At 41.7% G+C, this 144,179-nt stretch overlaps 1 protein-coding gene across 1 annotated transcript; it reads left to right on the top strand.

Moving 5' to 3' along the window:
• Positions 1-89,161: 89,161 nt before the first annotated feature.
• EYA2 (EYA transcriptional coactivator and phosphatase 2) lies at positions 89,162-143,259 on the top strand. The gene is made up of 13 exons (XM_062008918.1): positions 89,162-89,270; positions 92,653-92,701; positions 93,317-93,459; positions 96,230-96,346; positions 110,873-110,940; positions 112,850-113,027; positions 114,629-114,756; positions 115,258-115,341; positions 128,846-128,935; positions 135,502-135,560; positions 136,568-136,728; positions 139,389-139,489; positions 142,677-143,259. The coding sequence occupies exons 1-13, from the start codon at positions 89,162-89,164 to the stop codon at positions 142,755-142,757; spliced, it is 1,368 nt and encodes a 455-aa protein (XP_061864902.1). The 3' UTR covers positions 142,758-143,259.
• Positions 143,260-144,179: the final 920 nt, after the last annotated feature.

Raw genomic sequence — 144,179 nt, 5'->3', positions numbered from 1 at the left:
CCGGGGTACACTCTGGCTCTGTGGGCACATACTGCTCACAGTTCAGGTTTTTCCCCAGCCCAGCCTGGCATCCCCAGCTTCTACACTGGAACTTGCTGTTTCATTGCAGCCAGGAACTCAACATCATGTTCCTTCTTCCCTGTTGGGACCTGGCTGCAGATTATTCTTTCCATGTTGTTTTCAACACAAGAGCGAGCACTTTTTTTCCCACCCTGCCTCTCATAAAAGAGGCAACCAGGAAGCAGGACAAGAATTCTTCTAAGTTTGGGGGGGTCTTTTTGTTATGTTGCAACAGGAGACAAGGGCTGGCATGCAGCAGTTGGGCTTGTTCCCCAATTTATGTTTCATGAAATGAATATTTTAGAGAAAAGACAAAGCATTGCTCGTGAACTGAGACTCTGAGGAGACCGTAGAGCTGCTGGTTGCATAGATGTGTGTGCATCAGTTGGGTTCACAGCTAGGATTTCATCATCAGTAACCTCATCCTCATTTTTTCCCCACCTTCATCAGCAAAAGATTCAAGCAGTCAGTCAGACCACTTGGCTATTAAAACATGAATCTTTATGACCCTTGTCCAGGTAAATGTTACAACAAATCGGAAAGCTACAACGAAATTACAACTACAATAAAATAACCAAATACAGCTACTGAAAAGTGGCTGCAGGGAATAGAAACAAATGAGAACTCTCTGAAATCATGTACCTTAAATCTGTGAAAAGCTGTCAAGCACCAGCAAACTATTCAGAGAAGGTGGTATTTGCTTTGTTTACTCACATCTGCTTGTCCTAGTTATCATCTACTACCTTCCTTGTGTGGGTTTTCTTTCTCTTGCTAAACCTTTTTATTTTGCCATCTTAAGAAAAGCAATGTTGCAGAACAGTAAAATTAATGTATAGAGGGAGAATTGCTGACTATGAGGATTTATACTGGCAATATTCTGCTTGAAAGTTATTTTTCAAATGGAAAAAATTACAGCACACTTCCTTGGCCACCAGAGATCACTCACTTGAAAGGGATTTTTTTCTGCTGAGCTGATGGGAAAGACTCTTCCTATCATCTACTCAGAGGAGATACCAGCACCACACCTGCAGCAGCTTGCTGATGGTCACAACTTGTGACTCAGCACCAGACCAAAAGAAAAAGAAGAGGGCAAGAACAGCTAGATGTTGACTAACAATCTTGACTCACTAGGGCTCTTATTCTCACTTTGCTGTGACCTTTAGAGGGGTAGAGTTGATATTGAGCAAACAATACATCTCCATCCTCTTCAGGAAGCCCCCACTCCTGCCCTCTGCCTGTGTGGGAGTGGTTTGCTCAGTGCTGTCAGCCACACACCCTGCGTAGCCCAGCTGGAGGAGCGGGGATGACGCACCAAGTCATGTTGATTTGTGGCATCTCCCTGAGCAGGATGTGCAAAATAAAGACAGACAGTAATGGATAAACTCCAGTGACTGTGAAGCTGCCATTAGCAATAGCTCACACGCTGTGCAGAGCACCCTTGAATGAACTTCCCCATGGCCCAAAATCCCTGGTGACACACAGAGATATTGCAGCTTGTCTTTTAGTAAGAAATGCTGTGCCTCTTACCATTTTATCACCTTGTTTTGCTTTTGGTTTTTTTTCCAGCCTCCCTTGGATGAGGAAGCCCTGGCACAGGCTACACAGAGAGGTTAGGGAGTCTCTTCTCGAGAGGTTTCCAAACCTGCCTGGACTCATTCCTGTGCAACCTGAATGAGGGGAACCTACTTTAGTAAGGGGTTGGACTGGATGAGGTCTAGAGGTCCCTTCCAACCTCCACCATTCTGGGATTCTGTGGATCTCCTGATTTTCCTTATTGAAGCCACCATTTTCACACAGCTGTTCCATTGCTACCAAAGTTAATGGTAGCATCTGGGCAAAGCACAGAGGCCTTTCACCTTCAGGGTCTACATGAGAAACTTGGTTCTGAACCAAGGTTTCCAAATGCCAAGGGAACTGCGATGTTCTCCATGTGTTCCCATCACTAAGCACCAAGATGCTAATTCCTTAACACTTTTTAGTTCTGTGATTCTTGCAGGGTTACCAAACCACACTGAACCTCAGCAGAAGGCTCCAGGTGACAATCTAGGCACCTTTCTGCTGTGGAGGCATTTTGTCTTCTCTCTTTGTTCTTCACATTATCTCCAAGTTCAGATACCTGAAGTCTTTCTCTGACATATATATTATGTCACCCAAAATGAATGCAGATACATTAGTGTTTTCTTATATCTTTTTCCTTAAATATATCATTAGAAATTGACTACTGAGAGTCTCTTCCAGAAATGAAAATAAAAGGCAAAAATGACCACAAAGCAGAACCCTTCCTGGGGTAGATTTTTTGTAAGGTACCTCTGTGGGTTTGGAGCTTACCTGCTGCTTTCAAAAGCATGTTTTTTCCACCATGGATTCAAGTCAGTTTTGAAGAGGAATCCTACCTCTCTTACATGCTTTTGCAGTTGCTCCCTTCAGCTTTCAAAATTCATCTGGCTCTGCCTCCTGCACGGTGCTGCTGTCTGCAGCCAGCCAGAGCTGCCTGAAAAGCTGCTGCTGCTGCTACCCATGCACTGGGGCTTTACAAGCCCCATTAGCTGGTGGGGTCATACTGCAAGCAAAGATCTCATTTATCTTCCAGTAAATGAGTTTGCTATTTGTCAGGGTCCACACCACCTGGAAGCACAGGTGTATGGCATGAAGAAAAATCCAGGGATGGTTTTACAGAAACTATAAAATCTGAGCCTTTTATGAAAAGGAGATGAGAATGAATGATTCAAGGAGCACAGTAACCTTTGTGGGGTTTAGTCTGATTATTGCTAGCATACGAGACATGATAAAAGACATCTTGCACAACTTTTTCAAAGTCCAACTGAGAACACACTGGTTCACCCTGAGTCTGTTCCCCAGCCCACTGGAGGCTCAAAGTGAGAGCCTCTAGTAGTCTTAATAGTAGATTTCCAGGCCACTCTGGTGAAAGCAAAGAATTTTCTCATATGTGCAAACATACCTGATGATTGGCATAATCCCAACGAACACACATTAGGTCAGTTAAAATATTCCAGTATATTGACATTAATTCCACAGCTCAGGCTCAAGATCATGTTCTCATTTGTCTGAATAACAGAGCATTTAAATATCTAGTTCAAACAGAAAGACTTTGGGTTTATATAGGAGGATGGGGGGTGGTGCACTGCACGGAATCCAGGAGACAAAAGTTTTCCTTGTGGCGTGCACTGTGCTGCTCTCCCAGCCTTGGCAGCCACGAGCACGACACAGCAACAGCAGCCTGGCCAAGACAAATCTATAAAATTTGCACTGTACATACACCCCTCCATGCATGAAGGTCTAATAAGCCCAGATACTTTCTGCTTCTCCAAACAGGCAAACTACAGAGGTTTCCCCACGGATTCTAGCGAGGCCAGGAGCACGGAGACTTTATTATGTAATAACCCACATTATTTAGTGAAAATCTGGAATAGGCTTTATTAGTTGGGCCTTTGTTTGGTCAGGAAATACCTCCAGACAAATGTGATGACACAGACATTTTTAATTTGCCACTTCACTTCGTGGCAAATTAGCTGATTTGACTTGTTATTCCCTCCATTAAAAACGACAGGCTGCAAGGTTAGCAGTTTCCCTCAGAAGCTCTTGATGACATTACAGACACACATAGAAAGCACGAGCACATCAGAATGAATTAAGATCACCTCCCTTGCCTATAATCTGAAACACTCCATGTGGTCTCTCTTAGCATCAGTCCCAAATGCCAACTCTCTGGAACAGCATGTGCAAGTGGTTGGAGGTAAGGGAAGAAGAGGTCAAATTGTGTGTGCTCTGTATGACAAAATTTGTGGTACAAACCCAACAATTACCAACCAAGTGGTGAGTGAAAGACAAACGTCCTATCTATTACCCAATTTCAAATGCCAATGTGATGCCCCCAGGACTCTTGGGCCTCAGTTATTTTTTTGACATATTTGGTAATGTGTCAGGTCTTAATACCTGTTCTCAAATGGAGTTGAGTTTTTCCATTTGTGAGCTCAAAGTCAGTTCCACTTCAGAGCAGACTTAGAAAAAGACCAGCTAGGCTGCTGCTGAAGTATATTTTGAGGATGTATCCCTCTGTGAATTACATTTCTGCTTAGCATAAATAGGAAAAAACACAGCAGAAGTGATGTTAAGTGCAAAATATTTAATCCTGACTGAACATCACTGAAGCAGCTCAATGCAGACCCAAAGGAAACCCTAATAAAGAAAAAAAAAGGGTGGGGGGAAGCAATCCTAGCTTTCTGTATAGTGGGGATTAGGAACTGAAATGTGGCCAGCATAAAAACATGCACTTTTGCTGGACTTCAGTCCAGATAGTATATAAAAAACCACAGATTATGTAGAGCCAGGTAATACAAGAGGTAGCCGTGGTGAGTCTGCAACTGCACTTTTTTTGGCTGGAGGTTTAATGAATGAGGCTGAAGGTCTGCCAGACGGTGCTGAGCGAGATTGACACAGCTCCTGGGTTTTGCTTCAAGAAGAGAAGCATCAGTGGAGGTCTGCAGGCTGGCCATGGAGAGTGGGTGGGAGAGTTGTGACGACTTGCTGCTCGATCCATTAGCAGCATGGGACACCTCTCCTGCACACCAACACCTTCTTGGGGAACACCAGAGTTACAACTGTTTTTGCAGGCTGGAGGTCATGGTGTGATCCCTCCTCAGCTTCACACAGTCATTTTATAGCCAAGCAATGAGGCACAGCTGGGATTTCCAGGAGTATCAAGTGTGTGTTGGAGAAACTGATTTCCACATTGGGAAAGCCTCTGGTGACTCTGGGCCAGCTGGATGGGCCTCTGCCTGCCAGTGGTCATCCCCAGGAGAGCAGGAGTGCTTGCCCAGCCAACCAACCCAACCAAATACCAACATGCTTTGGGGCAACGGTGCAGGTAGCAAGTGAGGAGGAGAGGAGAGCTCCACATGAAAGTTGCCTCCCAGGGCCAGGAGCTGCAGACATCCATCTCTTGCCACATCCTAGCTGGGCTCAGAGTATCTATATCACCCTTTTCCTCAAACTGCTCGGAAGTTAGGCACCTAAAACAGTCAGTGAAACTCCGCCTTCAACCCATTAGGAATAGTCAGGCTACTCTCTACAGATGTGCATTTGAGAAGTACTTCCCGAGTCAGTTTTGAGTGCAGTCCTATAAAATGTGTTTGTATATGGTTGTCTCAGACTCCCCAGTGTGTGACTGGCAGAGGTGAAAAGTTAAGGGGAGCCTTTTCTCTTCAGGACAAGTGAATTTAGGTTGTGTTTGCAGTCACTACACAGAGTTTCCAGGTGGTGGATGGTCAGTGGCCCTAGCAAGAAAAAAGTCCTTTCAGAATTCATTTCAATCTCAAAGAGATAACCCTACAAGGAAAAACATCACCTCACAAGCGAGGCCACCTCACCAGACAAGACACAGGAGGTTTGCAGATTCTTTGGCTCTTGGAATTACATGGTCTGCAGGTCAGTGAGGTGTGAGTGTGGCAGCAAGCACTTGCTCATCGTGCTTCGGCTAGACAAGGCTCAAATGAGGGAAATCACATTCTTACCTTTTTTCCCCTCACCTTCAGGTGTGTAACCTTTATTCTTAAAGCAAGAAGCAGCCCCACATGTGTTTTCAGACAGACTTGCCCTGCTGTTGCCATTCCTCAGCCTCTTGCCGCCTCAGCTCTGCTCCTCAGTGTGTGAGAGCCCCTCTGTTGACTTTGTCTGCCTTGCAGTGTTTTGAGCCTGCGCGGAATTGCTGAGAAACCTCCTCTACATAGGAGTCAGAGGAGCCTCTTTCCTTGTGTTTCCTTTTGCTCAGAAGGGGTCGAAGCAGCAATCTTGACTTAAAGGCTGACTCTGATTGGAAAATAAACAACTATAAAGTACAATAAATCCCATTGAAGAGTCCAGTCAAAACATCCCAATGAACAGCTAATGCTCTACTAACCAAATCCAGATGTCACTGCCTTGTCTGGCACTAATTGTTTGACTGGAGAGCAACAGCATAACCTGAAGGAAATCTCTACTTCTTGCCCTTGGGATGAGTTGCTAAGGCAGAAAATGGTTTGATTTTGTTGGGTTTTAAAACTTCCTAACTACAGAGGAGTCTCACCTGTGCTCATTAGGATCTCTGCTAACGTCTCGTGGCAGGACACAGGCCTGTTTTAAGGCTCCTTGAGGCACCTCACAAAAAGTTTCTCAAGAGCATGAAGTTGCCTTTGACATCTGATGTTCCTTCATTCCCAAACAATTCTGGGTTTATTTGTTTAACCAAAGGACATGCCCCAGCAGATTGCAGCTAAATTCTTAGATAAAGGTAGTTGGAAATTCCAGCTGCAAGTATTTGAAACACCAAAAAAACCCCACCAGAGAAAGCAATTGCTTTCAAATTAAAATTGCTTTCAATTTCTAGAAAGAAGACAATCAGAGGACTGGAGATGAGTTTGGAAACAAAAAGTAGATTGAAAAAAATAAGATTAATCTGGTGGATCCAAAATTTCTACAGCCTGGAAAATCCACGTCTGTCTGGATGAGTCCACATTGGCAGGGGACATACGAAGTGGCTACCCAGGATTTTCCAATGTTTTGTCTTTTTAGGTATATTTGACAGGATCATATTATATATTCACATTTTAGAAACAATTCTGTGCTATACTACAAAGCAACATGTGTGCCTGGAAGTATGTTCTTTGTTTTACCTCAGTCCTTCCCAGTGTCACGATTCTACAAACATTTACTTACATTAACTTCAAGCAAAGATATCTCATTGGCTTCAGTAATTTCCATGACATTAAATATTGCTATTCATAAGTCACTCTTGGAGGTCTAGTCATATCCTGAGCACATAGAAATAGGTTCTGTGAAAGATTTTCCTAGATGTTAGTTAATAAGATTCTGTTAAAAAATGCTGCTCATATTCCTTACCAATTTGGATCAGTCAGTAGTATTAATTTTATCTTTAGTTGACTTTAATTTTATCAAGTAACTTTCTAAGATGAATTTTTATGCACATTTCCCTTAGCATCCTTAGTCCCCGTTGTTTGGATTTTCTAAGAGTAATTTAGAACTGTGCAAATTTGCCCACCAGAATCTCCTGGTGAGCTTCTGCAACATTGATTTTTTTTTTAGTGCTTGTAAAAGAAAAAAAGAAGGAGAAATAAAAAAGCCTAGAACCTGGCCCTCAAGTGTCAAAGCCACTTTTTCAGTGGAGCACTGTACAGTGAAACAGGGAAGCATCTGTCTGGACACATCCAGCCATATCTTTCAGTCATGATCTGCAAGTGAATAACACAGGATTTGAAATACAGTAGACAGTTGTGCAAAGCATGAACAATGAAAATTACATCCAGCCTTTAATCCAGGGGATTCTGGGCTGAGCTCAGCCTCCATGGATATACATATCCATTCTGCATTTAGTTCCACATATTCAAAAACTGGATGTTCCCCTAGATGGGTCACATGGGAGCAAAAGTGAGATTAAGTAGCTCTCTGTCCATGTTTGGTTATTAGCATTACACATGTAATATGTAGCCACACAAGCAACTGTGCTGCACAATTGTCAAAGAAACTAATTTCTTCCAAGATACCAGAAAGTTTCACATTTCATATATTGTCTTTATTTTGTTCCTGGCCTTGGGAGAGAAGGGATGGAAAAGAACTGGGACGTTACTCATGCACCATACATTTGGAATCAGAAACATTTTGATAAATCCTTCTCCCTGAAGTCTAAGCAAAGAACTATTTCCTGCCAACAGGACTGAATGCAAAACCGACTCCTTCACCAAACTTCTCCTTCCATACTTCTAAAGCTGCCACAATTTGTCCTGGCTTTGCCGTTGGTGATACAATGGAGGATTTCTCTGCTGTGGATGCTGAATATGTATCAACATAAAACTACCACTGGGCTGGTATGAAGTGGCACCTGTCAGCAACCCATCAAGAAAAAGGCCAAGGACAAAAAAGCAGGGTCCTCCAAGGACCATCTCCTCTACCTGGTTTTTAACTTTTGTCTGCTTCAAGGTCTCAGGCTAGTATCTATCATCAGCAGGAATCAGATGTGTAGTGTGGGAAAGCCCCAAATTTAAGTAGACAGGTGTTGAACTGCTCACCAAAGGGAATTAAATATTCTGTTTAACTTTACCTCCAAAGTTACTGCAAAGAAATTGTGAGATGTTGGGAAGAAAAAAATCCTATGGGAGTTAAGTTTCTGATTCCATAGCTGAGTTTAGATAAAATGGATAAATTCCAAACCACAGTTTTCTACCAGCCCAGAGCATCAGTGTTTACTGACATTTAATGTTAAACATCTTTCTTTATCTCTAACCATTTCGAAGTACTAAAACCTATCTTTAAAAACCAGCCTTTGACTTTGGCAGCAAAGTCGGCTGTTAAAAGAAACTGTTAACATTCAGTTGAGTGGCATGTGGGAGAAAACTGGCAAAGTAAACTCAAGGGTTAATGAAAGTAAATGAGATAATCCTCATTGATCCCCCATAATCCCCCAGGTCTGAGTGTGACTGTCAATCACAGGGAGAGACTTTTTTTCTAACCTATCCGTCTGTGAGTAGGTCATTCCAAACTGAGTCTACTCTGTATACAGACAGACATTCACACACACACATACTGAACATAGAACAAAACCCTTCAGCGTAAATTCCACACTGAAGGGGGAAATTAAGCATAGCTGAAAATATGGCATGCAGATTTTAAAAATACAAAGTTTCTTTTGCTGGTTGAAATATATTCAAGCTGTGTATTCACACCAACTCAGCGCTTCCCATGTAAGCTGGTAGCAAGTAATGAATCTGTTAAACCTCTCCTCCGGAAAGGAAGAAAGACTGCTCCCATAAAATTAAGACTTACTGTTTAACAGCTTGACCTAAGCAAAATATGGTCTGGAACATAAAAGAAATTATTTTAGTTCCTTTTCAGAGAACTACTGACATAAAAATATTATTAAATGAAATGAGGGTGTATTTGAGGTTTAGAGGAATCCAGCCCGTTGCAGGAGGAGCAGTGTGAGCGAGGGGAGAGTTACGTAGGTGACTTGTCCCAGCTGCCTTCAGGCAGTGCTGTGGCCCTTCCTTGGAAGTACCAACCCCAAAGTTCTCTCTTCTTTTGGGAACTGCATCAGTGCAGGGCTGCTGACACTTTCCCACAGACATCTGGAACCTGAGCTCATTCTTCTGAGAACTGCGTTAGATCCAAAGACAGTCTGAGGCATCAGTCTCTTTGACTCCTATTTCAGATCGGCCCTTAGCTACTGAAGCAGTGCTGTGCTTTTCCTGCCCTGGCACAAGCTGGAAGGGTTGTCTACAGACAGGCAGCACCAGATGTGCTCTGCCAGACCCGGCTCAAGAACTGGCTCAGAAGACTTCATGATCCGGGGAGGTGAACATGTCTGGCTTACAAGGGCATTAGCTCTCTAGTCCAGATTTGCTACAAAGATTCAGTTCTAAACCCATGCTTGATTTTGTGAGAAATGCATCTAAGACACCCACTGCATAGGGACACTATTCACAACATTTGTAAGTATCTGCTTATTCTGAGAAATTTCCATCTAACACTTTGCTTCTGGAATTCCTAATGTTGTAGACGTGGTGCTTAGGAACATAGTTTAGCGATGGACTCGGCAGTGTAAGGTTTATGGTGGGACTTGATGATCTTAAGAGTCTTTCCCAACCTAAATGACTCTATGATTGCTGTGTTATAGCAATCACTTGCAGAGGCAGTCTACAGCTGGGTTTTCTTTTAAAGACAATCTTTTTATAGAGAAATACTTTATCACATACTGCAGTGCAAAAGGAAGTTTTCTGTCAAAGGTTTGGGACAGAGATGCTTCACATCATCTAAAGATACAGCCATTTTCCTCCTGTAAAACTTCAGATCAAACTTTACTGCCTAAGCCACTTTTTCTAACCTGAGGCTGAGTCAGAAAGAAATGCCCCACTCTCAGGTTTAAAGAAAAAGCAGCTTGGTAGCCTTTTGGCCTGCAGCCAGGATTAAAGTGTTAACTCCACGTCTGTCAACCTGTCACTTAAACGTTTCCCAAACTACTGACCACTTCTATTAAAAGACCATTAAACCAGGATTAAGCTTTTCCAGGGTTAAGCTGATGTAAAAATGCAAGGAATGTCACACCAAGGGCAGCTCGTTTTATTTGTATTCTAAACAGGCAGAAGATGGAGGATAAAATGTTCCATGCTCAGTAAATATGGGTATATAGCCATGCTTTGCATGTTCCCTTCTTTCAGATTCCTAAACCCAGATCCCATTATTCAGTGCTCTGGTAGCTGCAGAACATCCCACAGTGAACACAGGAACTTCCAACTGCCTGGAGACTGGCACTGGCTGCTTTACAGCAGGTCACGGCCGCTTCGCCTGGAGGGGGGATGCAATGCAGAGTCTGGCCATGGTGCGGGGGAATAGCCATGGTTAGAAACACCACATTTGGTTAATGCATCATGTCATAAGAGACCAGTCGCTAAAAAAGGACAGTTTCATTAAAAGCAAGAGCTTGTTTTGAGCAGTCTGTGAATTTAGTGTCTGTAGCAGTGTTTGCAGATGAAGACAGGTGTGTGCGCTCAGGGAAGACACGGGTGCTGCTGCTCCTTTCGGATTGTTTTGTTATCTGAAGTTAAATACATCCTAAAAGACAATGCTCTAAGCTCTACAAATCTTCATTTCTTCAACTGGGAGAGAGTATTACATCTGAGGATGGTCAAAGGGAGATAAAAATGACCCATTAATGAAGCATTCTGTCACATTTTAACCTTTTTGAGTCCTCAGTAACTCAGTGATGCACTACCTAAGAACAGACTCCTGGAAGACACCACCAGAGTCAGACCATACTTACAGTCCAAATGGACCATCCAGCCTTTCTGTCTCTAATCTCTGAGCTCACTGGGTGCTGTTGGACAGCACAAATCCTGTTTAACGTGTGGCATGAGTTATACCATTCCGATCAACAACCACACACTTGCATGTATTATCAGAAAGCAGCTGTTGGTTTATGCACATCCAGGGAGTCTGTAGATGACACTTTAGGAGAAATACACAGACTCCTAAGAGTTATGCTTAGGTAACATTAGAGCTAAATAACCAGGTCTACCGATAACTACAAACTCAAAACATTAACAAGGAGAATTAGGAACCAAGCCTTGTCAGCTCCTGCAACCAAAGTGCCTGTCTTGTGAATGAACACTTATTTAATGCTCTGATCTCCATGCAGTACTATCTCTAGAAGCAATAAAGAAGTCTACCAAGGGTTACCAAGCACCTCAGTGGAAGTTCCACCAGCTTAGTTTGCCAGCTGCTGTGCTGGGACATGAGAGGTTGATCCTTTTGTATTACATTTACTCACTGCCAGCCTTTGGTGAAGACAGAGTGCAAGGCTTGATGGACTTAACAGCCTGATCCACTTTGGGCATTGGGTATCTTACACTTAATTAATCTGAATAAAAGCACTCTGGCCTATCTGAATGTTGGTGCAAAGCCATGACTCTCAGAGCTGTTGGTTGCTATGTTTGTTAATCACTGTCCCGCAGATTTTCAAAATATAAACCCTTAAACAATTCTGCCTCCATAAAGACCACAGAACTGGCCATTCCCAAACAGGGAGGTGCATCTGTTTAATGAGATTCCTCCCCTTCTCCTTAGCCCTCCTCCCTTCTCTAGCCTGTTATCTATAGTAAATATAATTTTGCTTTCAGGAAGTATCTATGACACTCCCATCTGAAGCAAGGCTTCCAGTATTTACAGATATCAAAGGACTTGTCTTAATTTCATCTGATACTTTAAAAAGCCTTTTATTCTAAAATAAATTATTGAAATGTGGTATTGGTAAAATGGGCTGCTCCAGTAATGGATTTGCTGTGATGGTGCAATCAATTTCAGAGATTGGATTTCAGGATAGAAACAATTCATCACTCTCCATGCCAACGCAAGGTTTACCTTCACACTGCGGTCACCCACTGTAGCTTATGGATACCAAGGGCACAGCAGGATCTGTTGAAGCAAAACTCTTTCTATCGCTGTTTTTCACTGTTGCTGAAGTCAGAGCCTCAGGAGTTTTCAGTTACAGCAGCTCCACAGCATCATGGTGTCAACTGGGGAGATAGAGGGACTCATCCACCTGCAATAGCAGGTCTGCTCTGCCATGATTCCAATGCAGGTTTGCTTCTCTGTGTTTTCCCACTTCTCTGTTTTATTTCAGGATCAGCAGAGCCTTTCAGTAGGTGAAGGCTTTCAGAGGTAGAGACTGCAATGGTTTTAACAAGAATGATGGGGAGAGACCTAGGAATGGTACAACTTCTTCCCACCCTGTAACATAAAGCACCCAGTATGACTGGTGGTAACAGAGGAAGGAGAAGAGGAGCTGTGACATTAACTGTCCCTCCTGGGCTGACCCTGCCTTTCAGTAAATTCACACCTGACATTTTTCACAAGCTGGAGATTCAAATAACTGCAGGTACCCCAGCCCTGCTGTAGCTACAAACGTGTCTCCAGGACTTCTGCAGCAAAGGAGGCTGAGAACAACAGCACTTTAGGACTGGAGGTCAACAACAATAGGATTTTGCACCCATGTGCCTCTATTAACATATATACCTGTTCACAATCTCATTAGTCCCTCTTTCTCCTTGCTCCCTGCCTAGTAGAATCCCTTCAGTCCTGCCAGGGCCACAACCCACAGAGGCTCCATGAGCCACCGTGAAGCATCTCATCTGTGGCATCCTGAACTATTAGTGTCAGGAACAAAGGACAAACCTAAGCCTTGTGATATGAAAAACATGGAAGCTATTTTTCCATCCTCATCTCTAAAGAATCTTGTTCTTCATTCCTAGAAAGCAAAGTCAACTCCATAAATCAAGAAGTCTGTGGATCTGGGGTTTTATATTAGCGCCTTCATTCACGGTTTGCCACGACCTTTTGGATCAGGGTGAACTATTCTACTGTGCTGGAAAGGGCAGCTTCAGAGCCAAATTTAGCACCTAGATAATTGCCCTTGGCTCTCAGGTGTCCTGGTTTTAAATCTGACTCCCTACTTACGGACAAAATCATGTCTACATTTGATTTCAGGTGTTCCACACAATAATTTAGGAAGTTAAATGGAGATCTGGCAAGTCTCTGACTATGGAGAGGGGCTGGAAAATATTATTTGGAGCCAGAAATGCAGCTTTCTTGGCTATGGTCTGTATTCTGTCTACCAACAGCAACTCTGCATTTAATCTTTCACTGACTGTCTCAAGTACTATAAATGCTGAGGTTTTGGTCACCTGAAGAATCACCATCAATAAATACAACTAGGTTGGAATACCTAAAACTTGTGACAGTCATTTATGATGCTTTTTAGGACAGTTTGAAGTAACTGAAAAGTCTCTGGAGTTTTAAAGCTTTCTTCTCATTCCACTCCACTGCTTCCACTCCTTCTTTTGCTTTATCTTTTCATACAAAATAAGGCCTACCCTGAAAATTTGTTTTAAAACATCAAGGTTCTGAAGAAATTCACAAAAGGCATATGAAATTATTAAGATGCAGAAAACCACAGCAAGAAAGCTATGGAGCATGAGGAAATGGATTTAAGTTGCACCAGAGGAGGTTTAGATTAGACATGAGGAAGAACTTTTTCACTGAGATGGTTATTAAGCATTGGAAGGGGCTGCCCAGGAAGGTGGTGGAGTCACCATCCCTAGAGATATTCAAAAGACACACAGATGAGGTGCCGAGGGATATGATTTAGTTAGTGATGGGCCTGGCAGAGTGAGGTGAGCAGTTGGACTCCATGATTTTAAAGGTCTTTTCAAACTGTAACAATTCTATGATTCTATGAATCTAAGCTGCTGCTGATGTCACCATGATCCCTGCAAAGAAAGGGCTCCTGGAAGGCCACGGTCTCCCAGAGATAACTAACTTTGGTCACAATAAGCAGGTGCTTTTTAATGTCCAAAGTCTGGATTTGAATGCAGAGGTGATGTACTGTCAGATATGCCCACAGCCTCGGGAAAACTGTAAGAAAAATAACTCAGTTCTCCTTAGCCACTGTTCAGACCTTTTGGTTTTGATAAGGTCAAGATCAGGCTGCTGTGTCTGTGCCAGGGACTCGTTTATTTCCACCTGTGGTAACCACACTTAAAACATTAAAAAATGAGCTCTTGAGTGCTTCACCTTCTGCAGTCCAGTGCTGACCAGAGCAGATCTACGTAATTCAGTGCTCACCAACACCAGCCTATCTAATTTAGAGGTTCTTTTTGGATGGGAGGTGCTAGGGCAGTTCAGGAAGAAGCAGCAACACTGTAGAGGGATGAAACTATGTCATAAATGAGACTTTTACTCACAATTTCCAAACTTTGAATGAATTTTGTATTTGCAGAACAGCAGTAATTCCAGTGATAAAGGAAAAAAAAATTGCTTTGTCATCAATCCAATACTCCTCACCACTCAGATAAGAGTGCTCTAAATAAAAATAGCAGTCTATTCCCAACTCTAACCATCATGCCATAAAGACCCATTCCTGCAATTATTTTGTGTGTCTTAACTTACAAATACCAGTGGGCAGAAAAGAAATTAAATCCAGAATACTCTTGCAGCCTTCTTTATCAGCTGTAAAAAGGGGAAATAAAAAAGTACTAATAAACACAATGAGCAACAGTCATAGTTAATGTCCACTGGAGTGCAGGGTGCTATGGAGTTATCAATGCTTTGTTACATATATTCATATGAAAGCAGAATCAAGCATTCTCCAAGGAAACTTTAAGAGCCACGGATCTACACTTACTCTCTGACTCTGGTAAGTGCCACATATACATTCCTTGGGATGTCACCTGGTCCATCTCTAAAGAGATGAGCTTTCAGACCCCAGGGCTCCCCTCAGTGAGGCAGCAGTGCCTCCTGCTGTACTCTGAACAGCAGTTATACCCAGGCTTCCAGCTCAGTCTGGTTTCAGATGTCAGTTAAGCTATGGTTTGGCATTTTTAGAACTGAGATGATTAGTGGAAGATATGTCGAACTGGCCTCAACACCTCTGGAAACATCAGCCTGTACCACAGAAGTACACTCAGCATGGTCTAGTGTGGGACAACAGCAAAGCTGCGCAGCCTGAGGGGCAGCCTGAGACACCTGAGAGATGTTCTGTTCATAAACCAGCTTTTCATGCATTTTTTAGTATGTTTGAGTATCACAGAACACCAAGGCTAATCTGTGTCATCCACACACTCTCCTCCTCTTGCTTTAACACATAATCTGCAGGAAGCCCTGCTGCAGCACTGCAACCATCTCCTGAACAGACTTTCACTTGTGCTGACCCATGACAGGCTGCCACAGTTGGGGCATGCTGACTGTATCAAAGCCCATGTGAATGCCGAGTCTGGCTTAATCCAAAAACAGCAGAAAAAAGGAACTTGGGATCAATCTTACTTCAGGAATGTGCCAAACTTCCTGGAGGTAACAGCAAGAGAACAAGCCCGATGTTTCACCTCTGAAAGCAAGAGGTAGAGATGTTTTAAATCCTTTTGAGTCTTCAGCTTGTAAAGCAGGTAGACTGGCAAAATAAAAGCAGGGCTTGTCTCTGCTCTGAGCTGTGACTGAGAGCCTTTCACTGGAGGGAGTTCTTCCTCCCCCTCAGGGTGATTTTCTGCATATCAGGTAGAAAATCTCTTTGAAAAACAGTAGGTCAAATCTTTCAAAACAATCATTAGGATAACAAAGAAGAAGAATAACGTTAAAGACTGTTCTTCTGCCACAACTTCCACCCATAAAGTTTCTAAAGGTTTTGCAGAATCTATTTATCCAACCTCAATGCAGGGCAGCTGGCTCAAGGGACAACCATCAACAGCAAGCACCTCCACAACTTGGTGTGACCCTTTTCTCACTGCACTTGAAAGAGCTTTGCCAGCAATACTGCTCCAGCCAGAGGATGAGGCTCTGGACTGTTCACAAAGCACACAGGCAGGCTTTAGCAGTCCACCATCCTTCCCTCCCATGTGCTACACTAATCCAAGTAACATGTCCCCCCAGTACTTAAAATCTAGTTCAGGTGATGGTACTGCTGGAATATCTGTCTCTCTGTCCCACCCTTGCATCATTTGAATCAATCTGGTTTGCCTGACTTTCAGGCTTTGGGGCTATGTCAGGTCTGCAAAGCAGTCTGGGATCTTTGACTCAAAAAACAAAGTATAGTCTTCTCATTCCCAGGTAAGATTTACACAACCAGTAAGCTTCACAGCACATCTGCGAGACTTCTACACTTTGTATTTGGAGAAACTGAGGCAGCATGTTACATGGTTTCTAAAGGTCATCAAACAGAACTGTGGGAGTGCCAGGAATTAGATATAACTAACTAAAACTCTTCAAATGAGCTTTTTCATTAGATAAATCTCTTTTCTACTCCTTTTCCACTAAGAATTGAGAAATAGCTTAATATTCCAGAAAGTAGAGAAGGACACTTATACCTGAAATAAGTTTAATCAGGAACAAACTTCCCAACACCTTCTTCATGCAAGTCCTGGTTCAGGGTAGGAGGAGTTAATGGACCTGGAAGCTGTGCCATCTCCCTTGCCAGGACTGCCCAAGCCCACAGTGCTCTTGCTAGCCTGGCTCTAGAGGCTTCTGCCAAGTCCAGCTCTGCTGCAGTAGTTCCCAATCATCAGCATATCCAGGAAAAATGTAGTCTGCAAGCTGCAATGCCAGCATCCCTGGAGTGATGAAGCCTGGGAAGAAGTGCCAGGGTGAATGTTAGCTCTTTTGCAACTAGAAGTTGCAGAAGTGGTGGCTAAAGAACTGAACTCTAGTGCAAAACCTTGCGAGGATGGCCTCAGCTGAGAAGGTTGAAGAAGCAAGGAGGGACTAGTTTGGAGACAAAAGGGTACCAGTGAACACTGGTAGAGTAACTCCAGACTTATTCTGGGATAAATGACAGAACAATCTGGGTCGTGTGCACATAGAGCCAAAAATGAATGTATGAGTAACATGGGGAAGTATTTCTCCTCACCTCTTTTCCCTTTTAACCATTTAACACCTTTTTTCTTTCTCATCCCAGAGGAAAAGCTTGATCCATCAGCTGTCAGGCAATCCACAAATGATTTCACATTTTCCTGAAACTCTTCTGAGAAGCACTTTTCCTTAAAAAAATCTGCTCCCTCTGCAGACCAAAGAGAGTATCATCTTCTGAGCATCTATGCAAACAAAGCCAAACTTCTACATCTTTGGCAGTTCAAAACTCACAGCAATAAAGTGGGAGATTGCAGAAGTTCTTTATAGCTATTACAGAAGTTTTAGAACAGAGCAAGCAAGCTGCATGGGGTCAGCCATGCAAAAATATTAATTTACATTATTAATACAACTTTCTTCAGCTTCATTGACTCACTTCTTTCCAAATTTGCCCCTGAGAGTAAGTAGGAGAAATCAGAAAAAGTAATTCTTCTAGTATCAACAGGAATGTGAGCATGTGCCATCTCTTTTGAAATGAAATGTTTGATGCTCACTGTCAGATAGAGGAACATGTGACCACAGCACCTGTCTGCATTCTTATCACAGACATTTTGTCAACAGGAGCAAGAAATGCTCAAAGTGGAAGTTTTTACAGGGCAAGAGGCTTCTGCACTTCACACACTAAGATCAGTCAAAGAATATTTGCAGAAAGGGAGTTTTGAATTAATTGAGGGAGACACGAAGAAGAAAATGTAATGCTAAAAATGGAGCTATTCAGACACTAAGGAGACTGGTCCCGTGTCAGCCACCTGGAACCAAGTTCCACCAGTTCGGAAAAGAACTATACTCACAACGAATGGGAACAATGAGCTTTCATCAGACTGCTGCAAGACAGCTCAGGAGTATGAGCTGGAATGTGTAAACTGCTGTTAATTTTGTGTTCTGCTTTTTCTGTACCACTGTCTCTTATTCTTTTTTCACTTGTTTGCTTGTTGAATTTAAGCAACCCAGCTCAATTTCCCAGGTCATCAGTGAAAGGGACTTACCACAGTAGCTTCTTCAATTTGGAAGACTGAAACAGGTCCAGGTATGACTGCAGAACTTCATTTGTCCTGCCCAGCCAGCAATTACATCTGACAGACTTTCTGGCTGCCACAAGTCTCCTCGAGCCTCTCCATATTATCAGAACAGCGGCTTCCCTGCTAACCTGAAAAGGCTCATCCAGACAGCCAAGAACTCTTACTTTCTATCATCTCTTGCATTTTTTTAATATGAGATAGCCCAGTTTTGGCTTTCTCTGCAGAAAGAAGACTTTCCTAAGTCTTTTTCTTTCATGCATGTGCATAGCTTTGTGCCAGGATCTAATGATACTCTGAACCAAACCTGACACAGCCAGTCTCAGACAGAATAATCTCTTCTCACGGTGCACATAAGTACTTTTCAGACTGGTTTCCTTTCTTTCAGGCAATTCTAGGTGATTTTCAAGAGACAGATGTTGTCAGATTTCTCCTTTGTCTGACAAACTTTTTTTCCCCCCTTTGTCTCTCTCTTTTCTGAATAAGAATTAAAAAGTCGGCATTTCTAGGGGACTTCCCAAATTTCTGACCACACTCACCACAGGACTGCATTCCAGCATGAAATCCCAGCCCTTTCCTGCTTCTCTGTCGCTCCTAGTAAACAAGCACCCCCAAGGATCAGCATTTGCAGGGAGGGACTGTGGGTAGTTTGCTGGCAAATGACTGCAGTTGAGGGCAATTTTGTATTTATGAAGAAGGCTCTTCTGGTGATAACAGACAGAGGTATTTCCTATTTAATACACACTTCAGAATGACTTCTAGCTGAGCATTTTATTACAATCTGATGGCCAGAATTATCCTCAGAGGGATAAAATTACATGTTACAGTCTCTACAAAGCAATTAAAAGCAATTAAGATCCCTGTTAGCCTTTCCTAGCTCTCACCCAGCTTCTTGATTCAGTCTCCTGACCATCTTAGTGGCCCTTCACTGGCTTCCCTCCAGTTTATTATCAGCATCTTCAATTAGAGAGCCCAGAACCAGCATCTCACTCCAGGAGGGGGTCACACAGCTGTGGAGCAGAGAGGAATCACCATTTTCTCCATTGCCTGTGTTTTTATTGATACAGCCCCATGTGCCTTCATCACCTATGCATTCATTGTCCTTCCCTCTGAGGTGGTGAACAGATTCCTTCAATTAAAGATCATTTTCACATGTTCCTTATCTTTGCATTGTGAGGAAACCCCAATAAAGTGAGGTGTTCTTGGCTCTGTAGTAACCTCACAGTTTTGGGAAAACTTTAGTCTTAATTTAGTCTACTTTGCAGATTTAGTCTGGTTCTAGGAAAGCCTGAAGGAATTGAAATGGGGCCCAAAGCTGAGGGCCTGAGCAAATGTTAGACAGCTGCATGCATCTTCCCAAAGTAAAACAGATACTGAATGTAGCTGCTTGGAAATGAGGATTTTCTGCTTCTGCTATGCTTGTCATCTTGCAAGTTCTTGTTGGTTTATTCATCAGTTTGGATGCACCTGACCTTGTCAGTTCCATCTTGAAAACCTTCTTGTGCAGAGACAGCAGCTGGGCAACTGTTCTGCTCACAGTCCTGAGCAAAGCAATCCAATAACCCAACAAGTCTGTAGATACGTTTGGTTTGGACATTATTTAAGCAAAAAGAGAGTTGAAAAGAACTTAAGTGAGGTTCACCAGCCTTCACTTCAGATGCAGAAAGAAACTCCTCTGGGTTGCTGCTGTCCTGTGGACGACTCTTTCTCTCTCTCCTTACCACCCTGTCTCCTTTCTCCCAGCTGCCCCTTCCAATGTCCTTACCTAGCCAAGATGGGCCAATAAACACATCTGGGTAAAAAAAACACCCTGTAGGAAAAGAGAAGAAAAAAGTCACTCTTCTTACATATTTCCATCCTGATTATGAAAATGTCCAGTGGAAATGTATCTCCTCTCTGATCATGGGAAGATATCAAGCACTTGGTTTCCTTCAAGCATATAGATGGTATCTTCTTGCTCTTTAATGGAGATCAAAAAAAAGGCCCCTTGGATCCAGACACACCTGAGCTACTGAGGAGGGTTGGTCTGGCTCTTCCTTAGTTGTTCTCCTTGCTGCTGACACCATCCACCTGTGAGCTACTCCACAAGTGGTTCTTATACACTGCCTTCCACATTTACTTGGACAGTGATGTTAAGAAGGACTTGATTTCTGAAAGACAATGGGTAGATGTCCTGGGCAGGTACAGAGGTCAGCCAAAGGCAGACTGTCTGCCCTGCTCAGGATGGAAATCTGGCTCAGCTTCTCAAGATTGAAAATTGAGACTGAATGCCTTCTTGTGCTGTCCTGGGCCCTGGAGCAGGGTTGTTGGCAGCAGCTGGTGAGTGATGGACCAGGGTCACCCCAGTCTTGGCCCCACAGGAGCTTTAGCCTTGCACTCTTCAGGAATCACTACCAATAATCTCATTTCTGTCACCACTTGGGACAGCGTTGCTGGGGCCAGTTCTCAGTTGCCCTGCAATGGGAGTGGTCTTTGACATCAGGGAAAAATATCTGCAAAATATCCTTAAAGCAGAACAACAAAAGCCCACAACCACTTTGCAAGAGGCAGACGAAAATGCAGGCATCAAGGAAACCAAGGATCAGTCCTCTTGTGCACAGTAAACAACTTCTCCATCCCCAAGATCATTTCTTGGCTCCTCTCTCTCTAAATCATCAGTGGCACAGTGGAAAACCAGAAGGACTCAGTCCCTTAAAGCTCTTTCCTCTTTTTGCCTGTCGTTTAATTAAATTATCCTATAATGAAATCTTTCCCTAATGAGTCAGTGTTTAATAATTTATTAGCCACTGAAGCCCTGCTTGGAGTCTCATCAATTATGTATCACAGCACCAGGCACTTTCAATCTCTCTTTTTTCGTTTCTCATTCACTTCATTAAAAGCCTCAGCCTTGCTACTTGCAGGTTTCAATTCACTTTCCCTGGAGTCAAATTCTGATCCATACCACGTCCCAGTTGTTCCAAGAGAGAAACAGACCCACAGCCTATGCACTGAGTCACTGCCTGCTCCCAGTGACCAGGCTCTGACTGACCAATTGGAACCTGAGGCAGAGGTAATCCTTCCTCCTCCTCCTCTGATCAACCAGCACAGCCTGATACTGCTCCATCTGACCATTGCCTCCGTTAGATCACAGCTGCTGCCACCCCTGGTGACATAGGGTGGGGATGGTGTTGGTCCACTCCACTGCTTCTGCTTACCAATGTTTCCAAGGATGGGAAAATCACACTCACTCACATGTACATGCATTTGCATGTTGAATACCTAACTAGACAGCTGTGCATGGGAAAGACTTTTTTGATCAATTTATACCCCAAAGCACAACATTTGATTTTTCCTCTGAATTATCTTATCAAGTATTTCTAAAAGAGATTTTAGCTGTTAACAGTCTCATCGGGCCTTTCAAAAAATCTACTGTGCTTTTAGAGGGGTTTTCTTCATGTGAAATTGTTGCTTTCAAAGTGAACACTTCCCAACAACCATACTAAGAGAATCTGTAGCAGATACCAGTGAACACAGTTTACTGATTAAATGATGACCTTCCTTTTATTGCAAAAGGATGCAACCTTCTGAAACAACCCTGTATTGGTGTCACTGGAAACGTGTGTTGCTCATCAATAAATACTCTGTGTCAACAGGCCATTAACTATTAATCCCAGCCCTGGCCATTTGAGGACTTTACATCAACATTCTTCTTATTTTACACGTTGCTTGTCACTAAATGACTTATGCACATGGACAAGTGCACAGACTGACAAATGAGCTCACATCAATAACGGACAGGGAACCACCTTTGATAAGGAAGGGGCTGGGGAATCGCAGGAAAATGAATGTCTGGGGCTATCATGGGTATTTATGTTGAGAAGAAAGAGAATTCTCTCTTGAAGAACCTATTGTATTACCTAAGCTGAACTTCCAACATATGTTCACTCTCAATCACATTCTGGCTTCTTTTTTTCATCCTTAACACAAATTTGGTGTTAGTGAAAGAGGCCAGACTGACAGGCAGAGTTCACTGCTTGCTGCACAGGCTGCTGCCCACATGAGCTCCTTTCCAGGCTCAGCTCCCTGCTGATACCTGATGCAGAGAGATGATTTCCAGGGTGAGAACTGAGTTCACTGATCCAGCCCTATAGTACTTATCAAAGAGTATCACCTCTAGGAATGCTTTCTCCAGAATAAGAGAGACAACAAGGGAAGAGTTTAACAGTTCTCATCCTCACCCTTTTCTTCAACAGCATCTTGCAGCTAGAATGCATTAAATTAAAATAGCAGGAGCAATGTTTTATTTTAATGGAGAAAAACATCAATAAACAGTGGGGATGTTTTTCAAATGATTTCAACATGCTGAACATTGTTCCTCCCGACAAATTCTCTCCAGGCGTCTGATTTATGACCTCAAATCAATCCCTGACCTGTCGATATTAACCTGATTCTTCTATAAGTCACCCTAGAAATATTTTGATTCCCCAACTGGCTTTTCTCTTCTTTCCAAGTAACTGTTGTGCAAGTCCACAACACTACTCCAGGCACTTACTCAACCAGACAAACTAAATACAATATCCTGTATCCAGCTACTAGAGATCTCCCCACAGTATTCCACAGGCTGTTACCAAAAGTGGCTGACAAAGTTTTGAAAAGTCCTATTAGTGACATATATGGTGAGACTGAAGGGGGAAAAAATATTCCTTGTTTTAACTCTAGCAGAGAAATATGAGTGAAGGGATAAGTAGAGAACAGAGATTTGCAGTAGGTGTCAAGAGCATGTGGCAACGTGGCAGCCGGATAAACACGTACACAGAGATAGAATTGAGTAAGAGTGAAGTGGCAATTGCTACTCTGTGATTGTGTGACTCTAATTCCTGGCGTTTAGCTGGCCAAAATTCATCAGGAGTTGGTGTGTCTTCGACAGAAAGAAATGATGACAGTGCAACAGCTGTACTCTCTAGCAAACTGCATAATGATATTCAGGTTTCATGGTTCTTAGATTTGATTCCCAATAGCAACTATCCTATTATCCGTGGTCAAGACAGGTTAGCACCTGCTAAAAGCAATTTCTCATAAATTAGTTCATGTCAGCTCTTGAATGGCTGCTACTGAAGCCTAAGGTCTGCTTGTACGCTGCAGCAGAGGCTCTGCTTGTGCAGATGGCTGTCTCCCAGCAGAACAATCGAGGCAGTGTGTGAGCTCTGCCAGGTTGTGTGGGGCGTTTGCATGGGGACCCACACCTGTGCTGTGCAGATGGTAAATGTGCTTCTTCCCTTGGGGGGATTGCAGAGGAGTGCATAATGTTTCTGTGTGCATCTAAACCTGAGTATCCCAGCAGCCATGTTTAGGAGAGGGATCAGTGGGCCTGGGTTGCTGCAGGAGGCAGAGCCCACACGTTGCACTGGGTCCCTGAGCAGCCTCAGGGAAGTGTGACGCTGTGTCCTGTGTCAGGAGTCTGCAGGTCCACGGCTCAGGCTTTGCTAATTGCATAAAGTGAGGCTCACACAGCCACACTGAATTCCTGCCGAACATTTGTTATGACTTTTACATAGTATACTTCCAACCCAACACTTGAAGAAAGATCCTGGACACTCCTTTACCAAGCTTCCGAGGAGAATTTCAGCCCTAAGTTAATGCCACTGTGAAGATAAGGGTAGTCCTTGAGTTAATAGCAAAATTTGAATCATTCTGCTGTAAAAATGCAGATCTGCTTCCAGTTCTCCCTGTCCTTTGTCTGCTAGAGATTAACACATGCTTCATGCCCTCTGCATAGACTCATACCTGTCTGTCTGTGCCCACTACCACTCCACAGCCAGCATTGCACAGCAAGACTCACTCGCAAGCAGCAGCTTTGCAGGCTGAACTGCCAGCATTGACCTTGGCACAGCCAAGCTGTTTGCAGGACAGCACACACAGATGGGACATTTCCACAGACAGACCTTATATTACAGAGTCCAGTAGGTCACTGTAAGTGCTTTGAATCAATGAGGCATCTCACGAGAGCCCATGCAAGGCCCCGGACTGGGATGAAACCTGATCTTACAGCTCAATGTGTTACAACAATTTTTCAACTGCATTGAAAACAAGGGGGCTGTGGGGGCAAGCAGTTGTCTCTCTTGAGAAAATAGCCCGAAAAGGATGAGGTTTACATGAGGCATGTTCAGGATCATCACACTAGGATTTCAGTAGACCAAAATGGAAAGTAACAGTTGTGAATAGAAGGAAGCAAAAAAACCTGATGCCAATCAGTTGACTGTCAGTGGTCAGAGCATGAATCATCAGCACAACACGTTTGCTAGTTGCAGCAATTCCATTGACCTGTCATTATAGAGCAGCATTTGCTGCAGATACCACAATTACCACATTGAAGACCAGGGGGCCTTGTTTTTACGTGTGCTGCTGGGCTCCAGTCCTTCCCTTCACTTGCAAAGCCCCATCCCAACCAGAGCCAGCTGCAGGGAGCTTATGCAGCCTACCCAAAGGAGGCACAAAGGGTACAGGGAAACACAAGCTTATTCCCCATCTCCATAATCACACCTATGTTTAGTCACTTTATAACTCTAGACTTCCTTTTCTATGTCTGTCAGTTTTGTTACTGCCTTTGTTTTCACTTCCAGGGAATAATTTTCTCTTATTTTTTTCCCCTGAGTCTGTTGTTATTAAACAATGTTTCTCATTTGTCTTTTCCACTCAGTCCTACCACCTCCTATGCTCTTGAAGCCATACATTTCCTCAGTGCCATCCTCCTCTTTATTTCTAGACAGCTTTTATTGTTGACACAGCAATATCTTTAGCTGTTGGACAATCTACTAAACACTGCCCAGAGATTCAGGTTTCTAGCTAGGAGGAGGTTGAGCAGACCTTGTACCCTTTCTTAGGGGTAGTGATAATGCAATTCACTTCTCAAGTAAAACATGAAAAGTTTTGCAGTTTCAAATTCATCTCATCTGAAAACCAAACTGAGCTGGTGTACTTTCATCCACAAAAGTGGTATCCACTCTTGAGAAAAACATTAGGTAGGAAAAAAAGTGAGCATTGGAGCAGCCCCTGGGTCCTGTTTTAGGGTACTGGGGAACTGTGCAGGTGCAGAGTCTCAGGCAGGCATCACTCCTACAAAACTGTGTTTTCCTCACATCCAGTTTCTCAACACTTGAACCACAGCAACAGCTAATAGTAGCAGGCATATAGCATGGATACTCAGGAGTTAAATAGTCACAGGGTTAAGTGCATCAATCAGGCAGGACAGTGTCTGTCACCCAACAGACTCAGCTGTCTGAATACAAAAAGTAACATAGAAAGTTGGAAAAAAGGTACAAGAGTCAATGCAGGAAAATCATGCTCAGCAAGAGCAGGAAGCCTTCAGTTTATAGCATCAGACAGGGGGAAAAAAAACCAGAGCTCCCAGAGCCAACTTCATCTGTCATAGGCAAGCTGATTACAATCAATAGACACTTAATGGTCTCTCAGAGTCCCATCTGGGCAATTAGCAATAGCATTAAGCAAGCAAAGACGAATTGTAAGCCTGTTTCTTCAATGAAAGTGACAGAACAGAGAAACAAGAAACCAAATTACAGTTTTAGATCCAAATTCTCTCATTAATACTGCATGGAACCTACTGTCACTGGTAAAAATGGAGCACATGTCAAAGTTTTTCTTTTATTTCTTCAAGTTTCCGACTGATTTTGGTTTTAAATTTTAAAAGTTCAGTCTCAGTTTCAAAATATAACAAGACCTATCGAAGTCAGGAGGTAAATATGAGTGCAAGTGAAGGAAAGAGTGGCCTTTAGGGTATTTCTTTACAACCAAATAAATCAAAAAAAGTGATGTTGTATGCACTGGACTTCATTAAAATCAAAGAGCAGCATTCATATTTTCACTTTTTGAGCTCCAAAATACAGCAGGTATCATCCCAGGCTTTCCAAACACAGAAAATAGCACTAAAAGTAATTGAAAAAAGGGAACTTTTCTGTACATCTTTGATTTTGTTCATGGAAAACACTGAAAAATAACTAGTTAGGTAAAAGTAACACACAGTTTTATTAAATATGACATTGCTCCATTATGAATGACAAAATTATATATCTACAAGTCACACAACCAAATTACTGTCTCCACTGTGGTCTTAGGACACTTTTCTTGAAAAATGGAATAGATCTATTGCACAAATTCAGTTGCTTGCCCTAAATTTTACTCCTGCACAATTCACTTGTTATTGTGCAAATTTTGACCTGTGATCTCATAGAAAATAAAGGCTCAATGTTGTTGTTGGATTAGGATTAAGTTGTGGCCTTTTGGTGTCTACCAATCCAGATCTTCCAAAACTAACAGAGAAAGTAACTTACGAGTGAAGTTCCCGTGTGAGATGTGCTTAATTATTATCACACAAGCAAAAGAGGAATCTGTGCACACAGCTGACCAATTGGGCACACCCTTGCATTAAAAGTAATTCCTTTTTTTTCTATGCCATCAGCAAACTTTCCCAGATGAGGCAAATTGTCATACAGAAGTCAAGTCTATAACAGTGGGGAAAAAACTGAAACCTTTTTTAATCAGCTCAAGACCTCAGAGAGTTCTTCAGATACTGTAGTGTCAGGTCCCATCAGTTCTGGCAAGTTATTAGCACCTTTGTATATCCAAGAGGGGCTACTAGGATCACATTTGCAGCAGATGCTTTTAACTTAATCTATTGAATCTTGCAGACAAAACAGACAAATTGCACCAATGTATCTCAGTGTGCCAATGGAAAGCTATATTCTGTGTGTACAGAAGTCACGTTGAGCAATTAAAAAGAGCTGGTGAAATATGCATTCCTTATGCATTTGCTCTGTGGCATATCTCTGACTTGAAGATGATAATCCCAAAATGATAGAGTGAGGAAACACCACAGCTCTGAGCATGCTGAACCTGTGTTATGGTAACTCACTGCATCGCTTACTGGTGTAACAGAAACTCCTCTGAGCTCAGTGTTGTCCTTCTAAGAGTCGAATTACATTTGAAACCTGCAGCGCTACTATTTTTCTTGTCTTTGATCTACTGTATGAAACAACTTTAAATCTGCCCTGAGCGGACCTGTTTTCAAAAAAACCTTTTAAACTATTGCACCAGTGGTGAGCTCTGAACACCAGGAGCAACAACTCACTTATAAATACTTAGTAAATCACTTTACCTGGAGTAATTGTCCGTGAGATCACAGAATCTCAAGGGTTGGAAGGGACCTCGAAAGATCATCTAGTCCAACCCCCCTGCCAGAGAAGGGCCTCCTAGAGTAGGAAAGAGCCTCTGTCCTTTTGTTCTATCCTCTAGCCTTTTGTTTCTTTGCAAAATCTTGTCTAAGAAAGAATTCTTTATAACGGCTGTATTAAATACTGTAGACGACTGACAGTTCTCCAAACTGACAGCCATAACAACTGAGCCACAACCAGATGCCAAGAGTCAGGCCACAGCAGCAATTATGTTTGGCAGGATAGGTTGCTAAAATGCTTCTAGTCATTGAATTTCTTCTTTAAAACCTCTTCCTTTCCTCTGCCATAATGAATTTTACAAACATATATAAAGGATGGCACTGAGACAGCTCATAACATATTGACTGGGTTAGCCAGGTCTGCCTAGAAGGGTTTTGGGTATGAAAGTGATACTGAAAGCAAACCTCAATCCTGGCTGCTTGCTCCTAATTGATTTACATAAATGTTTATGTGACTCTGATTTGATAAACATTACATGCAACGTTAAGGGATTTGTAGGACAGATTTTTACAGCTTTCCATTTGGTCTCCGCTTCACAGCAGAGACAGAGATCAGGAAGAAAAGGGACAGAAGAATAGGCAGAGAAAGACTGGGAGATCTAGCATCAGAGGTACTAAACATCAGATTATCATTTGTGATGGGCTGTTATTAGGTTTCTGGGCTCCTCAGTAAAACAGAGACATGGACAAAGGGCTGGAAATCTGATTAAGGGACTAGAGCATCAAACACATGAAGAGAGGCTTAGAGCTGAGACTGTTCAGCATGGAGAAGGAAAAGGTCCTGGGGGATCTTTTTAACATGTACAAACATCTGATGGGAGGCAGAAGAGATGTTTCAGTGGTGTTCAGTGGCAGGACAAGAGGCAACAGGCACAAAATCAAACACAGAAAATTACATTTAAACATATGAAAAACCTTTTCTACGGTAAGAGCGGTCAGATACTGGAGCAGGTTGTCCAGAGAAGTTGTGGAGGTACTCAAAATCTGACTGGCTTTCAACAATTTGGACCTGTTTTGAGCAAGTAGCTGGACTAGATGATCTCCAGAAACCCCTTCCACCCACAGCATTTCTGTGATTCTCCTCTATAGGTTGGGTCTGAGTAGCGATGAACTCACATCGCGACTTACACCACCTGAGAGGTTGGATCTGCAGCAAGACCCTGGAAATCAAAGTGATATTTGTTATATTCTTGATTCTGAAGATTAATTTGGTGGCACACAAAATATATTGATGATTTGTTACTGTCACACACAGTGGCAGCGCTGTAGAGAATTTTTTCCTGCACATAGTGTGAGTGTCTATATGCTACTGACAATAACTGCATCTGCGTAGATTGGTCATTATTAATACTGATGTAAATGAAATGTTAATTCTTGACAATAGACTAAACTATGAAATGCTTTAAGGGCAGGATTGCTACAATAAAAACAATTGGGTTGTTTCTTTGTAATTTGATGGCCCACAGAAGTGCAGAAACATATCTTATGGCTTTACAAATCTGTGATAATTTCCTTCAACTTTTACTTTTATTGCCTTGTCATTAAATTCACATTGAGTTCTTAAAACAAAAATGTTTAAAACAGATGTGGCTGTTAAAGTTACAATATGAATTTTACAACCCTAAATTTTATGACACGGAAAGAAATTTCAGCCACCAAAGTCAGAGACAAGAATGGAAGCAGAAGGCAGCTCTAAGGATGACAGATTTCCATGATTACCAAAAACTTCAGCTAACAAATTGCATCCATTCTATACTAATTGTGTGAGTCATTGTTCAAAAAGAAAATGACCCAAACCCCTGTGGATTAGCAGTACTGAACAGCAAACAAACAAGAAAAAAAATAGAGAGGTAAAGCTTGAATGTCTTTGTTCCACTCCTGCCCTTCATCAGTTTCCTCTGTGGATCTAATTTACAGGACCTAAATAGTTCACTGCACGGTGCTCCACACAATGTCTTCAAGTAATCCTAAGGCAAAGATTAATTCTAAGAAAAATTGTAACTTTCATGATATTTTGGAGAGGAAATTCAACTTCCATCTAACCTGCCTATAAAACACCTGATATCCAATTTCACCAGAAGTTCCACTATGGGTAGACAGACAGACAGAAATGTAGACATGGTCTCTTTATGTCTTAAAGTAATTCATAACAAGCGTAGGAATGACCTCTCGCAGTATATTATCCCACACAATATGTTTTCTGATCTTTCATGTGAATTGTTCCATGCTAATTCCTCATTTCCTGGATCTGTGTGCCACAACCCTTTCCTAGTACGTGCATGTTTCCTTTACTACCTCTCAGCAAAAAACATCTCACGTCGAATATTCTTCTCAGGTCAGGTTCAGCAGAATTACATCATGATTATCCCAACTGTGAAAGGTAAAAAATTGACTTCAGCCTTACTTCCTTATTTACTCTTTCACTCAATTTTTATTGCCTTTCCAGTTCTAAAGCTTTGATCTTCCTAGTGCCCGTATTACAGTCTTTTCCAAAGCAATTCATATCAGTGGTCATTTACTAAATGTATATATATCTATATTTCAGGTATGGGCTGCTGACTTCCTTTACAATAAAACATCTATAACTGGGTCTTTAAACCTAGCCTCTTTTTGTTCTCTATTAAGTTCTAGTCACCTCAGTTTTGTAATTGATTTAAGCAGTTTTAGTGAGAGTCTAAATCTTATGCTCAGGCAAAGTGGAAATTCCAGACCAAAGTAATCTTTAGCAAGACTGTACCATCTCCTTGCATACTGCAAGAGCATGCTATGAAGTTTTCCTGTTGGCTTTCAGTGTGATGTGTAAATAAAGATTGATATCATGTAATTAACCCATGCAATCAAGTTGCTGCAAAGATTTTTTCCAAATGATTTATATACTCTCAATTTTAATTGGTTTGATGTTGTTCTTTAACTCAGACTCTGCCAGAATTGCATCTGAGCAGTACTCCTGTCAGCAGAGGTATCCCTGCACCATGCTGCTCCACGATCCTTCCCTAACTCTAACTGTCCTGCAAGTGAGCTCCTGCAGACTTTATCCTGTTTCCCAACTCCTTGTTCTTGCTTATATATTGCTAAGCATATATTACTGAGCAGGGGTTTCCTAGCTTTGTGCTGGTCCTTGATTTACTGCTTTTCCTCCCATGCACTTCACAGAAACTTCCTCGTGCTTATTATTCCCACAGTATCAAGCACGTCCTAGAAAACACAGCCCTGTCAGCCACATTATGACGTGCACTTTTGGCTTCAGCAGAGAAAAAACCTTTTCCTCTTCTCTTCCAGTCATCCTGAGCTCCAGCTCCTCTTCACCAGCAGCCACATTACCTCACGATTTCAGCAGCCTTCCCTCTGATCTCCCCCTTCCCTCGTGACTGAACTCAAGGCTGGCCAGGTAACTTTCCATATTAGCAGCTAATCTCTCTGCTCCCATATGGTGAGGGTCAGTCATTATTTCCATGACTTATTTTTTTCAATATCCTTAAAAAGCGAGGAAGTCCTTGGCATCAAGTAGCTTTAAATGATGTCAGGGGTCAACCCTGTCTTTGTTCCAGAACCATAAACGTTCTCCTATGCCTCTGTGCACCTCCAGGCACCACCTTGTAGTGAGCAAGAGAGTAACACAGGTGCCTTTCTCATCTAATTTACTGCAGACATTATTATATCCATAGCAGTTCAGTTACAAATAATACAGTCCCTTTTCTATTAGCCAAGTTGTAGGTGCCTGAGAAAAGTGTAAGTTAGGAGGATAGATCTGGGCTTGCAGGAAAACCCGATAAAATACTGCCTCCATTTCCAGCATCACAATGTCAACAAGCTTCAAATCTCTCTCAAGATCTGTATCATCCATGTGAGGTCACCAAGGCAAAAGAAAGGACAAGTAATATATAAAACAAACTTTTAAGAAAATACAGTGAACTTACTTGTCAGGAAGCAGAAGCTCCATTGGTTGAAAGACATATGTAGCTCACCTTGACAGCTGTCAGTCCATTTGCCTCAAGTCTATCAAATTTCATCTCTTTTAAAATTGTTGTCTTATAATTCCTCCCTCATTGCTGTGTAAGAGCTACATGTAATGATGCTTTTACAAGTGAAGCATATACATCTGCCAGCATCATGACTCTTCTGTCATCTTGAGTAGGATTGAATATCTCCAACTAATGCCAATGCTTGATGAGCATACTAATGCTCTTATGAGTGGCAGTAAGCCATCACATAGGAGAAAGCATCATATGAAACATTTAGAAACTGGCAGGAGAGGATGATCTTCACAGTTTAGTTTCTGTAATTTATCATAGCTAATTTATGTGCAGCTTGCATGTTATAGTATATTGTTAACAGTATTCAAAAAGTCAGAACGGTCTGATATTAAGAGACTCAGGCATGTACACAAAGTCACACACATACTGAAGCTCTTAAATAGCTCTGGACATTTACAAGTCTAGCTATTGCATGTAGCTTCAGAAAAGGTACTTCTTTGCTGAAAATATCACCATTAACTCCCATTCACAAATAGTTTGGACATGATATAATAGCAACAATGCTTCAAACCAGGCAGCCCCCAGATCTCACACATGTGCTGTGTAACTGGCTGCCACCCAAGCGGCCATGTACTCCAGTCAGAGCAGTGCAAAGAGACTTCACCCAGAAAGTCAGGCCAACTCCTCCCTAGGACTGCAGAAAGCAGAGTACAAGCTGTGTTTGTCAGCACTGGCCTGCATGTTTTCATCAGCAACAAAAAAAAGAAGCATCATCATCCACAAGTTGTACCAGCTGGGGAGTCCTCTGAGACAGCACTGCGTTTCCTTTTGTGCTTAGGGAAAAAGGAAAACACAAAGGAATGATGGGAATAAGTTCCACCTGCTGTTTCAGGACATGCTCAAGAGCTAATTAAGGCTTTTCTGGTAACAAGCCCACCTTACAAGGAGGCAAAACAGAAGGAGGAGCAGAGGGTCTGTGTAATGTTTTCATCACATTAGGTGCCTCAAATGTTGCCTTTTAGATCCTGACATCCTGACTCACCTGGGTGATGTTTGGAGCTTAGAAATACTGTAAATTTAATAATCCCACAGCCATTTCACTGGGAAGTTCTTGCTTCCTCCCTTCTTTTTATTAAGGGCTTGGCAGTGGTGGTGTGAGAATCAGCATGGTGTGTGGATCTTTTGCAGTCCCTTGTGTGACTGCACCTTTCCCTGTGTCTTACTAATCGAAGCAGTTCAGAGATGCCAATCTGCAAGTACTCATCAGAGTCTCATGGAAGCTAAGTAGCTATCTTCCCTACTTAGCTGTAAAAGGGGGTTAGTAATATGATTGACTATTGCAGGATTGATGCAAAGGTGAAGTAATTGATTTTGAGAAGCATTCAGATACAATCGTGATACCACTGCGGAAATGTACACAAGTAAATTAACTTCCATATTCCAGCATCATTTGAATAATGTGCAGTTCAAAACATCTGGGACCACATATTAAAAGGGGATATAAAAATCCTGAATAGCCAGTGAACATCCAGTGAATGAAGCAGTACAGGATAATGTAATTATGATTAAACTGAATTAAGCAAAGGGGAAAAAGGGCGGCTACGTCAAAGTCACAACTTTGAGTCTTGACTCTCCTGGGTTTCCAGCGCTTGAATAAAAAATTACATCTTTTGTGAAATGTAATATCAACAAGCTTTTGCATACTTTAATGATTGCAGTGGAAATGCATGTGGGTATATAGTACATGGCGTGAAAACATTGACACTTTTCTCCAAGTTACATTTTAATTGGGCATTGCAAATGAGAGAAAGTAGAGATACACATGAAATACAGGAGCCAAACAGGCATCCATTTCATGTGTCAGCTATGGTGTTGGACCTAAGCTCTGCTTCAGAGTTCTTTTTGAGCAGCTTTCCAGCTTTTTGTGGCTTCCCTGATAACAGTATTCATAGAAAATGCTAGTAGGAAAACTTGCTATTATGTGAAACTAATCTAGTTTCACATTCTGTCAGAGCCTCCAAACCAAGCACCTCCCTGCTGAAAGATCTGTGTACCTGTGACCCATTCTGTGTTGCCTTGAAAGCTGAGCAGACAGGAATGGATGGTTTAGACACACAGATGTGTTGATTAAGACAGTTTAAGTCAAGCTTAACCCCTGGAATTGGGCCTTGTTGTACTCTGCATCTGAGTGATAACCAGAGTAGACACTCTCTCACATATAGAAACTGGGAAACATTTTTGCAAGGTCCTGGGAAATGAAATATCAGAGCTATAAATGGAGTCTTCCCAATATGGAGTTAATATTCCCAATGTGTAGTCAAAACTATTTCTGCACAAAGAGTGTCAAACTGTGCTTTGGGATGTGATCCTCCAACCTGAGCCCATAAGTTGCTGAAGAGGCTCTGCCTCTTGCTATGATCAGACAAAAAATGAAGTCATAACTTCAGAAGTGGCATTCTTCTTACTCCACAGATCCATTGACACCTGCCCAGTCCCTTTCACAGGAGCAGCTCAACAAGCAGTGAAGATGGTGACCAAAGCTACTGGTTGTTGATGCCTACATGGTAGCACTGGTAAATAAGATTCTTGTAATTCATTGCTGGTTCTGGTAGAAAAATCACCTCCCTGGTGCAATGTCCCTTCTCCTGCCGTTCTACAGCAGAGCTAGGGGCAAACACGTTGCAGAGACTATAGTGTGCTTTCACATATGGAACAGCTCAGCCTCAGCCAGGGCTGAAACACTTTAATGGGGAAGGGATATTTTTAGTTTTCACTTACTGTGCAAATGAGAACCCATCAGTGCTGTAGTGGAGACAAAAGTACAGCTTGGCTCTGAAGAGCATCTGTGCAAAAGAACATCATGGAGTATTTATTCCTTCTCACTTCGGTTTCCATACAAAAATATATGGATATCACAAGTAAGTATCACTTAATAGGAGTTAAATTACAAACATCAAAGTCTGTTTTGTCTGTGAGAGTTCTTTCAGCCCTGTGGTTTCATCACTCATTATTCTGTAGGTCAAAATAGAATCTCAGCAATATTCATGGTACCCTGATGCTTTAATGAGTTTAAACAGGTGAATTTCGTGAACCTGGATTAGTACAATTGAATCCTTAGTTTACTGATTCTCCATTGTTTTGGTTCTTTCAGGCTAACAGAAGTAAAAATCAGTACAAACTTATTTTTGGCACTAGAGGCAGTGGATCTGACTGAACACAGGAAAACAGCAGATTGACTGAAACGGTTCCATTATTACATGGTCATTTTGAATGTTGAACTTCCCTTTAAGCCAAAGAACACGCTAAAGAAAATAAAGCTTGAATATATTGTTCCCACATTTGCAAACCACTAACATAAGAATGTTTTGGAGCATCCTAAATATTCACCATTTTTGGCTATAACTTTATCTCTGTCACCATCTCAAATGCCAAGTTTATTTTTAAAGAGCAGACTAGTTCCTGCTTCTTCAGGTTTATGCAGACAGCTATTTTATTTTGCTCTTCCCATGCTATGAAAAATCTGCCATTCAGTATTTAATTCTAGCACCTAATGGGCTCTCTTGAGACAAGAGAGAAGCCTCCAACAAATATGAACCCATCAAGATCCCCAAATAGGATAAAAACCCCCAAAGTGAAGGCTAAAGCAAAACAGCAGGTCAGGAAGCTCAAAGGCTTGTAGAGTTGATTTCTTTGGCACAAAAACCACTGGGTTAGTCCAGTCCATACTCTGATTTAAATGGAATTATCCTGAGGTAAAAATAAAGGAATGCAGTGGAGAATCAGGCTCATTGTCTGGGTTCAGTAGGAGGCTGAGCTGAAGACACTGGGCTGTGTGAGACGCAAGGTGTAAATGAACAACACGCGTGAGCAAGGCTCGATCGGTTCCTTACGGCACCCACTGAATTCCGTCAGGTACTTGTCTGCACACTCCTCAGGCCACGCAAAACTCATCTGGTTTGCAATAGCAGGATTTGGCTGCTGCATCAAGATCCTAAAAAACAACTGGAGCCAAATGGTACAATAAGACTCCACCATTTCTCTGCCAAAATTTGGGAGAAGCCATTTTTAACTGGGGAGTGTTTAAGACCACAAGATTGTGTTTGTCAATACGTATTTGGGAGCAATTTGCTGTCCTTGCCTCTAATACTTTCATCTGTTTGCCCAACGACTGCATTTGATTTTCTTGCCCCTTGTGAAAGTTTAAGGGATGCTCCTGTTCATTCCCTCCTCCTTATTATCCAAAGTAATAGCTGTTCCCTGCCCTGAATAACCTGCAGTTTAGCTGGCCAGTTGCACAGACCTTGTGCTTCAGCTGGGGAGAGGCTATGGGTAGAAACCAGACAGCAGAAGAACGGAAGATCAGTAACTTGTCAAGCCTTTAATATAGCTTCCTGCAAATATTACTATACTGTGCTTCCTGTCCCTCAGGAAAACTGTTGGCAGGTGACTTAGCCTGACTTCAGGCTGTTTTAAACACTGCACTGTGTGCATCAGGTATCAGCGGGAGCAAGGGGCTCATCAGACCTTCTGGGTGTCCTGAAATGGGACAATGGCATCCTCACAGGAACAAGGCTTGTCAATTAGACTCTCATTTTTGTGAATTGCCATGCACATTGAGCATTTTCTAAGAAGGGTCCATAACACAGACGGAGAGAACCGAAGAAGCACCCACTGGGATACACAGAGCTTTTGCTCCAGTGTTGCAATGTTTGAAGCTCTCTTTTAAAGGAGCAGCCCTAATGGTAAGTTACTAGACAATGAGGTATGACTTTAAAATACATGAAGCATACTGAAAATCACAGTTATGAGGACAATCTAGACCTTTAACAGTTCAAAGAGAATATCACAATTGCTTCAAGCATTAACTGACCTTTTCTTGAACCACTGAGGGAACCTCCCTGTGATGCTGGACCTGTTGGATTAGCAGCACTGTCAGAATTGCAGGGACTCTGACCTGGGTGTATACGAGATTCCCAGAGAGCCAAGTGACACTCTTGAAGCAGCTTCCTGCTTTTACAGGATACCTCTTCTGGAGATTTTCATATCTCACTATAATCTGGATGAATTTTAAACAGAAACTTAGCTGAAAAGGGGCTTCTCACTGTGTTTCACAATACCTGGCACTCGCTGCTCCAACAGTGAGCACAAACGCCCTAAGAAAAACACTCCTTCAGCCATAATTTCCTGTCTTTCTGTTTCTGCTTCTCGGGGTTATGCATACCATTACCTAGAGCTTAGCAGTGTTGTGAAAGACACTAACCAAGTGTAATGACTTGGGGAATTCAGCTCACTTTAGAGTTTCCAGAAATTTTTCTCCCCCAAGAAGTTTTTCCAGCTATTTTATAAGCACCAGAAGGAAAACCAGTTTGCCCAGACAGCAGCAGTGTGAGCTATCTTTGGATTCACATTGTCAAATGCAGAAGGCATTTGCTGAGCAGCTCTCAAAGTGTGCATGCCACAAGATTTAATCAAGGAAACTCAAGTTCATGTCCTATTTTGCAAGAGGTATATTCCCCAAAAGGGCTGGATACACCTCCAGAGAAAACTCATCACTGCTGTGGAGGAAAATTGAGAGGGCAAACGCTTTAAGGTTGGAAACACCCTCATACAGCTCCTGCACTACTAGGTGACCACTTACCTGCAAAGCTGGGACCACAGCTTGTGCTTGGGCATTTGCAGACTGTGGGGCACTGCAGTGGGCCTCTGGTGCTGCTTTCAGCATCCTGTGCCTGTCAGCAGCAAGTGCAAAGCCCCTTGGGTCTTCTAAAAACTCAAAAAGGTCCCTCATAGTTGTCAAAATTTGTAATAAGCCTTCTTGGAGGGTTTGTTCTTTTGTTACATAGGTAATTTTGATTTTGAAAGGTCTGTTTAACTAGGAACAGATTCATTTGAGGAGCTCGTTCTGTCCCACAAGTGACACTAGGGTTATACCAGCCCAACTAGAAAAACTGCCAAGGCAGAGAAGATGACAAGATTCTGTTATCTTTGCTCACTTAAACTGCCACTTCTGTAAAAATAACCCCATGGGAGCTGACAGCTATTGACTGGGAAGAAGATCAGCCTTAAAATAATATTCAAATAGGATGAGAATCCCTCTATTTGTATTTTAATTACAAATATTAATGTCAAAGGTGATGATGCTCACCACCAATAAGGAGCAAAGCTGCTTCTTTATAAAGGCAAAACATCTGCTCTGTTTTGTGTTTTCCTGAACACTGTGAAAGCAGTTAAGTTTGCCTCAGGAGGTAGCAAACGTTTCACTCCTTGAGTAATGCCTTCATTTTTCTTCTGACCCCTTGGATCATTTAATTGGGCTCCTTTTAAAGCCAGTATGTAGGTAAACTGCATGCATAATTAGCCAGCTGGGTCTCCTGCCAAGAGTGTGTCATTTAGTATCTGTGAGTGCCAGAAGGGTCAGGCATGACACATGGTGCAGCTCTGAAAAGCAAACAACCTTAAGGTCTTGTCCATAAAACATGGAACACGTTGAGGGCTCTATCAGGCTCTTTCAGCAGTTTCTCATGCATGACCAGAGGTGTGGATTTTATGTGCAACTCATAAAGAAAACTCTCCAATTTGCACGCCACAAGCGCTAGCAGGTGATGGCTCAGGGTAGCAGAGGAGGTGAAAAAACTTTGGCAAAGACATGAAACTGTGTCTGCATGTAAATAATACTCTTTTACACTTAGTGTGGACATCAGTTGCCAGGTGATGGCTTAAGGAGCTAAGCAGCAAGTTTGAAACACAGTTGGGAATCACCACTTCAAATCCCAGCAGGACTAACTCAGCTCCTTTGAAAGGTGAAATTTTGAGAACCTACTTGTAAGTGTATTTTCATTTGCATGAAATGTTCTGGCAGGGTCCATCCTTCATTTTCAGTGCAAATATGGTGCTTTGCACAGCCACCAAAGAGTTAATGGTGCCCTGGCCATGTGGTCTACAGCACAAAATCCCCTGTGGAGTTCACAGAAGGATGTGCATAAAGGAGTTCCAGGCTTGTCTGCAGCCACCCGAAAAGCATTTGCAGTAGCAGAGCTGCATTACACTGTTTCTGCCTTTGCTGGAAGATACTGGTGATCATAGGGTCTGCAGCAATGAGACACACCGAGATTTATCTGGAACTGATGAACAGAGAGACTGATTCCTGACCACAGAAGAGTAATTTAATCATTATTATACCATTACTCCCATCAAGTCACACTTACCTGAAGTATCTGCCTTGAAGTCAATTCATTTCTTTGCGAAATCCAGATGTGACTCATGCATGAGATGAAGCATTACCTGCCTGCACAGTCAGGAGCTATCAGACATCATCTGCTTCAAGATGCTCCTTTTTCTGTCAGTTACCTTTGCTTTTCCCCTTGGTCAGCTGTACCACTGCACTGGAGTGTTAAACACTCATTTGAGGGTGTGTTGCCAAGTCCATTGCAGTTAAAGAAATGCTTATTTTGATGAGGAGGACATTCACAGTGGGAAAAAGAACACGGAAAACACTCATAAAACCGGTGATTATACAGTGACATTCATACCCTGGTCATGACAGACCCAAAGCCAAGACCCAGACACGAATCTCTGCAGCTCTGTACTCGCCAAGCGCTCACACTGTAGCTCCTCACTGCCTCACAACCAGCACACACCGAATGCCTGTGCGTTTTCAAAGACCCTCAGGCAAAGGATGAGCAGGGAATGTTTGAAGGAAGTCAATATCCCAGGGTGCCCACACTGCCTCATCTCACTGACATTTCTTTGTTGTACATACTTCATAGGCTACTGCTTTTACTTGTTGAGTTATGAGCAAACTTGCAGATTCAAAAGATAAAGATCTGCCAGACCTGCAAAATCAAGAGCTGTTTGCTCTTTGTATGTCTTAATATTTGAATCTTTCAGAGTCTCACTTCTGAGCTTTCCTCCACAAGCAGGAAAACTAGCAGCTCCACTGCATGCCTGCTTATGTAAGGTACACGGAATTGCTGACAAATTCACTGATTCCAGAAGCTGGAGATTGAAGAAAAACACACAGTATTTTGAGACTCTCAGCAGTCATAAGACTTTGATGTTTCGAATGATGGAGTTTCCACCACTTCCACTGGAGACTACTCCATAACAGGTCCCTGCATACTCATGTTGCTGTTACTCAGCAGTTTTGTATTTTCACTGCAAAACCGCTCTGCTCTTGACATCCCAGACAGAGGAAAGCCAAAGTATGGAGGTTTCTCAATTCTCTAGAACACTTACGGATATGAGATGAATACTTTAATGTGGTCCACTCAAGGTTATCACATGATTGTCTTCAGGAAATGAAAGAGGCCAGAACTTTACACATTTTTAAGCATATACCAAAAAAAAAAAAATTAAAAATACCCCAAAGCTCCAAACTTCTTGTTTAACAAAGCAGATATTGTTTGGAAGATAGAAAATGAATTAATTTTCTACTATGACCTCATTAAAATTGGATTTAAGTTCCAACCCAAAAGAATTTTAGAACAACATTAATCTCTTGCCCTGAAATCTCCATCTATTGAAGCTGCTCTATTTATTACTTTCCCTGCCAGAAAGCATATTTTCACTGGCCTGTGAGCTGAGCAGACAGTCTCTCCCCAGAAGCTCACACGAGGGCCATTTCCTTATTCATTTCTTCTCTGCAAAGAGGGTGTTTCCAACCATATCGTTTTTAATCAAAGCACTCTTGACTCAGACACAATTGTTCACATTGATGGACAGATGGGGATTTGATCCTGACCCAGGAAAACAAAAAGCAGAAAGGGCAGCACCGCTCTTATCTGCAATGAATGAAAAAGATTAGCCATAACTTGTTTTCTTCTCACCATACAACAAAACCAGTGTGTGCTCTTAGCACAACCATAGATTCTCATCTTGTAATTTTTAATACAAGACATATACAGCCTGGGGGAACAAATTGCTCTTCTGTATTCAACATGCTTCAGTGCCTTCAGAGGACTGTACTTGAGAAACAAGAGTTACTTTGCTTGGCAGGAAAAGCCTTTCAAAACAAAAGAGAAGGCTCTCTGCGATGAAAGTCAAGTTCATCCCAAAAGCAACAAAGAAAGCAGTTGGGGAAGTTGGACATGCTTTGTTGGAAAACTGTCAAGACACGAGTTTACTCTCTAAGTGGTACAGTGCATCAAATTGTTTTTCTGTGCAATCCCAAAGCATGATTGTCTTAAAAAAAACCCAACCAAACAACAAATCAAACAAACCCCAACAGTTTGAAATCAGTAGGACTGTGTATCCTGACATCCCCATTGAGAAACTAAAGCAGAGCAAAGAGGATTGGATGCTCTTACTTTCCCTCTCCCCTCTCTGTTTGTCTGCTGTTAAAATCTCAGCTCTTTGGAACAGGCACTACTTTTCTCACGTGGAAGTGCAGGAAAATGCTACTTAGATGCTGCTGAAATAAAAATATCAATGAGAGATGAAAAATGTGTGGATGTTTATAAATAAGGCAGAGTGGGCTCCCTGTCTGACATCCTTCTGCAGCTGTGCCAACCACACATACACTACACCATAAGGATGCAGGCCACCACACTCGGAAGAGTGGCATTAATTTAGGAATCATGAGATTTTAAAAGCCACAAGATTTCAGAGACTGTATTCATTTTATTCAGAATGAGTGGATTTTGAGCCTAGGAAAGCAACAAAAATTAGCAACTTTGTGGATTTATGGGCCTGCTTCTCTAAGTGCAATGTGTTTCAGTCTATTCTGAAAATCCAAATCCACATGGAGACAAATTCTACCAAGTATCTCTCTTAGTGACAATTGTCATAACAACAAAGAACAAACACATGCAAAAGTTTACATATACAGTGCCTATTAACACAGGCTCAAAAAAACCATCTTGCAAAACCAGTATTTATGCTCCCTGCAGTGAATTTGATTTTGTCTGGTCTGTAACTGAATTCCCTTGGTACTCTAGTTTTATGGTGGTGTGATGTAGTGGTAAATCAGGGCCATACTGATGATCTAAATCAGGATAACCAGCATGTTTTTCATTTCAGAAGCACACAAAAAAAAGAGTTTGCAAGAGAAAGTTTGCCAGTTTCAGCACTTCCTGGCCGCCAAGAACATTTACTGAAAATCAATGGTCTGTCCAAAACCTAATGTGAGCAGGAATCGTAGTGCAGCTGTTCAGAATCTATACTGCTTTCTAGGCAAAGTTTCTAAGCCCTTTCAGTCCCTTAGAATAATAAAAATGATTAATGGTCTTGAACACTGTGAACCAAGTGTTTTGAAGTGTAACCTGCTACTTGTAATGCACTCAATATTTCTGATCTGTATTGTACTGGCATATGGGGCCTCTGGAAGGCAACATTAAAATGGGCAATACTTGACATGAATGGAGAGAGGCTCGTGAAGTCTGAGGGCAAAATCATTTTCTCCCAAACTGAGACATTATTTTCCATCAGTTCATGAAGATAAAAAAAGAAGTGACTGAAGAAGATATCTAAATATATATCATTTTCTGTAAACACATAGTCTAAGAGAGCAATGAGGATACCATATTATTTTATCAGCAGATGATCCATTTCCATCACTGAAAGAGTTTGTTGTAAAGGGGCCTGAACTTGTTTGGAGAAACATAGAAGTGTTGCATCTTCTCAGAGACTGCGTGTAGAGGCTCAAAAGCTTCACAAAACAACTTCTTCCACTTGGGTCTTCCATATTCCTGACCCTTTTGGATGCAGCCCCAACCATAAGCACAACCCTTACATTCATAGCCCCTTCCCAAGGCCCAGACATATTTAAGCACAGTCTTAGGACATCTAGCCCTTGCCTGGGCTGGAGATGTCTCTATCCTTGACTCCTGAGTGGACCTTGGCCCTGTGCTGTAGGGCTTCATCTCTGGTCTTCTCTTTGTCCCACCCTGCATTTGTAGCTGACTGGGCTCCCTGGATGATCCTTAGACCCGGTTCATTGCTTCCCGTGTCTGAGGCAATCAATGGTCCCCATCACCAGCATCCATCACTGCCTGTGCTGGGGTTGTGCTTGACTTTGGTGGAAAAACAGTATCAAAATCCAAAATAACAGGCAAAAGCATGATTACTGGATTGGATCTCCACTGCTGCTTCAGCATCCCTGCAACTTGTACTTCCCCATCCACTTGCTGGGTATAATAGTAGCTTGGGAAAGCACTCAGTTCATGTTTATAGAGAGGTAACGTGCTGAGTTCATGAAACTTTTTACTCCAAATTTACATGCCTTATATGCAATATTATTTTGGGGATAGCATATTGCATTCATTAGATATTTCAAATGGAATAAACAAAGTAGTAGATGTAGTCAAATTGCTGCAAGCCAGATGGAGATCTTATCATACTACCTCCCACAATTTGGAGAAACTTGCTTTTGAAAGCTACAAGTTATTCTGCTTATAGCATGAGGGAATCTCCTGGTCAGTGTTGAACTGTGCCACACAGAACAGATATTTGCCTGTCACCACTCCCTGCCAATGAAGGACATAAAGTGCAGGCTGCTGTCTGAGCACTCGGTGCACTGGTGCACAGTAGGGGAAGATACATGCAGGCTTAAACAAAATATAAAGTAAAAATTAGATCATGCAAAGTCACATTTTTGGAACATAAGGGAACATTTTAGTCTAATTACCACAGAAAGAAAAGGAAACATTTTACCAGGGTCAGTTTTAAAAAGAATTATGCTAAGTAAATGGATGTCCAGAGACTTGCTCACAGAACTGTAAATCACAGGGATTTACTTGCTTTACATGTCCAAAGGGTGACCAGTGAGTTGTTGGAAGGGTGCACAGAGCCCTCAGCCTCACAGACTGAGGATGTGGCTTCCTTTTGCCTGTAATGTGGATTAGCAAGATGCAAATGATCTCTCTGTCATAATAAACAGAAATGGAACTATTGTATTATCAACAACAACAAAAAAGATACGAGATAATTTGTGATTTCCTAGCACTACCTGACATGATCTGAGCTTCTTAAATTTCATTGGATTTGCATAGCAGTTAGGAAAGAGCAGTTATTCATTTAACTTAGGGTAGATCTTCACAACTCATCATCACACACAATCAGTAAATGTAGTAGAAGTGGCCCTGTGGAAGCACATCTCCTTTGGTGCATTCCAGTTCTTCAACATATAACATTTTGCCCTTTCACTAGCCTTTAAAACCATTTCAAAAGTCCAATGACTGCTAATGATGGGAAAATGGCAAAATCTTGTGCATCTATGGTACACTCTGTTTGTTTAAATACATTCAACATCCATGTTTTGGGGTAATTTTTAAAGTACGATGTTAAATTTTCTAATTGGAATTTTGAGGTAGCCAGATTGACTCATCTGAACAGAGCAATTAGTTTGAGAGAATTGAGTCATGGTCATTCTACCTGACAGCATTCCCTTTTGTGGGAATGTAACTCTTACTGTGAAAATGTTGTACTAAGCAAACCTTAGTTCCGCTCGTAAATCAGTTTGATGAAAGGTTTGAAAGCCTGTTTCTATGGTGTAGTTAAATTACACTGAAAGTACAACTGAGTTTGTCCCTAGTTTTTCCGTCAAGTATAATCTGGCTTAAAGAAAAGTTTGCTAGAGTACAGTTTAGAAAGCCTGATGAGATTTCTTGAATTAATGTAGATAGAATTTAGGTAAACACTCTCCAAGTTTAAAATCACAAGCTGAAGCATTTGTCTTTGATTATCAATTTTAATGTATGTGATACTGAGACTTTATTCCTGTGGGGATGGGCATGCTAAAAACTTTCGAGACTGTTCACATTCAGATTCCCAAAAATCAAACTCCTCCTTGCAGTCAAAATCCAACTCGGAGTCAGAGGAAGGATGGCTTTTGATTCACATGTGAATGAACTTTCTAGATATTGGCCAGTTCCACAAGATAAATTAAATGGAAGCACCCTGGAAAAGTAGTCAGATGCTCTGTACCAGTGGTGCTGCTCTCACAGCCACAGCTGAGGAACTTTGATGTTCTTGCATCAAAAGCTAACCGCTGCCTAATCTGGAGCTCACTCAAAATTCCACTTTCTTCCAGCTTACAGTAACATCAAACACCTGAAGGCAGATATGACATTATATGGGTAAGAAGCAACTTCGGTGGTGTTCCTCAATTCTGTTTTGCTTCATGCATCCTGCTATAGTCATATAGAAACAGAGCCAAAAGTTGTAATTTATGAGTAGGTTTGCCAATCTATGGAATTCATAAGCCCTCCCTGAGGAGGAAGCAGGTACCTACAAATTCTTCTCCTGAAATGTAAAAAACCAAACAAGTCAATGATCCATGAGAAAACAACTGCACAAATACCTTCTGTTTTCCTTCATAGCCACAAGTGGATCATATGTCTTCTTTTTGGTCACAAATACACCTTATTTTCAAAGGGAATATTCTTTTATTAAAAATTAATAGAAGTTTTCTTAATCTGACACATAATGCACATATTGATTAGAATTGGAAACTGGCCATTTCCCAGCTCTAGTATAACCCCCCCACAATTATGTACCTCCTCTCCAAATGAGTCATTGTCCAAATTCTTCCCAGAGATTTTTTTATTACTGCTCATTGAAAAAAACATATCAAATCTTGACTTGCAACTGTTGCTCTAGCCCTGTCCCAGGTTAAGATTTCAGATCTCTCCTGCAAACCATCATTCCTTCCACCAGCATGGCCATTCCACACATTCAGAACAGTGTTCATAACCCCACATGCCAAAGCTGGTCAGCAGGAAGCATACATTTACACATAACACTCCATCCCAAGCTAAGAAACACAACACAAGAATTTTGCTCTCTCGTTATTTCTTTAGAAGAGCTCTTAAGAAAACCTCCTGGAGAAAAAAGATCAAAATTGTTGCAAAACTTGGTTTGCATTTTAATACTTTCCTGTGCAGATTAACTGTTATGCACTTGTGCTCACGGGTGAAACTGGGTTTATTCCTATCGTCAGAGGTGGCTGTATGCAACAAAGGATGGCAGCATCTCACCCTGCAACAAATCATCATTTTTTTCTCAATGGATGTATTTATTGTGAAATTCTTTGTCTTCACAGTACAGATCACTTTTTCTGCTAAAGCACGAGGAAACAGGAAGGGGAGAGCAGAGGCATCTTTTGTTTCTACAGGAGAAAGTCCAAGCAAAATAGTGGGAGTGTACTTTTTTTTTTTACGTTTAAAATTCTAGTGGCTTTTTTTATTATTTATTTCAAGCCAGTAGTGGAAGTGGATTAATGAAGCCCGTCTGTAGCTAGTACAAAGGGCCAAATCTTCAGTTAATACCAAATAGCAAGATTGTACTTCTAAACAGCAGAAAGAGGAAGGGGACATAAAGCTAAAACCCAAACAGGCATATTTGATCATTTAGTGGTGAAAAGATCAGGCACTCCTCAGTTGCAGGGTTTTATTTTTGTGCATTGTGTCAATGATTGGAAACCATATGTTTTAAGACCAGCTTCAATAGTATCAGTAGCTACAGTCGTCCTCTCAGATTACTTTTTACTGCCTGTCTAATTTTGAGCTTTAATAGCTAACATGCACTTTGTTTATCAGTCACAAATGTTCTGAATTTTGATGAAACAAGCTAAGCATCACACATTGGTTTATCATCGGTACGAAAGACCCAGCTAACAATCTGTTCAATGTTGTGGCCTGTGACTTTGCAAAGTAGTGCTTAGAAACAAGAATAATCTTAGAATTGATGCCTCTGATTCTGAATGCTGAATGTGAGATGTTAACAGTAGGATCATGACACAGCTGTTGCCATCCCTGGAAGAATCAAACCAATAAGGTGCTGAATCACCTACAAGGTTTTGGCGTCTAAAGTGCAACCAACTATTGCTTCATTAAGTCCCCCTGGGTGACACTCCTGTTGAATAGACAGTGCTTTATTGCACTGAACTCAGTCTAATGGTATTAAACTGAAATATAAAGTCTTTCTGGAACCAGACCCTTAATATCTTTCAGGATTGAGCACTGATATATGAAAGAGCTGTTTTAGAACTAATTCTCTTTAGCTCTACAACAAAGAAAGTCGGATTAGTCTCTAACTTGTGCTATTTCTCCTCTAATTACTTGAGGACAGAGTACCTTTCCTCTGTTTTTAGAGCACTGCCTAAATTAATGATGTTCTAACAATAACAGCAGCAGCAATTATGGGCATTTACCAGAGAGGAAGCAACCATTAGCCTTGAGAATGAAATTTCACTGCAGTCCACAAAATAATGTGTTAGGAAATATTATGGTTGCCAACTTTCGCAATTTTGTTGAAAGTCTTCTAAAATGTGAGGGTTAGGGCATTCATTTTTTTTCCACACAGCCTGGGCTCTGGCATCATATGAAAACATGAAAATGTGAGATTCTCAGTTTTAATTTTAGAAGACAAGTAAGTTACTCAGCGTTGTGGTTGCAAAGAGAAATTGAAAACATGAACCCAAGGGCCAGAAAACAATTAGCAAGAGCCTAAAATTCATTGCTTTTAAAACCTTACACTTTGTAAAGCAATTTCTTGACACTCAGAGTCTGAGTCAGGGTGTTTCTGTGTTTGGGGTTGACCATATTCAGTACGTCAATAAATCCTCTCTATGCTTTTTGAGGGCTTCTCACCTTGGTTTGTAACAGAGTGGCATTGCATTTTACTTGTCAGGGACAAGTTAAACCTCTTGTTTTTAAAAATGGAACCATTTGTTTGTACTGATGTAACCCTGTTCATTTTGACAATGAGGTGGACAGTAGAAACTGCAAATATTTCCTCAAGGGAAACACACTTTCCATAGTAACTAAACTTAGCAATCTATCTCCCTGACTCCTCAGAGAAGGCAAGGCCTCTTCCCCTGGCAGAAGGCAGCTCCTGCTGTGCCCTAAAGATAGGCTGGCTGTTATGGCACAGGGCGCCCAAGGAAGAGGACCATTAGCTTCTCTATGTGTCCAGGGTGCCATGGCCTGGCTAGGTGATTTGGAGCATTTCTATTTGATGAATATGCGGAACTTTCCGCACAGTTTCCTTTCATTCCTTAAGTTTACGGTACATGGGAATAAACCCAAGGTAATGAGTCAGGCAACACCCCTTCTAAACCTGGCTTAGTCTTTGACAACAAATACGTTCCACCACCCTGAGAGGTCCCTGGCATTACACAGCTGACGATGACCCAGCTTGATGAAACGGAGACACTTACTGATGCAACTACTTGGACTTGCTCCTACTCCCTCTTGCCTTCCAGCCCAGTACCTTGCATCTGTATGACCTCCGCATCCCAACTCATAGTCTCATCTATGGGGCAGAAACCATTTTGTTCCCTTGTCTTTCTAAATCTCTTTTAAGATCTGCAAGTATTTTGCTGGATAAAAACAATGATGAAAATACTTAAAATTCCTAATTGAAAAATATCCTTTCTCTTCCTCTTTGCACGCTTTTCCCATCGTGCCCTTATCTTACTTTTCTACATATTGCACACAATGTTTTTAGTAAATAGAAAGGATATTAAAGTAGACAAATAATATTTACTCAGCAGCTCAAGAAAGGTGTTTCTGGAACCAATTTGCAAGTTACAAAAATTACTTATATTGAAAGGGACAAGGAGTGTCTTTTTGTGTGCAAGGTACTGTACAAACACTGAGGTCCTGGTCTCTGACTGGATTTCTGTAGCACTACCACAAACAATACTAATTCTTAAATACCTGCCTGGCTTTAAGCACTTAAGTAAATAATTGTATTGATTGTCATTGGCCTATTCACATGCATAAAACTAAGCATATATTCAAATATGTTGTGAAATCAGGGGTCGAGTGAATTTTGCATGCAAGGCATTTTTAGATGATTAGTATATATGAATTTACTTGTTAAGACCAGCTTCAAAAGGAGTTAATGTGGCAGTCAAGTTTTTGGGCAGGGCAGGGGGGGGGAAAGGAGAAGATTTTTTTTCCAAGACAGACCTTAAAGGCCTTCTTGTGCTTCAGAGGCTCCTCACCAGCACCACGAGTACAGACGAGAGAGGTAGCAAGGAAGCCCCTCAAACCAGCCATTTCTCCGAGTTTAATCTGAGAGCGGTGTAAACTCAGAACTGCAGATAATCCTTGGGGAAATCAGGGGGTTAGTGCTGAGAACTGATGGGGAATAACAACTGAAAGAGCTTTGGTTTTTCTAGGCCGGCAGGAGGTAGCTCATGCTAGGAAGCCTGCCAGCTCCAAACCGATGCTGGGAGCTTTGTCTCCTTTGGATTGTAGGAACACACTTTGCAGTCGAACTGATCTGAGAGATTTTGATAGTAAAAACAGCTGTCTTGTTGCAATGATGTTTTTGTTCCATTGTCAAAATTTTGAGTTAAATCCATGAGTGGGCTGCAGCTTGTTCAAACCCTGAACTCAACACCCTTTGTGCTCCTTTGGCTTTTCCACTGCAGTTCATGGGATATCTCCTTCCTGAGGAAAGGGCTAGGTGTAATAAAAGCCGTCAGGGCAAGGGCTTGCAGGTCTCCCCAGTGCTGGAGAGACAGAACTGGAGAACTGCAGTCTGCTTCAGACCAGTGAAGAGAGGGGAGTAAACAGGAAGAGCAGGGTGCAGAAACGAGACGTCCCGATGCCGCTGTGGCTGAGCTGCATCCCCAGCGAACAGGTACGCTGGTGGGATGGGGCAGCTGGGGGGTCCCTGTGCCACATGGAGGGGGACCAGGCTGGCACAAGCAAGGTGAAGCTGTGCACGTGGTGTACAGACAAGGGGATACATGGAGGGTATGTACCATGGGAGGCCTAGCCCCATCTCGCCACCATGAGCCCTGGCTGTTGCTGCTCTCTTCCATGTGCGGAGAAACAGATGGCATATGTGATAGAGGTGCCCAACTCATCAGGCAGGAGCAAACTGCCTCTGACTTTGTCGTGATGGGAGAAATGGGGCAGCACTTCTGTACAGCCACAAATCCATCTTGAGATCAGAGCTAGAAGCAAGATTGCCTGGGGGGCTCTTGCTCTCTAGGATTCCAGGAGCTGTGTGATGCTCCATGTCCATGAGTGTGGAATAAAGCTCTTTCTGCCGTTGTACAGGACCTATAGCTCTGTGGCACAGTGTGCATAGAAAAGAATAGATGACCATAAAAGCCCTTCTTTTTGAATTTCTGCTTAAAAATTGTCACTAGAGATCAGTAACACAAGGACTGTAGCTCGAGAATGATTACTTTCACGGAAGCAGACCCTGCAGGTAAAGTGCAGGTATTCAAGTGCCCAGGTTTTACAGCATACATCCCTTCTAAAACTTGCAGCGAAATACACATCGATAGCACCGACAAAGATAAAACTGTAGCAACGGAGGGAAAAAAGCATGTTGGGCGATACCTGCTGTCAGGGAGAACAGTGCCTGGCTTTTGTTAGAAAACGCGGGGGAGGCGGCCGGCCCGCGCTCCCTCCAGCCCGAGCCGCGGCTCCGGGGTGCAGGGGGCAGGCTTGTGACCACAGCCGAGGGGCTGCCGGGGCGCCCTCGCGCTCGGCCGGGCGCCGCGGGGTGCGGGAGCCGCGGGAGGCTCCTCCTCCGCCCCGGCCCCGCACCGCGGGCGGCCCCACGGGCGCGGGGGACAGCTCCGAGGGCGGCTGGGACGCGGCTCCACGCGTGCGGTAGGTGCGGCGCGGGCCGGCCGCCCCGACGGCGCGCTGCCCGAGGGAAGCCGGTGACAGGCTGCCGCGGGGGGCGGAGGGCCGCGCGTTCCGGCCCGGCTACTGGGGAAGCAACAGGTCAGATGAACTGCCTGGAAAAAACAGAGATAGCACACCTCCGCGCCGTGCCTCGTGTGCGTGCGGCGGCGGACGGGCCGAGCTGCTCCGCGCCGCTCCGCACGCCGGCGGGCACCGGAGGGTGGCGCGGCGGGGAGGGGGCGGGCGCGCCTCGGGCGCAGCGCGGGGTGCGGAGCCGCCGCCCCGCTCCGCTCCCTTCCGCGGGCATGCGCGCCTGCCTCGCACATGCTCACTGCGCCCGCAGCGGGCGCGCACACTCCGCAGCGCTGCGGCTCCGCGCTGCGCCTCCGGTGAGTACGGGCGGGGGAGGGAGCAGCCGCGGAGCGCCTTCTCTCCGCGCAACGCTGCCCGCGCAAGGGGCTGGCGGGTGGCGGTGGCTCCCGAGCGGGGCTTTGCGTGCCCGCGGCTGCTCCGAAGCGTGAACCCGCCTCCGCGCGTTGCGGAGCCCGTCGGGGCGTTGGGGAGCGCGGTGAGCTGTCCTTCGCGGGCGCGCAGCGGCAGCGGGTGCAGCGCGGTGCGGCGCTTTCCGCGGCGTGATGCGCGGCGGCCCGTTCCTGCCCGCGGAGCTGCGAGCAAGAATTAACAGAGGTAGATAATTGATGCGCAGCGTTTGATTTTACCTGAAAATTAGCTTCGTTTAGTAATTATTTAAAAAAACACTGAAGCGAGCGTTTAAGTGAAATGAATTAATGCTCTCTTTGGCGGTTGCTTACATGAGGAATACTTGTACTGTGATTTATGTAGTTTAAGTAAACTTTTTTGAGTGTTAAATTATACTCGAGGCCAATGAATGGCCTCTGAAGGAAATTATTCACAGTATACGACTACTGTTTTCCAGACCCTTGAAATAATGATATATTCTGTTGTATGAAGTTGTAACTGTTAAAATACATATGGCTAACCAATAAACATTTTTTTGGTCTGCATCAAATTTATTAAGAGGAATTTTGTTGAGAATCAAATTCACGCATCTCTTAGCACTGTTGAAGGCAATCACACGAATGGTTTATTGTTTTATCTTTCTCGGGAACTTTGCTAGTTTACTGAGAGTTTCCTATCTCTGCAATGCCAGCCATCTGCAGGGTTTCTAGTCCACTGTATTGGAAAAAGCACGTCTAAATTCTTTCTGCCTTCTACATCTGTGACTAGTGGGTCAGTCTGATCCTCCAAAAAGATGGCATATATTTGAACTAGTTGTTCTAATGTTTCTTAGCTTGTTTCATGCATTTAGTGTTGCATTGTTTTGTGATACTTGTTACTATATAGAGGATAATTTCATTTTTCTCTTCCTTTTTGTAATGAATAAACCCTTTCTATTCTTAAACAAGGCTGAATTTTTTATTTCTACTTCGAAATATAAGGCATCATGTGGCCTGATATGTTGCACATGCAAGTAGAAAAGACTTGTAGTACAAATGTCTTGAAAATTGTCAGTGCTCGCAGCTTTGGAAGCACTCCAGAAACTTTTAAAGCGTATTTTGAAAATTCATTTGAAATGACACAGCAGCTGATAGCTTGATTTAGTTATTCTAATTTGTATCTCTTAAATAAAACAGAAAAATGTCAGTGCATGATGGAAAATTAGATTCTGTAGTTGTTGAGTCAAATTGTCCATGCAATTCTCATACCTCTTCTATTCCCCTACAAATAGGTCAAAACATTTGGCTAAATAACCAGCAGTGTACAATTTTGGTTTTAGGCTCATTGATTTGTTTTGCTTTGCTTTGTTTAGCCCGTTTCCCTCAGCTCGTTTTCTTTTAAAATACTATGAAGAGACTTGATTCCCATGACTCACTAATCTTATCACCATTATTTGGTTGAAATGTTGGAAATGGGCTCCTGTTTCAAATATCTCACAACCTTGTCTGTCTTAAATTTCATTAGAAAAGCTTCATTAGGGAGAAATAAAAATGTTGTTGGCAATTCCCCCTCCAACAGTAAGTCCCATATTCAGCTACAAGATGTGTGCAGATACGCCTTGATTGTACAAAGGAGTTAAACTTACATAGTCATATGAAGAACTCGACCTCAGAGTATCACTTCACTTGTGTGTTGCTGTGTTATTGTGCTTCACTGGTTGATATGCTAGATTTTTCTGAAGAAATTATTAATTTCACTATTAATCTTGAAAAAAATAGTGGGATGTGTAACTAAAATCCTGTAAGGCATCGTACTGAAGTCGATGTGGCTGTATTTACATGTCAGTGTGTATGTGTACACACTGCTGACAAAGAAAACAATTAAAGGAGTTAGTAATGTTCTGCTCTCTTCCCAACTGTTATTTATGATGTGTAGTAGTAAAATAGCTATTCTGAAATCAGCTGTAATTCTCTTCAGTAAGATTTGTTTCTTCTGTGCCAGATTTTGCAGTAACCAGGTGGTTTTAAGGTGTCTTCAACCGGAGAACGAGCAAGAACAGTGCTGAAGACTAATTATTCCTTGCAGTAAATTCCTTCTGCAATAAATTCACAGGTTGTTATACTTAATCTGTGGAAATGATTGTTAAGATTACTTGTGTGGTGAAAAATGCTTTTAAAATTTTGTGAACATTAGCAGAAGTTCTTAGAATGCTGAGGAAATATTTTTGAATTAATTTTGCCTGTCTGGAGTAACTTCTGTTAGGGACGAGCTGTTAAATGAAGTTGCAAATTCAAATCCTTTTCGTAAACTATAGAACTCTGCAGTTTTAATATGAAGGTTTTAAATATATCCTGGGGTCATTGGGTAAATCAGGTAGGGAAATCCTGTACTGCCTTTCCAATATGTAGCTACTGTATGTGTTATCCACAAAATAGCAATATAAAACTCGTTAGTACGTGGTGTAGTCTCCTGGACTAATAATCAAGTTCTTTTTCATTTAATTGCACACTGTACAATGTGAGACAGAAAAATACTTAGACCAAGAAGGAACAAAAACTGTATTAATAGCTATAAACAGTGGCATATGCAAAGGTAAAGCCTTTCAGGTTTTAGATACGTGCTCCTTTTTAGTACTTCAATTTAGTCAAATGTAAAAGTGGGTGTGTTTTGCGTGTGTTTAAAAAAATGTATAATCAAACCTCTTGGCATAATACTCACTTTAGTATGAACAGGTAAAACTCAGCAAATCTCTCCTTTTTCTACTGAAAACCCAGAAGGACCATCCTGGTTGGAACTGTTTGTTGAGAGGTCTCATCAGAAAACAATTGTGCATGGCAGTTTAATTCTTAAAACAATACTTTGTCTTTATTTGCAGATCTTAACTCAAGTAATAATGTTTAACAAACACCTTGTTTTAATCAGGTGAGGATAAGCCCCACAATTAGGATGCAAATAGTTGCTCATCTCAGTTTAGTTGTTTGGGGCCTGGAGGTGTTGCCCTTTGCAGGTAGATTTGGTGCTGCTAGAGTGTTGAGGCAGGAGGGAGGAGAGCACAGGAATATGGATTTAGGACTCTGCAGTCATCTTGCAAAATATTTTTTGATCATGGCATACAAAACTTGCTCCAGTTCCCTTCAGCAAGTTGTTCAGTTGTTCTTGATTTATAGCTGCAGGAGGTGTGAGAGGAAAATTGGACCTAAAATAGTGCTTGTTGCATAGATGGTTCCAGTGAATGTGTCACTGAGTATTTAATTAAAAATAGTCAAACCTCTTTCCACTTACTCTTTCTACTTGGGCTTTAATTATGTATTTTGAATTATTTCAAAGCTGTGTAAAATGAGAGGAGAAAGATTACATGGACATAATCCTTCTCATTTAAATTTATTTGCCTACTGCTGCTTAAGTCCCGGCATTAGGAGTCGCCCATAAACATGTTTATTTAACATCAGCGTTATCTGTTAGATTGTACATGGTTCATTAACATGGAGAGAATACTTTTTGTTTAATAGTGTGTGGGAGCTGCCAGAGGTCAGAAGAGGTTGTTTGCCTGAAGTCGAGATGGCATCTTGGCTTTGCTCTCATTCTGTTTGTCACCTCTGCTGTGTCCGGGAAATACTTCATTAGTGCCGTGCTAAGGTATTTTCCCTCGTGTTTATATACAGGGGCTCTGTGGAAAGCCAGAAGTCTGCTGCAGGGTTGCGGTAAGGTTTATGGGGAATTCGAAGGAAGGATTGTTGTAACTTGTGAAGGATTGGTTTAGCTGGGGGTTTGATTAGAAAAAGTGGCTTGGAAAGGGAGGAGCAGCAGGGGAGAGGGGAGCCTGGGATGTTGTTGTGCCCACAAAGAGTATGGCTGTGAATAGTGGTGTTTTTACAGAACTGGGGAAATGGGGGTCCAATGGCTTGGTAAGTTCAGAGCGTTTTGTGTGCCGGTAAATAGTGTTTTGTTGGTGTGACTGGAACGCGGTTGGACTCGGAACAGCTGTAGCTGGTGGTGAAGCTGAGCTGAGACTCCAGGAGAGGTGGCACCTCCGCCTGCAGGGACAGAGCAGGAACGGGCCCTTCTGTCGTGACAAAGCTTGCGGGGTGCTGTCTGTGCTCTCTCCTGTTGACTAGAAGCATGCTTGGATATATGAAACTGCCTCAGACATGCTGGAAATACCTTGTATAGAAGTAACTATGGCCTCAAGTTTGAAAAGGTTGTGTGAAATGTTTTCATGTGACATATATACCAGCTAATAGCCATGCACTGCACATGGTATTGTGGGAGAGATCTGCACACACCCATGTGCAATTTCGTTTTTTTATCTGAGCTTCTTGAAATTGTTTCTAAAAGCTTTTAACAAATTGGTGAATTTCTCTAACCCAGTTTGGGTGGTGAGGACTGTTAAGGCATTTGTTGCCTTGTAAGGAAAAGAAAAACTAAATTTCTGTTAGAAAGAAAAAAAGAAAATTGACTTCCATGACTTCTGTCAAGCAAGGACCCCTGGCAGATAATAACCAAAAGGCATCGAATAAAATGAGCATGATTGTAGGGATCAAAGTGGCTGTGGAATACGCAATGTGAGTGAAGCGTACCGCAAATGTGCAGTTTTTTAAAAGCATCGCTGTAAAAATAGAAGAGATTTAAAAAAAATAAACCGAGCTTCTGTGTTGATTATAAGTTGTAGCTGAAGTACACTGAGGGCTTAGATATTGTTTTTAAAAAGCCAGCAAAACAGCTAAAAAACAGTAGATTCCCTCAGAAGGGTAGAGAAAAACAAAACGAAGTGTTTTGTTGGGGGGGAATGTCTGGTGTAGGTTTTTCTTCTTTGAATTATTTTCAACAAGTACTTAGTCTGTTCTGTATTTTTAAGAAATTATGTGGATAGCAATTCTGTTTCTTTACCAAGGCAGTGAAAACACCAAGAATCCTTTTTATAATTTGGAAAGAATGTAAAAAGAATGAAGTAGTTAAACCTAAGTGTATTAGATCATACGCCTTAAATGCATAAATAAGCATAACTGCAATCACAGAAACCAATGTTGAAACCACCAGGAAAACTCACCCACAAACCCTAATGACTTAAAGGGAATGACCTCAGCCATTGTGAAATTTGTGCCTATTTGTTGACTGACATTTTTTGTAAAAGCAGAGTGCGTGTTTCGTTGGGTTGTGGGATTTTGTTGCTTGAAAGACTGCTGGGGTGTTGGGGTTTTTTTTGTTGTTGCTGCCAGGTTCGAATACAAAGAGTGAAAATGGGATTGACACTAGGAGAGCCTGGGTATGGTTTGGGCCTTAGCTATTTGAAAAGCAGGTGAAGGGTTTGTTATTGATGCACAGAGACTGCTAGAAATGGATTGAAGTTTGTTAGAAACTTTCCTTGATGATAGGCTGTTTCAAACGTATTCCCAGCTGGTTTCCTCTTAAGGAAATGAAGGTTTAAAGTATTTGGTTACAAACCTGAGATTTCTTCACGTCCACATCTTTGTGTGAGTGCTGCGTGAAATGCTGGTGTCATTCATCTCCTCTCTGCTTTTTAGAGAGGAAATTGATGCACAGTAGAACCTCAACTTGCCTTTGCTGCAGCATCACTTAATAATTCAGGGGAATGGAAGTCTCGAATTATTTCAACAATAATAGACTTCTTTGAGAATGTTTTTAAATAAACCAGTGCTACAGGCTGCAACCCTGGCCAGAGCCAAGTCACTCTGCAGAGAAGGTTTCTTTCTGCTTGCCCGTTCCTGGCAGTTGGCTCCTGCTTTGCTGGACTGAAGTAACTAAAGAAGATCCAGATTTAATTGCCCCTTCTTAGATGTGCAGAAAGCTTTAAGAATGTGGGAAATTGTATGCTGTTTGATGCTTAACTCTAGGCATTCAGTTTCATAGTGCAGAAATTCTTGTTTGCCATACCTTCTTTTGAGAAGGAAAATGTCCCAACTCACTAACTAGAAATACTGAATAAAAATAGTGTTTTACTGCTAGTCAGCCCAGATAGTAACTAGTAAACCCACAGAGAGTTGATGCCTCTTTCTGTGCTGGAAAGGTCAGACTTCACAGAGAAACCCAACCAGAGCAGGAAAGCCTGGTACTTCCAAACAAAGACAGGGGGACGTGGGGAAAATTTCTTAAACTCAGCAAATGCCTTAAAAACTGGAAATGCCTCCAGGATTACTCAGACACCCACAAGAAACAGTGAGGGGAAAGTGGGGCAGGCATCTGATTTTTTTGTTGTTGTTGTTTTTTAAATAGATTGAGTAAGCAAAGCAATCTGTGGGCCCCAGTTATTTACAACTTGGTCTGCGCACCATGCAGAGAAACTCATCAGCTGTCTTAAAGCAAGTTTTGCATCTATTGCAAGCTGTGTTTTTCAATGACATGTTTGATTCTGCTTTTTGCCATATAGTTGTCCTACAGCTACTTGGAAATAACTTTGATCAGTTTTGAATATAGATCTGTATCACCAGTTTTGATCCCCTTGTGACTGCTCTTCTGTGCTAAATTACCATCTTTAGAGTTTAATTGTAGCTATCTGACAATTCTTTGATTTTAAGTCAAAAATGTATTTACAAAATAATTTACTTTCAGTAAATGTGGACAATGTGTACTTCAGTTTTGTAAGTGATGCAAATTTATTATTTTTTTCCCATTTCTGTGGCTGAAACAACTCAAAATCTTGTTTAGAATTGAGCAATACCTTTTATTTGAAAAAGAAAGATTGTTTTTCCACCCTTTAACAAACCAAGAAGCACCATTTTTTATGAAACACGACACTTTTATAAGTAAAACATTTCAATGTTATATTGACTGTGTCAAAATGTTCCCCTTTTTTAATAGTCTATTTCTCTCTGAATAAGAGGCAAGCTTAGATCTCTGACCTAAAATAAATTACCATTCAGCAATGCTGTAAATGTGCGTAACTCTCTACCAAACAATGCAAGATGTCTTCTGTATGAAAACTTCAACAGGCCCTTGCTATCTCTCACTAACGTGACTTTTTCCTGCACCTGAAAATTTTAAGTTGTGATTTGAAAGCACGCAAATTCTGCCTATACCTGTGATTTAATTTTGTTTGGCAACCATCTTTCCTGTTTACTGCATCAAATGAATATCATTTGAGAAAGATAAATAGATGAGCAAGGGGACTAGGGAAACAACCTCAGTCTTCTGTAAAATATTTGAGATTGAGCAAGACTTCTAGTCTAGGTTAGTTTTGAAAAACCACTTTTGCCCCCCTGCAAAGTAGGGGTGGGAGGTGGAGACAAATGTTTGGAGTTGAAAGTAATCGAAGATGGTGATGGTAAAAGTCAGACGCATTGATGTTGTAGCCGGATGTGTTACCCCTTAAAGCCCAGTGCTTCTCCTTCTCCAGTCCCTCCTGCCGCAAATCAGAACTGTTCATTCACAACCGTGGTTTAACCCTATCTATGGTGGAGTGGGCTGGTTGCTTAACGATGCACAGAAGCATTGTGCCCTGGTTTAGGACAGGAAGTGGAAAATGAATATTGTTTTGAACTTGAACTTTGCGAGCAGACACAAAGTAATTATCGGAGCTGGAACTCCCCTGGGAGAAGCAGGGGAGTAATGCACTGTGCTTGTAAGGAGCACTGCGGGATCTTAAATATCTAGTAGTGTTTAATGCTTTGGTTTTACATTTCTGTTCTTTAATTGATCTTCTGCTCCTCATTTTTAACTTGGCAAATGGAGGAAGAAACAATTGCGTGTAGACTTCATTTATTGATAGACACCCTCCTGCCCTCCCTTTGGTGGGGCAGGACTCTTGTATTTCTGTCTTTGTCCTGGTGTTACTTTCAGTTGTAAAATGAACTCTTTCATTGCCTAGGTTACTTAATGGATCTATTATAACATGGAAAATTGACTGGCTTGGTGATTAAGAGCACATAATAGTATGTTAAGCCATTTAACCAGAAGCCATAAGCCCCTTGTGTAGTATTTAATATTAATTATAAACTATAGAAGTTTATCTGCCTCATAAAGCAGAAAACCCCACTGAAATGATACTAAGTTTGCATAGTTATAAAGTTAATATTTTGAGAATCAATATTTTAATATTAATATTAAAATATTACTGACCACTTTCTAGAAAAAAAAATCAAAGCTCTGCCATCACGGAATGTTTTGCTGTATTTTAATGGCTTGTGACTTCAGCAAAGCTACCCAAGTTTTTTGTGGTTTGGTTTTTTTTCTTCTACTTTGCTACTTTACAAGTTCTTCAACAAAGCTTAGTTTTTGCAGGACTTCACTTTTTCTTACAAACTTTGTGGTATGTTCTGTAGATTTTGAAAATGCTGTTCCCTGGTACATTAGATAATGAAATAAAGAAGGGAAAAGGTTTTTTTACTACCTTTTTGAAGATGATACTTCTACCTATGGTAGGTACATGGGGGTTTTTTTTGTTCTTGGAAAGGAATAATTCCTTATTTTAAAAAATAACCTTTAAAATAAGAAAATAAAACACCATTAATTTTCAAAGTTAAGTTAAAAATATTCTTTATGATAACATCTCCCCATCAAGTTTATGAGACCCTTTTAATCTTAACACAGTTATGGGATTCTTCATTTGTGGTGAAATTTTAAAGGTAGTAAAATTAAGTCACTTTAAAAGAAAATTATATGATGATTTATTGTAGCAGAGTAGGCAAAATTCCTCTAGAGATTTTAATATCTTCCACCTGGTATAGAAATGAAAAGAAAACAGTCTTTAGCTGGTGACTAATTTGTCACTAATACCCAGGGGTTCCTTCATTACAATGCAAAGATGTCAATTTTAAGAGAAAGGTACAGTGAAAGAAAAGAGTGCAACTTCCTGCTGCAGACACTTTAAAAAAAGAGAAAAATAAAGGTCTGGAAAGCAGCTGAAGTGGTGTGAAGGAAGGCTCTACAGCTATTAATCAGGGCGAAATGGTTGGGGAAGGATTTTACCTGAAGGGTTCAGTGGAATTCATTAGGACATGTTTGAGGAGGAAAGTCACTTGATACGACTCCAGAGGAGGAGCTCTGACATGCAGTAATACCCAGGCTGACACTCAGTTCTCCTCTAAACTGCACGTACTGCATCCTGGCAATTGTTTGAGAAGGAACTGTACTGTTAAAAAAGTCATACTCTGCCTACTGATGGCTTTTGTATATTATCATAATGTTAAATGACTTGGGTCCAAGACTTTGAGTTCAGATGAAAATGCTGCAAGAGAATGTCTGCAGCTACTGGCAGTGCAAACCTGACAACAAAGATCATGGCCTCTCTGCCACATCAGTGCCTTGGCAGGTAGTTTTTTCCCATCAGCGAACTGTTCCTGTGTTCAGACACTTGCATGGTGTCATTGCTTTGCCTTTTGACTGTGATAACAAAACTCTGACTCTGCTCCTGTTCTAGTACTGTGGTTTCCCAATAGATCAGTGTATGGAAGAGGAACAGGAGTTCTCGCGATATCAGGAGAGTGAAATGAGGATTTCCATCAAGAAACCAGTTTTGTATGTGAGTAGCCACAGTAAAATGTGAGTATGAATATTGGGTAGAAGACATCTGCTTGTGACCAGCTTTAGAAATGTTACGTAGGTGATTAACAATGACAGCAAAATGTCAGCCTGTGGCAGCAGAATATAGCAAGCGGCCTCTGTCATCCATTTTGCTGGTGCAAGAATTACAGCAAGTGGTCTAGTTTCTACTGTAGGAGTGGATGCTCTCAGATGGAGCAGATACCACTATCCTGTACCCTTCTGGCAGCAGAAATCTAGCTTCTTGAGGGCTTTCTGGTTTGTTCTTCCCCCACTTTTTACAATAACTCAAAAAATTGCTCAGGAAGCGTGTTAGCAGTAGATGTTCATGACAGAAGTAATGATTCAGTGTTAGAACTGCAGTGGTGTTAGAGATTTGTGAATAAGTAGTCAGTACTGCACCAAACCATACATGTTAGAAGCAACATGCATTATAGCCTTATAGTAAAAGTGTTCATGTAACAGGGAAAGCCCTGGCAGGCTGCCCAGAGGGACTGTGGAGTCTCCTTCCTTGGAGGTCTTCAAGACCCACCTGGACATGTTCCTATGTGACCTGATCTAAGTGAACCTTCTTCTGCAGGAGGGTTGGACTAGATGATCCCTAAAGGTCCCTTCCAACCCCTACCATTCTATGATTCTATGATATTCTGGAGACTCCAAGCCACATTAACACACTTCGCTTTTTCTCACTAGAGAGTAAGATCTAATTTCAACCATTCTATGGTTAGTTAGGAAAGATTTTTGTGTTCTGTCAGAAGCAGAGTATTGGAAAGGAAATGTATTGGTTTTGGTATGTTTCTTTCAGTTTCAGTTTATCCTTCAGTTAGAACACTGAGGTGAATAAGAAGTAATTTTGTATATGTACTGGGTTGACCTTGGCTGGTGGCCAGATGCCCACTTAGCTTCTCTTCCACTTCTCTATCCCCAACAGGTCAAGGGGTGAAAAAGCTTGTGGGTCAAGAAAGACAGAGGAGAGATTGCTTACCAGTTTCCATCACAGGCAAGACTGGCTTGACTTGGGGAAAATTAATTTACTGCCAATTAAAATAGCATTGAATGGTGAGAAACAAAGGAAAGAAACAAACACGTCTGGCCACCCCCTTTCCCAGGCTTGACTTTGCTCCTTCACTCCTGGTTCTTCTACCTCCCCTGGAGTGCTGGGGAAGGAGGGGACTGCAGTCAGTATATAACATTTCCTTTCTACCTCTCCTTCCTCCTCTTCCTCACACTTCTCCAATACTCTGCTGTGGGCCCTCTGAGGGCTGCAGTTCTGTCAGGAGAACTGGCCCTGGCGTAGTCCCTCCAGGAGCTGCAGAGGAATCCTCAGTGCCTGGAGTGCGTCCCTCCTGCTTTTCTCTCAGGCCTTGGTGCAGGGCTGTTTCTCTCACATGTTTCCTTTCTGCTGTGCCAAATTGTGCCCTTTCACAGAGGTGCCATCAGCTTCTCCAGTGGGCTCAGCCAGGTCCTGCTGTGGGTCTGTCAGACCCTTGCCTCTCCTCACAGAGGCTCCTGCGGTCGCCTTGCCAGCACCTGGGTACAGGTGTGCAACACAGTATAAAAGAACAGTACTTTATTAATTCATATCAGACTGTGATCTGGAGCAATTGCACATCCCATCTGGTGTGAATTGTTGCTGGTTTTAGAGCATTTTACAACAGGAAGGAAAGAGAAGCATGACACAGGCCTTGCTCATCCTGTGGCCCACCTGAGGTAAGAAACAAGTCTGACCGTAATTAGATCCACATTTTTAAAAGTCTCCAAGTTGATACAAAAAGGTGACTTGGGCATGTTTTGGTCACAAGTGATCCTGCATGGAAAATTGAACTTGGGTGTTACTGATGTTTAAGGACTGATTTTTTTTAATTAAAACCAATGTGATTGCACTCGTAACATGATGGCTGCTGAAATTTGTTGTCTTTTAAATGACTAGCAGAGCTAGGTAGTCATTATGTGTGTTCAGGATCTTCTGTTTGCTAGATCTGTTTTCTTGAGAGTGGATTTTGGTTTTTAAGTTGCAGTTGTGACTGCTCTAAAGATGAGAAAGGCCACTGTGGAAGACCTGTCCTCTTCTTAATCTCTCCAGAGGCGGAGTCTTTTTATACATTTGGGGGTTTTTCCATGTGCTCTATTAATATTCATATCAAGAGTGTAGAAGCAGATGAGATGGTCTTGCCATCAGATGATGATCATCCTTTGACTTTAATCATGTGTTCAGGGCTTAAATAATGTTTAAAATTTCCTTCAGATGTTGTGCTTCAGGGCTTTTCAAGCCCATCATTCTTCTGATTTCCATTACAAAGGAAGATCTGTATTTAGTTCCCTATGAGCTGCTTGCCATTGGTGATGGCAAAGGTGACCCTGTGCCTAGGAAGAGCCTGGAGTGTGTCGGAGAGGGTTTTTCTGATGAGAAAAAGGATCCTGCTGTTCTCAGTGGAAGTGGATTGAGAGTTGAGAGTAAATTAAGAGGGATCTTGTCAAAGATTTGCCTGTAACTGCTATTAAGATGATCAAGTGGAGATGACTACATGGTGCTAGTGTTATCACACATTAATGTGCCAGGTGCATTGTTGTCAGTTGTATGTCTTCTTCCAAGGAGGGCATATATTTATGTTTTTCTCCTCAGAAACAGGTTAGAAAAGTTATTTGAACAGCCATCAGCTCAGAGGAGAGCTCTGTGTAAGCATTTTTATGCTTAACCTGACAAGCTAAAGTCTTGCCTCAGAATATGCCACTCTACTGTCTGTCTTTCATTAATCATTCAATGATCCTTTAACTATACAGTAAATAAAACCCACCAGGCCTGTGTTGTCCTGCTTGCAACCAATTCTGTTTTGCTCAACACCTCATGCAGAAATTGGTTTGAAACCTAATCTAATGAGGTGCTGCTTCTAGCAGCAGACCTACTGTTAATGACCTAGATGTCTCCTTAATGAAAGGATTGTGTTTTGCCAACATGATGCTCTCTGTCCTTGTTCAAATGAATGCTCCCTGTGTTGGATGCGGATACCATTAACAGAAGTAGGATGGAACCTGCAATCTGGAACTTAAAATTCTGTAGTTATTCTTGGCATGCACTCTTAAAGGTTAGTGCATACTGGACTGTTTTCAGAGTCACTGGAAATTAAGCCCCGGGTTGTCATGTTTGGGGGTTTATTTTGTAGTACTTCAAATGGTTGATATACCTTTGTGACCTTTGGAAATGCAGTTTGGATTGTAATCCACAAATCAAATATTAGTAAGGAAGAAGTAGCTGGGATGTGACTTGTGGAGGCTTTTCTCAGATGGTCCCCAAACAGTGAAATGCTTAGAAGTTGGAGTATTATATATACAAAAGGGAAGCCAGGGTTTAGTTGCCAAAATCTGACTACTTTAACTTGTGAGTTGACTGAATATAGGTGTGCTTGGCCCTGAAGTCTTAGCCTAAAAGTTATGCAGTGAAGATTTCCAGGCTCATTTATGTGCTGTCAACCAAGGCTTGTGTTCAGTCTTAAGCGTTTTTCGCTTCAGTTATGAAGGCCTGAAATAATCAGTGCTTGGAAAGGAAGCTGTGTTGTCCTGACACAAGCTTAAAAGAAATATTTCTCCCAGATTGTAGATGTCCAAAATACACTGCTCAAATTTGTTCTGCTGAATGTTAACTTACGATGGTGAAGGTAAGTGACTGTAAAGTCAGTTTTCATGTTTAATTAGTTGTATGCATGATTCATATGTTTTTTATTCTCATTCCAATTTCTTGTGTGCCTTGTATTTTTATACTGCTGTGAATCTGAGTTTGTATTTCGAGGCAATACTTGGGGAGTGATGGTCACCAGCTCTCCTCTTTTTTGGAGATGCTAAATGCATTTTTGTTCTGAGGATTTTGACTCTCTAGATACTGACAAGTCAGATGTATTGGGTTTTTTTTAATACAAAAGAGATAAGAACCAGTTGTCTTTAACAATGCATGTAATCTCAGAAGAGTAAAACCCTACACTTAGCCCTTAAAGAGCTCTTCAGAAAAAGAACTGCAAGTAGGAGAGAACCTGCCAAGCTGCCTTCTGCTTAAAAACACTTCCAAATACACTGTAGCCAGACACTGGATTCACAGATACTAAACACCAGTGAGCAATCTCCCACCAATTCCTAAACACTATTTAATTTTCTGTTTATCTAAGTAGAGCGTTTTGGCTCTGTTTTTAGCTGTAGTAGATAGCTGCCAAGGTATATGCATGACATGAAGTAAACCCCCAAAGTAGCTTGATACCCCTGCAAATAGGACAGTGCTGCAAATACCTAAGTAGGTGTCAAGTAAGAATTGTAGTTTATGGATTAGATGGGGTGGGCATAGTTCTCAAAGCCATATTAAATTAATCTATTTGCCAGTTAACATTAAAATAGTGAAAGTGGCGCCAACTTCAATGGTGCTGAAGTATTTAATTGTAATCCTGTGTTTACAGTGAAGTACGGGTAGCTGCCACCTAAGCAGTGGAGTAATTTGGGCTGTCTTACTTGGCATTAGAATTACAGTCACCTTGTGAGCAGTAGGACCTTCCTTACAGCGGTCGTGTTGGTAGATTGCAGGTATGGTTTCAAGACTGGATTAAGTTGTCTGAGAGCTCTGTTGACAGTGAAAAAAGTGGCCTTCTTAGCTTGGCTGCATGTTCCTGTTTCCTGCCTTGTGTTGGTGCTATTGGACATGCTGAAAACTGGATCAGCTTGCTGAGCCAGACAGAAGAAAACCAGAAAAAAACCAGTTTGTTGATCTGACTGTAAACAGGCTTGTGTTGCTGCAGGAGTCTGTGGGAGCCTGTGACTGAGGTGGGGATAGGGCAAGGTTGCATCTTTGGTCAGTAGTAAAGTCTTTGAATATTTACAGTCGTTTGAAGCTAATCAATCAAATCCCAGAATAGAAGATGATGTTGGTACAGTTTCACTATTAACTTTGATAATGGAACTTCCAGACACCAGTATGGGAAAGAAATCCCTTTACAAGGTGTAGTCAACTTAGTTTTGAGGTTTAGTCAGCTTGATGCTTTAGTTTAGGCATTTTTAAATATTCTCTCTTTTATTTCTGTATTTAATATATAAACTTCCAACCCTTATGTGACTTGGACTTCCAACAGCACGTGCCGAGTCCTGTCCTGCTGCTCCACCTGGTTCCCAAGGGCACTTTTAGGTAGGTATTTTTGAAATGTGCATCTCGACGACATTTCAGAGGAGGTTCAGAGCAAGATGTAAGGTTTACTGCAGTTTTAAGACAGCCAGAGAAGCTGGAGGAAAATCACAGTTGAGTATTGACTGATATAAGCACTTGCCCTGTCATAAGAAGCCCAGGATGATTTCCTCCAGGTACATGTTGTGTGTGATACCCTGAGTTCATGATTGTACCACATGGATTTCATTACCATTTGGGATCTTGTCACAAGTTACTTGTCCATGTTAATACGACAGTGATGAGAATCAGGAATCCTTGATTTCTGGGCTTTTAAAGTAGTTGATGCATTGACTACTGAAGACCTCACTGAAATGATCTATAGCAATCCCAGGGGGTTTTTTGTTGCAATTTATACAATTTGGAAATTGTGTTTAAAAGTAGCATTAAGTCCCCCTTCAAGTGGAGTTGCTAGGATTGACTGACTAGCTATTTTAATTACTGAATTTAGGTTACGTATATACAAGAAAACTTCTCTCTGACAAAAGCATATTATGTCTTGGCTTTTAGTACTAACCAGCTCAACTTTAATTTCACAGCTTGCTGCCAACAGCTGCCTTACTAAGACATAGTACTCATAATAAATGAAATTTCATGAAAAAAAGAAAAATGAAAACTTTGTTCCAGCTGGATTGGAAAGGCAGTTGGAGCGTTTCTACCCTGCATATAAAGCTGCCATCCACATAAACATTTCAAATTACTTTTTCATTTTTAATAATCAGAATCAGACCTTTTCTTATTATTGAGACAAATGCAAGATATTGGAAACATACCATTTCATTCAGTGTCCATTAGTTATTGAATCCTGTCCAAAGTGAAGCATGTGAAGTGTTTGGGGAGAAACCCACCTTTTACTTTCGGGGTTTTTGACAACCTACTTGGATGAAAACCCTGAAATGAGCAGACCACTCTAGTCCTTCTCAGTAGTGCTTGGAGAGATGTTAGTTATGTCATTTGCTCTTGGAGGTGGGAGCTGTTGCTTGTGGGTTGTTGAAGGCCCTGCAGCTGATGAGTGCTTGCCCGGAGCACCAATGGGAATCTCAGTTAAATTATCACACATGGAAAAGATTAATTCTCATAGCCACAAACAGAATGAATGCTTTGTACTTAGTACCATAATGTAAGTTCATGCTGAAATACAGTGCCAGTAACCAACTCTTTTACCAATAAATTCACAGTTCTAATAACCATGTGTTTTTACAGCATCTTGATCCCCAAGGATCAAAGGAAAAATGATTTATTTAGCTTTGGGTCCCATCCCCTCTTGTTCTCGCTCCTTCTTCTTGCTCCCCATGTGCTCAAAAGAGCCATATATGAAATGAAGCCCAACTGTTGTTGTGTAGTCCACAGCAGGGAGGACACTTTGCAAAACCACAGAAAAGAACATTTTAGCCAGTGGCAATGATGGGAAGTGTTGTGGGCAGACAGAACACAAACACTAGAGCCTGCTTTGGCCAAGAGTTGATACCAACCTGTCTAAAGTGCTGTAAAGACCTTTATTGAAAATAAGTGGGTTGAAAGTGAAGAATCCAACATCTTTAAAAATTAAACTATGCCTGTGGCATACAACTTCTGTACAGAAGAGTTCTTTGAAGACAGCACTGATCGTCCCAAAACCAGGTTAAGGCTGCAGCTAACAATGGTAGCTCAAGACAGTGAAGTTGAGAAGTGTGTATGAGTGTCTAACGAAGCAGGTATGCAATACTCAGTAGAGGTGCCAGCAGCAGCAGTATTTTGTCCTTTAGTTAGGAAAAGGTGGATAATACTCCCAAAGAACATTACCACTCTATAGCTGAGATATTGGTAATGTCATTGTGTCCCCAGACTGTCTGTAAAGGCCCCTTATCCTGAGAGTTTCCAGAGTTGTAGGACTGGTTGGTGTTCCTCATCAAAAGGCCAACCCAATAAAAGGTTTCTGAAAATTGGTGTTGACAAAACCATTTTGCAAGTATTATTAAAATTAATAAAAAGTGCTTTATGGTTCAGACAGTATTTGGTGGCTGTTGTATTACAGCAGCAGGTGGAGGTCCTAGCCCCACTCTGTATGTTGATGTAATTACAAATACTTCTTGCCTCAGAATACTTGCTTCTTGGAACCAGAGAAAAAATGTGTCAAAAACCAGCATGGACACAAGATACAAATTGCCCAGATCAGGTCACTATTCTGTTACAAAGTACACCAAATACTTGATTTTCACCTGAGTTATACAGCTATGGGAAAGCTCAATAACTCTTAATGTCTGAACATTCTATTTCTAAGTCTACAAATCCTACTTCTGAGTAAAAAAATTACCTGTTTTAAAAAGTAGAATCATGGGCTGAGTAGCTGCAGCTATCACTGTTTTAAATGTTTTTCAATCCCATCTTAGACCAGGGCAATGAAATAAGAGTTGGTGGTATGCAGACGTGTGGGCCTATCAGAACTGGCAATTGTTCAGGGATAGACTGGATGATCTCTAAAGGTCCCTTCCAACCCCTACCATTCTATGATTCTATGATACTACTGAAGTATATTGTCACTTCAAGCTGTGCTTTGTTTGCCTCTGTACTGGCTGCCTGGGGTCTATATAGCAGAGACTGCAGCCAGTACTTGAAGCAGCACAAATTTCTGTTGCCAGCAAGACGCAGAGTGTTGTAGGGAGAGAGGAGAAAGGTGACATGTTTCTGCGTTTGAGAGCATGTTCTGTAGTTGTTTTGGGGGTTTTTTTGGAAAGGGAAGGTCCAAAAGCATGTGCTGCAAAAACTTATGTGTCTTTCTAGGTGAGAATGACAGAATTATATATGTGTGTCTATTCACATATAGAGAATATGTTGGAAATATTTAAAAACGAGAACGAATATCCAGAACTGTTCTCAACTCTGGTATTTTCTCTTGCATCCAACATATACTACAAACCTTTTTTTTTAAAATTTTTTTGACATTTGATCTATACTGTTCTAGTTCTTTTATATACACAGAGGAATTTACTGCTTTGTAATCAAGCTGCTGAAGAAAAACGTTGTCCTTTTATTCACTAGGGATGACTGTAATAAATTAAAATGGTTTCCCATTAGCCTCCCCAACTTAGCTGAACCACTTAAAATTACTTTGGACTTTGCCCTTGTCTGACCTTCTCACCTTTGCTCAAACAGTTCTGCTTCCAGGAGTGCAGCAACATTGGTCCTAGAGCCTTACTTCAGTGACTAGGGTTACAGTTCATTTCAGGCTGGAAGCAGAATACCAAGGTGGAACCTTTTTGGAGTTAAGATATGTTTATTAGTTTTAAAAGCTTAATGCACATCCAAACTTGCAAGTGAAGTCTGACATGATCAAATACTGTTGGAGTTAAGAGCTGATTATAACTGGATTGCATAAATGTTTTTCAAGAAGACTGTGCATGCAGGTGATGATAGATTGTTTTGGTTTTAGTTCTGGGGGGGTTTATTGCTCCTGTGAGATTTCTATGGCAATAATAGCTTTACCAGTTTGTGGACAGAACTGTAGAGCTGAAACAACCAAATCTCTGAAGCTTGTCTGAGCACAGAAGTACATTTAAGCAAGTATATATATTCTCTTTCTCCTGCCTATTGAATGCAGTCAGAATTACATTGATTTCAAAACAAATGGTGGATTTAAAACTGCTGTTCTCTTAACTGTACAACTCTTGATTTATAACTGATAGCACCCTAGTATTAAATGTATACACATTAACAGTTGTGGTGAAGTAAAAAGAAAACCACAACAGTCATTAGACAGTATAGATGCAGTTTCTGGACTGTCATATGAATAGAAGGGCTTTTAGTACGTGACTCTTGTGTTCTCCTGCCTGTTACTTCTCTTTGTATTCAAGTGCTAAGTTCAGGTTTTACACTTATCTCAAGCTTGGAACAGTAAGTAGGAGATGATTTGAGATGGTCTTGGTGCAGTGTCATAATTTGGAGAACCTTAGAGAAGATGCCAGACTTGCAACAGTGCAGAGAAACACATGACATTACTGAATGGGATTGAAATATTTCAGTGAAGTAAATGTGCAGGAGGAATAGGGATAGGGTTGAGAGGTCTTTTTAACAATAAAAATCACTGGTTCACCTGTAGAAGTCTGACCAGATTGACTTGTTTCTGTGCCAGGAAAGCATACAGGGCAGGCCCAGAATGACCCCATCTTTGTGCTTACAAGGTGGTTCAAACGTTTGACTTTGGAGGCACTGCTAGTGGAAAATCCCCCCAGCTAACCCTGGACATGCACACCTGGATAGATGGCATGTGTATTAATGCCTCTAAATTAATGCCATATTTTACAGACAATAAGACTGGATAGAGCTCCAACTGTGTCTCAGCACACCCACGTTGGAGACAAGTAAATGCACTAGGGAGAGAGTTAACCGCACCCTTCAGAAACATAGCATGCTTGTGGGAAGGTAGCAGCTGAAAAGCAAGCTCAAATGACATTCAGCAAAGCTACCTTGCAGTAGCCTGCTTTTATTGGAATTAGTAGCTAATGCCAATCTATAAGATTCAGGAAAAAACTCCAAACTATCCCATAAATCCCTGCTGTTCCAGTTTTGAAATATTTTTAAGTAAAGGCTAACTTGTCAGATCAGAAAAAGCAGCCATAGGATTCTTGGCTGATCATAGTGAAGATCTCACATCTTAGATATTTTCAGCTATCTGTGGTTATACCTCATAGGTAAAAATAACCGGTAGTCTGCATAAATTTGAATAAACACGAGGAAACCTCAAGCTGACTCAAGCGTTGCCTGGAGAAGAAAAACATAGCCTATATGTCATTGATCGAAGTAATCAAATTGTAACTGAGGGCAGTTTGGTATCACTAGTGTTTTCTGATCAAGAGGTTGCTGGAACTAGGGTAACTTACGATTATGGGCTTTGGGTGCATTGTATGGCATAGGGAATATCTGCCCAGGAAAAACTACTGAAGTTTCCGAGACTATTTTTGGAATCTCTGCTTGTGTATCTTGGACTGTTGGGCTGCCAAGGGCAATATTGTGAGCAGTTGAGAAAAGGAAACATTCCCTAGTTTTGCAATTGCTCGTGCACGCTTGCATCCTGGGAGGAGAGCAGACCAAGCGGAGTGTTTACCCAGTGAGGCTTGTCTCCATTCCAAAGCAAACTCTGGGCTTTTTGCATATGAAAGTATGTAAGAATTCATAATCTGACCCTCTGTATTATTTGTGTGTATACATAACCTGCAGTTCATTAAAGAAATCCTCACTGCAGCTCTCTGCACTGTCTGTGAGTGATGCAAAGATGAGAATGGTCTTAGCAGCTGAAGAGGTTTCATACAAAACCACCAGCTTGAAGGAGCTTATCACTAGTAAGAGATGGATCACTGGCATTTCATAAATCATCAGCAGTACTAACGTGCTGTTTGGAGATTTGTATCATTAGCAAATTAATCATGTTCAGGAACACTCCCGTAGCAATGTTGGATGAGATGCTGTGCAATGCCTTTCTGCCAAATAAACTGCAGAGCGAGGGGCCTGGGGATGGGAGGTGCAGAAGGGAAGCCAGGCGCAGCTTTCTTATTACCTCAGTGTTGTCCTTGATAGCAGTCTTTAAAAAGATTTAAACAAAATGACAGTGAAAAGCTTCTTAGCAGCTTGATTTATGCAGTTGGCAGAACATGAGGAGAGAGCGATTTCTCATTTCTGGATCTTTAGTTTCTGTCTTGCCAGGAAGCATCCATGGAAGTTTTCTCAGTTGCCTTCCAAGCCTGTAATATCTCTACCATCCTCCAGCCTTGGAGTGCAAACAGTCATCAGGCTGATGTATGAAGAGTAGAGATGGCAGGAGGTGCAGTGTATTTATAGGCTACAGGAAAATCCCATTTTGGAGTGAGAGCTAAACCTGAAGTTCTAGCCACCTGAGCACTCCTGTCAGAGACCTTAGAGCTTTTTTTGGCATGAACCCAAAGTTTTGGTGTAACTGAGGGTAATTTTGCCAGCTTTTCTAGAATTTCATTTGTATACTCAGTAATTCATAGGCTCACGTGGTGTTCATGTAACTCTGTTTTCCCCTTGAATTCACTGAGCTGCAGTTTTGAATTCTAAACCCAATTAGTAGTATTTCCCATGCATTGCACTCTTGAGTGAGTACTTAGATTTAAGTTTCCATACAGCTAAGGATAATGTTTATTGCCACTACTTCTCTGATGTTATCTCCTCTTCCCTTTAAAAAATAAACATATACCATGGAAAAAAAGAGAAGTGTTGGACTATTAAATCATGTCAGTTTTCAGTTTCTGGGTGTTGCCTGAAAATTAAGTGCTACAGTAATACAAAAGACCAACAGAACCGTTCTGTACCTAGATATTTGATAAACTGACTTGTATGTAGCCTTTATTTTCCTTTTTTCTTTGACTACACTTGCATATTAACCTTCCACTAAGAAGCAATGCAACTAATTTCAGCAGCTTGGAGTCAGGAGAATGTATTTCAAGTGTTGCCATACATTATGTTAGTCCACAGACCACCACTACTAATTTTGTTTTCTGGTAGAAGTCTGATAACTACAGTTAATGACTAAACTCACAGTATAAATATGCTTTGTTTCAAGATAACTGTTAGATTTGTTCTCTCTGTTCTGCTGTGCCAGTGGATGTCGGCAAGTTCCAAATTTAAGTGATTTTTAATGCTTTGTACCAGACACATTTTATAGAGCTAAGTTGGAGATATGCTATATTGTGCTTAATAAACTACTTTAAAATGTTCCTGATTCAGCTGCTTGTATGGAAAAATGTATGCATAACTTCGAGAAAAATCTTAATTCTTACATCTCTCATTGTCAGGTTATTGCTTTTAAAACTTGAATTTTTGCTTAAGGTGTGTGTACATGCTCTTCAGAGTATTTGTCCCACATATCTACTGACAAAGTGGTATGTGACAGGACTTAGATGATAACCTTTTCCCTAAAAAGCCAGAAACTTCAATTCTTGTGGACAGTCTTTTGATAGAGGGAAATAGATGAGCTGTAATTCTAGCAGAAACTTGTTTTATTTGTTTTTAAATTGTACTGGAAGTTTTTGCATGTGTGGTTGGTTGGGTTTTTTTTACTCCACTGGACAGAAAAGAACAGAGAGTGTGATTTTCAGCAGTACTCCATAACATTTCAGAAGCCTTTTTTCAGGTGCTTGTCCTAGAAGCCTTTTTTTAAATGTTTGTCACATTTTTCTCATTTTGTGTTATATTCTCACTGATTTTTGTCTCTTTCACCAGCTACTCTGCTGACACATGTGCATTGAATAGTTCCTAGAGCAGTTTTAGAGGGAGAGGTTCTGGTACAAGCTGTCCTCTCTTGTGAGAGCTTTCAGTTTGGGAACTTTGCTGTAACCATTTACTCTGCCAGTATCTGTTGCCGAAAATGCACACTATTAACCTTAACAGTGAATGATGCAGGAATTTAAGACATTAGATAAGGCCCAATGCTAGTTTGTGAAGAGAAGCTAGACTAAGCGAAGCTGGTTCTCTCGTGGCATTTCAATTCCACACTTAAATTTGCAGTGAATGAAATCAATTGCTGGACTCCTAAGGAGCTAAAATCCCCCAAGCAGCCACACAGGCAGTCTTTGTGATGACAACCTGTAAAACCAGCAGCTGTCCAGGGGTTAGCAGATTGGTTATGCTCCATGTGAACATGTGCTAACAGAAGATGCATGACATACCTAGCACCTAGTGCTTGAGGGTAGAAACAGACCAACTGGAGTAGAATGACTGGGATAGAAAAGTTACACAGACAAGTGTGCATTAAAAGGGAGAATTTAGCCATGCAAAAATTAGGTATAGGAAGGAGATGTTATGTGGTCCAGGAGAAAATAGGAATGTGAGATTTATGCGTCTGTTCTGCATTGACAACTGCAGGCAGAAGAGCAGAGAGGTTGTGAAGTAGTAAGGAAAAGTCGTGAATGTGCTAGTTTCATGCCATTTTTAGTAGATGTAAGGTTGCTTTTCTGGTTTGGGCATTTGTATAGTTTTCTCCCTCATTCTCTGACTTACCTGAATGCAGCACATTACCTTAATGTGGAAAAATGCAGTAATCCCTACTTTACAGAGAAAAGAAATAGAGGTAAGAAGATTAAATATGAGTTGGCTTTGTAAAATGCTCCAGCAATGGGAAACCTGGGGCTGACAGAGAACTGAATCCAAGTGTCCCTAATAACAGCCCCTAACGCTTGGATTATGGCATCAAATTTGCCATTTCTGACAATTTCACTTGAGAAAAACAGTAACTTTTCTTTTATTCTGAATTGCAGTTTTCTTGGTGTTAGGATTTTAAGGTGACTATTCAGTAGTATTGTAATACTGTAACTACTCAGAGCTTAAACCCCTTTACTCCAATTTTTGGTTTATTCCTGTATATCGAATAGTAAAAAACACACTGAAATTAGGCACACTGTCCTTTTTCTTATTTTTCACTAGAGTTACCAGGATTGGTTTTTTTGAGAAGATGGAAAAGAGGTGACCTGCTGTATTTCCTTTGTAAACCAAGCACTGCATTCAGATGTTTTGCACAGCTGATTTTCTAAACCTACGTATTTTGGTAGTTTATTGCTGCAAACAGTGGGATTCAGCAACAGCATCTTCGCATTCTACTTTTGAGTGAACTGGCCATATTGAGGCCATCCTGTAGTAGCCAGAGGGAGGAAATTATTTTGATTCTTTTGTCTGTTGTAGAAGTTATTCCTAAAAGTATCAGAGACAAACTGCTGAAGGCGATGAGCTGAAGTTAATCCAATGTCAGGAAACACTTCAGCTGTTGAACCAGGCTGTTGTACTACTCTTGAAGGCTGTGAAAGGGTGAGAGCCTTTGAAGTCCCAAGCGTGCAAGAGAAGTTTGCCTTTAAGCTAGAGTTATTGCAGATCAAATCTGAGTTTTGAGTGTAGGGCAGTCACCTTCTTAATGGCACATGTAAGCTTGTTCTCAAATATCCAAGAGGCTGAAGTTGGCTTTTACTTGCAGGTGGATTTCCTGATCTGTGCAGATGATAAAAATATTTTATTAGATTATTTGAATGAACTTTATGTAGTTACCATTTCTGTGTACCTGCAGGAAATGTTCTTGAGCTGCTTTGCAGTCCCATAAGTGAAACAGTCATCTCTGCTGTTATTTTGAATCCCAACACTCTTGTGTTTACAGCACTCCTCTGATTTGACATTGAGCTTGAGTGGTCGCTGTTGACAGGCAGCCTCAGAGGTGATGAGCTGTATTGTGGACTGGCTTCTTGAGAGTTGGATTGGTGACCCCACGAGTAAGTGGTACATAACATGATAGGAGGAAACTACTCTTTAGTGAAACAAAGTGGGCTTTAAAATGCTGGTTTTGTCACTGAAGCTGTAAACAGCTTCCAGTAAAAGATACCGTGGTTTGTGATCATTTAAACTTGTCCTGTTTTCAGATGTTACCATTTTGTTTGTTTGAAGAATTTGAAGCTGTCAGGGAAAAGTGAGCTCGTAGTAATCAGATCCTTTTTTTTCCTTCCCAGAGTGTTTCATTTTTGGGGGTGGGGGGAAAAAAAGTCAAATTTTCATCTTTAAACCAATTCTTACTTTTCATCTGCGTCTGTGTGAGTTCCAACAGGAGAATCTTTTATATGCCTCCACATACAACCACTGTGTTGAATATCCTATTAGGAGTGCTTGTTGGTGCTGTTTATGAAAGTCCATGGTTACTACTGAGGATCGGCGAAGCAGAGAAAATCAGCCCATGCTTTTTCAGTTCAAGATGAGAGAAATACAGTGAGGAAAAATTGCATTTCTCTTGTCCATTCCATCTGCATTTTAGAAAGAAAAATACACATACACATCTCTTTCCAGAGCACTGCTCCAGTACCATTGAGTAGGAGCAAATTGCCTCTTGGGAAAGCCTAACTGAAAAGTACTGGAAAGAGAAATTTATTGAGACAGATGTGTTCTTGTAGGGATCAAGTATTTGTCTGTGAATAATTTAGTGGGACTTGCAGTTATACACAGAGATTTCACTGCCTAATAGGTAACTAACTGGTGGTTTCTATAGGCTCAGTTTGGTATGATGGACATGTGAAAATCACTTTTATATTATACTTTGGTCTGTGCTACTGCCCTTAATTTTCATGGGCCACTGTAAAACTGTTCAGTTTTCATATGTAAGTAGGTGCTAGATTAAGTGCTTAGCTAATCGCCGTCTTTGTTCCAGTAACAAAACGCTGGTCTCTTTCAGCACTTTTCCATTCCCTGCTCCGTGTGCTGTTTATGGCAGCAATGGCAAGCCTTTTCAGTGTGTCTGCCAAATTCATTTTAAAGATCAAGGTGTTTGGTGCCAACCCTAATCTCTCTTGGTGCCAAACTTGGCTCCAGCAGCAGTAGCTCTACATTGTTAGTCTTGTGCAACAGTTGTGTTGCATCATGGTGAAAGGAGGAAAAGGGATTTTAAAAATTCCAGTTATTCAAATGCAGCAGTCACAGGGGAGAAAATACAAGACGGAAAACAAAACTCCTGCAGTTCAAATGTCAGTGTTTCTGTTTGGTAAGTCATTGGAGGTCTGTTTAATATCATAAAAAGGCACTTTCAGGAAGTGTTTTTCTTTATCAGATGAGACTTTGAAAAGGAAAACAAGGACATTTGTGTGAATGGCATTGGCTTAGTGCATTTGTCTTTTGGTATTTTAACTTCCATGATGCCCTATGGTGTATCAGTGACTGGATGGCAGGATCTCTGCAAAGATGCTCAACAACTCTTCCGTGTTTGATAATATCCTCTGGTCATCTCTGTAAAAATCCTTTCCCCCTGTTTTGAAAATAAACCTGATGCTAACAGCTTTGGGATCTTGGGCCTGGGTTAGCTTTCACTTGGACTTAAAGAAAAAGCTTCAGCACATTTTCACACCAAAACTCTTTGGAAATCAGTCTGCAGCCCACATGAACCCACTAAGTGAATCAAGCAGGCACATTCATTATTTCTGTTGGTTGGCATGAGTGACAAGTCCAAGTGCAGTTATTGCTCAAGCATTGCTTTTCATCAGTTGGGTTTTTTCTCCTAATATTCCCAAGATATACAGTAGCTAGATTGTGTTACTTTGCTTGCCACTGTTACACTGTAACTCTTGAAAATGAGAAGGCTGTTCTACTTAACTTTTTTCTTTAAACTTAACGATCTTCAGCCTGTCTCCTGATTCAGAATATCCCTTTTGAACCTTCGAGTTAGAGAGACAGGAACAGCAAAATTTACAGTTTGTTATTCCTACTGATGAAGTAACTGACTGTCAATTACAGAAATAATATTGACCAGCAAAGTAACTCCTACACATTTCACACAGTTTCTTGAAGATCTTAATATAAACAAGAGCTTTTTCTTGGGTTCTAAGAAGCATGAGAGGAGCTCAGCACTGTAAAGATGCAAATCTAGTGTGCATATATAAATACCAGTAAGGACAGCACAAACCTTTCTGCATTTGTATGGCCAGATGAAAACCTAGCACTTGCTCATGGAGGTCCCCAAGTTCCAGTAACAAAAAAATACTGGTGTTCAGAACTACTTGCTCTGAAGGTACGTAAACCTTTAACAGCTCTCTAATAGGGAATGAATGGGCAAAGGAGATGTGCTGTGTATAGCCAGTGAGTTATGGGAATGAAGACCTTTGGCTTCCTGGCTGTAACCTCAAGAAAACATTTCCTTTTTCAGATCAATTATTTGAGATCAATAATAAATAATAATAATGACATTTGATATTTATTTCACTAAGACCAAAAGAAGGAGGAAAGATAGCTTTAATTACATCAGTGAACAAGAGGAGGGAAGGATAACTTCTTGAAGTTCAGCTGTGTGATAGCCTCCTCTGGGAGAAGAGTAGACCACTCTCTTCTTTCCAAACAAAGAGAAAGGATTGTGACTAACTGAACATTAGAAGTTGATAAATTTGATTTATTTAACCATAATGTTTACTAAATCCAGACTGGTAACCTGACTGACTTCAAATCAAAACAGGGAAAGGATATCAGAGTACAGTTGGATTTCATAGGGAGCAAATCCAGCTGTACCTTCAGGCTGTGCACTTGGAAAGCAGTGTCAGCGTTAAGTGACAGTGAGCAAGCACCTGCATTTGTAGTACTCTCATAGCAAGAGAGTACAAGCTTTGCCTACAGCATTTGTGGAGAAGAGTGTGTTAATCAGGATCAAAAGGAGGAAGGCAGCTCTTTTTACATTATTAGGCTTAGCTAGATTAACTTGGTGTTTTTGAAGGCAATCCAGACAGAAATTCACTGTTGATCACAGAACGGCCTAAACTTGTGAATCTGCTATTTCCATAAACCTTAGCACTAGTAGAGCACTTTAATTCAGAAGCCCCACAGGCTTATTACAATCAAAGTTACTGTTTTATTGATAAGGAGAACAAGGCAGGATAGAGGGGTAGCTTTCCCTAGCAAGAGTACACAGGACTTTTGGCTTTGATATTAAATATGCTGTCCTAATTTTGTAGAAGCTGGACAAGAGGGTCCTTCCCATCCATGCAGTGTTGAGCCTAAGGGTGAGTCGATTGACCTGGCAGGCACACTGCCCTTGGAACCAGGTAGCAGGGCTTGCATCCTCCTTCTGCCGCAGACACGCTCAATCAGCAGTTACTGGGGAACCGCAAGTTCTGATTGAGTGATTCATTAATCAAGATCATAGCAAGGAAAATAAAAATGAAAATAAAAACCTATCCCCTTCCTCCAGCCCTGAAAACCCCAACCCAAAGATTTATCAAGCCAAGAGAAGCCATTAAAAAAGCCAACTTGAGGGTGGTGAGGGAGTGTTAAGAGGTTTTGTTCTCCCATGTGTAGTAACAAACTGCCACAAAGATTTGTATTTTTTTTAATATGAGATGCCAAGGGATGGTTGGGATGCTACTTAAATTCCAGACTATGAGACCAAGCCTGAGCAATACAGAGTTTTCAGACACATTGTTAAATTATGTTATACTTCCAATTTCTTAAGAAAATGTCTTCAGTTTTGGAGAGACTACAAACTTTATTGCATTTCCTTCTGGTATGTACAGTATCAATTGCAGTTAGGACAATGAGGCTGATATTTGTGTTTTCCCTCATCAAGATACTTCATAAATAGATGAAACAGTGTACTAAACATATAAAACATAAGGCACTCATTGCTTATGAATCCTTGAGAATGATCTTTGGTTTATTCCTGCAGACACATGAGACAGCGTTCCCTCACTTGGGGTGGGAGAGTGGGAGAAGAGAGTCACAGTCAAAGAAAGATGCTTTCAACCTTCTACATGTACAAGAGATCTTCCTCCTTGCAGTCTTCTCTGGTCAGAGAAAGTCTGATTCGGGGGGTTTAACCAAGGAGAGGGTACGTCATTCTCACTCCAGCCTCACCTATACTGTTATGCTAGACTTTTCCCTCACATCTAAGGTCCTTTTACTAACCTACATTTCATAGTTCTTTTCCCATAGCTCCTTCTGAATTATTGTTCCCTGAGTGCTACTCCTTTACAGGCTGAGAATGGAGGTGCTGACACAGGCCTGTTATAAAGGGGCAGCCTTACCTTTCTCACTGGGTTGTTGGAGCCATTGCAGGACTCTGACAGGTTTAAGTAGTAAATCAGGAGGGTGAAGAAATTCTCATAGTCTGGGAATGGAGAGCTTTTGGACCAAAAATCAGTGAGAGAACATGCCCTGAAGGACAGGTCTCGTGCCTCCCCTCCTTCTTGGCTGTCTCATATTCGGGATGGTCATTATTCATCGACATGGATATTGATATTGCAGTGGTGTAACAGATTTCACCTAAAGATTTCAGAGCACTTTCCAGCCCCTAAAGAGAGTGTAATTGGCAAGTTGTACTGTATTTCCCAGTTTCACAGAGGCCCTAATGTAATCCTGAGAAACTTGCCCAGCCTGTTAGTGACAGAGCTTGGGAGCAAAACTGAAATCTCAGTTCTGTGTTGTTTCATTCAACAACTGACACAATTCTCCCTGGCTGGTGTCAGACTTGTGGTAACATGCACCTCTATACTGCACCATGTTGTGGGTCTGACAGCTGCCCCTACAAGCAGCAACCTCCACAGACAGAGTACACATGGGCAATTGAGGCTGCCTTCAACGTCCTTCAGGCAAGGGTTGGTCAGAGCCTTCGAAGAGAGTGTGGATTATTCACTCCATCTTGTTTTCTGTGGATCATTCACGTGATGTAGCTGCAAAGGTAAATATGACTGGTGAGGATCTCCAGGCCAGTACAAACTGTGGGTCAATGCATGCTTGGCTCATACAGGTCCTCCTATCTGTCCATAAAATTATGCTTTTGCAGGATAACGTTTAGCAGCATCTTGCCTGTGAACAATGTGGATGTTAACGTGCTTGAGGCACCTGAGCACGTTTTTCTAAAATCTCATGCTGATGATGGTGGTAGCAGTGCTGAGTCTGATGTGATCCTGCCACAGGAGATAAAACAAAGTGCTTTCCATATTGTAAGAACTCAGTAGAAGCTACTTTGTGTTACTTCGAGATAAACTGCAGCCCTAGAGAAAATTATATATAAATATATAATTTATGTTATTGCTGTTCATTTAGTACAGCAGTACCTGGAAGTCCCACAGAGTAGGACACTTGTGCTGCTTGATGCTTTACATACACAGAAAAGGAACACTTCTTCCTGTAGTCAGCATAGAGAAGGCACACAAACGTCAGAAAGCACAGTGGTAGCACAAAGGATGTGCCTGAGGAGCATCTGAGTTACCAGGGGCAGAGTGGGGAGCAAACCCTAGGTTTTCTGAGTCTCAAACCAGGGCTTGAATATGCTGTTGTTCATTGTGTCCTCTGGGAGCTGTTTCTATGTGAGCACTACCTTTTCCCACACACAGTTACCTGTGGGTTTTAGTTAAGAGCATTACCTCTCGAACCACGTGGGCAGGTATTTTCTAGTACATCAGTTTTTCTCTGGAAACCTCACGAAAGACACATCGTTGCCCTTTGAATCAGGAGTTCTTCTTTAGGATCTGGCTGGTATAAATGTGTATGGGTAACCACAACAATGTGAAGCCATCATCTGTGGAGAAAGACAGCTGCTGGCACTCCCTGCAGCCAGTGCTCCTTTCCCCAAGGTAAAGCTGTCTGGCACTAGACTTCCTGGAAGATCATTCTCTTTGGCACTCGTTCCAGCTAACAGCCAACTTTCGCTGTGTGAAACCATCTTCATTTCTCTCGGTGTTAAGAAACTATCTGGCTCTTCTCTGCTGAGCAGCAGAAGGAAAAACTGAGTAGCTACGAATACTCAGCTTAAACCAAAATAGAGTGAAATTCTCTGGTGTGGGACGTGGATCAAAATGGGTTGTATGAGTGGTGAGAGAATTAGAATCACTCTGTAACTCATGGATGTGTTCAGCCTGCAGTTGTAGCTGCTCTAGCAGCTCTCTGCTGCTTCAGGCCTCTATGGTAATGGCTTTTGTACTGTTTTCATGGTCTTTCCTGAGCCTTCTGCAACTTATTACTTCGTTCTCTTGTCCTGCTGCATTGAATTTATAGCTTAATACAAATTGCTACCTATCACTAAAAATAGATTCTCTCATGCCATGCTGAAACTTGGCCACTGGACTCTGGGTAGGTGCACCAAAAGCACAGCTGAGACAGGAAAGCTGTTTTCTACCTCTGATTTTTCACTACTTTTTGAAGCAGATGTTCTTCTGTGATGTTTTTTATCTCTACTTCATCTAGATCTGTTAGAGCTGAGGTAGTTTCTGGCTGCTTAATTTTGCTTGTGTAATTACTTTACGTTGCAAATATGAATATTTTGTTAAATAAAGGCCTCAGTTCTGCAAACCCACATACCAGTGTTTACTCCCGAGAATGAATGTTCTGCTGATAACACCAGTGTCATGTCCAAACATAAATGTTACTCCTTCTCTGTGATGTGTAAAGCAGAAACCCAAATGTGTCTAGGGGAAACCCAAAATTCAGGTTAAAACCCTACTGGCATGAAGTGATTAAAAACCAATAACCAAAGGAGAAAACAGCATAAAAGTACTGGCCTCAGTCCCATGCTCTGAGGAGGATTGTGGACCACTGGAAGAATCTTTCATGTCTTTCTGTCTGAGGGGGCAGAAAATGGCTGAAAAGATTTGACATTTTAAGAAACAAGTATGGTAATTTCAGTGTTTCTCCCACTTACTGACCAGCATTGTTGAGAGCATTCTGATGTAATCGTATAGATTTGACAGAAATTACTATTCTGGTAGTGACCTATTCAGATTTCCTTTTTGTTTTGCCTTCCTCTGGGAATTAGCCACATCCCTGCTAAAAGCCCTGCAGAATATATATTTATCCCAGAGAAAAGGTATGTTATAACATCAAAGTTTTTTCTTATTCTATGTCAGAATTGTGCTGCTTTTAGTGCAGTTAAATCTCTGCCGTTTCTGCAGTTCCATGTAGATAGCTGCTGCAGGAGCAGCAGGCAGAGTAACTGCTTTATCTGCGTGCATAGAGCATGGGGTACGTGATGAAGCACGCTGTGACCTGCACCCATCCTTTCTGCTGTCCTACCTGCAAACCCTGCAACTCTGCTGATTATGAGTACTGCAGAGTTGATGGAAGGACTAATTTTGTTTATTTTCTTCTTGATGGAGGTGGTGGTTGGTTGAGAATTGTTGATGACTTAGTTTCTCAGAGCTCCTTTTCCTATAAATGTCAAAGATAGATGAAATCAGTGACTGGACATAAAAGTAACAAGTAGGCTACAAGACAAAGCACATTCTTCTACACTCCTGTAATGGAACCTAGATGATTTCAGCATCAATATCTAAGTTTTAATCAGCTGTTATTTCCTCATTCCAAATCTCACAATTTTTCTTATGTTTGTGATTTACATTTAAGTGAATTTCTTAGCCCTTATGGTTCTGAAGAAGCAGCATAGCTCTCCAGAGTGGAAAGAAGTGCCTACCTAAGTAGTAACAAATAAATCTCATGAGCCAGACCCTGCAGTACCTGGTTTGTGAAGCCCTCTCTTTGAAGGCAGTTGTTCTGTGTGTATATGTATGTATGCATAGACATACAATTTTATTTTTCAAGTCACTGTAAACTTGTAGCATTTCTTTTCTCTTTTCTGTGTGGTGCTTGATTGTCCTAAGTAAGACAGATGAGTAATTTTATTCTTTGGCAAATACTTTTGCAAATGTTGCTCTGGGCATTGTGAAAAATTAAACTTTCTCATTTTGACTTAGAATAAGTGAAATACTAGTTTTGAAATTAATCTTAACAGACCCAGTGACTCAAAGCAGTTATATAATGTATTTCCTGGCTAGGCTGCCAGATTGAAAGTCTGTGGTGCAAACCCCGTTATTAACTCACTTTGAATTTTTGAGCTATCTTTCAGACTGTCTCTTCATAACAAACAGTGAAGGAAGCTTGGCTTGTTTGTTGTTATGTGCACTGAATCCCCTTTACCTTGGACTGCTCAAGCAGAAAATGCTGATGCTTCCCCAGGTCTATCTTCCTTCAATCTCTTCCCCAGTTAATTACAGGAAGTGCAACAAGGATCACAGCCCAGCCTGGCCCCCTCTTTCTTCTTGGTGTTGCTCCCTGGGTCAGGCAAAGAGTGCTTGGAGAAAGGAGTAGTGAAGCCTTCTTATGAGAGGAGGAACGTTTATTTATCCAAAGGCAGCCTGCTTTTAAATCAACAGGTGTGAGACAGGAAAAAACAAAAAAACTTTTAAAAAAAACAAAAAAACAAACTTTAAAAAAACAAAATCACTGAAAAGCAGTGTAGAATAGAAGGTGAAGCCTGGAGAAGCAAGCCAGTGCTTCTGGAAATTCAGGACTTCCAGGGAAACAAGACATACAATTATTTTTGCCAGTCCCACACAGTCAAAAATCTTAAGGCAGACTTTCCTCAAAAAAATAAGGAAAAAAAAAAGGTGAAATTGGCTCAAAAAAATCATGAGACAGGATTTTTCATCTGTTTTTTTACTGTCTGGTCTATGGGTTAGAGCAAGACAGAAATCTTCCAGTGAAAGTGAATTTTCATCAAAAAGACCATCTCATTTTAAAAAACCCACACAAACCCAACAAAAAAACCCCAGCCCGTATGGGGAAGGATTTTAAAGCTGTTGGAATACTTTGGGTATTTTTAAACAATAGTGGTTTCAGAAATGGCCTATTTTGTCGCTTTCTTAGTTAAGTTTCTGAAAATTGTCTAGAATTAACACATTTTAAAAAGAAAAAGGAATTAGAAAATATTAATGTCAACCCAAACCATTTTTTTCTTATGTGTTGTGAATCATTTTAGGCGTACACAGTTCCTAGGGAAAAGGAAAGGCTGTTTTGCTTTGTGAAAAGCTTTCCATTTGACTACTGAGTTAAAAAAAGTACTTGTGATCCAAGTCTCGAGTGCTTGTGCTCCTGCTTCAGATTTTGGGGTGGTTAGTTTTGTGTTTGAGTTTTTTTGTTGATTTCTTTAACCAGAAGCACTACATGTGTATCCATTTGACTTTAAGAGCTGTAGGAGGTTTTTTAACATAACCTTATGGCCAGTGCTGGACTAAACAGAAGATTAATGTTTTGGGAGATCAGTAAGCTTTTAAAAATGGAGTGACAATATCCACACAAGGGGAATGATGGGGGATACCAAGAAGCACAGCTCAAGATCGCTGTTGTCTGGCCAGGAAGGACTTGGGTGTCCCTGCATGCTCCGTGTACAGCCCCTGCCCAGCTCTCTGCACCACACAAAGGTACTTCTCTGGTGAGGTTTTTCTCCTCAGCTCTTTCAGAAAGTGAGTGGCATCCTGCTTCAGTTGAAATGAAGATGTTTTTTTTTCCTTGCTTGGATTCGTATTTAGCCAGAACACCCCCAGTTCCTTCTTTGTCTCACCTCTTTATTTTTACTCATCTCTCATCTCAACCTGATCAGCAAATTCAAGAAGGCGTAGCTTTGTGCCTGTGATCTGGAGCAGCCTCACTGCCACCTCCATTTAATTTCTGATTTCAGCTTGATGTACTTTATCCTTTCCCTATCTATGGCATAACTTTTCTCTTGCTCCTTTTGGTGGTATGTTCTGGAGAATAATGTAGCTGTGCACCTCCACCCTCAGATGCTGTGCTACAAGCCTTCAACTACGAGTCCTCTGACTTTTGTGTCTGAAACAGCCTGGGCAATGATAAATCCAGACAAGTACTGTTGCTTTTATTGTTCGATTACATCAGAGAAAGGCAGCTCTCAGGAATATAAACAGCCTGAGGCACCCTGCCCTGTGGGTCACCTTGAAAGGATATCTTGTCATCGCGGCTGTACTGTCAGTCTTGTACCGTGAGCATTTATGCCAGCTCAGGTTTAACTTTATACCTGTTCAGGCCTTTTCTGCATACATCTATCAGATGTACTTGTGGAGGAGCTAAGATTCATTACAAAAGAGAAAATAGTGTTGTGGTTTTCACCTGCTGAAGCATTTTTAAGTTCTTGAAATGGAAGGAACAAAGGATCTATTATAAATGAGGAGAAAAATGTCCTAACAGTGCAAGGAGGAATGTACTGACAGGAAATGAAATTACTTTCCTCTGCTTTTGAAATGTGTGGGTAAAAGTAGCCAAAATCTTCAGTAAGGGAGATTCCCTATTATTACACCACCTGGAAGGTGGCTGCAAGAGGATAGCATTTTCTTTGAATCAGAGATTGAGAAAGCCATGCTCACACTTTTTTTACAATTATCTTTAGTAATTCACTTCTGAAATTAAGTGAAAGATCAAGCTTCTGTCTTTTTTTGTGACAAGTAGCACTGGACTCATACATTTGCAGATTTCTACTCAGTGATCTGCACCTTTTTCTTTTTTTTGAGAATAAAGGTGAAAGCAGTTGATCAAGTAATTAAAACCAGACAAAGTCATGGAAGCCAGAGAAAAATGTTACTCGTGCAATTAGGCTGCAATATCTGTCTCTACTCCTCCCCTTCCCAGCAAAGCTAAAAACAGAGGACTTGGCTTGTACCACTGCTGCCTAAGGCTTTGTGTTGGCATATGCATATGTTTAGGAAGATCTAGTGGTTTAAGCTTGTATTTGGCCTCTAGCCAGATAGGAGTAAAAATTCTTGAGAGGTTCATCGCATGGGGTTGTTGCAGGGAGAGTAATTTCTAGATTTACCTCTCTCTTTGCGGTTCCTTACTCTCTTAAATTATCTTGTCTTTTCCCAGACTGTGAGGTGCTTTGAATTATGCCTCAGCAGCAGAAGTCCAAGCTTTGGAAGGAGTTTCCTTCATCTCTTGCTTGTACCTTCTGGCTTTTCACCTGTGCAGAGCAGAGCAGTGGTGTGGTGGAATCTGCTCACAATTCCCTAGTGATTTCCCATTTCGTACCTTCAAAATAACATCCATCAAGTTCTCATCATCACCAGAGCACTTTACTGACTCAGCCTGCACGTTGGATCCCACTTCAGCATTGCACTTAAGCCCATCTTTGAGTTCTTTTCTAGAGGGAGATGGGATTGCTCAGTAGTTTAGATCTTCAGCACACCTTCAAGACATCATTGTAAAAGAAAATGTGATTTGTAGGTTACCCCTACACTACGATGAAAAATTTGAGACCTCAAAACATTTTATTTGGCACATCAGCTGCAGAATGACTGAAAAAATACTTCTGCTTTGCTTTTTTTTTCATTCCTAAATATTAGTAGAGAGAAAAGTTTCTATTCTTGGCAGAGATTTTGTGGGCCAACTTTCAGGGCAAAATAATTAACTTTTGAGTGGGGGATTCTAATGGAAAAGCTGAGCACCAAATTCACACAAGGTTCTTCTTAATTAGGGAAGCCAAAAGCTCGTCCAGATGTCTGTCAGCCCAACATACTAGATGCCACTATCACTGGTTTTAATAAAAGCTCAAATTCAGCAAACTTTATTACTGATTTACTGTAAGTTACTTAAGCCAGAAAATGTTTTTGCTCTAAAAAACAAGCAAACAAAGAGCTGATGTTTTCATCAGTTACACTCCAGCATGTCATTTACTATGTTAAATGACATCCTGCTTCCATTACTGTACTGAAGATTTCTCTGGATTGCTGTTGTTAAACTGGAATTTCAGAAACTCTTCTGCAGAAGTACGAAAGTGAGAAATGCACATAAACCACTTGGTAAATGGAGCGTGCAAAACAGGCAAAGCCACTAACAACACAAACACAAGAGAGGTGCACAAGCAGACAGGCATTCCTGTACGTTACCTGTTTGTACATGTAACTAATAAATACTCTAAAGAAAAATGGAAGCTGAAGAAACCCCAAGAAACTGTTTTAGAGCAAATACAGGGAAGTGTGATGTGACATAGTGAATACAGAAGTGAACAGAATGAAACCAGGAGAAAAATCATCAGTCAGAGAGTAGCTAATGAAATCTCTGAACAATGATGTAATTAAAGTGCATTAATCATTATCAAAGATCATTTCCCTTTAAACATCTGCTCCCATTCACTTGGCAACAGTCTGGGCAGTGTCATGAATGATGGGATTTTGTATTATGCTGAAGGGCATGTGTTATCTGAGAAACAATGTAGAACACCCCAGCTAGACAGGATCTGGGAGAGCAGTGCTTTCCCTCTATTCAGGTACAGTATTAAGAAAATAAAGGGGGAAAAAAAAATCAGACATTACTTACAGTGGAAAAGAAAACCTGGTATAAAACTGAGTCCTGCCTTCTCAGCCATGGAAACAATGTAATTGGGTGCCAATGGATTAAAATAATTTCTCTGGGAAAGGAGCCCCTGCCCAGCCTGCTTTTAAGAGAGCCTTAAGACCCATGGATGCTTGTAGGAGAGACTTTATTCCTCCCCACTGAGAAGGAGGCACCACAAAAATCTTCCTGGCCTCTTTCTCTGTGGCAGCCTGGCTGTGCCAGTGGGAGAATGAGATTAGTTGTTTGAGGAGAAAAATCTCTTCCCTCTGGCATAAGCAAAGTGTGCAGAAAGGCCATGACCATCCCTGACTGCCTGACTGGGGCTCCAAGGCATCCTCCTGCCTCCCCTGTGCCCAAGCCTGCCTGTGCCTCAGATGCACATGTGCTTCTCTAAAGCCTCTGTGTGCAGGTACATATTTGGAGCACAACTTGCTCCAGTGCTATGAGGACTGAGTAAAGTTTCTTATGGGCTATGTTTTGTTTAGTGGCTAGGTCAGGAGTCCTGGATTGCCATTTTGATTTTGTCATTAGTCTGAGTGAAGTCAGGAGGAATTATTACAGCTAGGGACTGTTTTATGTGTCCTTGGAGATCTGACTTGTAGATCTACCTTGCATTTCCATGCAGTCGGTAGAATGGACGCTGGTTGTGGGTGCAATTGGTGGCCCCTGTGCACCTCCAGTTTTATTCCTGTCTTGCTGTGCTTTAGTGTCCCACTAGTAACAAAGAGCCTACAGCTGCAAAGCAACACTGATTTTTATTCTAGTCTTTGTTTTCTTAGCAAATCTATAAGACACAGCAGCTAGGAGGCGTGGACCTCACAAGTGCTGGTTCAGACTACCGTAGTGCTACCCCATTGATCATTCACTGCTGATTTAAGGTCTCCTTCATGGCACGTAATCAGGAAGCCCTTACTGACCTGTGGACTTAAGGCTGTCTTGATGTTGAAAATGCAGATGCCCATGAGGCAGGTAAGAGGAGCCTAGATCCCGTATAGAGAAAGGAGCAGTGGACATTGGCTATGGCTATTCATTTTTGGCTGTTTTGCAAATTCATAGGGAATGGATGCTTTTTGAGCCTGGGCAGACAGCCTTCCCAGGTTTTATGTGGGGGAAGTGAAAATGTATTCAACTTTTGTCTTTGTTTTTTAGTTAAATGTAAAATACTTCATCTGGTTGGTGCATGTTCATAAGAATAGCCTCACTCACTGGGACTTGCAGGCTTTGTAAAAGGGATTGAAGAGGTTCAGATGAAAAGTGTGTGGTTTATTGCTCTCTGTTTCTCAAAGCTGGTAAAGTCATACAGTAGTATTTAAACAGAAAATCAAAACAAACCTCTTTGCTTTTCCCAGCAGAATGTAGATTAATATTGCAGAAGCCAGTCTCAAGATTTCAGGTTCATGTGCTGTTATCTTTAACTTCATGATGGTCTAGGTACTCTATGGGTTGCTAGCAGCCTGTTGCTGCCATACCATCTGCCACCTTTATAGTCCAGCTCAGAGACATCCCAGAGAGGAGTGTGTCAGCCGCCTTTGCAAGCAGCGTGTTCAGTGCTGAGCGGAAAGGGGACCCACACAGGCTGCAGCCAGGTGCCTTGGATTTGCTCACCACCATATGCTCTCTCTCCCATCTGCTCTTGCCAGAGCCCTGCTTTGTCCGAGAGCAGTTACCATTTTCCCTAATAGCCCCGATTCTCCCCATAGCCTCCAGGGACTGAGCTAAGGATGTACTTCATGTAGCAGCAGAAAATGAAGAAGGGGATAACATCTTTGAGTCCTCTCTCCTTCATTTGTTCTGAACTTTAAGAGTCCAGGGAAAGCTGCATAGTCCTAGAAAATTCAGCTAAGTTTCTCCTGCATTTTGTGTATTTAAAAAATTAAATACAATTAATTGACAAATTGAGTCTCATTTCATTAATGTTTACAAATACGTAATGCAATAATGACTTAGTTGGGGTTTTTTTCTGAGCTGTTTGGAAGCTTTTATTATAGTGTCAGTCATGTGCACACACAATTATGGGTTTTTTTGGAGATTCAAGTCCTATATATAGTGGATTTGAATGTTTGGGTAGATCAGATGAGGTTACTCATGTGAGAGACACAGTCCTGGTGCCGCTGCCACCTAATGGTCAGGACATTGGAGCTCGCTGTCACCTGGAAAACCGATAGTGTCGGGTACTAACCTTCTTTTCTTGTAAGACTTGATAATGCTGTAACTACTCTCAACTTCATTTTCGGTTCTTAATAATCAGCTCTCGGGCCTCACTGGACATTGAGGTGTACATTGCTGCTCTGATGGCATATGAGAGATCGGGAAGTTTAGTTTTTGTATGGCAAAATTCAGGAAGAAAGGGAAAACATTAATCAGATGGGTGTAATTTCCAAGGGAGCAAGTACTGCATTTTAATTCAGCATTTCCCTTTGATGAAAACTTTAGTGAGTATTATTATGTGGCATTTATATGAAGCCTGGGTTTAGATAATCAGCTTTAATATTTATATTCTTACGGAAAAAATGGAATCATTAGTAAGCATGCATAATTAATGAATAAATTCTATTTTCCCTTTGTTTTCCTGCAGGTATAAGGAAATGCTAGATCTAGTGATATCACCCAGCCTGACTGTAAATAGAGAGTGCCCTGACAGACTGAAGCTTAACCTTTCTAACATTTATGCCACGGCTCCAGATGACATAGAAGGTAAGCTGCTTCTTTTGCTTATGGTTTACTGGCTTTAGCACAACGTGTATATGTATGTAGTGAAAGGGAGCTGGCCATATGCAAGGCCTCTGCTTCTGACAACTGGTTTTACAGTATAGTGAGCAACTGAGATTTTGAGTATTTTTTTTGTAGATGCTGCAGTTGTGTCTGAATCCTTTAGTTCAGCACTGGTTTGAATGTAAATGGAACTGAAATGTTTGATATGTAAATATCTATCTGTATGTACTAGGTGCATACCTATGCACTTCTGTGTGTGTTATGTTGGCTCCACTGGAATAATTGTAGGTCTAAAAGATATCTTGTGGAGCTGGTAGTTTTTGTTTGGACCCCACTAGAGCCTCAGTGGTGGTATGAGCATGAACCCTGGGCTTTGGTGGCCGTATTGTTGGAGTGGGAAGCAAGAGGGCTCATGCAGCCAGAAAGCCTCTTGCCAAAGCAGCTCTGCCTCAGTTTGCATTGCTCCGAGATCATTGCTATCACCTCCAAATGGTTCACTCTGTTGACCTCTGGTCTGAAGTTTCACATTTGGCAGGTACCAAGGACAAATTCTTTCAGTGGAAATTTATCTGCTCTTCTTCCCTCCTCCAGTATGCTGTTCAAGTGAAGGAAACAGGAGAATGTTAAATCTGCTAAAAAAATTACTGGCAAGTGATGCAGCTGAACTAGTTCTTGCTAGTACAATCCCAGCTATTGTTTGCTGTGGTCAGGATCTGTCAGCCTTCCTGTTAAAGAGGAGTTAGGAAAAGGCACTGGCTATTATGTTTTAGTAGTATGTTTAACCCTTCATTTATAGGCTCTTAGAAGCCAAGAAGGTGTTTTGCTTGCATGTTTGCTGAGGCATTAGAAATTGCATGATTAAACACGTACATCATGACTGTCTATTTAGAAGAGCAATTGAAGGGATAGTAACCTAAAGGAGACACCCCTTTAAATGTATGTGTTGGCAGAAAAGATTAGAACTAGAAATGATTTTTAAATATGTTTTGTAAACTTTATGATGTGGGAATTACTTGTTATTAGGTGACATAAATAAGAGCCAATATAGCAGTTGTACTGTTGGACAGCAGTTTGCTAGTGACAGCTCATGCTGATGTGTTTCTTATACAAATATTATAGTTGTTTTTCTACAGAATGATTCCTCGTGCTACCGAGATTATGCTCTTTCCCTTGAAAAAAATCTTCTTGTTAATTTGAAGACCAGGAAAATACTTGTGTGTTTGTCAAGCCTTAGAGTGTCATAGCTTTTAGTGCTATAAATGCACACAAATGGGTACTCTGTATTACACATACAGTTTCCATTTGGGCAAGTCTAGTTGCAATCCTCACTTATGTAGATGTCCATCTCCTGTTTTCACGAGTGCCTATCATGAGATGTGCAATTGTATCAATATAATTTCCACGTACACGTTTTGCCCACATTTTTGGTTAGAAACACATGGAGGTTTAACTTGCCTTTTTTTGGCAGTGACAGCAGCATATTGCATATTCACCCACAGTAAATTCCTGCTTGACATTCTTGGCGAATGTATTTGTACTTATCTCTTTGAAAAATAAAAGGCTTGAAGATATATTTTTCAAATAGATATCAAGCTTATGCTCAAACTGTTCTATTGATTTCCAAATATAAAAAGGCATTATGAATTAAATGAAGGAAAGCTGAAATGTGTGTTTCTTCAGTGCAATTCTGTTTGATGACGAGGAACAGTGTTTTCATGGTGTAAAAAAATCTTAACTTTCTGAACTTCTCTTTTAGGTAAGTCAAAGCAAATTTTTCATAGTGAGTTTGAAGGTGAAGCCTCAGGTAAGCTCAGATTTGGATTTAAAAACCTTATTTTTTTCCGTAAACAAACATTAAAATGCATTTTTAGATCAAAAATGGTTTTAAAAGGTATCAGGTTAAATAGCTGTGTTACTTCAAAAAATAGTTTGGTGTAATCTCCGTGTTAGAACATAGAATGATAAAACCATGTGAAATATTGTGAAAAAGGATTGTGTAGGAAGGAAGAATTTTGGAGGAGAGTCAAATAAGGAAGAAGGAACATTTCATATGTGAGCATGCTGGATCTTTTTGCACATTCTGTCCATGTTTATGGTGTAAGTTACTCAAAGCTGTAGGACTATTTGCATGTATTTAGACCGTTTGTGCTTGCATATTTCATGAAGTAGAACATGGTTCAAACATTTGATTTGCCACCTTACAAGTGGCTGAACAAATGAAATGGAGCTGCTTTGAACAACTTTGTACCGAAGATAATGCCGTCTACAGCATTATGAGGACCTCCTTGGTGATGGATGGGACAGCACTGCAGATGTTTCCTGCTTGGTGGTAGCCTTGTGAAGGCATCAGGAATCTCCCTTTTCACTCAGCATGTACCTGCAGTTGAGAGGTCATCTTCTGCATGAAACTGGTGATATTTCCTATCCCATGTAATAAATGACACTACAGGTGCCAGCAGCCAATGTTAGAGGTGGAGGTGCTGCCATCAGTGGATGATGTGATGCATGATGTTCTCCTTTTGTGGAAAAGCTGTGTGCATTTAGTCGGATGTGACTCTTGAGGCAGCCAGCAGATAGAGAGGCTGAATCTGTTGTGCCTAATGTCATTATTGATGACTGTGAGAGTGTTTTGACATTTATAGGACTGGAACAAGAGCTCCAGCCAGGAACTGGAAAGCATAATTTGCATGGCATCACGGAGGCAACCTGCATAAAACACATGGTGACACTTAGGTGTGACGTTTTCAAGACAACTTGCAGGTTTAAATTTAGATTTTTTAAAATTTTAATTAATTAAACCTAAATTTATCTCTAAATAAAGATGGTGGCACATTTTTCTTTGATAGTGTTGCAAGACACAGCTGTTTGGTACATTGGAACTCATCCTGCACATATAACTTATGTGATACTTGCTCTACTGGTTTAATAGTTTGACCGTGGACAAGTCAAGGAGGTAGGTTTATAGTTAACTCAAAAAACTGGAGACTAAGAAGGTTTATAATGTTGTAATTATGATATTTCTTTTGCCTTGATATATTTTAACAAACATTAGGCAAAGTGAGCCATGATCTAGGAGAGTAACAAAAAAAAATCCCAAAAGTGCAGTGAGCTTAAATCAGTTCAGTAATCGCTTCAGTTGCTTTGGTAGCCTTTACGCGTCATCCCAGCAAAGCCCAGCTTCGTGACTGAGAGCAGTCCCATAAGAAGGAAATGGTAGCTCAGTCAATCAGTATCACCCTCATGTGAAAACGAAATCTATATGAATTCCTGTATGTTTTTCTCAAACCAGCAGTGGTAAACACAGTGGTATCAACTTAGAACAGAACACAATGAAAATCTAAGACCTTTTAATTTTGTTTTCCAGGCAGCAGCAAAGCAACACCACAGTGTCCTCTCCATCTGTACTCCACAAAGTGAGTGTTTGTGCCAAGTGCTGTAGTTTTAAAAGTGTGTTTTGCTGAACAACCCTTTTGTGTGGACTTCTGTCACCTGAAAAACCATTTGCCTTAAGCCCATACACCTGTTTCACTGCGTATCTCTGGCCTAATGAAATCACTTGTTCTGAATCTTGTTAGATATGGAGCAAAATAAGGTTTGAAGTACTGTGCATTGTACTTTTGTATCCCTGGGAATCCAAACCTTATCAGTTTGAGTGTTGCTGTGTTTATGAGCGACGACAGAGGAATATGTTGAAATGTCAGAGGTCTCCCATGACACTCCTTTGGCAAACTCAGAATGAAACGTGAAAAATCAGAGTGTTGATTTTACTTTATTTTTTTAACATGCACATATTTTGCAAAGTCTTCAAGTCCCCATGCATTTAGGTAGCTCAATCTAATGTCTCATATTGAGAGCCATATGCTGAAGCAAACTTTTGCCCTAGTCTAGTCAATCTTGAGTTCCCAACGTATTCACCATCATGCTTTGGATGTTATTTATCAAATTGTCTAGAAGTGTTCTAAATGTGCTCTAGAAGATCATGTACAGTAACTATTCCCTTTGACCTTCTGTTTTCTTGTTCTGAATAGACATTATCCCCATATAGTGACAGTCCCATCTTTCCCAACAATGGCAACATATGGACAGACTCAGTACAGCACGGGAATCCAGCAGGCTGCTGCATACACTGCCTATCCTCCTCCAGGGCAGCCCTATGGCATACCCTCCTACAGTGAGTACTCTGACATTGTGTTACCTTTGAGGACATAGTCCCCTTGCTCCTACAAAAGTATATTTGAAGTCTTAAGCTTTAGAATGAAAGGACATTTATCTCTTGGAAATGTTCTCTTCTTAGACTTAAAAGGAAAATCTGACTTGGTTGAAAATGTTTGGATTACTTTGAACTATATTTCAACTGTTGATATCCTGGGTTATGATCTTTCATGCTAGGTAAGTTTGGAGCCAATGAGTAGCAGGATATGAAACAGCATGAGAAAATCAGACTCCATAGAATGTGCCACTTAGGAGTAGTAGTTGGTGAGCGTTCCCATGTCTCACTGCTAAGACAAAGTCTCTTGCAGTAAATATGATATTTAGGTAAACTGCACTTTTCCTTCCTTGATTCTTCTTGAAATTTCAGTGATGCAAGCTACTTTAAGAAAAATTGTTTGTATATTATTACAGAAGAAGCAAAACACAGAGGAGAATGGGTGAAATGCATAAAGCATAATGCATAAAAGCATGGGTGAAATAATAGAGTACTTTGGTTTTGGAAGGTGGTTTGTATTTAAATGGATGGTTGTTAGTTGTAGGCACAGCAAACATTTCTAACCTCAGTCAGCTTTGTTCTCTGCTTTTTCTGTACAGTCTTGCCAGCAGCTGTGGGGAGATGGTGCTGGGCAGGAGCAGCTGAGGGGTTCAGTCAGGGGACTAATTAAACCAGCACTCCTGTCAGAGGAATGCCTAGTAAACCAAGTGTTAAGAGTGTCCTTGAGCTCTGCCTGGAAATACCAAGCTTTTGAGGGAGCTAGGAAGTTCTTTCCACTCCTAAAGTCTTTGGATCACTCTTAGGTACAGCTCTTTAACAGAAAACTTTAGGCTCCTTATTCCCAGCTGATCCCATGAATGCTGAGTCTTGCAGCGTTAAAATGGCTTCATAGTTCTGTTTCCACTCTCTGTGCTCTTAAACACCTTCATTTGCTTGGCAAATATGGTATCTTTTCCCAACAAGAAGCTTTTATATAGCCATTGACAAGGCTTTTACTGAGGGGAAATACAGTGCAATGGTCTGGAAGGCCAGGGAAATGGGCTTGGCAGAGCTGAAGCTCTACCAGGATGATGAGAGGAATGCTTTGAGACCCTTTCCTGGAGCTACTTGTGTGTTTGCATCAGCTGGCTGATTTCCAAGGCAAACTCTGAACAGTTGTCCTGTTAGAGCAGGTGAAAGTAGAGCCATTTGCTACTGCCTGGAGTCTTTAGGGCATACATGTGTCAGGCCCATATGCTGCTTATAAATCCTGTGGATGACCTCTTAGCATCCTTGAGCAGTGATTTCCCTCCCCCAGCCCATATACCCTCACTAAGATACTCAGCACAGCTTATGAAAAACTCCACCTGGCTAACAACCAAGAACAATGAAGCAGTATTGTTTTTAGGCACAAAAATAAAACTCAGCCCGTTTCTAGACAAAACAGAACATTGTGTGGAAATTAATTTGGTGCTAAGTTATTTTGCTGTCTGACAACAATTTTTAGACTTCCAAAAAAGCCCATTCGCTGAAGATTAATTGTAGCTGGGGTAGGTTGACTGCTCCATGCGGAGTGCTGATGTAATTGAAAAGCATGGGATGGTATGAAAAGTGCCTTCTCTGTGCACACTTGCAAATACCTTTGCTTCCCCAGCAGTAATGGAGCCAGACACTTGCACCAACACATGTTCACTCACTGTCCACATAAACTTCCTGCGTTTCACAATGCAGCGTTGTCATCTTGTTGCTAACTTGTACTCATGTTGCATGCAGCTATTCTCACCTAAAGCTAAAAGAAGTCATTTCTATTAGAGAAAACTGTATCTAGGAGAACTTATTCCCAACCTGAGCAAATGCAGACTTGTTGCTTGTAAGAGCCAGTAAGCTAGAAAGCAGCATGTTTGGTGAAAGCCATGAGAATTCAACTTGTCTTTTGGCAAATCTGCCTAGGAGTGCTAAAAGATGACAACAGCCTGGAAAGTGCATAAATCCAAGGCCAGAATATCAACAGGGTCTTTGTTTAGTCCCAGCAGTCAGGGTGTGTCCAATGGCCATCTTTTGTTTTGTGCAAATAGGCATGCAAAGGAGGGAAGGATCACACCCAAAGGGTTCATAATGAGAGGCACCTTTCAGCTGTTTATTTTAATAATACAGCTGTACAATCTTGGCAGCATCTCAGACTAAAATATCAAACCCCTTTTTCACTACCAGCAGAGGTGTCATCTTGCAATGTTTAATTCAACTATTGCTGTTCCCCCTGTAAATTGTCAATTTATTTGCCTGATTTTAGTAATGAAAATATTTTTGTGGCTTTAGGGCTTACCTATTATTCCTGAAGTAACTGAATAGATGATAACCTTCCTGTATGACTTGCCAATAAATATTTTGCTACCAAAGCTGAAAATATAATACAAGTAAAAAACAAATGTTGATAACAGAAGTCTTGAGGTTATTTTGCTGAAGATCCTGTTGCTTTGTTAATCATTGCTTGGATCAGAAGTTGTTTTTGGAAGCAATATTAGTCATGGTTGTTTACCCATCTTGGTAAAAGTCATTCAGATATGGATACTGAATGTAGCTGACTTAAATCTTATTTATGATTAATTTACTTGAATCTGTTATTTAAGAGACCTGTTTGAGTAATGCAAATGATTCAAAAAAGAAAGTGTAGGGAAAACAGATTTTATTAGGTTAAAATCTAGCAGTAAAATTGTTAATTCTTAAACTAACTTGGTTCCTACCATATGCCCCAAAGGCATCAAAACAGAGGACAGCCTGAGCCATTCCCCAGGACAGAGTGGGTTTCTTAGCTACGGATCCAGCTTCAGTACCCCGACTGCTGGGCAAGCACCATACACGTACCAGATGCACGGTGAGTACAACTTGGTGCCTTGGAGGATGTTAGAATCCTATACCTCCATATTAGACCAATTCTTCTTTTGCATTTACAGTGAAAAGTTTAGGTATAGGGATTGAGGATAAGGTAGGAGGTAGTTGCTCATTAAGGCATTAATTTTTGGCTGAGATACTGGATTTAGCACTAGTATACCTTAGCAAAGCTTCCCATGGGATCAATATAAGCTTTATTTTTCTTCAGAAACTGTGTTTTCTTTTTTTTTTAATTACTTTTGTGACTGCATGCCTGGGCTTGTTGCTAGTGTGAGTTCCTAGATTGTGAATGGAAGCAAAATAAAGGTAGCTCTACACTTCAAGCAAACAGTAGTTAGTATTATGCTTCTACCTTATACTGTCCTGAACCAACTGTTCTGTGGTTAAACTGCTGTATATTCTCTGGACAATTTTTTTCTAAAAGAAATTGATACCTTGATACTATTTTTTAATTGTTTTCTTTACTATTAAGACATAACTGATACCTGCTAAGGTAGATCTGCCTGTTCTAACTCCCAAAGTACCAACAGCAGAAGTTACCTATAGACTACTAAGGTAAGGTTCAGAAGAGCTGAGCTGAAAGCAGCTGTTTTTTCATCAAGCTTACTGAATTAGGATTTACCTTGAGTCCTCTGCACGTGCAGTTTGATTCCTTACCTGGAGGCCTCATATTCTGACTCCACTTTGCTGTTTGTATTGAATTTAAGTAGTAAAAAGTAAAGAATAGATTTTTGTCTTTTGCTAAACATCAACACACTGCATTTGAAAGTTCCTTGCATTAAGCATGAGTTGCCATGAGTGATAAACTGACCCAAGTGTTAAAAAACCATTTCCAAGAGATCAAAATGCAAATATTCTTGCTGTTTCTTAGCAGATATCTTCATTACTGTCAAAGATGTCACAGTAGCACAAATGAACATACCTCAAGTATGTAACTGAGAGGTTACTCTCTGCTGAGACTTCACATGCTAGTTTCGTCAGAGCACATATCTCTATAACAGTAAGTTGATTTTTGTGGCTTGAATGCCCCATGGGGCATGCTGGAAACCCCTGGTTGAATGTTTCACAAAAGAAAAAACCCATAAAAACTCCAGCCTGTAGCCTCTGAGGTGGAAGTTTTTTGTCAGCTTGGCTTTGACAAGCTTCACCTGTCCTAACAGGAGTTCAGTTTGGGGCTTCTATTTTGCTCCTTGAACATACTAATCTTGTCTTGAGATTGTGTTACACTGTCAGCAGTGGAAGTCCTCTCTTTAGTAAAGTTGTGACGTGCAGTTATCAACAGTTGTAGACACTGGAGCATCACAGCCTTATCGATAGGCTGAAGTGCCAGATCTGTGCTCTCCTGGAGCTATAGTCGCTGTGTTCTGACTAACTGCTCTATGATTAGAGACTGATGGCTGTAACACCACTACTGACAAATTGCTGGTGTTTTGCTGCCATGGGAGGTTGATGTATTCCTGTCTAGCTTTCTGTTGGGTTTTTTTTTTGATTGTTTCCCCAGAACACAGCTTCTGTTCTTTGTATTAGCTTAAAGTATCTGAGCTGTTTGAGAAGGAAAACTCTTCACTTACTTGGGAAGTTTTTAAGATGGTCTCTTTCTTCAATCAAGAGGTTTAGAGAAGCAAATTTTGTGAATCAGCATTTTAAAACATTACACCTGTAAACAATAATGACACAACCAGGCTGGGAAGAAGTTCATGCATATGTGCCTGAGCATGAGTGTGCCCAGAGTGCTTTCAGATAATGTTCCCTAGGGTGATGTTGAGGTGTTAGATGAAATCTCTTCTTTTCAGATTTTTATGCCAGGAAGATCATGTCAGCTGTCTCCTTAAGCCTTTAATGCAAAAGAAAACAGAGGAAAACAATTTCTGCAAGTGGCAGGTGCTTAGTCCGAGGCAAAGAGAGCTAGAGTAAATGTGTCTTCCTGTTGTAAACAAATACTTCCACCCTTCTTCTTGCTCATGAGAGGAACAATCTGAAGCTGCCTGACCATACGGTTTATTTACCTTGCTGAGTGCTAGTGAAAGGTTTGAGTGAGAAGCCAGGAGTCTTCCTGTGCTGAGTGCTACTGAGGAATGTGTGCTCAGGGCTTTCCCACGCCACAGGACTTGGGGGTGGGGAGATTATTGCTCAGTGCCCCTAACTCAAGCAAGCAACTCTCCCTGCCACCCAGCTCCAGGACCATTGAGACTTTTGCCAGGTACACATCAGTCTGTTTAGTCACCTCATGGCTGACCTAGTCAGGGACTCTGAGTGAGGGGCCAAACCAGCTGAAAAGGCACATTTTTATTTACGTATTTTTATTAAATCAAATTTCAAGGAGACTTTAACAGTCAAGCTCTTAACCCCTACTTCAAGGGCAAAATCTTTGTTGCATCATGTTGAAGGAGAGATCTTGAAGGAGGTGATGTGCAGGAGATGAGCAAGGGAAAACATCTCCAGGAGTGTGTGCTGCACAGTTTTATGTTTTAAAGTGTGAGGAAAAATCTGTTTTCTTAAGCTGATCTCTGCATGATAGTATCTCAATTACATAAGTGAAATATCTGTTGCAATCATCTGCAGGTGGGTATGGGTGGTCAGATGGTGAATCTTGAGCAGAATGTGCTGCCTGCGTCATTCTTCCTCACAATGCCCTCCCTGATGAGTTACGTGGTCCAGCCAGCAAACAGGCACCCACTGTAGGTGTGTTACACCAATCACCAAAGAATTAGTGATATCTTGGATGATGTAACTTTGTTTCACAGGGCTCCAGAACAAATGCTCTCCTTTAGTAAGTGCCAACCTGTTGCTGTTGTTTGCTTCCTCTGTTTCCTTTGGTACCAGCACTAACTCTGGGATACATGTGTAAGGTTGCAGCCCCACCTCCCTGATGGCTATTGTCAGTAACATGGCACTTCTGAAGCCCAGCTCTGCTCTCTCTCAAGTCTCTTCATTTTCAATACAGAGATGATGCAGGTATAAGGAGTAGAATTCAGCTTTTCATCTTTGACTCAAGTTATCAACTATATCCTGATTCTTGTGAGAGAACAGAATCCACTAGGATGTAAGAGTTAGGATAGAGTGTTCTTTTGGCCATTAAGTGGTAAAGAAAAACAGCCCTATTTTACAGCCATCCAGAAGGGGAGATCTATTGTCAAGCCTCCCTAAGATGAAAATAAATTAAACATGGAAGGGTTTATAAGCCAAATAGTTAATGCAATGTGTCACACACATAAATAAATAGATGAGATTGGCAAGTTCTATGGCTCATAAAAATGACGTGAAACTGAATCACAAAGGTACTATAGACCCAAATAATGGTTTCAGTTGCCATATAACAATGGATATGATAGTATAGCATCAGACTTTGTGTAACATTCAAATAGGTTGAAGTCTGGTCTTCACATATGCACTTATTTACTCTGAAGAAGTGAATTTTTTAAATCTTTTTTCCTTCTTTTAGCCAATGCTGCAAGTAGTGTTGTTTCATGTCTTTATTGTATTTGCAAAATTAATTTGTTTCATAATGAAACAGATATTTGAAACATGCATGTGGCCAATCTGGGCATGCCTCTCACTTTGAGTGGTGAATTTGAAGAGGAGGTAACAGCTTGCGTTAGATTTTTGTCTCTAAAGTGATAAATTTGTAAGGCTTGTAAAGTAATGTTGCTTCAAGGTCTGTGCTGTTTCTTAATCAGTCCTCACGTACGTGAACAATTACAGCAGCAAATCCCCAAATGACACCCTAGGCTAGATATTAGAACACAATTTGCTAAGTTTACATTTTCTGACAATTTAGCAGTTCAGTGATTTTATCAGACTTTCAGTAAAATTATTATTTGATGACAGACATTGAACTTAAACCACAAAGATTATGCTCAGCTTCTGCCCCAAAGTGCTTACCATCTTTATTGGCGATTGAAGAAACTGCTTGTTGCTGAGGATGAGGGAGAAAGCTTTGGAATATAAGGAACTTATCATTTAGTGAGCTGTGTAAAATACAAAGAGAAAACTCTGCCAGTACGTGAGCTAACATAGAAACCCATCAGCTATGCAGAGAGAGCAATAGCAGCCAACTTAAAGAGCATTTCCTGTGGTTGCATAAGTATGTATTACCCCTTTATTGCACATCAGGCCATCTCTTCTCAGCTTGTCATTAATTCCTAGACAATACCTTGCTCTTTGGTTATTATTGCTAAAATGACAGCTGGTATGAAACTCTGAAGTTGCACAACAGTTAGAACCATGGCCAAAGCCCACTGCAGATACTGTCGTTGGGCAGGAAAAGCTTTGGCCACTTTTTTTTGCGTTTTCATACCCAAATCTATCTACCCACAAAATACTTTTTATATTACAAAGGAAAATTCAGTTATGTAACTGGGATAATGTTCCTTTGCCAAGGAATTGCAAAGCAGTATTGAATTCAGCACAGACATAAATCTGGGGCCAAAGACCTACGCAGTGCAATTCTTTGCTACTGCTGAGCATTTGTTGTTTTTGTAGAGTCCATTCTGATCAGCTGTCAAGTGGTGAATGAATAGAAAGCAGCATTTCTTTTGTCCAACACTGATTTGAAATGGACTAATTATATACACTGCTTATGTTTGGGGAGTGAATTGCTTATGAATTGTTCTTCTGGCCTGAGACCAAGTAAAATCTGAATATTTAATCAATTGAAATGTTTTCTTACGCTGGAAACATTTTGGCTCTTGTTAATATCTGCATAATCTAGACCAATTTTTTTTCCAAGAACTGCCTGAATTTCTTGCAATTGTGTGCCAGTTTGTGTGCTACCTATTTAATACAAGGCCATAAATATCTGTTTGGCATGAATAGTTAGCTCTGCGTGCAGGAATTTTGCAAAGAAGGTGGCATGTTTAATTTTAAAGCCTGATTCTTGAAGTACTCGGTGGTGAAATGTGTGAGAGAGGAAATTTCAATCTATACTTGAGAAATGTGGATCATACTTTGGCAAATGGGGAGAGAATCTATCTGAAGTCCCAGAAAATAAAGGAGAGTGAGAGCATGTTCTCAGCAAACTGTCACTCAGATGCTTTAGATTCATAAAATTAAAACCTCAGTAGAAAATGAGCAGTCTCTTTCAAAAGCTTCTGCTTCACAGCTGGTTTGCATTAGTTGCAGTCTAAAACTGTAGCTGTAAAGCTGTGCTCCACTCTGTGGTGAGTTCAGCCGGGAGAGGCCTCTCTTCAGGAGGGGTCAGACCTCACTTTTTACAGTATCAATACAAGGATCCTCAGAATAACAGCACAGTCTCCCTTTCAAAGATTTTGAAACACCAGGGGCTGGCCATGCTACATTTACTTTGTTTTAAAATGAGCTATCTTACAGGAGAGAGAAGTCAAGGGAGAGGCAAAGGTGATGACAGCGATGCACTGTAAGCTGCAAGGATCTGTGCTACTGCTACCCGAGGAGAAAGCCTTGCTCTAACTTTTCCCATTTACTGCTTTTTTTGAGGTTCCCTTCGGAACTCACTTTGTCGTTATTAAACAAGGAGGGACTTGGGAAGAGGATATGCTGTTGGAAGAAGTAAATGGGTGTTTGTAAGAGACAAGTGGGCTGACAAACTGTTAGTAACTTAGGCTTTATCCAGGCTTGTCAGGAGTTTATTGTCAATACCTTTGTCCCCGAGGAGCACTGGAGTTTGTGGTAAGGCTTAAAGCTTGTGTGGGGACACAGGTTCTCATGGCCAAATAGCATCCATGGAAACTCACAGTGGCAAAATGGTAGTAACTAGAGCTGATGGTAGTACAGCCAAAATCAGCTCTGAGACACATTTACTTCAGGAAGTAATTTGCATGTAGTGTCTGCTGAGGTGCTTGAGATGGTTTCACCAGAGGGATGTGTAGAGGAGAGCTCTGCCCACAGCCAGCTGCCTGCTCTGGAGAGCTGGCTTGCCCTTCACATGGCTCCACTATTCTAGCTTGTTTTGTATGTTTCAAAGTGTCTGTCCAAATTTCTGTGCTTAAGAACTGCTACAGGTAGTTTTAGAAATATATGTTTGAGTGTAAGACAAGTCTCTGGTTCATTGCAGGAAATGTTGGATAAAGTTCTGTGGTTGTCCTGTACAAAAGATCAGATTTGGCGTCTGTAAAGTCTGTCCTGTCTGCGTGTTCACACTGGAAAAAAGTGTGTGAGTGCTGCCCAGTGGCAGTGGTGTTGCTGTTTGTACGTCATTGTTGCCACTGTGAGCCTTGATGGGGTTGATAATTAGATAATTAGGGTACATTTAGAAAAAGTATAAAGCAAGAACAATAATGGTAATCTGCATTAGAAGCAGTAAGTTGAAAATCTTGGCCTCCTACCCAGTGTCAGAAGTTTTAGAGGAATTGCAGAAAATAAGTATTTTGAAACATCAGTTTTGCAAATACTTGGTAGGAGCTCTTTCCTTGGTGTGAAGAGCAGGCTGGGAGGGAGCTTGAGAGTTTTGTTGACTGCCTGTCATGGGACTTGCAAAGGGTGATATGGGGAGATGAAAGCAGGCCTGACAATCATGAATGAGAGTTGAAGCAATAAGGCAGGGGACAGCAATGAAGGGGCTGGAAAAAGAAAATACAGTGTGTTTGTGGTCTGATGAGGAAGCATGAGCCACCAGACAGAAAGGAGTGACATTTTGCTTGCCTGCTGCTTGACTACCTTGGGAACACTTGTCAAGGTCACATAAAATACTTGTAACAGGGGTTGATGAACACAGAAAATGTTAATTGGCATAGAAGAGTGTCACAGAGATGTTTAGAGGTCAGAGACTTGTGTTTGGGGTTTTTATTTTCATTACACTTTTAGGCTGCTAAAAAAGAACCCTGTAGGATGGTAACGACTTGGGAAATGATGAACTTGGCCTTGATTATTCAGCTTATAGTGCAGTTGGCATAGAATATGCTAAAATGTAATTGAAGCTTCACTGAATAATTGATTTGGTATACCTAATAATGTTTTCTTGAAAATATCTAGAAGGCAATAGAAGAGCTAGTGTAAAATTACATATAAAAATCTATATCAAGAAACATAATCAAGCACTTGAAAGTTAGGAAACATCAGATTCATGATGCCAATGCAGTATTGGTGCTGCTTTCTGTTGCATCTCATTTCCAGGCACTGTGTGAGGTAATGCTCTGATGGAAAAAAATAGAATGCGGTCATATGATCAAAGACTCTGATGGTATTTGTGGACAAACAAGGTCTGACCCTGCCTCAGTGAGCATGGGCTGTGCAACTCGGGAGTTTCTTAACTGCTGTGCTGGCATTGGGTAATAATCTTGCATGGGCTTTTTTGTATGTAATTTGGATGCACACTCTATTTATATTGGCAGGGTTTAAACACTGAAACTTCTGCACTACAGTACTGTGACCTCTAGAACTAAGAGAATGCCAGCACTGCCTGAAGAAGAGACCATTGACAGTTATTAAAGATAAAAAGAGAATACAGACTTGTCTTAGCAAATCTGTAAGTGGCAATTAAAGCTGACAAGGCAGTACCAAGGCAAAAATCACTCTACTTTTGTCCTGTTTCTTACACTTTTCTCTAAGCATCTGTTGTTGGCCACTCTTGTGGGGCACTGCAGTGCTGAAGCAGTGCACAAAGGGGCTGGAAAAGCCTTGGGACAAATCCATGGCTCTGGAGTGTTCAGTTGAGAGTTACTGTGATCCGAAGTAATGGGTCAAAGGGTGAAGACACACTGCCCAGCTCCCTGTTTTCCATTGGTATTTAGAGATTAGTCTTGCTCAAGGGGAAGAGATTGCTAAATTTGTGGCTATGCTCACAGGCTGGATTTTTATCCCCAGTTGCATGACAACAGATGTTACAGGGCTAGTTAGATTTTAATGCTGACCTGGGAACTGGAATCCTGTAGCCACTAAACAGCACAGGAGGTGGCAAATCCAATTTTCCTTTATCATGCCTTGTTATCTGTCAGTGGAGCAATGTGCCCAGGATGAAACTGCAACTGGAAGAATCTTTAATCCTTTGTGTCCGTGGAGTTACTCAAAGCCAGTTTTTCTGGTGGTTTTTTTTTCAACAAGGGATTGCACAGAAACAGGCTACGTAGTAGTTGTAAAGGTGTCCTCTTTTTGGCACAAAATGTTTCCTTGTGATTTGTTTTTGAAGATAGCCTGGTGTGCTTTCCTTCTATAGCTGCAGCATCATTTGGTAGGAGTGGTTTAAAGGAACACTTTCTCAAAATATAATAAAATTTAAGTGCTTTCCCATGGTTCAAATCCTGAGAGTGAATACAAACCATCCCAGCACTTTCAACACCATTGTTGAGCTGGATTGAGCTATACAGGTGACCAGGCTCAAAAGGATGGTAAAAGCCAGGCCCTTAAAACTGCTCTGGTCATCACTTATTAAAGCTCTTTGAGGCTCTGTGGGTTGAGTACTCCCAGAAGAAGGCAGCAGAGGAAGAGCTTTGACTCAGAAAAACTGTATTGCGAAGTGTGTTTTATATCACCATTCCAAGTACCCTGAAACACCTGGTCAGGATAGCAGGGCTGAATGGGACAGTAGTGGGAGAGAAATGGGCAATATATTAATTGGGTTATATATCTGAGACAGTATTATCTGCAGGAGGTGTTCGTATGCTTCTGGGAGCAATGCCCTTTAATAGACACTGCTGATGTCAAGTGCTATAACAGTGTAGAATCATGTTTCTTATCTAGGTTGATACAGTGTGCTCTTCTCTGTGCTGTCTGAGCTCTTCCAGACAGAAATAGAAGACTGTTTTTGGGGAAGGGTTCATTATGCCTAATGGCAAACAGTTGAGCAATATGCTGCAAAGTACATATGGGTTGAGTTTTTCTTCTCTTTTAACAGGTTAGATAGTCTTGAAATACCTCCACAGCTGACAGCCGTGCAACATTTTATGAGTTTTCTTGCCCAATAAATGCAGGCAGATGTTGTAGGATTTGGAACCTTACAAGGCACTGGAGTATAGCTGGTGGGAGGTAATTTTGATGAGTGCTTAACCTCTCACTAAAAAAGTAGCAGCTTGGAGAAGGCAATATTTACTGCAGGAAACATTAGCTTGTCAGAGAGCTAAAGCACTGCAAAGAACCTTTTTGAATGACCATGCAAGTCTTCAAGCCAGATGTTCTTCATAGCACAGAGTAATGCACGCTCTGCTGGGAGTTAGACTAAGGCCTTTCCTTGCATCACTCACAGTCAACATTGTTTCCTGTAGGAAAACAGCTTTCTGATGTAAGAATACACAGGCCATTATATGCAAGCTTGTAAAATACCATGCAATTCAGCTGAACCCTGTAGGCATTTGTTTTTCTAGTGCTAAGAGATCAAATAATCCTTTGAGAGAACTCTCCCTGGAACCACTGTACAATTCATCTACAAGTTAGAGAAATGCTTGGATCCAAGCTTTGTTGTTCTGTTTCGAGCATGTTCAGAAGTGCTATCTGGGGAACTCAACACGGATTCACCAATCCTGTTTGACCAACCTGATGCCTTCTATGAGGACATAACTGGCTGCCTAGATGAGGGGAGAGCAGTGGATGTCATCTACCTTGATTTCAGCAGGGCATTTGATACCATCTCCCACAACATCCTCATCAGAAAGCGCCGGCAGTGTGGCTTGGATGAGTGGAGGTGAGATGGATGGAGAGCTGCTGAATGACAGAGCCCAGAGGGTGGGGATCAATAGACAGAGTCGAGTTGGAGGCCTGTGGCCAGTGGAGTTCCACAGGGATCGGTTCAGGGGCCAGTCTGGTTCAACATCTTCATCAATGGCCTGGATAAAAAAACTGAGTGTACCCTCAGCAAGTTGGCTGATGACACCAAACTGGGAGCACTGGCTGATTCACCAGAAGGCTGTGCTGCCATTCAGCAGGGTCTGAACAGGCTGAGAGTTGGGCAGAGAGGAACCTCCTGAGGTTCAACAAGGACAAGTGCAGAGTCCTGCAACTGGGGAGGAACAACCCCATGCACCAGCACAGGCTGGGGGTGACCTGCTGGAGAGCAGCTCTGCAGAGAGAGACCTGGCAGTGCTGGCTGATAATAAACTAACCATGAGCCAGCAATGTGCCCTCATGGGCAAGAAGCCAATGGCATCCTGGAATGCATCAAGGGTGTGGGCAGCAGGTTGAGGGTGGCTATTCTGCCCTGGTGAGGCCTCATGTGGAGTCCTGTTCTGGGCTCCCCAGCTCAAGAGGGACAGGGAACTACTGGAAAGAGGCCAGTGCAGGGCCACCAAGATGATCAGGGGACTGGAACATCTTTCTTGTAAGGAAAGCCTGGAGGAGACTGATGTGAGACTAATTATTTGGAAGGTGTCCCTGCTGGCTACCCAGAGAGCTGTGGTATATGCTTTGCTGCCCACCTGTGTTCAATCTGGCTATCATCTTCTCTGATTGTTGAGTATTTCATTGAATACTAGAAATATCTGTTCTTCAAAATATAGCAGCTTATTCTCTTCTGAGCAGTACAGGAGACTTGGAGAACAGGTCTCTGATGTCAGGGCCCCTCTGACCTGTGAAATGCAAGGACACAGAGCTGATTTTCATAGCTTGCTGTGGTATTGATCTGAGCTATACTACAGGCCCATCTGTAATCATGGATTCCTAAGACACCAGTGTTCCTCTGTTGTACTGTGTATTCATAAGCTGAAAGAAAACTTTTTTAGCAATGCCAGAGCTTAGTTCTGAAGATACTTAGAGAATCACAGAATCTTAAGGGTTGGAAGGGACCCCAAAAGATCATCTAGTCCAACCTCCCTGCCAGAGCAGGACATCCTATTAATCTTCCCTTATTTTCTTTACTTCTCCTTACCTGGAAAGGAGAGAATGAAATGCAACCTGTTATTGCAGTGATGGAAAGACAGAAAGGGAGAACCTGAGAGGAATGAGAAGCTGGCATGAAAGCTTTTGCAGAAATACTAGTCTAGAGCACACACCATTGGAATTATCATTGACCATGGCGTAGATTTTAAAATGCTTAAATTAAAAAGGGAATGAGGGGAAAACAGCAAATGAAATCCATCTGTATGAGAACAGGAATATACCATCAATCAGCTCACAAAGAGTTTCTCTATACATGTTGCCCTTGGACACTCATATAGAGAAGGGCCACATCTACTTATCAAGGAAAAAATCGTGGCACAGAATATGCAGAGCATATGCACTCCTTTCATGCGGCGTCTTTTCATGCAGGTCTGTTTGTGATAGACACACTTTACAGGAACATTTACAGTACCTTACATCTGAAGAGCTATTCTACTCTAGGGTCCAGATTGTTTTATTACCAGCTAAATGTTCTTTAAGCTACCTGTGAATGAGGGCATTGTGACATTTAGAAACTGGTTTGATTGAACACAGATGTGAACCGTATTCCATATGGAGAAGATCCAAAGGGAGAGATCCCAGGCTTGTTTCTGATTTGCAAGTAGGCGTTTCAATGCAATTACTTGACATTGAGCTACCAAGATGGATGGAAGCAATTCGCTTGCTTGCACATCTACTGTAATACAAATGTGAAATCAGCTGCAGTTTGAGATAGTTTGCTGTCTTCAGAGGTCAGGGGAAAAAATCTAATAGATGTGAAGGCAAAATCATGTGGAAATAGGCAGTATCCACTCAGAAATAGGAGCAGGCCAGGCATCTGTGTACATTGCTTACTTAAAGGCTTCCTGTGCCCCATTCCACATAAGCACAACTTTCTAATGTCATTCCAGTTTATCCCTGAATATTGCAAGAGGTGCTGTTGCCTGGGAAAGGATTTGAAAAAAATGGTTCCATGTGGCATGGGGATAAATTGATATTGCCAGGATGCAAGGTCTGCTGATAATTTTCCAGCACTTCTTGAGTGTAAAATGTACTGAAATTGCACATGGCAGCATTCATTTTCTTAAAGAACTGTTTGCTTCTTACTAGCAACTTAGGGAAAAAAAGCAAACACTTCGGGCTAGTTCTGGACTGCTGAGTTCTACAAGGCTGCTCACAGAAACCTTAACTAGCAGGCCTCAATCTCTGCTCATGAAGAGAGAGGGTTTATCCTTGTCACTGCCTGTGGTGCTTGTTTGTTTTCCTTCCATTTGAACTAAATGTGCATCATTGAAAACGTCTCTCCAGTCCAGCCTGTAAACTGGGGCAGGAGCTGAGCAATAGTAGTCCCCATGAGCCAGCTCAAGTCCCCAGGACAAAGGTTGATGTTGATATTAAATATTTCTGAACCTGAAGCTTCAAGAACTTTCTTTTCCATGCAGGTAATTGGGGCTTTTTACTCTCTTTTTTTTCTCCCAACTTTTCATCTTGGTTCAGCTGGGAAGAAATTCCAGGTTTTTACTAGGTTTGGTTGTTTGCTTGTCTCAAGTGTCCTTATCTGTAAATATTCTGCTATAACAACACTGAGCTGCCAATACTGAGCTTAGCAGCTCTCAAGGTATACCCTGAGGGGATGTGTTGTGTTCTCCAAATGCAATGTTGTAGGAATAGAAAGAGGGAGTTGTGTTTGATGTCAGTTTAGACAAACTATGCTCAAATGGTACTCCTGCTTGGTCAGGATGCAATGACAGGGGCCAGAATAAGTGAACAACCTAAGTTGCCAAAATCTGTTCGCAGGCCTGTTGAACTTCAGGTTATAGGAAATACCAGACTTAAGCACTTTCACAAGTATTTAAATGTGCAGGTAAAAAAAATCAGGAAGTGTTGTTTCTGTCTCTGCACCACAGTCCTTCCTTTTGGAAACCCCCTGGGCTGAGGGAGCCAGGCTGCAGCAGCCTGTAGGGACAGCCTGGGGCATCTGAGCTAAAAGGGCAGAGATACATTCTACAGAACCACCATGTAAAATCCACCACATAGACTCCAGTCACAACGTACTGTAGGAAGTTACGGAGCACGAGGCATTCCCCATCTCCTCAGCCCCCTTCTCCCTGCTCACATACCTGTCCCGTGTGTGCCTGGACACACTCTCTTTTCGCAGCTGGTACAAAGTTCAGAGTAAGTTCATTCCAGTTGTGCAGATCTCCTCCTCTTTTTATAATTCTGATTGTTTGAAAACCAGGAAGCTGTGGTATCATGTGCAGGTAGCACAGCAATAAACATGTTCTCATCACAATTTACACATAAAGCGTTGAGTCCCTCGAGGTAACTCATCCCCCTCTTGACAGCTTTAATAAAGGATGATGGATTGCTTCTAAATGATAGTTTAGGAAGATAAAAAATTCCTCCCTGTATTGTTTTGAGCTCTGGTGTACAAGAGCTGTTTTGTGTTCCGTGGAAGTTGTTTTTGCCTGTAAGCACCGGGGCTCTGTTGCTCACTCCTCTTCAGAGTGGTGAGAAATGCTTAGTTGCTGCAGGAATATATTCATCCTGCTGCATGCTCAGGACTTCTTGAAAAACTGCAGAAAAAGCAAAGCCTAGTGTGGGCAGAAGGTGGGGACATGCCAATGTCTGAATGTGCTGCAGACTATGATGCTGCTCTGTGCAGTCTTCCCATATGGCTTGTGGAGAGGAGCAGGGATTGGATACTCATCCACATAGAGCTGCCTCTGAGGGGTGAATGCCAGGAAGAGGCATCACCTGAACCTACCTACACTAGCTGAGCTCCCCAGACAGCATATGCAGAGGGCTTGGAGACACCCAGGCCTCCCAGTACAGTCACCTGCACTCTCTTTTTCCCCCTCTCTGCCTTTTTCTCTTTAAAGACTACATGTGACAGCAAATTAGTTCTGAAGGGCAGAGTCATCCCTCTTTTTTCTTTTTGGCTTAAGATTTATTTTTGTGCATGTGCTTTGTAGCTGCACTTGGCAGAAGGGAGTTTGTTCAGCTGTCCCTTCCCTAGCTAATCTGGCATCTTAAAATAAAAACATGCTAGTGGGTCTTCAGAGAGAACTTGCTACATGAAGACGTGCAGAGAGTCATATGATTAAAACAGCACTACTCAAAGCCATTCATGTGATAAGAAACCAGGTAAGAAAGAAAGGCTGATTGCCTGATGGTACATCGAGGTGACAAATGCCCAGACAAGAGCCCACTGTGGCCACACAGCACCAGAGTCAAACTCTTTCATTGAGAAAACAGTGGATCTGAGTACTCTTTGGAGCCTGTTGCTGTTCAGTAGGATGCAATATAACACAGTCCGGCTCTGCCTCTCCTGTATATGGACAGCCAGCCCTCAGAGCAGATGCTGTGGCAGAACACTGGCAGAAGACTTTTCGTCAAACTGCACAAAATCAAGAGGATGTTCTCCACCCGTGTGAAATGGAAAACAGCATAGATTGTAGCTAAATCAAGGCTAGAACTTGCCAGGGGTGCAGGATCCAGGGAATGGGAAGCTTGCAGCTCTCCTACCACTTCCCATCTTTCCTGAACCTTTACTTCTCCACCTATAAAGTGTTTGTGTTAATGCTTCGTCCACCTAAGAAGGCCTGACTGGACATAGGCTGCTTTGTTTGGGACAGAACACTTTTTTTCTAGTGAGCCAGTGTTTTACTTGTTTGGAAATTATTGCATTAATATATCCTGTTAGGTTGATTTCTGGTGTGTTTTGTGACCATGATATTCTTTCCCTTAGGCACAGCAGGGATTTACCAGGGAGCCAATGGCCTGACAAATTCTGCAGGATTCAGTGCTGTGCATCAGGTATAGTTCAGCATCTATTATTGACAGCCTTGTCACTTATTTTAAACACTTGGAAGATTGGTAGATCAGAGAGATTACTCTATTGTTTACAAATATTTAAGGCAGGTAGTGCCATGTGTTTTGATGAACACCATTCTGCTCTGCTCCTGTGGCCTGTCTGTTTGCCAGATACTATAGAATATTGGTCAATTTTAAGATGTGTGTGTCAATACACATGCTTGCACAGAGTGCAGTCCTTCCAGGAGGAGGATGCCCTGACAGTCTCTACCGTGCCTCTGTAGCAGTGCCAAGAATTTCATCATTCCTCTGCCATCTTATAACTTTCAGATATGTTTCCCATCTGCTGTAGAGAGCTCCACTTCTAGAATCCTGTTGTCTGCTGTCTTGGCATAGAGTTGTAAATATGAGCAATTTGTAAGATGAATATTGAAGCATATGAGCTGTCTGTGAACTTGCTTCTTTGAGAATACACCTGTCTGTGGGCTTCATGCTTCAGATGCCTCGATAACTGTGTGTGTATAAATAAACAGTGTGCATATAAACACAAGACAGATGTTTTTCAGTAGCAAATGACTCTTCTTGATTGGACCAAACAAATGAGTACAGCGTCCCAGAAAATGTGTTTTGCTTGGCTGATAATTTCAATTCCTTGTTTGTAAGGTAATTGTTGACTTGTATTTTTAATGTCAACAGTGGGCAATTTCTGTATTACTTCAGTTTGGGCTAAAAACATCAGCATTTGCTGATAGAAGTGCATTTTACTGAAGTATGGAGATTACCTAAAAAAGGGAAAAGTAATTTGTCTGTTTTCAGCAGTGATGCTCTTTAAGAGGAAACAATGAAATTCTCCCATTTCTTTTTCAGTTTAATAGCTATTATGACAACTCGAGTCTTTGTTCTTGAGAGCTCCCTGGTGTCTGAAAGTTAATGAAATAGCTGTGTCACAGACAAAGATGTAAGCTGTGAAGGTTTAGTCTTTCTAAAGACTCTTTATTATTTAATTTTATCTAATACCAGAGACTAATTAGCATTTCTGAGGAAATAAAAACCTTTTGCTGAAAGACAATCCCTAGAGCCTGAATACAAGTCTCTATCTAAAAAAGCAAATAGGTGGTCAAGAGCAGGAGTTGCAATTGAAATGAAAAGAAACAAACCTTTTATGTTTTAATCGTCTAGAGGGATGTTTTCTAATCTATTCCAGTGTCCTGCTTCTCTCAAAGAAAAAGAACATATGAGGATAATGCTGTGAGGTTTGTTTGGGAACCCTAAAATCAGTACAAAGTGGTTTATGATACTTCAGTTCTCCAAGTTCCCTTGCACTTCGTGTTTTTAGTTTGTTTTTCTGTAGGTAGGCAACATCACTCAGGGATTTAGTTACTGCTGTGATAGTTGGATGATCCCAGCTGTGAACATTTCTACAAAACAATTGCTACTTTTCTTGATTTTTGTAACCTATTCTAATAACTGATAGGAAAATGTTGCTGATCATGGGACAATGCAGCCTATTTTGCTCCTTCCCTCCCTTAGTTCTGTGCTTCTAATTACTTTGGTATTTTGCTGTTGACAAAAACTGTGTCATCATGGTCCTTTTCACAAAGTCTCCCTACTTCTTCACTCCTATATAACTGTAATACAAAATGTGTTGGTACTGATAACTTAAATCCTATAGAAGAAGCAGAACTTACCTGATTTCTGACCTCTTGTTGATTAGTTGATCATAAGAAAGTAGGAGTATATTTGGGAGGAGCAGAAATGTAGTTTTCTAGGTGAATGAAACGTGGTTCTTTAGTGAAATATTCCTGAACCATGAGTTGCTGCATGCATAGATAACACTGCCTTTGTGATGCCTTACTCATTATAAGATAAAACTAGATGCACAGAAGTTAGATGTTTCTTTTTTTCCTCAAAGGAATATTCATCATATCCAAGCTTTCCTCAAAGTCAGTACTCCCAGTATTACAGCTCGTCCTACAACTCTCCGTATGTGTCTGCAAACAGCATCAGCCCCTCAGCCATCCCAACCTCCACTTACTCTCTGCAGGAGTCTTCTCACAATATCACCAGTCAGAGCACAGAATCACTATCTGGTAGGTGCATCTCTTCTGAGCTTGCTTTGGCAATCTCAGCCGTCTGTAGACACAAGCACTGTAACCTTGTTGGAATCTTTAAAAATATGTGTATTTACATGGACAAATCAGATCTTGCATTTAAAAGCTCTGCTTACATGGTGCAACACAGGGTTTTGGGAAGAGCTTAGAACATCCAAACTCTCTAAAACCACCATGTCTTTTTTTTTTTGACTATATGAGGTTGGATGTCTATTAAAATCACTACAGAAAAATAAAACAATTCCGTACGAAACCCAGATCACTACTGAGGGCTGACGTGGATGGTAGTGCAAAATAAACAGCCATGCTCTGACCTGATTGTCTGATGATTATTTTAGCCCATGTCTCATTCAAGGTTTGTATTTACCTCTTAGAACAACATGCAATATATTTATTCATAAATAAGTATGAATAGAGAAAGTTCATCTTTAAAAAGTCAACATAAAGTGTTTGTCTAAGTAGAGAGTCCAAGATTAATTCCATGCAAAAAGGCTTCAAAGTTTGCAACCTCTCTTTGCTTAATTTTTGAAGTCTCAAAGCTTAAATGGTTTCATGGATTTACTGACTAGTTATGATCCTCCAATGTACTGTCAAGTACAATCTTCAGATATCACTTCCCTACTCGAGTTTTCATTGGCATGCAACAACATTTATAGGAAAGGCCACATAATTTGTGGATGATCACAGTAGACGCCCATGGTAGGTCAGCTGACTTATCTGAACATCTGTGGTTGCTCTAAAAGAAAAATAAACTAATATTGATTTTTAAAAAGAAGTGATCCCAGATTGCTCTAAAAGCAGTTGGAGGATTTTGTGTTCTTTAGACCTTATCTCAACCTTTTTGAGAAGAGTGAATTCGAAATGGCTTGTTAGGCACAATCCAAGCTTTTCTGAAGAAGAGTGTGGTTATTCTAGGAAGCTGGAGAAGCCACAACTTAGCAAGGTGAAAAGAAAAACATATTTGAAAAGGATTTGTGATGTAAGGTAAGTGAAACCCCGACAGGTTTATGAAACTCAAGCCAATCAAAACAGATTCTTTATACAAGAGAAATTCACCTTTGACTGTCTCTTCTCAGTTATTTCTAAAATACTAGCCTCTGTGAAATGGAACATGGCTAAACAGGCTATTTCTGTGTTTTTAATTGAAAGTTGATGTTGAAAGTATATTTTTAATCATAAGCATTCATAAAATATTGTTTTAAGTTTTTTTTTCTCAGAGGTTCCTCTTGGTTTCCCCTTTGGTTGCCTTTCTAATGTCTCTCTTTCTAAGCAGCAGTGGAATTAAATTCAAAAAGCTATTTTTGCTTTTCAGTGATAAATGTGATTATGCTTTTGAAGTGATGCACCCATTTGAAAATTCCATATACACAGTCTTGGTGATTTTTGAAATTGTTGTAACAAACTTTAGGAATCAAAAGTTATTTCTCCAACCACGTCAGCTGCTGCCATGAGAAGATTAAGGTTTGCTAATAGTGTTTTTGCAGTGTTTCTGATGCTCTCCATTAAGAGGTTTTGTGCTTTAATTCTAATGTTACAGTGCAAAATGTAAGTTTACAACAGATTATTTTTTTTCACAATAGGAGAATATTCAACAACACCAGCAAAAGATATAGAAACAGACAGACATCACAGAGGGTCAGACGGCAAGGTGCGAGCCCGGTCAAAAAGAGGCAACGATCCTTCCCCTACTGCTGACAGTGAGATTGAGGTAATAACTTTTCCTTTTATTCCCTTAATAAATCCAGCAAAGAAAAACAGTTGAATCTATTGGCAAATCCCACCATCAGACTAGTGAGTTGAAGAAGCAGAATAAAATCAGTAATATAACCGGAGCCTACAGACATACGTAGTCAAAATAATTGCTCAATTTCTCCAGGTTCAGCATCTCAAACTATTCTTCCTATGTACATTGTTTTCCTTTGGGCTTTTTATAGGTCTGCTGCTTTGTTCCTCTGGCTTGACATGCAACAGGGGATTTCTGTGGTTGTTAGGAGAGCAGACTCTCAGGATGATCAGCACACACGTAGTTCCAAAATTGTTGATGCCTCATTTTGCCTGCTTTCACAAAGCATCCACAGTCAGTGCTCCAAGTGAGGGTTGAGATCTTTAAAAGCTCTAATCCAACAAGACATATTTCCTGGCTGAGCGAATTCTTGCAATTGCTTAATATGTAACTGTGTTTCTTTTTCCCCCCCGTCTGTCATCACAGCGTGTGTTTGTGTGGGATTTGGATGAGACGATAATTATTTTTCACTCCTTACTCACGGGAACCTTTGCATCCAGATATGGGAAGGTAAAATTGAATTTTTTTAGCATTACTGCTTGTCCAGCCAAATTGCATCGGGAACTGTGGGGGCAGCTAATGAGACAGCATTTCAAACAGATGCTGCCGGTTTTATTCAGGCGCGTTTGTACAAATGTGTCCTGTGGTATTTCCTTCTAGCATGTGAAAATTTAATTTACCTCCCTTTCATGTTGCAAGCAGTCTCTTGTTTTTCAAAAGCTTGTATTGTTCAGCTGCTGCTAGATTGGACATCAGGATGTTCTTTCAGTGTCTGTCTCCTGCAAGAGAGAGCTTGACTCTAGCCTGAATGAGGTAACACGTTTTTTGTTAGACTGGTGTTTTCTTATGAATCTCAGATGACTTTTTAAGAGAGATTTTGTGTTGAATAGTCTAGATTGCCATGAAGAATATTGGCTCTTCTTCCCCTGTGGCTGCTGAAGCTCACATTTTTAAGGGAATGGTTCTAGGAACCCTGTCTTTATCTGTGCTTCAGATACCTCCTTTGAAATGCAGACAGTGCTGTTTTTTAGGTAACTGTTCTCTGTGGCTGAACAGACCTAACTTGGCTGCTGAGGAGAAAATGCTGACTTTTGGATTTAGTACCATGTGCTTCAAATTCTTCCTAAGGCAGCTTTTTGTGATAAACACTTAAGTCACTGAATTACAGAATGTCAAACACATTTTAAATGGGTAGGAAAAAAGACAATATCATTACCTAATTAAAGGTGGATGACCTAGTGGGCAGCTGTTTCCACACATGGCTTTGAACAGTCAGCTTCATCAGGAGACTGGAAAATAACCCTGCTTCTCTCTAGAAAGTAGAAATATGATTTGACATCATTTCATGGCTTTCCCAGCTGTACTTGTTTTACGATGGTTATAACAAGCTGAATGTGTAATTAGTAAGATAGATTTATTGTTCACTGTTAGATGTGCACAGTTGTAAAGGATATAAAATGGTGTTTGTGGTGTGGAAATCTACTGCAGCACTTGGAATGCTGCTAACACTTCTAACAGCACCCTCTGAAAACCAAGCACATGTTTCCAAGTAGGGATTTATTCAGACCTGTGCTGTACAAGGTAATTGAAGCAGTTACTTTTCCCAGGGAACATAATGAACGAGGCAGTCTCAGGTATGGTTGAGTAAGCTCAAACCTACTGCCTGCAAAAACCAGAAAGAATTAGGAAGGATCAGGAAACACAAGCTTATGCTGCCTAGGTCTGCTGTGTGGTCATGCTTAGCTTTGGTAGCTGCAGTATGCATATGGAGAATTCCCTTAATGGACTTTGTCCCAGGATAAAACCTCTAAAGCAAATGCCTTCCTCTTCTGTCTGTTGCACAAGTTTAAAGGGTGTGGGTTGAAATCTCCTGCAAGATAGTGATGGAGGTGAGAAGCCCTGCCACTGCAGTACCTGTGAGCTCTTGTTGATGGGCTGCCACAAAGGCGGAAACTGCCGTCTCTGGAGCAGCTGGTGGGATGAAGTGGGATGCAGGAGTGGAGCCAGAAAGAGTTTATCAAAAGCAGTCACCAGTGGCTGAGCAGTTCCCATCGGCTGTGAGAGCAGAGTCACACCAAGACAGGGCACTTAGCAGCAGCAGCCTGCAAAAGGCACCAGGGAGAGAGGAAAACAGGAAAATAGAAACTCAGGGGTTTGGAAGGCCTTTAAAGGTGCACAGTGACAACCTTCTGTTGGCCATTTCCTTTGTACAAATGTAAAGAATGATACAAACAGGATTTTCTTTCTTTTGAATGAATGAATCACCTTTCCTATTAAGTTACAACAGGCTCTTTGAGAAACTTCTCTAGACAGACTCTTTTTTTTCATAGTTCTTCATTTGTTTCATCAGTATTAAATTCCTCAGGGCTTTCCTATAAGGGAAATGGTTGTGTTATAAAAGTATTATAGGCTAACGGCTTGATCCAAAGACAACCAGAGGCTTTGGTGGGCTTTGGAACAAACCTTAAACCAAGGGGGAAATACAGCACACTCAGACAGGCTGTCCTGGGAACCATCAAATAGTAACACAATTCAAAAACATTTAACTGAGATGAACTATCAAGTACAAGTGAAGCAGTGAGCCAGAAGTTAATAGAGTTTCATCTTCTCTTACTTGAACAACGTAGGAGATGTTGATCTCAAAATAAATCAGGTATCAAGGCCTACATTTCTTATTTTTGTCCGTAATTGATCATGGAAGTTTCATGTGCTTGTAATTAGACATTGAATTAAATAGCTTTGAATTAAATCTCCCACATGGAGGTCTGAGTTCTTTGTGTCTTGCTCCTGGACAAGTGTCAGTTTATATGATCCTCACCATTCCTCTGCCCAACGCTAATGTCCCAGCATCATCGTGTCTGCACTAGTAGAGCTGCTGTGCAGCCACTCAAAGAGTTACTCTATAAAGTTGATCAAACTGAAGAACAAGACCTCTTTTTAGGATCATATTTCTGGGAAGAGAGGAGGAAGAACCTCAACTATAACTTCAGGGATTGGTTCTAACCTTCACCGCCAAAATCTCCAATGTTTCTGCGTGTTGCCCCTTCCCCGGTAATGGCAGCAATAAGGAGCTGTCCAAAAAAATCCTGATTTGGGGGAGGAAGAAGGAAGAAATCACAGAAAAAATTATCAATTGTAGTCATATTATTAATCATTAGTGCTTCAATGTATATTGTGGCCAGACTTCATGTGAAAATTGTCTTTGTTTGGTTTCTGAGGGAAACCTCCACAGCCCTTACCAGAGACATGGACTCCTCAGAGCATGGACAGTTCAGCTCAGGTGCTCAGAAAATTATTTGCTCACGGCATTCATAGAAATAAACCCACAAAATTTACTCAAGGTTCAAGCATGAATTAATAGCCTAGCTTAGGCTACTCCTTTTTTGCTCCTCTGCACAAACTCTTTGCTCTGTCCCATGGATTACACAGTCATCACACATTGGGTCTTAATGTCTTTCCCATACGGTCACTGCAGAGTAATGTTTATAGTGGCAGAGTGGCCTGCAAATTCACATCTCCTTTTGCCTTTGTGCCCATGGTTGTATGGTTGCATACCTGCACAAACAAATGGAGTCATGGACTAAGTGACCTGGGCAGCAAATTTGTCAAACCCCAGGAAATCTCTCCACCCTTTAGTTTCTCAGCAGGAGGCCCTCTGACAAGAACAGGCAAACCCAAAACAAGTTCCATAAGCAGTTAACCCTAGATACTATGTTGAGGAGGGTTTAGAAACCTGTTTTGCAGGGTTCTGATTGCAGTATGGGTGCAGAATATTTACTGTGTGCCTAGAGACCACAACAGATGTAGACCATCATTATAGCTTAATGTACAGTCCACCCAACCCTTTTAATCCCTTCAGGCATGTATAGTAGAGCTCCCATTCAGCAGGAAGATGGCTGCAGTCTTTACTATGTCTGCAAAGATCTGCCTGCCAAATCACTGACTAAACATAATGGGAAAAAGGGGTCAAAATCCATCACAGTGCTGCTGGGGTTACATGTGAGTTGGGTAGAAATCAAGGGTCTTTGGCCATTTGTTTAAAACAGCTAGGTGTAGTACAGAAAGACTCTTTTGGTGGTATTAATTCAGACACAATAAAAAGAGATTGCATGCACTCCTGTGCCAAAAAAAATCATGAGTCTATTCCCCTTTCCCTGAGATATTTGCAGGCTTGTTCCATAAACCGTTTTGTCAAAGCATTACAAAAAGTGGTCTCTAAGTTGGAGAAATGTTTGGTGTTCTATTGCAGATTCATTCCCATGCTTTTTGAAGGACAAGTGTCAAGAAAAGAGGGAGCACTGGGTGCATTGTTTTTCTTAGCTGAGGGGTGTATGTGAAGCTAAGACATTTTCTCAGGATTTTGTGTTGATCCCAGAAGGTGTGTTCTTGTTCTGTGTTGGTACACTCCTTGGTATTTTAGTGTCAAAATGATTTGTGAGTAAAGTCTGGAGTTAAAATTCATCTTTATGTGCAAAGTTAGTCTGAAATCCTGGAACCAAATTGAGAAGATTTTATTTTTGCACTGACTGAATACATAAGATAGTCTCAATTCATTGTGTTGGATCATGAGCAGGACTTTGACAGTGTCTGGCTGATTCCTGGGAGTTGCTATCTATAGAATTCCCCATAAGATGCATTGCAGGTTCTGAGATTGCTCAGCATCTTGGCTTGAATTGGGAAAAACATACGGCAAAAAACAATAAAGCACATCATGTCCCGATTTTAAATCAGAGCCGTGCAAAGTCACGTTCTGTATTGTAGCTGACGTTAACTGAAAGGTGTTTAGGTTCCCTGTGTTGCTCAATGTCCCTCTGAGCCTGGACTATGGTTGCTTTGCCTGGGCTGCTCTCAGTGGGGCTTGCAGTTTGCCTCATAGTTGCTTTGTTGATGTAGAGGCTGTTTCCCTATGGTAGCCTTATTATTTTATTACTTTTGCATTTCAGAAGTGGCAACATGAGACTTATCCAAACTGTAAGTGGTCAGGTATCAGTGAGATAGAGACAGGGAGTACAATCAAGTTTCCAGGCTGTGGAAACTTGGGCTCTGCCTCTCTGATGAGGGACTTGCAGTGACACAGGTATGTGAAGGGCTAGGAGAGAATCCTCCAACACCAGTGGGACCTCACAACCTTTTGGATAGAGTAGCTAAAGGTGCTGTTTGGCCCAGTTGAGAACAAGACATTATGGTTTTCTAGCATTTCAAGGAAATGTCACAGCTGCTGCTTGTTGGCTATCTGTGAACTGGGCTGTCTCATTCTCACCAGAAATGATGTTGTGGATCTAAGAAACCTCATTCCTCAAAAGTTGTACTGGCACTTACATGTTCTTACAAAAAGTTTTCCTTTAAGTGAATTATAATTTCAAATTACATGAAAAAGTCATTGAAAAGTTCCTGCTTGGCTCCACCCAGGATCCTTGTAAAACCCTGGGTCAGGGGGGCTTGGAGGGGCGTTTTCCCCTGCTTTCATTGAATGCTTCAAGTAGTTCATGCTTTTCCCTGCCTTGTTCTCTTGCAGGATCCTAAAGCCAGGTCCTGATTGAAACACCATAGGGATTTAATCAAATCTGATGGTGATTCATGCTCCTAATGGCCGAATCTGTCCTTTACTACTTTACAAACTGAGAAGGAATAAAACCCCATTTTATTGCTCGGCCGTTAAAAACTATTTGTAGAAGTTGCTAAGGTTCAAATCAAAAGCACCCTCCCTTGAGAACTATTAGTTAATTCTAAGTGCCATGGCATCACTTTTTTTCTTCTCTCGCTTGAGATGTGGCCTTATATCACTACTGCTGTTCAAACATCTGAGAGTTTTCCATTCCTTTGACAAACATGAGCCAAAGTGCTTAAGGACATCTGTTTATTTTATTTCTTTAATGAGAAAACCTTCCAATTTCTTACTGGCTCAGCTGTGTTTATTTACATTTTGTTAGTCATATGTGTGGGGCACCTTGGGACGTTAAAAACCTGCAGAGGCCTATGCTGAGGGCTGCTAGCAGGCATCCTGGTCAGAAAGGCAGAATAAGCCCTTCCTAAGGAAAACACAGTCCTTGGAACTCCATAAAATAGATTTTCAAAACAAATAGAGTCTAATTCACTCAGTAGATCATGGATTAAGTCAAGATGAATACAATTTGGAAAGGATTTTCTGAGGAAGTTGGAGATTTTTTTACCCACTGGAGGCTAAACCTTGTATTTAATGCCTTTTTAAGTTAAATTAAAAAAGCATTCAATCACTACAGGTAATAAAAAAGTCTGTTACTTTAGACATGCTGCTATATCAATTATTAGTTCATTATTGGAGAGAAGGGAGTAAATAATTCCAGCCATTGGATTATGTCAAATGTGTATTTCAGGAGCAAACATCTGTGTTTATCATCTGTACTGGTTGATGAGAAGCAGCAGCAGAAACAGCAAAACCAGATCCACAACAGCTTAGATGGTGGGCATGAGAGATTCTCTGAGCCTCATGTAGATGTAACCTCTTGTACTAGAGCTTAGGTGAGCAGGGGGTTTTCTAAGCAAAGTGCATGTGTGGCATTTGGAAGTATTAAAGGATTATTTTTGACATAAAATGTAGATCAGAAACGATGCTGGATTGCCAGACAAGCACAAGTAACTGGAACCTGCTTTCCAGGATCATTGAACTGGGACTCGATTTTGAGGGGAAAATGGTTCAAAAAACCCCAAAGGCACATGGCTTGTGCTGTGAGGTTGCATGTGCAAAATATGCAGTTGTGCAGAGGAGTACACACCATCATGTTTTGCCATGAAGCTTTCCAGGAGTTTTGTGTATTTCACAGAGCTATGAAGGGCTTACATATAGAAATACTGGGATTTTCCTGTGTTGAGAGGAAGGGAATGAAGATATTTTTGGGTTAAATTCCTCTCCATCTTTTGACATTTTTTGCCCTATATTGTAAAAAGACATAACCTGTAGATTTTTGGACATTATTACCAAATAAAAATCATCTCCATTTACTCTCAAACATCATGGCTCAGCTTTTAACCTCTATATGAGTACAACATTCCCACAGGTCTGGAATCCATTTCAGAACTCATGAGTTCAGACACTGGATAATTTAGTGTAGTCATTACTGCTTGTCCCTAAACATAGTTCATGTAGAGAAGGAGGGGAACCTTCTCAACCTCTGTGTGCTCTCGAATGTCAGGATTAATGACTGACAAGCCCTTTTGTCTATTGGAATAATTTCCAAGGTGTAGCCCTCAACCATTCCTGACCAGATACACACCAATAAAAAGAGAGTCCTTCAGTAAACAACAAGCAATGCTTTGGAAGTAGCTCTAAAGTAACAGTAAGGGTAAATATGAAAAGGTATGTTAAGAGAAGGGATTACATTTTGTTTGCTCATTGCCTAGCATGGACTTTTCACAAGGTCATGTTGTGATGACTGTAGACACTATTCACTTCAATTTGGTAGATTGGCTAATCAGCTTGGATATATCTTTTATGCAAAACAGTATGTCTTCATTTTGGGGGTCAAAAAAGCTTAGAGCCTGAAAAGCTGAGTGATTCTCTTTGATTTTCTATCTGAAGAAGAACAATTTCCCTTTTAAAAAAGTCTGAAGTGCAGTCATTTATGTCAGTCACTTCTGAAGGTGGGTTTGAGCTCCTGAGCTACTTTGGTTACTTAACACAACTTTTCTCACAAATAGCCACTCTCTCACTTGAAAAGCTCTGAGAAGCTATGTCTAGCTGTAGCCTCTGTCTATTAAAAAGTAGAGATGTAGTAGAAGTGTAGTAAAGGAGCTAAATGTGTTCTCCTCCTCAAAAAGACATGGACTAACTTGAACTAGAACTGTTTCATGTGGTTATTTTCTCATCATTATGAGAAAGCCTTGTTCATGTCTCAAATTCTGATCAAGGTATAAAACCGAAGAATGATTGTTCTCACAGACTCTTTTTGTTCAAAGATGTGTTCCAGCCATTTGTATCTTTGCTTTTTTTTTGTTATCATGATTTTATACTACAACCAAGCTGGTCCCTTTCCAGGAGTTTCCAAGTAATTAAACCCAATTAAATCTATTAAATTCATTCTTTTGGTGACAACTTCATTATTAACAACTAACCATAAGGAGGAGATTTAACTTAGAAAGCCCTTGATTGTATACTAATCTGTGTCTCACCTTTGGCTGACACCTGTGGCAGATAAACTCTATAGAATAGGAGTCTGATGAATACTCCTAATTAATACTTTCTTCCTTGTAGAAAAGTAATTATTTGCTCACGGCATAAACAGGTATTTGGCAGGGATTTAAAGAGACTGATTAGCTTCAAATACTAGGGCTTTATTTTGGTGGGTTTTTTTTAAAGGGAGAGGAGGGTCTGAATCCAAGATCCACGCTCAGAATAACTCAGTCCTAACATTTTGAATGTCGGGTTAATTGGCACATAGCTAAATAGAAGGAGAGTCAGACAACAAGCTGATTTGTTATCTGACTCAAAGGAGCCAGCTTTGCCCCTTTGCTAATGGCCTGCAAGTCTGAACAGGGTACCTGTAAAGCACAGGCTTGGAACAGCCTTTGGAGCCAGGATTGGAGGGGAGAGTGACTTGTGCTTGAGAGATTGCCAGAGATAAGTCTGCTTCTCTCTTCCTTTCAAAATTACAGTGTATGAGCGGGGAGCACTGGCTGTGGACATGCAGCCAACTGCATGAGTAGTAGCTGCAGGTGTTAACAAATACATGTCTTTTTAATGCAGACTCTAGGGCAAGTACAAGCAATTTATGGAAAGTCTATCTCAGTGTTTCAGGAGAGCTGTGGTTAGAAGGTCTTAGTACAGAGACATCTGGGAGGATGCTGATGGTACAGTTTGAAGTGTGGCTGTAATGCACATGGATTTTTGTGTAGGTAATGCCAGTACCTTTAGTAGTGAAGATATGGCAACACAGGCTTCTGCATAGGTCAGCTCCTGAAAAAGGGTCTAAGGATCTGCATAGTGCATGCTGCAACAACTGGCAGCTATTTGTTACCTACATTTATTAGCATAAGGCTAATTTGAGTAAGCCTACATGTTCTGCATTCCCTTTGCTTTGCTAAAATACAGTTTCACATGGAGTAAGCAGACCTAGCTTCCCACTTTAACCCACTGCTGTAACAGGGAAATACTTGTTCTTTGCACACCTCCAGGTTTTGTGGAAGTCATCTTTAAGCAAAGGTAGGCTGAAGCTCCTTTTAGCCGTCTTCTGCCATCCTGTTACATTGAGGGGACAAAATGGAAACAGAAGATAATTTTAGGCAAGGAGTTACTAGTTTGGATGACGCTGAACTCAACTTAGAATTTTAAAATGGCATTTACTTCAAATGTACAGAACTAGTTGAAGGGTTAGGATCAGTGCATGCATAAAAGTGCACATAAAAAGGTGCAACATAAAAGCAACATTCAGGGAAGATTGGTCAGCTCGTGCTATTTGGCTATGAAAGAAAATGTTCCCCTTGATGAATGGACAGTTTTGTCTTCCTCTGCAATGTGTTGCACAGGCATCTGTTGGCCTCTAGTAGGACTGTCTGCTGAACAGGCAGCAAAATTACCCCAAACTAAGCAGATACAGAGCCCATCAGTCCTTGGTGGAAAGTCACAGCTGCAACAGAAACAGCAGACACACGTGTCCAAAGATGCTCTTTAGGGGAAACACTTTTGATCCTAAATGTTAAATGTTATCTTCCTCTTTGTATGTTTTGATCCTTTATTATTTAGGAAGGAGCAGTAGGGAATGGGAGCTTTTTACCTCTCAGTTCCCTCAGGATGTGCACTAAGCAGAAATGGGCAGCTGTTAAACTACTACTCCCATTTGTTAAAAGTGGGAGTGAAGGAGGTGTACTGAGGAGGGGAAATATCAATCTCTTTGAGAATGAATACTTCCAAATGAGTGCTGCTCCCCTCGTGCTTATTTCCCTCAGCTGATGGGAAGAAGCCTGTTCAAGCTGTGTGTTGGAGGGGCAGGAATGCCTGGTCTGGTGTGTCTGAGCACCAGAGGTTAGCACTAAAAGTAATTTGTGGGGCTGTTTAATTTTGACCCTGAAGGAAGCTCCAACAATATAGTGCCTGGCATATATGGACACACTGAAGTGCTGGAGGTTTTATTTACAAAAGGAGTTTATTGCCTGTTTTCTATCCCTGCCTCTCATTGTCCTTGTTTGTGAAAGCATGACTTGTAGATTAGCAGAGGGGTAGGACCTCACTCTTCTAAAGTTACTAAACAAGCACTCAGGGTTGAGTTTTTAGATGAATCTGTTTTCACTGTAAAAAGTGGTTCCTGGAGGAGACTTGATTTCAAGCTGTCTGTGGTCCTTTCTTCCTTGGGCTTCTTAAGCATCAGAAAACGTTGGCTAGGACTGATACCCAGCAAGCTTGTTCCCAGGGCCCCAGGGTGCACTTTTCCTATGGAAGAACATGTTAGCAGACATCACTGGTATGAATGCAGCAACATTAGTTTGTTCTGCCAACACTGCTCTAATGTTGGCATGAGCAGTCTGCCGAGGCAGCTGCTGCAGCACAGAGATATCCTACCGTGGATGGAGATTTTGGTGCCTAAGAGCATTCCATCAACATCTTCAGACAAATTTCATAATTCTCTGAGATTATTTCCACAGTGTACAGCAAATTTGGACAACATGTTGATTGATACATCTATGATTTTGGTGCTTTCCCATCACTCTGATTTCCCTATTTGTTCGTACTTGAAAGCTGCACTGACTAGCACAGCGAGGTTCGAGTCTGGGACTAGTGCTTCTAGATACTACATTAATGCAAATAAATAACTGCCAGTGGAACCCTGGCTTGGTGCCTCCAGACACCTATATCATACTGGGAGTGCTGATTTGCTTTTTAACTTTATCAGCCTCTGTAAGACTTGGAAGCATGCCTTGCTGTAGAGGAAATGTCCATACTGTGACAGCAGTGATGCCAAGTCATTTCTCCAAACGACTTCCCCTCTGGGTGGTAAAAGTGCATTTTTCTCTTTTATTTTCATTCCATCATATTCTGCATCTCAAGAGAAAGATTTTTTTTTTGTTTTCAATCATCTCCAGTTTAATTTCCATATTGTTGAATTGAAGGGAAGGTAACTTCATACATTGTGGAAACGTTTCCTACTCCTCATTAGTGATTAATGCCGACAAAGTCAAAGACAAAACTCAGAGGATAAATGACAGGTACCAACCAATGAGATTTCCTTGGAAGAGTTTTAAAGGCTAATGATCCTTGAAATGTGTAAAAATAAATTGCTTCATTAAAAACTATTTTACAAAATAATTTCTTCCTAGCAGCATATTTTCTTCAGAACAGTTCCCCTGTGTGACTCCACCTGGCTAGTAAAACTTGATGCAGTGCTGTTTGCATGGAGCCGCAGTCGGATGCCCCGATGACGCCCGTGTCCCTGTGCCTCATCAGGGGAGCAGGGCTGGGGCTTAACACTAGAGACATGTTCAAGGCAAGTCTGTTGAAGTTTACTTTTTGCCCAGAGGAGGAAGTGCCCTTCTTTCTATGATAGCAACAAGCATGTTTAAACATGAGTGACGGAGCTTTTCTTTAGATGGGCACAATGCTTGTGAGTCACACACATGGCTGAAACCACAGCCATTCTGCTCTAATTAAAGAGAACTACACCAAGAATGCGTAATAATTAGGTTAGTGTGTAAGACACCATCCATGTCAACAGCATCTGCCACAAAGGTTGATTGAAATGTGCTCGTCCTCCAAACATTGTGCTCCCTGTTAGAGCGCCTCAACTCATTCATTACCATCCTGTCATACAATAACGTGACTCTACAGAAATCTGCAGAAAATTAGAGCAAAGGCTACATATAAATTTGCCCTGGTTTAGCATGGCTTGTAACTTCAGTGGAGGAAAACCACCCACAAAAACATAAAGACGAGAGATCCCTGTCCTAATGAAGATGAATTACAAAGAAAAGCCTGTTGTGGGAATGCCCTTTTTCATTTTCAAGTTGTCTGTTGTAGTTTAGTTGGAGTGCTCCTCAGATTAACCACAGATTATTTCTGCTTGTCTTTTTGAAGTATTTCATGAATAAGAAAATGTTCTGCTGGTGACCTTGTTTGCATCAGTGCATTTCTGTGCTTTCCTGTGGGTATAGGAATACTGTCAGTTTAGGGGTGGGAAGGAGGGTTGACATTATACATGAAAGACGTGGAAAAGTGGCTGAGACTCATTGAATATTGAAGTGGACTGAGTTAGGTACAGCAGGTCGCTTGTGTTTCAGAGCAACAGACTCACAGAGGCTGTATCCAATGCCTGTTGGGCAGCTTTCAAGCAGTAAGCCAAGAGCTGTAGAAGCCCTGCAACTATCATCCCCCATCCAAGGAGCAGCTTGGGGGACCAAGTAGATCTGTGCGTGTGTAGTCAGCTGTTAATGTAGCCCTCCAAGCCAGAAGAAAGGGAAATGGCCCAGCCAAAAGTGTCAGTCACTTCTGCCATGCAGAATTGTCTCCAGATGTCTTCTCTGGACAGGCAGACTCAGCTCCATCAGCTTGGGCTGATTTAAGCTTGAGCTTGGTGGCTCGGCGAGGAAATGAAGCGACAGCCCTCTCAGGGGCAGTTGTGGTGTCTTGGCTGGGTAGCAAGGGGCAGGGAAAAACATTAATTTTCTAAACCAAATCAACTAAACACAATAAAGTAGAGCTACAGGTAGTGTAGTCCTCCAGGGGAATGTACTTAAGGCTTTGCAGCTGATGATGGTAGAAGCAGGGCCTGGATGTGAGAAAGTTCACATGTGCTTAAGAAGCAGCGGGTTTAGAGCTGCTGTTGAGCATTTTCACATTCTCTTAATTGTTTTTTTCTTTTTAAAAAGTGTATGTTGAAAATGCTGCAGGCAGCCAGAACATCTGTATCATGTCCTTCCCTTTTAGGAGGCAGGTTGGGACCCTCTCGGGGAAGGGCCAACTTAGACCCGTGCCCAGCTGGGCAGCGGCTGCTGAGAGAGGAAAATGGCAGGAGGAGCAAACCCTGACAATGAGACAGAAGGCATGTTGCCATTCCTAACACTAGCTAGAGCGACAGATGAACCCAGCCAGCATTTTCATGTGCCGTGTTTTGTCTTCTTTTGTCCTTTTTTTTTATTGATGTCATTATTTGGGTGCCATCACGCCTGCAGTTCTGGCTCTGTGAGCGTGCTTTGTACCACTGCAGAGCACACTCTGTCCTGAGCAGGAAAAGTCATACTTGGACTAGCATTTTATTGTGCTATAATTGAGTTTGCATGGTAGGATGGGATTGTTGTAACTCTGTTGATTCTGCTAAGTAAGTGGGCAGCTCTGGTGGGGATGGAAGAGCTTTACAGTAGTGTGGCTGCTCTTGCATATCCTGCCCAGCACATGTGCTGCTGAGGACCGTGGATACTCTGTCTTGTGCTGGGCTGAGACATGGGAGCAACACATCTGTCCTTCCTGTTCTGTGCTGATCACCTGAGTTAGCACAGCAGTAAAGACTTACGCCAAGTGTGCTGAGACACACAGATTGCACCCTTTAGAGATTCAATTTATGTTTGAACTCCTGGCTTCTGATTTCAGATTTCACTTACTGAGGTGCTGTTTGTCATTAAAAGAGAAAAATGCTGATGTGTGGCTGCTCTGAAGGACAAAGTCAGGAAAGGATCACCCTCTCTGTGCTGTGCTGCTCATAACTACCCCCATCCATTCACTAATGATGCTATTGGAAATCAATTCTTGGTCTAACCTACCGAAGCAATTCTTATCTAGTGTCAGGTGTTTAAAGGTGGTTGTTGATCTAAAGTGTGTGGGCTATTATTAGTCAAGGGAAGCCATAGACATGGTTCAAAGGAAAGAATTTGGTTTTCTAGGAGAGCAAAAGAAAGGATGGGGAAGTAATGTTAATACACACTTGGGAAATAGAATTATTGTAATGAACATATCTGCAGAAACAGGAATGTGTTGATCCTATTTTTGCTCTAAGATCTCTCTCTTCTAAAATAAGAGACATGAAACTGAATGGAAAAAACCCTGATTTTCCCCTAACAGGACACTACAACGTCTGTGAGGATAGGTCTTATGATGGAAGAAATGATCTTCAACCTTGCAGATACACATCTGTTCTTTAATGACCTGGAGGTATGTAGCTGCTTATTTTATTTAACATCTCTCTCTCTAATCATTTGCATCTGGTCTACAAACTTGTTTTTCTGGCCAAGAAACTTTCATTTTTGACCCCAAAGAAGTGGGCCTTAGATGACTTATTGGAAGCATACTTTACTGTGTCCCTTTGACATCTTCATTCTGTTAAGGCATTTTCTTCTAAATACACAGGAACAATGATGGCTTTTGGCAGTTATACTAAATCTAATAATGAGGACGTTGCTGCTGCTTCTCCTGAATTTTGCTATTTCATAATTTTATTAGGCTAAATTAGCATAGATCCTATGGGGCAGGCAGCAATTAGCTATGAGCCAGTGCATCTCTGTTCTTTTGAGGAAGCTCTGTGTGCACACACAGAACAGAAGGTCTGCTGAAGCTCAGGCACACACTGCAGGATGAAAATGTTGAGAGTTTCAACATAAAAGACCAAGGGGAAGAATCCTTGTTTGTGGCAGGGTTAGATCTGACTGTACCTTCTACCAAGCGAACATCCTTTGAAATATATGTTAAAATTCAAGCAAAGTGATGTTGTTAGAATTCTGTCACCAGCTGACAAACAGCTGTACAGCACTGCTGAAAATTTGTTTGGATTTGCAATCAGTAGAAACAGTCTGCACGAGTCACAGAGCGGGTAAGATGAGGTTTCTGCTGTGGGCACCTTGGAGTCAGAAGACTGCTTGAGGGTGTTTGGATCTGGCATCCCTGGACAGGCTTCTGTAGTCTTTTTCTTCATTTGAAAAAGGAAGAATTTGTTTCTGTGCCAGATAAAGTGAGAGAACTGTTTCTGTGCCTGCTGAGTTCACCGAGAGCTTCTGGTTCCTCACTGCTTAACTGCAGCGTGGTCCTCTGCATTACAGGAGGTACAACCCAACCTTTCCTGCCGGCTGTCTCCACACAGCCTGAGGTTTCACTTGCTCAGAACTTTCATTTCCTTTGGAAGACAAGTGGTGGGTAGCACCTGAACTGACTGATGTTTTGGTTTTTAGCTTTTTTCAAAGAGGGAGTTGGTGACAAGGGTACAGAACGTGCAAAGTGAAAAAATCAGTCTCTTAGGGAGGAAAAAAAGGAGAGAGCACGTTGCTGTGTGGGAGTTCAGGGCACTGTGCAAGTGCTGATAGTTTACCATTTTCCACCTGTCAAATCTCAACGTCTAATGCAACAAAGCAGCATGTCCTGCACAAAGCCACCCTCCAGGAGCCCTCTGCCTGCCTAGACTTTCGCAAGAAAATAAGCTGCAAATTCATTTTAAAACAAAGTGTTGTCCTTGCATCACTCAGTGCTCTAAAACATGAAATGAAGGAGCAAATTGTCTGGCCTCAGTCAAATTCTGCACATTTATCAGCTCTGGCTGCTAGAAGCAGAGTCCTTAGGTCAGGTTTGTCTCATGTAGCCTCTCAGGTTCTTCTTCAGCCACTATGATAGAGCAGAGGTTTTAATTATAAAAAATTGGGATATTTTGTTTGTTTTCTTTTGTGTTTTTTCTTTTCTTTTGTGGTTTCTAGACTTTAAGGAAACAAAAGCTAAACTAAAATCCCTGATCTGGGACTCTCATTCCAAGAGGACAATGTAACTTAGTAAGAGCTAGTGCAGTGAAGAGATAAAGTTTAGCACTGTGTCTTAAATAGAAGTCAAAACCTTCTGTAGAAGAGCTGGGCTTCATCTCCAACAGGGGCAGAGAACCAAGGGCTACAGGAGAAATCTGTTCAGCAGAGTATGAGAAGAGACTGTCGTAAAGTAGTTTGGGCTACAAAGATAAAACCATTTCAGTTAATAGCGCTGTTTGGTTTTCTGCCTGGGAAAAGCAAAGCAGTTTTTGCTGAGTTGCTAAGCTGTCCTGTCAGCTCACCTGCTTCTGCTGAAAACATGACAAACACAAAGGTGGCAGCTGAAGGAGTGAGTCGATGTAGCTTTAGTGGACTTGCTGGAGGGTGTAAAGGGATGTAGGCATTCAGAGGTGAGAAGAACATGCTGCTGGGCCTGGATGGCTCAAAATCATGAAAAACATTAGAAACTTTGAAAACCAGTAGTGTTGCAGCTAGCCAGAGCAAAGAGATAGCATTGTGAGACAAGTTTGTCTTGGGTCCAACACCGAGATAAAAATGCTAAGCATTCTAAGTGATGATGCATGGCCCATGGAGCTGGAAAATGAAGAGCATTTCCTACTGAAACATTTCACATGTGCTTGACAAGTGAAACAAAGCAAAGGCTTTTTCAAACCAAAACCAAACCAAGGTGATTTAGTTTTAGCTGAGTCTTTTCCATGAAAAAAAAAACAGATGAATGAGGGAGGATTCAAAAGAAACACAAAGTTTTTCTTTACAAAATTTCACTTTCCAAAGTAATCCATTTCACTTCAGAAGCTTTTGCACCAACAGTCACCCACCTCTGTTTGTTCATCACCCCAGTCCGTCATTTGGCATGGTAAATAAAAGCCAGGTTTGAGTACTCACAAAGTGATATTTAAGGACCATACATCACCAATTGCTAGGCATTAAAAAATGCTGTGAGTGATAGTCTTAAAAAGGAAATTGTTCAAAACCAAGCGCAGAAGCTGGTTCAGTTCCAGACCCACAGACATTACCATATACAGTAGCACCATCATGTGGTGTAACACTGTCCTGTACGAGACAAAATAAGCTGCAGCTGCACTGGGTTGGCTGTCTTCTGTTTTGGGACAGGCTGAAAGAGCCTGTAAGTGAGAAAGCAGGGGGAGAGTTGCCCCCTTTGAGACCAGAGCAAGAGTACTCTTGCTACACAGTGCTAAACACAGCAAAGCTTTTCTCTGGTGCAAATCTATAACCAAGTTCAGGCATTCTGGGGGGCCCAGCAAGTTGAACAAAGCTGAGCATGGCTGGCCTCAGTCCTTACAGCAGAAACAGGGGGAGGAGTAGAGGAAATGTCACCTGTCCTCACCAGAGAGGCAGGTTGGACAAGGAATCAGTTAGTACCATGCTAAAGCCCAGGGGAATGTTTTATTTTACTGGCTGTAGTGCTCAGTGCTGTGCAGAGCAGAAGGTGCTGCTGAATCCCTTTTGAAGCATTCCCAGGAAGGGCCTGATGAGGATGAACTGTTTGTCCATAGATACAGCAAGGTTTGCACAGCCCTTATTGGCATTTATATGATCCTTACTCTGGTGAGGATGTGATTTCCCATTGTAGCAAAAAACTGGCTTCAAAGTCTGAGTGAGAAGCCCCAACTGGAATGTTATTTTTCTATCAAAAAATGATTCTGAGACACTGTTGTTAGGGCTTTATCTGTTTGCAAGCTTTACCCAGAAGGGATTGAGGCAACCATGTCCTGGATGCATTGTCTGGGTGCATTTTTCCTGCTCATGCTCAGGAGTGGGAATTCAGGATGTATGAAAAGGGGAAGCAGCAGATCCATGTAGAACCTGCTTCAACCCATCCTCTCAGTGCTGCACCAAGCAGAGAGGCCAGTCACCCTGAAGCTCAGGCTAGCTGTACAGAAGGAGGCTGATCACTGGGCAGGGGGGTGACTGGAGAAGCCTTAGACCCAGATCACTGCCAAACACTTTTAGTCCTTTTACAGAAAGGATTCTCTGTTAGCAAGTCAGCTCTAAGTTGTCCAACTTAGAAGCTGGCCTTCTTTTTTCCAGCTGATTCACAGGGCAGGAGAGAGATCAATGCTTACTGAAGCACAGTTTAGTGGGCTGCCTGTCCCATAGCAGAGACAAGGCACCTTGAGCAGGGCAGCCAGCATGTTGTACTACCAGGGCATGCAGTGACACAAGCATTGTCCCATTCTGGAGGTGGTTAGCAACATAATCCAGGCAAGCAAGGCCTGTGTTTGCTGAGCCCCACGTTGAAATCATACTAGTGTGTTCTTTACACACTAACTCAGCCACTTATGTAGCATGTGTCTGTTGACCACGTCATCTCTGCTTGCAATTGCAACAGTGCAGGCAAAGTAAATCCCTGCAAGGTGTTGTGTACAGAGGGCTCTGGTCACACTGCAGAATATATCAGCAAATACTGCTTGAAAGCAGGCATTCTCACCCTCTGTTCTCCTTTTGGGAACCTGAGGAGGGAGTTGCCCAAGGTTCACAGTGAAGTTAAAATACAAACTCTGGGCTTTCCAGGGTGATAGGTTTTTTCCCAGATGCCTTTTGTTCTCAGTGCAGTGATGGCTAATGAGTAGTACCTTCCACCCTCAGTCCCTTTGGAGGTATTGTTGTCCAGTGCTCTGGAAAACAGGTATTAAGGACTGACAAAGGGGCTGAGGAATTAACAAACAAGGGGATTAGTGTGTTTACCAGTTTCTGCCTTTCAGAGCCACCCCTGGAGGTTTTGTGTTCTGGGAACTGTTAACCCCCTGCCTAATGAGGGGTGCGAGCCCAGCTGATCAATGAATCCAGAGATGTTTAGCAATCTCTAACTCAGTCCTGATACACAAATAGACAACCTGTACATTGGTAAGGTGTTTTCATAAGTGCATAAGACATACCTGGAGAATATGCAGAGGGAGTGGAAATGATACAGAAGGAGCTTCTCCATGTGTCCTTGGGAACAGCTTTATTTCGCCAGGAGGCAGCAGAGGCTTTCTCCAAGCCTGCAATGCCTTTTCAAAGCTGCATTAGCTCACACTCTTTTACATTTGTGTACAAGGGTCTGGTCCCACCTAGAAGAAGGTTGTGTAGCACAGACTGACCTGGAGATATCACAGTAAAAACAGTTCCGTTCCCAGAGTTGAAAGGGTTGAGATCTCCCCTGTTGACTCAGTTCCAGGCTGTACATGCCACACATCATACACCTCTGAGATCCTACAGGATCATTTTAAAAAGTCAGCAAATGTGGAAACAGGGATCTGTCCCCACTGCAGACTCCCATGCACACAATCTGGACCTTCTTTTCATCAGCCCAGATATCCTGCCTTGATTCCCTGCTCACTAAGATTTCAAAGGAATTCTGCAAGAATGAAAAATTAGTCTTGTAACCAAGTAGTAAAACATGGTGCATGTTATTGCTTTAACCAGCTTCCCCGTGTTTCCCCCAGTAACACGATAGGCTCAGCCGGCGGACTATGAGGTAGCGTCTCACCAAGTGTCATGGTATTTTATTAAGTTAGAAATGTGATAGCTACTGTTGTCACACTTCAGTGTACAGAACAATTCATTCACAAATGAGAAAAACAGATCCCTCCACAAATACTTTTCGCTTGACTTAAAGCCCTGCATCACGCCACTGGAGTGGGCTGCATCGATATTATCCCAGCATGGCTCACAACAGCTATTGGGAGGGAGGCATAAAACATGATGGGAGTAGAGGAGTGCCAGCAGAGGTCTGCTATTCAGCCTCTTGGCTCTAATTATATACAGAAATATAGGCCCAGTGATAAGTTAATAAGAGGACTGATGAGACAAGAGCAAGGTCAAATCCTCTGAGAATTATCTGAAACAAAAGCTGCAGAAAATCTGAGCCCTGTGTGGCGTTTTGCCGTTGGTGGGAAGCTCAGCTGCCTGCTTAGGGTTCTCTTCTTCTTTTGAAAGAGCTGTATTTTAAACTGGCTTTAAACTAATTCATAAAACTCATAATTATGTGAGGAGAACAAGACAAATCCTGTGGTTTACAGGATACTGAAATGGTGAAGGGTAACTGTACCATGTTCTGACTTCAGAGTCCTGTTGTAGCAAGTCCTGTTTTTTCTCAATTGAAAAATCAGCCATAACAAAAGATAGTGTTCATCAGCTTTCTGTTTTGTTCATACCTGCAAGGGTCATGGAGAAAGGAGATTTAAAGTAGTGGGACAAGCTTCCTGATGTTTCTCTTTCTAATTGTAATGCTCAGACTAGGAAAGAAGTAACGTTTCTCCAATTTTTTGAGGCAGGCCTCCACCATTCAATCAATGAAGCATTTTGGAAGATAAGATCTAGGGGATGTACTTCATGCAGGCTCAGCTCCCAGGATATGCTCTGGTTAAATTTCCTATGCATACGTTCCCTGGTTACTGACACACTTTATTCCTTAATGCTGTCAGTGGCTGTGGCTGCTTTCAGTGCTTCAGCCCAGCTTCCCTGCACATCCAAGGAAGCTCAGCACTCTCAGAGCAAACAGCAGGACACTGGCAGGACACTCTCTGGAGATGTCTTGGGGACAGATCTCCCGTTGTCATTGTGTAGGCATACACCTCCTGTCCAAAGCAGTGTTCTCGCAGGGGAAAGGCTGCCAAACCTCTGCCTTACTGTGCATATGAAGTTTAAAAAACTCTGTTTTCCTGGCTAAAACACAAGCATCTCTTGCCCTCTGTCTGCACAGAAAGGAGTTTCACTTGCTCTATTATTTAAGAGCTGTGGTGCCCTTAGATAACAGCAGATCTCACACACTCTCTCTCTGTTCTCATTTTGTGCAAGTGCCATGTGATACTTGTTCCTGACAACTAACAGGCTAGACGAGCTAGGCAATGCTAGCAATATGTAAGATTTTATCTCCTTAATTACCTGTAAAGTGCTTTTTTATAACATTCTTTCTGGCTTTTTTCCAAAGCATTTACCTACTGCTGTATTTCTTTTCCCCACACTTCTCAGGACTGTGACCAGATCCACATAGATGACGTATCATCAGATGATAACGGCCAGGATCTAAGGTAGGGGACCTGTCTGAAGCTCAGGTAGTCCCAGGCTGTTTGAAAAGAGCAGGAGGCTGGTCAGTGATGTAAAACAACATTCTGTCTGCATTGGTTAAGCACACAGAAGCACAGTGTCCCCTTTCTCATGTTAATATGCCTGTGTCTATTGTGGAGCCCTGACTGTCCCAAACTTGGAACCACTCTGAGAAACACACCTAAAATGAGGCTGAGCTCCGGTCAGCTGGCACTGCCTGTCACCTGCCCTCACCCCAGACAAGGGAACTCATCCAGCTGAAGGCCATCTACTTTTTGTGAAAAGCACCTGTGTTATCTTTTAGCTGGAACAGTTCTCTGACCTGATTCACCTCAGTGATGAAGAAATGTCTGTGCTGATACAAAGAAAGGAGTGCTGGGGAGGGCTGAAGACAGGAACAACTGCTTGGTGGGAGGCAGGATTGCTTCCATCAGAGAAACTGCCTGTTTAAAGTGTTTGTGGAGCTGCCTTTGCCCCCAGTCCCTTGTAGTGATTACTCCAGAGTTGCTTTGAAATAGTAACTCAGGTTTTTTAAAAACCCAGCCTTTGCATGTTGCAGGCACTCAAGGCTCTTAACTTCTTACATTTCTTCATAATCGAATGTGTGCTGAGAGCCTGTTCAGTAACAGCCAAGAGGTCGGAAAGGTAACACCAGAACCGGCTCCTTTAGGATCTGGGTGTTTCTGCAGTTACCTTAGCAGAGGGATAGGTGAGGAATTTCAACGAGCTGAGGATAGATGTTTTGTAGACCAGAGAACTTCAGAACTGGCAGGGACTGCTAAGGAACCTGCATTGTGTTTGCAGGAAGAACGTTTCTACAGTCTGTGCTAGTAACTGTGCTAGGGATGAACTCTGCTCTGCACAGCGTGTCCTGCGGCTCTCTCTGCTGCCACTTGTCTCCACATTCCTTTTCAATCGTTCCCACTCCCTGCTGGCACTGTGTAGACTGTAATTATACTGACCTTTCCCCTATCCCTCCTCCCTTTCCCAGCACATACAACTTCTCTGCAGATGGCTTTCACAGTTCAACTGCCAGTGCCAATCTGTGTCTGGGCTCAGGCGTCCATGGGGGAGTTGACTGGATGAGGAAATTGGCATTCCGCTACCGGCGGGTGAAGGAGATGTACAACACCTACAAAAACAACGTCGGGGGTGAGTGCCCATGGCCAGGCAACCAGCTTTTCATCTTCCCAAATACTTCTGATGCTGCTAGGGACATGCTATGGAGGAGGTGTAGAGAGCATCGTGCTAAGAAAGCTTCATAGTGAGCTGAGCAAGTGTTTCAGCAGTTATCCTCAGCTAAGGCTCTGGACAGGGTTTGCAGGAGGTAAGCTGAAATACCTGCTTTAGTGCTTGGAGGACTCAAGTCTGAGAGTGGGGCTTTATTTGGTTAATTGCTTTGGCAGGGAAGCAACTTTCTCCAGTTTTCCAGAATGCATGGTAAGCAAGCAAACAGTTCAAAACCAAGTATTCTTTTTCTTCTCCCACAGAACACATGGCTGATCTCTGTCTGAAGGCATTCTAGTAGCTTAACTACTTGTTTTTAACTCCCACAAAACAATACCATCAGATCTCAGGATACCCTGGGTTCTGTCAGCTAGTTCCAGACAGTTCTTTCAATAGGCTGCTCTGCTTCTCTTTTAGAACATCAGTGCCAGGTCTCTAGCTAGAAGGAGAAAGAAACAAAACCCAGGGTGGCATCACCACCTTCTCTTTGGTTGCAGGAGTAGCTCACCCACCTGTACCAGAAATGGTGCATAGCTTTTGAGGAGAAGCAAAACTGTCCTGGCTCCAGGTGTGTCTCAGCTCAGGCCACTACCTGCTATGCACAGCTCTTTCATCCTCTTGCTCACTCTCCATGCAAGCTTTATGCTGACTCCCAGAAAGTTGTTGTCATGAGTGTGTGGGTCACCGTGCCCTTCTCCTGGAGCAGGAGGCAGAGCTGCAGTGGCACTGGACTGTGCTGCACAGGGGCCTCATCCGCCTCGAGGCAGAGCCTTGCAGTGACGTGGCAGTGGGCAAAGGGAAACAGCCTGTACCACGGCCACAAGAAGGGCAGTGGGAGAGATAGGTTCAGGACATAAACAGGAGTGTACAAAGCCATGCAACCCCCTTTCTGTGCTTCTGCAAAACTGCTTTCCCTGCTTACAGGTTTAATAGGAGCCCCGAAGAGGGAGACCTGGCTGCAGTTGAGAGCAGAGCTTGAAGCGCTGACTGATCTCTGGCTCACCCACGCTCTGAAGGCTCTCAACCTGATACATTCCCGGTAAGAACAGCTTAAGGAATTGTCTACAGGCTCCATCCAGGATCTCCTTTGCTTCCCCTTTTTTCTCCCCTCTAAGCAATTCAAGACACATTTGTAGGACTTTGCTGGCCAAACATGTGGGAGGCCAGTCTGCACATGTTTGCCAGACTTGAACTATCATGGGGTGAGCTTGAAATGATGAACTGAGCAGAAAAGAAAGCAGTCCCTTTTCTTGCCTTTCCTCAGTTATCTCATCTGTGGCACACTTATCATGTGAGCAGGTTTATGAAAGAGTAGGAAAGGGAAAAAAGAGCCTTTCTATCCCTAAATGTGTTCACTCAAAGAACCCAGCATGGACATTACTATATGGTGTTTAAATTCCCACAGATTGCTTAGGGCATGACACACGTGCAGTACAGCCACATCACTGCTGCTTGGTTGTTTTATGGGTTTTTTCATTCTACTAAGTGGATAAAAAGATATTACTATACTCATATATCTGCCTCTAGCTGCATAATCTCCCAGGGGCTTGGGAACTCCCCAGGAAAGGTTTGCTTCCTCCCACCTTTCAATCTAAATTAAAAGAGAGAAGCACAGATTGCTAACTTCTGTTTTGCAGGCCTAACTGTGTGAATGTGTTGGTCACCACAACTCAGCTTATACCAGCTCTGGCTAAAGTGCTTCTCTATGGACTGGGCACTGTCTTCCCCATTGAAAACATTTACAGTGCAACAAAAACAGGTAAGAGCAGACTAACTGAGGCCTCATCAAAGATAGACTGAAGTTTTGTCCTGAAGTTAGGCACATCCATCTAACCTGCCCACAACAAGCAATGTACGAGCTTTATTTTTAGCTCTGTGTTTACACATCTATTCTTCACATCCTGACTGCCCAAACTTTAGCTAATACGGACTAAAAAACCCCAAAAGTCTTCTCAAGTGTCTCCATGAGGGACCGAGCCTGACAAATATTGACGCCATGGAGCTTCTGCTGCATGTGGGATGTTCAGCTGTACCCCAGCTAGGAGAAAAGACAGTGTGGTTGGACCCGTGACATGCAGAAACACTGTTTGGATCCTGTTACTCTTGCAGAGGGGTGAAGTGTGCTGAATGAGCTTTATCAAGCTGTGTGAGTAAGAAATACAGGCTTGGGGCTTTTTTTTGTGTTCTAATCTCTCTGGTATAAGTGCCTGAACCTCCATGGGTTGTATTTTCATGTGAAAATGAACAGAAGAGGGCTCTTGAAACTGAATACCATGAATCTCCTTATAGGCTTATCCTAGTCTCTACCAGCTGCTGGTCTAAGCAGTACATCAAAGTAACAAAGCTCACAGAAAACAGCCAGCACTTGCAAGCCCTCGGCTGATCAAGAAAATGCTAGTAACTGTGGTGAGGTAGAGAGGATGCACCTGAGATGAAGAGTCAGTTAGGTTCTGATTTTGAAAGAAAATGAGGAATGTAGCAGCAAGTTCAGTCAGGTCCCAGCTCCAGTCCCAGTACCTGAACGTTAGCCCCAGCTGCTGGATGCATCCAGATGAAAAAAACGTGCCTTCTGTTGTGTTGCTTAGGGAAAGAGAGCTGTTTTGAGAGAATAATGCAGAGGTTTGGAAGGAAGGCGGTCTACATTGTAATAGGAGATGGTGTTGAAGAGGAGCAAGGCGCAAAAAAGGTACAGTCTGTGCATGTCATGCTGGATTCTTCCACGGTTTCATTTCAATGACACTTTCTTTACTTAAGCACTCAGTGAAGCTCCCCCCATTTGGAAGACTTTTACAATTGGTCTTATTTCTTCATATGCAAAATACTTCACAACCTTGTGAGGAATTTGGTACTGTAAATCCCCCTCCCCACCCCCCTTGGCAGCCAGTGCTGCTTGGCAGGTAGTCCCTGTGCCACTTGGCCCCACAGTCATTCTCGCTTAAGAAAGATGCCTTTTAAAGTCACATGAAAATGGAAACTCTGGTGTCATCTCAGATGACCAAGCAGGGTGAGTTTCTGAGCTACACATGTTGCTTTTGTAAATTCTAAATTACTAGAATTGGTTTTGAATTACTTATTAGCATCTGCATATCTCCATGCATGTGGTTATGGTTGTGGTTCACTCAGATCTCGGGGTGTGACCCCATGAAGGTGAACACCAACGGGCTAGTACTGACTCGTTGCCTTCATCAGTGATTTATGGATCAATGTGATTACAGAAGCTGCAAAAGCAGTGTGGTCAGGAGTAACAAGTCCTCAGTAACATGCTGACTGTATGGATGTGGCGTACAGAGACAGGAATACAGCATCCTAATGGCAAGCGTTATTCACAAGCTCTCTTTGTGCATTCTGGGCCTTGTGCTCCTGATGTGACTGCAGAAATGTGGTGGGCTGGTTTTGCTTCAGGAGCAATGTACAGGAGTTGAGATGCAGGAAGGGACTGCATGAGTCCCATTGTTGGCAAACTAGTTAGATTTTACTAGGCACTCAGCTGGCTGGTGCAGCACAGGGGATGCAGGAAGGTGGGAAGTGTTCTGTCACAGGAACTCAGCTGTACAGCTGAACCTTGTGCTGGAGGATCTGGCAGCCCATTCTGAATGAAGATCCTATAAAGGCTTTCCAAGCAAATTTGAGCACATTGGAACAAAGGGATCCAAGCAAAAAAGGTGATGGGCACATGTTCTGTGCCCAGAATTGTATCTCAAGTCATCTTAATGCATCAGAAACCTTCCTTTTTATAGTGTATTTCCCCTGGCCAATGGAAGCAACAAAACCCCCACCCACCTTGGAAAACTAGCTAAACCTGCAGATGGTTCTCTAGCTCCTGAAGGGTTAAGGAGTTGTCAGAGAAAAGTCCAAAGCTGTCTGGGAATGAAGTGATAACAGCCTGCTGCTTTTGACAGCCCAGTGCTATACTTCAAAGGTAGTGGGTCAGTGAGCATGACTGCATCAAAGGCTGCAGAGGCTCTCTGGCTGTAAGAAGAAGTGGAGAAGGTTCAACAGTCTTATATACCAGGATTTCAAGAGTCCTTTTGCTTGTATCTCCTGGCCTCAGCGGCTCTCCCATTAGGAAAGCACATTCTTTGCTGGGCTGTCACCTCCTTTGATTGATGACAATCATTAGTCAAGGCTTCTACACACCTGAGCTGAACAAAAAAAAGAGAACAAAAAAAAGCAGGGGGAGGCAGGCAGAGAGGCTTTCCCTGTTTTGCCCACAGCACTGATACTATCTCCATTTCAGTGGGTCATTTTTCTTCACCTGTCTGATGAGTGATAAATCTGTAAATGCTGAACAACAGAGCTGGCTGGGAGGCCACATTTTCTTCTTGTTTAGGAAAGAAAAATAGATAATCTAATGGAAGGGGTTTAATAACAGCCAGAGGAGGGGAAGGGAGAAGGAAATAACTTTTCCCCTTAAAGTAAATTGCAGAGCAATGGATTCCAGTCCCTTCAGAGGTCTGTGTTTGCTTGCTGTGTCTACACTGATAAATAGCTGGAAGGAAACATTCACTTGCTGATGGGCAACATACCAGAGGGAAGCTTGAGTTGTATTTCAACATTAGAGGAGTGTAAATAGACACTCTGTAAAGTAAACATCTGGAACCACTGAAGTGGTTTTTTGCTCAGGGAGGTTCACTTGGCAAAGGAACATCTGCCTTTGTCCCAGTCAGCTATCTAGGAGGTAGATCTTCTCTAAAGCTTTGTGTAAGCTATTTATCCAGAAGCAGTATGCTTACAGTTACATTATTTTCAGTGATAAAATGCTCAGAAAATGTATTCCTACACTGGAAGGGGGGTAAGCTCTGTCAGTTTAGGCTTCTATACATTTGTTACTGCACACATATCACTGATTGTACAGGGACTGGTGTTTTGGGAGGAAGCTAAGAACAAAACCACAATCCCCAGTGTTGTTATAAAATCTAAATGCAAAAATGAGCTGTGTCTTCAGTCTGACGTAAAACTGCTTTAACTATTTTGGAGAAGGAGCTCAAACTCCAAGGCTCATCAGAACATACCAAGAAGAGATGTATTTAACATCTAACAGCAAGTTCTAATTATTGTGAGGTTATCTCTTGGCAAGCCACCAAGAGGACTGCAGCCATTGGTAGTGCAGAACTGTGGTGTTGGCACTGAGAGCTGACTTCAGATCTATCCCAGTAAATATACATTGAAAAACAGGGAGTCAGGAGAAGAATATAAGGTAGTATCTCAAAAACAGGAATCAGGAAAGCTTCTTGGGGGCAGAGTATCTTACAGGGCTAATCTCTGAGGCAGCAGCATTAGACTCAATGAGCAATTGATCTGAGCAAGGGTACCAGCTCCACATTTGCAGGAGGTGCAGTACGACCTGTTCCAGTTAACTTGGACAGGGAACTGTTGGAAAGCATTTTGACTCTGGGTGGTATTTTACTCTCTACATTTTTATGAATGTTAATAACTTCCTTTTGTAAGGGAGCTATTAAATGTATGTTTACTTGTCTGTGAAGCACTGACAGCTTTCACTAGTAACATTTACCTAAAATTGTTCCTGGAAATACTGCAGAACTAGAAACTTTCCTAATTAACCCATGGGGGGAAGAAAAGTGGGTAAAGTTTAGCTGGTACATTCACAGAAAGACAGCCTGAATCCTCCATCATCTCTGCATCAGGACACTTAAACTGTGGAGGGTCTGTCCTCCTCTCTGCATAGGAGAAACATCTCAGCAAACAGACACTTGGCACCCCCTTCCTCTCCGCGGTGCCCCTCCTTCCCTGTGCCACCATGACAACTCGTGTAAGGTACAAAGGTCTGTTCCCGAGGGTGCAAACTGAGAAAGTTGTTTTGATCTCAATATTAAACAAAAACCAAAAAATACCCTCTTTTGGTTTCACTCTAGCACAACATGCCCTTCTGGAGAATCTCTTGTCACGCTGACCTGGAAGCTCTTCGGCACGCCTTGGAACTTGAATATTTGTAGCAGACCCCAACATCTTAGCACTGGGAGGGCTCCACTCAGACTCTTACATCGGTTCCACCTGTGCCTCGACATTTGCTTAGTACAAAAATCCCACAGCAACTGCAGTTTTTCTTTTTTTTGAAGGAGAACCCTTTCAGTGGAAGCCTTTGAGAACTTGCAGCCAAAGAACATTGTATCAAGTCCTTCTTCCTTTGGACAGAGGAAAAGCCTTGAGATAGCTCGCTGGGGATCCTGCAGTTACACGGCTAAGCCGGAGGCATAGAGCTGTAACTGCCTTTTTGCCATCAAACGACAAACACTACGAGTCTTGGGTCTACCTGGCAGTTTTCTTGCTTTCCAAGGGGGAAGAGGACTTAGGAAGAGTCTCTGCACAGTACATCACATCCCACAGGACCTTCTGAAGATGAGAGTGAAGCTGTTGATTTGGGTTTTTTAATTTTTATTCTTCTAATTTATGAACTAATCTCATTACTCTGGTATTAAGCTCTGTACCTGTGTTTTTAATCTGGCTTTTTGGGATGGGGGGGTGGGGAAGGTCTTACCGTTCTAAATTAATTGTTCATTCCTCCAGAACAAGCTGGGGAAATCATCTTGTGTACATGAATAATAAGGACACACGGTACTGTTGGTGAGAACTATAGCTGTGGTTTTAAATCTTTCGTAGGTGGTATGTGGACTGTGCATGTGTCTACACGGTGCCTTATGCTGCCTTCTTGGTTTTAGGGGCTCGGGATGGGGGAAAAAGTACCTTGTGATGAGTGAAAGGCATTAAATAAACACATGTTTACATTTTGGGGGAGTAGATTACCTGCCTTCTCTTCTCTCCAGCCACCTTTGGATCTAGAGGTAGATGTAGAATACATACTGCCCGTTTCAAGGCTGGGTTGAACGGAGCCCCTGGGGTACAAAATAGCATGGGAAGGCAGCTATTCTGTGCTGGTGGAGCAAAGGCTGAAGACAATGACTGTGTCCAGTGGGACAGAACATGGACACTTGGCAAGCTGAACTTGTCATGCAGAGGAAGATTAAGGGCAAATACTGCAGTTGTGCATATTTAATTTTATGTAAATAAATGCATCTACAGGTAAGCTTCAGCTTTAGGATTGCTGCTGAGCTGGCCTCTTAATTCTTGCTGGTAAAATACTTCAGGCCAATGGCATTCTGGGGGGCATCAGGAAGAGCGTGGGCAGCAGGCTGGGGGAGGTTTTCTTCCCCCTCTACTCTGCCCTGGTGAGGCCTCATCTGGGGTCCTGTGTCCTGTAAGCACACAGCAGGATTTATTGCTGTAAGAGCACATCGAGGTGCTGATGGTCTGTGTGCTGCAGCAACATCAAACTGCACTTTCACATTACTTCACACATACGTGCTACGGGCTGCAATCCCCATGTGGATGTAAAGGCCAGTGCAATCCTTCCTGCCTTT

This window comes from Colius striatus, chromosome 16 (genome assembly GCF_028858725.1).
Source record: "Colius striatus isolate bColStr4 chromosome 16, bColStr4.1.hap1, whole genome shotgun sequence".
Taxonomy (NCBI): Eukaryota; Metazoa; Chordata; class Aves; order Coliiformes; family Coliidae; genus Colius; species Colius striatus.
The sequence above is the reverse complement of the archived record's forward strand: the minus strand, read 5'-3'. Positions and strand labels throughout refer to the sequence as shown.

Excerpts from the sequence above, each read along its gene's own strand:
- EYA2 (XM_062008918.1), top strand. The coding sequence starts at position 89,162 with ATGCTAGATCTAGTGATATCACCCAGCCTGACTGTAAATAGAGAGTGC. Across the intron at positions 113,028-114,628 it reads GAGCACAGAATCACTATCTG|GAGAATATTCAACAACACCA; the intron begins GTAGGTGCATCT and ends TTTTCACAATAG. Across the intron at positions 128,936-135,501 it reads TGTTCTTTAATGACCTGGAG|GACTGTGACCAGATCCACAT; the intron begins GTATGTAGCTGC and ends CACACTTCTCAG.